The sequence below is a fragment of the Calliphora vicina genome, chromosome 4 (genome assembly GCF_958450345.1).
Source record: "Calliphora vicina chromosome 4, idCalVici1.1, whole genome shotgun sequence".
NCBI classification, from domain to species: domain Eukaryota; kingdom Metazoa; phylum Arthropoda; class Insecta; order Diptera; family Calliphoridae; genus Calliphora; species Calliphora vicina.
Window position 1 is genome coordinate 25,025,997 of NC_088783.1, and position 144,179 is coordinate 25,170,175.

At 29.3% G+C, this 144,179-nt stretch overlaps 2 protein-coding genes across 2 annotated transcripts; both read left to right on the plus strand.

The window, feature by feature from the left end:
- The first annotated feature begins 26,293 nt into the window (after positions 1-26,293).
- On the plus strand, positions 26,294-74,646 carry LOC135958287 (uncharacterized). The gene is made up of 3 exons (XM_065509186.1): positions 26,294-26,684; positions 29,175-29,860; positions 74,265-74,646. The coding sequence occupies exons 1-3, from the start codon at positions 26,370-26,372 to the stop codon at positions 74,644-74,646; spliced, it is 1,383 nt and encodes a 460-aa protein (XP_065365258.1). The 5' UTR covers positions 26,294-26,369.
- Positions 74,647-97,433: 22,787 nt separating this feature from the next.
- Positions 97,434-101,063, plus strand: LOC135957709 (uncharacterized). The gene is made up of 2 exons (XM_065508503.1): positions 97,434-97,726; positions 100,760-101,063. Exons 1-2 carry the CDS (start codon positions 97,498-97,500, stop codon positions 100,801-100,803), a joined length of 273 nt encoding a protein of 90 aa, XP_065364575.1. The 5' UTR covers positions 97,434-97,497; the 3' UTR covers positions 100,804-101,063.
- The last annotated feature ends 43,116 nt before the right edge of the window (positions 101,064-144,179 follow it).

Genomic DNA, 144,179 nt, shown 5'->3' on the forward strand with positions numbered 1-144,179 from the left:
ATATGTCGTTTTACTGTACAATACATACATATTTGAATACATTTACGTATTTTTGAGAATTTTTATATTGAACGGCTTAAGTTTTATTTAACTTAATACAAGTATAAGTTTTTTCTGGCTCACTCTTTACAACTTGTACGTTATGTTGAGAATTGAACAAGAATAATTAATTTCAGAAATTGATTTCTGTAATTAATTACCTGTTTCAACCTTTGTACATACGCTGCTCAATATTTCCTCAAATTTAGTTATATTTCTCTTAAATTAATTTTTGAGTGTAATAAAAATTAACATGTACATATGTAGTCGTTTTACTGTTATATGTCAGTGTTGGTTGTTGTTTTATGCCATTGTTAATGATAATTTTATGCTTATTTTCATTTATTTATTTTTTTTACGACTGCTCGTATCACGACAACTACGTAGTACGTACTAGGACTACTACTACAAACTGCAATACCACTCCACCATACACACGTACTCCTACTGCCACTTGTCATTAAAATATTATACTACAAAACAACTACAACAACGACAGCAGCAGCAGCAGTAAAAAAAGAAGCTAAAAACAATACAACTGTAAATATTATTTACATGATTGTATGTATATGAATGTATTTTAAGTTTTATATTACCATAATATATGTATGTATATTAGGAGGTCCCCAAAAAAAAGTTGCGGATGTTTCCCACTAAAAAATTTCAAAATGTTTGTCCTGGTGTCGATATTTGGTGAGCTGGATTCAAGGATAAAGAGTTCCTTTTTTAAGATTTTTATGATTCTTTTCACATTTCTCGCAAAGGGAACATATGAAATATTGGTATCATGTGAAAGGTCTTTGAAAAGCGCCTTTACAGAAATTATCGTGTAAGTTCAAAAATATTCGAACTTTTCTAATTTTTTGGAAACATTTTTCTTTAGTCGAAATTTACTAATTTCAAACTGTTAAATTTTACATTTTTAATCCTCATTTAGTATTTATTGGAAAAGAGAACCACTTTTTTAATTTTATGAAATTTCATTTTAAAAATCACGTTATAATGGGCTAAAAAAGTCATTATGGGGAAAAATCTTGGCCCAAAAATCCAAATTTCAAATAAAATCTGCAACCGCTAAACTTTATCCTATTCTGCTAAAATGTTCAGCATATGGATTTTAGATGACGGATAAAAATATAAGATCTTGGGAGCTAGGAAAATCAAAATAGTCCAATATAAGGGCTACCCTAATATGTAAGTATGGGAGAGGACGAGTACAGAAGAAAGTGTTTTATGTAGATGTATGTATGGATGTAAGTAAGAGAGTGTAGTTTTTTTTTTGTTTTGTTTTTAACGGTTTTATTTATTATGCAACTTTTTATTTTGGTTTATTTTTTGCTTTTCTAGTTGTTTATTGCTAATAATTTTTGCACGAAATGGTTTTCTATGTCATTTAACAAGTAAACAAATACATACATACTTTTACACACATAAATACATATGTGTGTGAGAGTATGTGTATACATGTAAACCCACTTACACCAACACTATTATACAAGTCCCTATATTTTTATTATTATCTGTGGCAGTAGTTCCTTGTCGTAGTTGGAGGTTCAAATACACTCAGGAAAATTAATTAAATTTTTTTTGTTAATATTGAAGTTTTGAAACCAGTAATTGCAACATGGCCATGATTTGTTTCATTTTGATTAACCTGGAAAAAAAATTACGTTGTTTACCCTTATGTGTCGTTTTCCACACAAACGGTTAGTGTATGTATTTATGTTAAATTCATGGTACTCGAATACCATCAATAATATATTTATTGTTAAAAATTTTCCATTTCAATTTTAGCAAAAAACTTACTTAAAACCGTTTTTTTCGTTTATACTTGATTTTTAAAAATTAAAAGCGACATTTTTAATTATTTTATGTTCCTAGTGCAAAACACATAGAAATTACATATGTGTGGAAAACGACACACAAGGAAAAGCTTGTAACTTTTTAAATATCTCGATATCAAAAAATATTTTTGAATCAATTAATGCATTTTCTGTGCTAAATTGATGCGGAAGAAATTTCATGAAGAAAAACTAAAATTTTTAAAAAAAAAATATTCATTTTGTGTGTTTTCCCACACAAGGCTGAAATGAAGGTTATCTTACTTGTGCAAGAAGTTCGAGTTTAGAAGCGTATGACTTAGATTTGTTATAACTAGAATCGGTCTTATTCGGCAGTTTTTCGACATTTCCTTTCCCTTTCAGAAATTCATAAACAATTTAGATTATGATTACTCTTATTTAATACACAGTAACAGCTTATTTGGGGTCAGAAAATTATGTTCCTAGTGCAAAATACAAAGAACTGACATATGTGTGGAAAACTACACATCAGGGTAAGCAACTTTACTTTTTGAATACCTCAATATCAAAATATATTTTTGAATCAATTAATGCGTTTTCTGTGATAAATTTATTATATGAAATTTCATAAAATAAACTAAAAATTTAGAAAAAATTATTAATTTTGTGTGGTTTCCCACACAAGGCTGAATGAAGGTTAACTTACTTCTGCAAAAAGGGCCTATTTAAAAGCATAAAAATTATAAATAGTTTCGGTTTTATTCTGCAGTTATTTGACATTTCCTTTCCCTCTAAGAAGTTCATAAACAATTTAGATTTCCTTCTTAAATTCGTAGCATATTTTAGCAATTTTCTTTTCTTAAGTCTCAATTTAAAACTAATTTCTTCGAGTGTATTTGTTGTAGGGGGAAAGCATTTTTGTTATTAAAACTTTATTTTTTTGTACAAAAACAGAAACAAAAATCTTAAAAAGCAGATGGTTCATAGTAGTTACTAGTTAGTTCGTTAGTTAGTTGGTTGTTATTGTTTTTGTTTTCAGTATTAAGTTTTTTTTTTTTGCCTTATTTTACTTTCATGTGCTCCATATTTTTCCATATTATTTCGTGCTCCATCCATACATTCATATAACCATATTTTTTTTTAAGGAATTGTGTGCTTTTGTGTGTGTAAATTATTCTATATAGTCATATAAAAGTACAATGACATCAAAATGCACTTAAGTATTGCATGTTGTTGTTTTACGAGCATATACCACTGCTACTACGATTTAAAACCCCCCTACCCCCAAGCCCTCTCTCTGAACACCACTCCACATTTAGCAAAGGGTAGTTTTTTGTGTTAAATGTATTTTTTATGGGTTTTCATTATTTTATTTCCTGTGGTTGTTGCTGTTTAGATTTTTTATGTATTTCAATATTATTTTCAAAAATAAAAATGCAATTTATTATTTTTTTTATTTTTATGTATGTGTCATTGTGTTTTTTTAATCTTATAGAAAATCCATTAACGTTTTGCTTGTTTCTTAAATTGTTGCTGTTTTAATAATATTTTCATGATTGTTATTGGGTTTACAGGTCAATTAATTGCCATTTGTGTTTTAGCAAAATATAAATTTTTATGTCGAAAACTCTTCAAATAAACAATGCATTTTAAGTACGTGCAAGATCAGTCATTCATATTTCATGAAATGAATGGGAAAAAATATGTATATTGTTAACAGTAATGAAGTCTTAACAATTGTTGCGATTAATATGGAAAAAATACTGTTGAAGTATGTATGCACTTACGTCTATTATTATTTGAATAAAATAAAATGCAATCAATATCTTGTGAGCCGTTTGGGTTTTTAAGGCTAACACAAAATATTTAATATTTTCACTATCACAGTTTTTTTTGTGGAAAAAAGTCCAAATAAAGTATGTATAACATATTTATTTTATATTATATTTTGTTATCTGTTACATTAAATTAGTTTATCTGTGATGAGAAAAAGTGAAAAATCACTTAAAATTACATATGTGTGAAAAACCACACACAAGGTTAAGCATCATATTTATAATTCGTTTTTTGTGCTAAACTGATGCGACAGGACATGTTAATAAATTTGACAAAATTTATAACAAATTTTATTTTGTGTGGTTTTCCACACAAGGTTGATATAAGGGCTATGTGTATATAAGTATGGAACTCCTCGCAAGCAGCCATTACCCAAAGTATAATGCAGTTTATTTTAACAACTATCTATTGGGTGTATGACTTAAAAATGTGAGATTTTTAAAATTTTTATATTTTATTTTGAAACATTTGTACAATATAAATTTGTTCAATGTATTGGCTATTGTTAGCTAGGGCCTTTTCCCATCTTTCTGTTAACATTTGGATTCCGAGCCAATTGAACTACACATTTTTGCGGCCAAGAAGGAATCAAGCCAATTTTAGATGCTCTGTTCCAAAGTGAAGCGAATCCCAGAGAGAGCGTTCTGAAACGATCGAAAGGGTCTGGACTAGAATGCGGGTGAGGCAAAACTTCCCAACCACTAAATAGTTTTTAAAAGGTATTGCAACATGTTTCCAAGAGTTTTCATGATGGAATATTGCAGTTTCATGTCTGGTCGAATATTCTGGGTGTGTTTCGGGCAAAGCTCGTTTCAAACGAATCAGTTGTTTTCGGTACAGGTTCCATGTGATGGTTTGGTCAGATTTCATCAGGTCGTAATAGACACGACCCTTTTGCTCCCACCAATTACAGAGCATTGTCTTAGCGCCTTAGATATTTGGCTTTGGTGTTGATTCGGCTGGCACAAAATCATTAAGCAAAGACCAAAAAATCTCAATATTTTTACATTTTATGGAAATTAGTAAAGTAAATATCAATATTTCGTAATTCGGATTTTGGGTGTCAAAAAACTTAAATTAATAAATGAAGTTTATTTAGCATAGGGTGACGATTTGAAATTAGATTAAATTATTTCGGATACTTTCAAAGATTTCATTAAATTTCCTAAAATTAATTTCTCTATTCCAAATAAAATTACCTTGTCGTACAGGATTTCATTATAAAATTCAGTTACCTGAAAAGAAAGACAAATAGTTTTTAATATTTAGAAATATAATTACGATCAGTATACAAAATCGAAATAGTCCCAATAAGCAAAAAATCCGTAAAAATTCAGGCACTTGAATATTTTGTTGGAATTCGACTTGAATGTAAATGTTTCAAACTTGAAAAATATTTGAAAATTTAAACAGTTTTCAAACAAAAAACATAGGGCTTGAATTTATGTTTCCTTTTTACTGGATAATGTTTTTGAAATAAAGTGTTATACAACTGTAAGTCAATTGCTTGATTATAATTCAAGGCTTGAATTACGCTTGCTTTCGACTTGAATTCCAGTAAAAATCCTTATTGGGGTAATTTAACTATTTTCGTTTAATTGTAAGAATATGATTATTACTGCTAATTAATTAATACAAAGCAATTGCATATACATACATTTAATATTATTTTATGAAATATTCTTTAAAAAACAGCGGCAATTAAACTGTTTATTCGATTTAAATTCCTCTTCTGCACAATTTCCATTGTCATGTTTAAAGGTCGCCTTAATAATTCGCATGGTTCCACAAAAGGTTAAATATTTACCATACCACAACGACAAAACCAAATGAAACCCAAAAAATTGTTAGTGAATGGAGCAGATAACTAAAGTGGAGAGAATAAAAAGCAAAGAAAAAAAAAAACTATATTACCATAAATCATTATAACTGACGCTTTAAGGTAACAACGTGATGGAAAAACACAATAAAACATCACACAGCAGAATTGCAGCAAAAAAAAAATCGAAATATTACAAATAAAATCCCAAAGCTTGGCACCTGTGTGCTACTACAACTAAATTGTGACTATGTGCCACTATTTTTACTATTTCCACAAATATTAAACTAAACTTTAGTACTTACTACCCAGCAACAACAAAAAAAAACTGAAAAATAGAAACAATGTTTTCCTAACTATACCATACAGTTAAATACGAGTAAATACAATCAGAAATTGAGCAAAAAAAATACGTACTGCACGTTTTAGCTTGTCAGTTATAAATGTCTGAGAGCAATTGTATTATATTTTGTATTTTTTTTGTTAGTTTTTCTATAATTATTTACTTCAAAAAAATATATTGTTTCTATCGCTTTTTGGTAATATAAGACTTAATCATAAGCTTCTATTTACCAAATAAATGAAAGAAAAAAACAAAGAAAAACACTTTTAACTATTTAAGCAAAATGTGAAAAAAAAATACAAAATTGTTTGTAATAGTGTTATTAATGTTAATAGTACTTACTTTATTACACTCTATTATGTTAATTGAAGGAAGGAAAACAGAGATGTGGTTTTTTTCCCAGTGTAATGGTTCAAGGGAGTTGGGTATAGGGGGTGGATTTATAGATATAGATTGTGAGTTTATGAGTTGCTTTGGGGATTCTGTTTGTTATATTTTACTTTTGACATTCGTTTTATTTTAATAGTTTTTACTATGCTTTGTTTTTTCTAATAGTTTTTTGTGAACTAGTGAAATTAACTGCTCGGGTTAATAGCAATATATAAAGGAGCTACATATTTGTATTATATTGTAATAAAATTTAAATAAAACAAAGTATGTGTGAGATATCACTGGCATTTTTTATTATTTTGAAAGGCCAATCGATGACATTATGTATGGAATATAACATCGTGAAAATGACGAAAGCTGGTATCCGATGGCTACTTAATATCATCCCAAATAAGCTCTAAAGATCTAAAAATTCAAGTAGTTGAACTTTTGGAATTTGCCTTGAATACAAGACTTTCCAAATATTTGAACAAATTAAATATAAGTATTTCAAACAAAAAACATCTGGCTTGAATTTATGTTTCCTTTTTACCGGATAATGCTTTGATGTAAAATGTAATACAACTATAATTCCATTTCTTGACACCGGACTGGAATTACACTTGTTTTGAACTTGAATTCCAGCAAAAATGCTTGTTGGATCTGCATTAGTTAAAAATATTGTAGTAATGATTGACATATTATCTGTTATATGTATAAGTTCTTGTTTACGTTCATAATTAACTAATGACTTAATTAATTACAAGGGGTCCTCAGAGGGTAGGAAACCTCAGGTATGTTACAATTTTAAAACGATAAATTTTCAACATTTTTACCCACCCTACTTCAGTTTGTTGGACTAATAATAAATGTATATGTCAAGTAAGAAGAGAATTGTATCATATATGTGTCCAAAGTTATATACATTTGAATTTAAAAAATTAAAAATGTTTTTCGGAAAAAAAGTATTTTTTAAGTTATCTAAAAAATTTCTAAGAAGTTTATACTTTTTGAAAAGATAACTTTAAATTAAATATTTGAAATGATAAACAAATTTGAAATTTATTGATACCGAGAAGACCAGGTCCATCTAAAGAACACTTATTTTTAATGTAAAATTAAATTTTAGGGCAAAAATTCTGAAATCGCATAGTCAATAGCAAAATATAGTAACCCATTTTAGATGGCTCAATATATTCTCAATTATTTTATAAAGGATTTTGATAACTCCTCCGGTATGTCTATAGTATATCTTCTATAGTCTCTGGTCTATAATCTCTCTTCTCTAGTCTCTCATCTATAGTCCCTTGTCTATAGTCTCTCGTCTAAAGTCTTTCATCTATAGTCTCTCGTCTATATTCTCCCTTTATAGTATCTCGTCTATTAGCCCTCGCCAAAAAACTAAAAAATCATTTTTCAAAACTTTCTGATAAAAAATTTTAAAATTTGTTTTTAGTATTGCAGTTTTTATATATATAACTGTAAAATTTCATTAAAAAATATTCATAAATAAAAATTTAATTTCAATATGAAACATTTTTATTTGTAAAAATTTAATAAAAAGCATTTTTTATCATATTTTTCAAAAAAGTATTCAATGAGTTTTATAATTGTTAAAAGCTATATATATTTTTGACAAATAGTTGAAATCCCCTATATTGATATATAACATGTCTAGCTTATGTGTTTTACGTGACAAATTAATTACGGGAAACTTAACATCTCGCAGAGAATTTACAAAGCTACATGACAACAAGCCCACTACCACCCGGGCATTCTACGCTATATAAACGAATCGGGAATTAAAAACTGACGAAAATACATAGAAAACAAGTTAGAACTCTGTTATATATATATCGTGGCAATAATAGATCGCTTATTATTCTTCAAATCCATAACAAAATAGCTTCAAAAATTTATTAAATTTTTCTTCAATTAAAATCTATTACAAAAAGGTTTAAGACAATTTTTTCAATTAATTTTGGAAATGATTTGATTTAACAAAAATTTAATCATTCAAAGTTTGAATAAATTCTGTTATTAATTAACTTTAAAATTAATTCAGTTTAAACAAAGGCTTTGGAATGAATGTAACAAATTTAATATTAGGAAGGGATTTATGTAATGAAAGGCTGGCATTTTTTAATTACGAATAATGATTTTAGTGAATTAAGCTCAAATTTTATTAATTAATTCGAAGATTTGATATTTAATAATTATAACACTAAGTTTTTATATGAAATTTGGCTATAATATTCCTAATTTACAGTATCATTATATATTTTAGGAATAGCCGGGTACCCGGGAATGTTGAAAAAAAATTCCCGATTCCCGGGAATCAAAAAAGTCGGGAAATTAAAAACTCTACTTATCACATAACCGATTGAAATAACAACTCATATATTGGTTATCTTCACCCGATCCCGAAGTGATCTAACACTGATCACGACGAACAATAAATCCCATATACTTAATTCACCATCAACTAATTGATCATGGCACAAGGTCTTGTGACCACAAAAGTTCTTGGAAATAAACCAAGAAATGAAATGTAACATGTCATTGAAAGTCCGCTTCTTTCTTTCTCATTTAAACGAACAAAAACGTTGTCCGGGCAATGTGGAATGTTTTAAATTTCGCGGGTTGTAGTTTAAGAGTTTGTAGAGGTGTTTGAGAACAAGAATACAATAGAACATCCAAAAACCACTTGACATTTCCCTAACTTTTGGGTCAGTTTCAGTGGGTTTGAAGGACCATTGTTTTGTTTGTAAAGATGATGAATTTCAATTTGATTTAATTTTGAACTTTCAATTTGTCATTACAACACTAACCATTCAGCTTGCCCTCCTAAACCTTTATAGGGTACTTTAGGAAATTTGTATTATTATTGTTATAAAATATCATAAATAAACTTTACCTTTGGGAGATGTCAATGTAAATAATACAAAAACTTGCACAGAAATAGATAAATAGATAAACAGAAAACTGACAAAAAAAAAATAACAACTTAAATTATGAGATACTACCAGGGACTGACTGCTACTCCTCTGCTGTTACTACCGCTTGGCTGGTGGCTAACCTTTTTTTTGCCATTACAATTTTTATTCATATTTTTTTTTCTCGCAATTTTATTGTTTTTTGCTTCAATTTGTTGTGTTATTCCATCCCGTGATCATTTAATGTTGTATCATTATACATTCAATTGATTGCAATTAATTTTAATGATAGACGATTTTGTCTATTCGTTTATTTTGTATGGTTGTGCTGCTGTCTTTTTTGTTGCAACAATTTACGATTTTTATTTTAAATTGATTGATTATTAGCTGGGTCCAGTTTTTTTTTTGTTTCGCTATTTTTTTTTATTCTTTTGCATATAATATTGTAGTTTTAATTGCAGCAGTGGTTGATGGTATTATTATTGTAATAATGGCTGGCGTTGGTTTATGCCAGCCTGCCACAGATATGCATACATTAGAGTGGTTCAGAAAAATGAATTGCAAAAAAATTTACTTCCAATTCAAAGACCATAGGGCACAAGATAATGATACATACAAAGAAATAATATGGCTGTGGTGACGGCAATCGATGAGTATCATATTATAATTTTATGATTGTTGACAAATTATATTATGATTCGTATATTACCAAAATATATCTAATGTGTAGCATTATAAAATAGCATAATATGATCTTACGTATCCATAATTGAATCCCTTGTTTATCAAAATCAGCAGAATCATAATAAGATTATGTCCAACCATATTATGATACCACATCAAACATAATATGGTAATGTAATAACGCGATAGCGGTATGGTCATATTATGGTTGTAGCTCAATCATATTAAGTTTCTATCTCAATCATTATATTATTAATTTTAAATCTATTAGATCATATGTTATCTCTACATTGATTGCTGGATTGTAGAGATGATCATATCATCTAGTAGATTTGCACATAATGATATTATGATTGAGATCTAAACATAATATGATTGTGTTACATGTGATTGTGATCATATCAGCTATCGCGTTATTACATGACCATATTACGGTTGATGTGGAATCATAATATGGTTGGATATAATCATATTATGGTTCTGCTGATTATGATTAACAAGGGATTCAATTATCTTTAAGGTATTTTGCTCCAATCCTGCAATCTTGGATCACTCTAATAAACATGTACGTACTTATGTAAGTAGAATCTAGGATAATTGTAAAATAATTTGTAACTAATAGTTGTACATACTCATACATTGTAGGAGTAGTTGGTTTATACCAAGGTGGTAGTTTAGAGTAGTATGAATGTATGTATGTAATTTGAATTAGTGGCAATTATAAATAATAATAATTTATCAAACCACTAGTATCAATTGTTATATGCAACCTTTAGAGAATTGATTTATGTAAAACGTATAAGCAACAATAAAAGGCATTTTAAGTTAAATAAAATATAGTGGCGCCATATAAAAACCACACAGCGTATGAGTGATTTGAAATTAAAATTTCCATATAAATTATATTAAAAATTAATTGGTGGGAAACAATTTGGGTGTGATTAAAAATAAATCAATATTTGATATAATTTTTAATATAAAGAAGATCTTTGCAAGCAATTTAAAAGTGAGTTTTAAAGATAAGTTATAGAGAGCCTGAGACAAAAAACAATAATTGTACAATTTAGAGATTTAATCAAATGCTATTGGAGTTTACATAAGCTGATTTATATGTCAACTATAATAACTTACTGTTTTTTAAAAACTTAAACGTAATACAAAATTTAAATATAATAACGGACGCTATAGTTCGAAGGACCTTTTCCAATATTATGTGTAACATTAACTAAGTTAATCAGCTGCTTTATAACTATCCCTAAAAACTACTCAGATTACTCACTTTTTATTTCAAATACTTAAACCTATAAAAAGCAGGAATACAATAAGTACTGCTATAGTTCGAAGGACCATTACCAAATATTATTTGTAACCTTAGATATATTAATTTAATTTTTTTTTAGATATTCCTTAAAACTATTTACAATTCATTCAACTAATTTACCAACTAATAATCCCATCAAAATAAAACACTCAAATCAAAATAAAGTTATTATGAAAAGCTACACAAAATACCTCTAAAATAATTACTAATATTTAGTTATTTTGGAAAACACTTTTAAAATTATTTAATTTCCTTTAATACTATAATTAAAGGTGAAAAAGTTGATTGCTGCAAGTATTTAATTAAATGGTAGTTTTTCAATAAACATTTTACTCTAACAAAGTTATTTTCTTCAACATTTTCCACCCAAAAGAAATAACAAAATTACTAACAAACACGAGACAAGAAGTTAACACCTACAATTGCTGCACACTACTTACTTGCTAAACTGGCTGAGTATTTCATTTCAGTACAAAAGCAAGAGCTAAAGAAGAAATTAAACGTTTAGTGTTTTAGCTTTGAGAGGAACAGAAAAGAAAATATAGAAAACCGAAAACAAAGCCAAAAATTGACGGTAATTACATGTAATTTGACTTAAAGAAAAACCACCAAAAACAACGATAAACAACAGCATAAATGTACATAGAAATCATGACACAAGTTATGAAAAGAGAAAACAGGTGGCAAAGTGGACACAATTGTTGAGGTAATTAGCCAGAAACATAAATAACACTTACTTAACTTAAAAGGCGTTTACGAACAACACATTGCTGTTCATAAACAAGAACACCGAAACACACAACATCATGAACACTCATGCCAATAAACGGAAAATATAGAAATTAATGTTAGTTTGGTAGATATGAATACATAGTTGTTAGTTAAACCATTTCCTAAGGTTTAATATACTACTTTTGTTTATGATTGGAAGGACCATAAATTTAAAACCAACTTTATTGAAAGTTTTTAAAAATAAGTGCAAGATAGATTCGAAGTACCAAAAATGGCTTATATTTTAATTTAGAATTAGAATATTTACTAGCCAGTTGGTAATAATATAATCTAAATATAAGCCAAAGAGTTTCGAAGGACAATAATTATTTCAATTATAAATTTTAATAATTGCTATTCATCTGCAAATAATTCTGTAGTCGATGGAAAATAATTTCAGTTCAGCCATTTCCTGCATATTAATATACTATTATGCATGCTTTTGATTCAATGGGCCAACAATATAAAACGACTTTTATTGAAAGAGCAACATAGATTCAAAATTAACTTTTATAGATTAGAATTAAGTAGAATGGCTATATGATATGTGAGAATAATAAAACTAAAAAAAAAAATGTTCGAAGGACCTATTACAAAAATTATTTTAATTACAAATTAGTCAAGTAGAAACAGTTTTGCTATATTTTAATAAATTATTGACGCTTGTGATTCGAAGAACCAACAATTAGAAATAAATTTAAAGTTTTTCAAATAGTTGGAATCATCAAAAATATATATTGTATTACATTTTTATCTTTTATAAACGGTGGTTTATTTCCTTTAAGTAAACCGGATACTCTTGATTGCAAATAAAAACAGTTTAGTAGTTTTATAATTTGTAACAAATCTATATTTATTTAAATTTATTCATCAATTAAAATAGTCACTATTTTAGTACACACACTTATATTAAGGAGTGAGATCGAAAAATTCTTAACATACATATATGTTTATAAAAAAGAAACCACTAAACTTACAGCTTTAATTTTTTTTTTATTTGATTGAAATTATTATTACAATTTACAAAAAAAATTATTTTTATAGTTTTAATCACTAGTGATGAAATTTTGAACCTTTTTCGGAAACCCTTCCATTAACGTTTTTATAGTGCTTTCTGTCACTTTGCTCGAACATGTAGTCCATCTCCGTTTAAAATCTACCACACTTTTGGACACCTTTTTTGTACTCTTCAATTCTCTTTTAACAAGAGCCCAATATCTCTCCACTGGCCTTAGCTCCGGGCAGTTTGGAGGATTTGCCTCTCTTGGTACAAATACCACATTATTGTTCTTGTACCACTCAAGGGCTTGTTTGCCATAGTGACAGGATGCCAAGTCAGGCCAAAAATAAGTGGACACATTATGAAGTCTTATGAATGGAAGCAGCCTTTTTTGTAAACATTCCTTGATGTAAATTTCGGTATTTATAGAGCCCGTTGTAACAAATGAGTGGCTTCTTTTGCCGCAACTGCATATTGCTTGCCATACCAAGAACTTTCTGGGAAATTTTGTCTGCTTTTGGGTCCTAAACTTTTCTTCAACATTCCCTCGAGCATCAGCAACATAAAATTTTTGACCTGGAAGTTGCGAAAAATCTGCCAGAACATACGTTTCGTCATCCATTATGCAGCAAGAATATTTTTTTATAAAACTTGACTTCAATTTCCGTGCTCTGTTTTTGGCCTCTAAATTTTTAGTAGCGTTCCTGTCAGGAACTTTTTGAGCCTTGTATGTTTTTAAACCTGCATTAGCTTTAACTTTTCGTACCAAATAGTCCGAGCACTGAGCTAACCGGGCTGCTTTCCTACCGGATGTGTTGGGAGCTCTTTTGAAAATGCGTTCTATTTTTTTGGCTTTAGAAACATCATGTGGACCATTCCTTCTACCTGAACCAGGTTTTCTATCAACTGACAAGTTCTCCCGGTACTGTTTAATAACATTGGAAACAGTTTGACGGCAGACCTTTGTATGCTTGGCCAACTTTTTGTAAGACCAAGTTGGGTTTTGTTGAAAATATTTAATAATTTCAGTACGCACTTTTTTCTGGTCACTCATTTTAATCAGATTAACAAAAAAATTAATATAATTGACATTACACATAATAACTGACATGTTTTTCAAAGGTAACTTGATCAAAAAAAAATTCAAATAATACTTGGGTTAAAAAATGTAATGAAAAACGTGTGTTAAGAATTTTTCGATCTCACTCCTTAGTTACACACTTTATAATGTACAAAAATACACTGGTAATGCAGTTGATGTTTACCTATGATAAACTGAACTGACTGCAACTGATGTGCCTATTTATATACACAGTGTCATATTCTAGAAGATTCATGAATTATATAACGGACAAAACTAGAACGTTTGTAGTTTGGGAGACAGTAATTTCATACTTTATGGGTTATACGACAGTACAAGCTGGCCTTCCTTCCGAATTAGCTGTTCCATCGTATCTGGCTTTCATTTTGTTGCTGGTCATTTTTATTCGTCTGCGTACGAATTACTGGAGTTCGTTAAGGTCATGAAGTTTTCATTGACTTTATTGCTGAGGATTTCATTCTAAGTACAGGCAATTTCAGTAATTGCAAGAGTTTGAGACGTGGAGTCATGAACAGCTGATCTATACGGCACCAGAAATGGAAAAAATGGTATTAAAATACATCAGGAGGCTAGAGGAACAATTCTGATCACCGAATCGAGGGAGTACGCTATCACGAAATATCTCAGTGTAGAAACACAAGCTTGAGGACCGGTATGTGGTGTTTTTTTATATGAAGTTTTGACAATATAAAACGCAGACGGAAACGCACCAAAATAAAATTTATTTTATTTTCATTGCGATTTATCTAAAGCTCTCATATTTTCATTCTCTCTCTCAGTTAGAGAGGCCCAGCCATTCTTTTATTTTCGACCAAAGAAAAAGAAAATAACTCAATGAAATATAAAAAAACAATTTGAAAATAAAAATAACAGACTCATTTTAGCAGAAGTACGATTCATTGATAACTCCAGCCCAAAATCCGCAGCACTCATCAATTTCATATGTCGGTTCTGTGATTCTCAACTGCGATGATTATCAAATCCATCAAGGTGGAAATTTGCTTTATCGCTTAGGATGATTTTGTTCAAAATGTTGGAGGCCACAATTTTATTTCTTTTATATACTCTAATAAATTTTCATGTAAATTTCCTACATTAATAGTAGGAAACTTTTCTCCTTCTATAATTAGGGTAAAAATACATGTTGTGTGTAAATTCAAATATTTTTTTTTATAATAAATGATTTTTGTTTTTTTTAGAAATAAAATTTTGACAATTTGTATATTAAACGTTTGAATTACTTTACGCACTTTATGTGTAAAACTTCAATTTATGCACAATATATGTAATTTTAAATATAAAATGCTTATTATATTATAAAAATTTAAAATAAAACATTTTGTTTGTATTTTTGCTGAAAAAAGTATGTAATTGATTTTGATAAACATATTGTGCTTAAATTTACGCATATTGTGTAAGTTTACATGAAAACTTACTTACTTTATAGTAGTAGATTTACATGCATTTTTTAGAGTGTATATATTGTTCAATAATGGATAAGTTTCAGCTGTCAAACTTAACTACACAAAAAGCGGCAAACTCAAAAAATTGACATCCATTTTGGGACATTTTTTATAAGGAAAGTTTTCTTGCGAAAAGTCGGAGTAGAAGAGAGAACAATTGGAACAAGACAATTTGCCTGTAGTTGGAGTCTTTTTTCCTTCTTTTGTCACATGTCATGCGAATCATAAGGAAACAATTATTTTTTCTGCCTTAGTCGATGTTGTGACTTTCGAGATATTTACACTCGTAAATATGTCGAAAGTCACAAGGGTCGAGAATCAAATTTTTTTTTTTTTGGACCCTTTAAGGATGAGACGGAGAAAAATTTGTATTTTCATACATGATTCCAATATATACATATAAGCAGGGGAATTAGTTTTCACCGATTACTTTTCCGAATCAGACGATTTGCAACAAAATTGCATATTTTAATATTTGTATTGCATATTTGTGCATATTTTACAATTTGTTTTTTAAATGAGATCGAAATTGAGCCAGCTTCCATAGAGTTAAGACTTTTAAGAACAATATTAACTCCTATAGTGGTTGGTATGACTACAAACACCTCTAAAATAAATGAAGAGACATTATCGCGCATACTTTTTATCCGAATTTAGCTGATTTTTAATTGCCAATGAATTTCCCACACTCTCCTGTAAACGGTGTACAAATGATGATATGAAAATTTTAATGTTTTGTGAAAATGTACAGAAAATTTTCAACATTATATTACAACCCACACAATAATGACCATTTTCTTTTTAGTTATTATTAGTTTTTTTTTTGCACAACATTCTCTAAAGGGAAAGTTCTATGTTTTGCTATGGTGAGAGATTGTACAATTTCGATTTGTAAAATTGTTTGGTTGTGTTGAATAATTCTTTTTTTTTTCTCTGTTATATGCGCTTAAAGTGTTTCGAAGTTGTGTAGAAAGTATTTATTTAAGTTACATTTCTTCTTTTTTTAGATCTACATATACAATACGTATATTTTCTGCTGTTTCTCAAAACTAAAAGTTCAACACAGCTGCAAATATGTTGCAAGTTATACAATTGAAAAGTTCTCAGTAGGATGTTGGGCTTCCCGTAGTGTTTTAAACCAGACCCAAAACATTTGCTAACGATATTTTTTCTTGCTTTCAACGACGTCGAAAATAAATAAAACTAAACCAAACTGAATGAAACTAGTTTTCTTGTTGTTGTTTTTGCTGCTGCTGTCATTGTCATGGAAAAACTGTGTGAGAGAGTAAATAGACAATTTATATAACGAGATGATAGAATTCAATTTAAAATTTTTCTCAGTATTAAGGAAAAAAATTGGAAGAACTGATTAGATAATATAAAAATTTGGCTGTTATATGACTAAAACGAAAAGAAATTAAATTGAATATGGGACAAAATTTTTGATTTATAATGTTATGTTATAAATTGATATAGATATTGTATCGGTGAATCTGAAAAATTTAAACCAAATTTATACAGAAAATAAATTAGATTTTCGGTTCTAGAAACAGAAAATCAGTTAATAAAAATAAAAAAAATACAAAAATATTTTTGTGGCTTCATCTAAAATTTTGTAGCCTCAACTGGAATATTCGGTCATTAATTCTGAATCATTCGATAGCAGGAACAAATTAATTTTTTATGTTTATTTATAAAATTCTTCATATAAATTATTTAAATATTCCTGAGCGAACAATTTAAGAAGAAAATAAAAGATTATTGGATGTGTGACTTAAAAATGCGGGATTTTTTCAAATTGTTAGCTTTTATTTTAAAACATATTGTACAAATATACAATTTATTCAGAGTATTGGTCAATAAATTTTACCATCATTCTGGTTACATATGGATTCGGAGCCAAAAGAACTACTCATCATCATCATCACCAAATCAGTTGCATTTGATGCAGGTTACCTGTTCCTACTTTTCGGTTTATCGTAATGGGTACAGTTTTCATCGCAAGTAATCATGCAAAATCGTCTTTCAAGGTCTCTCGGCTTCAATTCGTATAATACCCAATTTCAGTGCTTTTGGATGAATCCTACCTTCCACATTTTCGAAGCAGAAAAACTTTGTTGTTTACACTATAATGTTCAATAACTAAGTGAGAATAAATAAATAACCCCTCAAAATGCGGTATAAGTTATTAAAAACAAAAATCGTATTCAAAAGAAACGCCATCTGTTGTAAATCCTTCAATTTTAGTAAATGAAGGTGTGTCGCGTTCGCTATCGTAAGGATATCCTTTGCATTATTTAAAGTATAACAGATATTGCGCTGCTGAGAAGATGCCCTAAAAGCTATCGCAATGGGCAAACAAAATAGCAGCTCTTGAAAGAAAAAATAAATTGAAAATATCGTAAAATGCAGAAAATCGGTAAAAAGATTATGCTAAAGAAAAATTAGTAAAGAAAACAAAAAATGCATTGCCAGTGGGCAATGTCGAACATATCGATACAATAAATAATAAATAGAGAGATTTTGGTAGTTATGTAATTTTAGGTTGAAACTAATTGAACTACTCTTTAGTAATGTTACATGAAAATTTGTCGCATTTTTAATGTCCAGTATTAAAACATACTAAAGGATGTAAAAAAGAAATTAAAATATTTTAACGTGCTAAATTATAACAAAAAATTACACATTTAATTATATTTTCTAAAACTAGTTTTATTTTTTGTCGCGTTCTAGATCCTATGTTTATTGTCAATAAAACAGGAAACAGAAACCTGCACGTATGATTTTAATATTGTTTCTATATTTGTATTAAGCTTGTCAAGGAGCCTATTTTGGCTGTCGACTAGTGTTATCAATATTTATAAGTTATTTCTCTAGTTCTTGGCAGAAATTCATTAATTGCATGCCCATTATATTGAATCAGATCCTGACAATATTTCAGCTGAGTCTTCTAAATGCAATTTTTTACATAATTAATGTCAATTAAAGAACTTTTAAAATGGTTAAGAAATGTATAGCATTTACTTTCTTTAATTTTTCCAATTTTTAAATAGTTATTTTTAAAACGCACCAAATTTTTCTCTTCACACAAATCCTTTGGCCTTGTTAAAAATACAACATTTTAATACTCATGCATAAATAATTGCAAAAACATATCAAAAAAAATGTATTAAACAAATGAAACAAATTTTTGTTTTACAAGAAGTCTACTAAAATAATGGCCTACAATTATTCATGTAGTTAGTTACTAAAGCTCTTAAAATGTGAAAAAAAAATAATAATACAAACAAAATACAACCAATTTAAACAGGAAAGAAACTATTTAACATTAAAATTAAAACAAATTGTAATAAAACAAAAAAAAAAAAAACAAGTCATGCTTTAGTGATCCTAAAAACAAGAGGCAAAAAGACAGCAAGACGGACAAAATATAGGCTGTATTGTGTAGTGGTTGCATTAACCAAGGAAGGGTGTAATAAAATTTACATCCTCTTGGTTTAAGGTTTTCCAGCAAAAACAAACGATATGGAAATTATACATAGCAACAGCAACTACAACAGCAACGACGTACAAGTACAAGAAAACACAAGAAAACCACAAATCTTATAAATTATTGCAATAAACAAACAAACATAATCGTAATAAAGACGATTTACGAGCACAACCATAAGGCATAAGGAAAACAACATACACAGCGCCATATACACATCTACACATGCATAAATCTATGGAAAATTACACATAGATACACACATTAACATACATACATGTAGGAGTGTTTGCGAAAGTCTTACTCCTTCACAATTTACATACGTAAATACATACATCCATCCATTAGAGTACAGTCTTTAAAATGATGTATTTATTTCAAGTTTATTAGAGATTAAAAATAAATTTTTAAATCATGACAATAATCGGAAAATTCTGAATCAAATAAGTCCAAAACAGATTCGAAGGACCAAATATTGCATAACCAAAAATTATTGCACATTAACTTTTTCAGCCACGATTTTATGTGTATAAGTTTATAATCAAACCAATTGCATTTTAACTATAGTTAAGGTTTATTTATTATAAAAAATAAAAAAAAATATATATACAGCAAAAGGTTTTTATGGAATGGTGTGGTTAGTTTATTAACCACCATTTCGGTTGGCATCAAAATTTATTATGATAAACGTTGCTCTCCAACGGCTCTTCCAATCTAAAATTTATTTCTCATTTTGGTTCTCTACACGCGACATCCTTACAAAATAACATAAAATTATGTAGAGAAACACAAAAAACATATTTCACTCACAGTGGTTAGAAAAGCCCCATAGAAAAACTGTGGTTTACGATATTTTAAATTAGTATATTAAACTAACCAGAGCACTCTTACGGCAAAGTTATGCAAAACACATAAACGATGGCTTCAAAGAAATTATTGTTTAGAAAAATGCCTAAGATGTCACTAAAAAATGTTTTAAGACTATAGAAAAGGTGGTTTGAAAAGTGACCACTGAACCGCCACGAGTTAAAAGATATATATCAATTTCAAATCAGAATTCAAATAATTAAGTATTCAAGTTTAAATAATGTTGGTTATTATTAACTTTATAAACTTTAATTAGAACATGGGTTCGACGTACTAAACATAATCATGTTCCTATAAATAAAAATAAATTATAATTAGGAGAAAATCCAATCTAAAGATATCTGATGAGTGCATACAATTTTGTTTGGTAGGGCTTATAAATACATAGTTTTGGTATACAAATTAATGCTTTCACTATCAGAAATCCATTGAACGTATAAGGTTCAGAAAATAGAGACACATAGAGGGGAAACTAGGAAAAAACTCAAACAAAAAAATTAATCAAAACAATTAGACATACGAGTGTTGCTTTTGTTTTCACATAGTTTTTTTTACTAATATTTGTTAATATTATTAATTATTTAGGCTCAAGTTCATTAAATATTTGTTGCTAATCTTAGTTATTCTCATGAGAAATTTTCCCTGAAAACTGAATTTTAAAAACATTTTCTATTTAGTATGTATTGTTCACTAAAACAGGCAAGGTCAAAACGTGGACGACCCCACAAATATCACAAATGACGAAGATCACCACACTCAATGATTTCGTAAAATCTATCCTGCATTATGGAAGCAAAACTATGCTGATGACAAACACTAAATCACAGAGTCTCCAAGTATTTATAAACAATTGTCTATGAACAATATGTCGAATGTTTTGGCCAAATAAAATTACAAACACAGAGCTCTGGAGGCTAACAAAGGAAGTACCAATAGTTTGTCAAATAACAAGACGAAAATAGAGATGGATAGGACATACTCTCCGCAGCCTTACAAGAGCCGCCTTAGAATGGAATGCACAAGGAAGTCGGCGCTCTGGTCTTAAATGAACTTAAGAAAGTAAACAAATCTTTTGATGAAATTTAATTAATTTGTAATGATAGAATTTGATTCCAAGTGGAATAAATTTGTTCCAAAGTTGAATAAATAATGGAAAAATGTATTGTTTATACTTATTATTCACATTCTTAAACACATCTTATGAAACCTTTCTATTAGCAACAAATTAATACAAAAGAACATATTAAACGGTAAATTTTTCATTTGATTTTCATCAAGTTCCAATGGTGTCGTTTGTTATGAATTCTTAGCGATCATTCTTATCAAGTAGCTAAATATTGTATTGCTATCCTTTTCATTACTTAAAGTACATTTACATTTTCATTACTTAAAGTATAAAATATATTGCGATTAAGAAGCTATCAAAATTATCCAACAAAAAGCTGTGTTTAAAGAAAAAATAAATTTAAAATATGTATAGCAAAAGGCAGAAAAGCGATAAAAAAATATTAAGTCAGTGGACTTAATCAAAAAGTTAATGTTAATAGAAAAACCATGTCGATACACTAAATAAGAAATAAAGAGTGAAACTACTTGAACTAATCTTAATAACAAACGCTACAGGAAAATATGTCGCGTTTTAAATGTCTTAAATCACAATAAAAGTTATGACAACTAATATCAAACAATAAAGCCACATTATAATATTTTCAAAAACGGATGTAATTTTTTGTAGCATTCTTGATCCCATGTTTATTGTGAATATACAGAAAGTGAACTTTTAGACTGCGATTAACAAATTTAAAAACTCTATAGGAAACTATTAATAAGTTTCACTTTACTTTCTTATATCAACTAAAGAATCCACTCCTTTAGCCATCTGCCGTTGACGACATTCCAACACTTAAATATGAATATAAACCAAACAGCATGAATGAGTGAGAAGTGTATATGTGTGAAGATGACAGCGAAATCAAATAAAAAACAGAAACAACAAATAAATAAATTGATTGTTATACTTTTTACTCAAAACAAAGTTAACAAACTCTAAAAATCAATAATATATAGTATGTTTTAGCGTACAAAATAAAAATCCCAGTTAATATAACCATAGTATTTCATTTGTTTTCATGCAGAAAAAAAAAACGGGGAAAAAGAAAAGATAAATAATTTTGCATCATTTAAATTTATGAAGTAAAGCAAAACAACATAAAGTTTTAAATTTAATCTTACAAGCTAAAACAAGAACAAAAACTCATGAGGCAAGTGTGCTTTGGTGGTGCCTTGGCGAGTGAGCAAGTCCCAGCAGTTTTACAAGTAGGCAAGGTATCGTTTCCGTTAATTGCAGACTCCAATTTATATATTTCTATATATTGGATACTTATGTGTCCTTTGTAATTTAAACATAATTCATTTGGTTACTTTATACATCCCATGTTATCTAGCGTGAAGTCAATCGTCACTTTTATGTCTCTAAGTATTCCAGGGTGTAGTCACTTTAATTTTTTTGCACTTTAGAAATACGTTACTTTACCCAGCAGAAGTAATCAATTTTAACCAATATTTTAATATGGCAACTTCAACAAAAAACGAGTTATATTTTTTGTCGCGTTCTTGATTCAATGTTTATTGTAAACATACAGGACATAATGTGCCTCTATTCAATTCTTTTTAACGAATGATTGATAATATTTTCAATATGTTTTTTAAATAATAATTTACTTATGTGTCCTTTGTAATTTAAAGAGAAGTCAATTGCGATATTTATGTCCATTAGTAATTCAGGGTGTAGTCCCTTTAAACTTTTTTGTTTTGTAGTTTAGAAATTAGTTATTTTAACCAGCAGAAGTAATCAATCTACGTAGCATCAATTAAGTTTCGCCTAGGATATGAACATGTTAAAATATCTAATTCGGCTCGGACCAGTCTCCCAGAAATGCTGGGATATTTGAGTGTAGGTGCCTCCTGACATACACAAATAAAATTGTTGACTCTGATTGCTTTATTTGCTTCAAGCAATAAGTCATTAACAAAAAACAAATTTAAGATTAGCTTTTTCTGCCTCTCAAACGTACATATCTCAACTCGTTCGTTTGTAACTTGTGCAAATAGTCATTCGTTGTTGTACTTTAATCCTTTACAATGTACAGAGATACAAATATATCCATAGCTATATACATTTATACTTAGTTATTACTTATACTTATGTACTGCTAAGAGCCTAAAGCTGCTTAAGCATTTGTATGTCGAAGATAATAGAAAAAATTCCAAATTTATGACAAAGTATTTGAAATATATCTATTTGTATGTATTACAACAATTACAGAGTTAAACAGAAATGATGGCAGAGTACTCATCCGCAGTATACGTGCTGTACAGTAAGATCTTTCAAAATTGGTATAAATATTTAATATTTCTCAAAATTTCCACTCAAAGCACATACAATTTTGTGAAAATGAGCGAATTCATTTAATTGTGAATAAATTCGAAAAGAAACCATCGATTTTTATTGCCGATACCTCATTTTGTTCATATTACATATGGCTCTGCGATAAAGTAATAAATCTCTATAATTTTTGCCAATTTCGATTTTTCATGATTTTTTTAAAATAAAAAATTGCTATTTTTACATAAAAAATAAATTTTTTGCTTCAATTTGTTATTATAACTCCGAAACTACTGACCCGATTGAAACGTAATATATATGTGAAAATTTATACATAGCATGGGGAACACATTTTCCAAGTTCACTCAATCGAAAGAAGAACATTAACTACTTAATTTTATGTATATCAAACAAAAAACTAAAATTTTGTGTAAATGAACGAATTCATTTAATTGTGAATATATTCAAAAAGAATCAATCAATATTTATGAACGATATATTATTTTGTTCCTATTACATGTGGCTTTGAGTTATAGCAACAAATCTGTTTAATTTTTGTCGTTTTCGATTTTTCATGATTTTTTTAAAATAAAAAAATTGCTATAACTCCAAAACTACTGATCCGATTGTAACACAATATATATTATTGGAATAAAGGTTATGTAAATCTCAATCTCTTTTCCAAGTTTATTTTAATAACATCGGACTAACCCCTTTTGAGTTATCATTAATTATATGGAGAAACGTCTAACAAAATTTATTATTTTTCCTAAAAATTAAAAAAACAAGTTAGAACGGTATCTTTGGCTTTGGCGAATCTTCAATACCCTCCACCTGCATACATATTTTTTAGGTTGATATATATGGGAGCTATAACTAATTATAGGCCGATCATCATAGAATTAGGTATAGCGATTTTGGTATATATGGGGATTATTTATGACGAATTTCAACTCAATAGCGATATTTATAAGATATTTATGCTAATTTAAGTGATTTTCGGAAGTGAACTTTATATGGGGGCTATGGTCAAATATGGGCCGATCCACAAAAAATTTAGTGCTGTGATTTATTTTAGCACGAAACTTATGTTTGCTAAATTTTGTATGGATACTGCAATTATGAAGGCATTTATAGACCATAGAACCATATTTCGGGAAGAAATTTGTATGGGGGCTAGGAGAAATAATGAACCGATTCTTACAATTTTCACCAGACTTAGTCCTTTTATTATAGAAATGACGTGTGTAAAGTTTTATGGTATTATCTGCAATAAATTTACACAAATAGCCAAAAATATGTGATAATTGTAAATTTTTTTTAGGTTGTCTCACATTTTGGTTCATAGCTCTGGTTCTGCTGAACCGATTTTGCTGATTTTCAATACCAAACTGCTTAGGACAACAGTAAACATATTTTTTGCAAGTCTACCAATTTTGTTTGCGTATTTTGGATGTGAGCGTGTTTGACACAGAGACACAGACGGACAGACAGACGGACATGGCTCAATCGACTTAGAATTTCATAACGATCAAGAAAATATATACTTTGTTGGGTCTCAGATAAATATTTCTCAATGTTACACACGGAATGACAAACTTATATATACCCTCATTCACCACTTGTTGTGGTGGAGGGTATAAAAATGTATCCATAGAATTGAAAAATTTTACCATTTTTGTGGTAGCCATGATGCATGAAATCTATATAGTAATTAGTCAAGCCTTTTTTTTGCTTTTGACCTGTGTAATCATGACATGATAACAAATACTCCATTATATGGTCATGTTGTTACTACCTTAATCATAGATTTAAAAATAATGATATTATGATTGTGCTGGATTAATGATATGGTTGTGATCAACCATAATATGATCATATCAGCTACCCTGTTTTGACATAACCATATTATGGTTTATGTGAAATTATAATTGGGGGATTCAAACGGTCTGCTATTAAGTCGTATTGTCATAATGTCGTAAAATATTTTTTTAGTTTAAACAAATTCTGGTTGTGCTGCAAACAAAAAAAGTGTTATTTTATGACAAACCAATAAACATAGTTCTAAAAGTATAACTTTTTTGTTTGAAACCCAACAAAAATTTATTTAAACTAAAAAAATATTATGACAATACGAATATAAGACCGTTTGAATCCCCCAAATTATTAGTTTATGTATGATTGTGCTACTATTATAATATGATCGTTGAGCAATAATATGATTACTCATTTTGATAATATGATCACCAATAAATAAATATTTTTCACTTAATGCAACCATAAAATGCAATCATAATATGAAGCTTTTCGATTATGGTCACCACAATCATGTTTTTTCTTTGCGTGTTATATGATAACGATTTTTACAGACAAACGACAGGACTACAACCACACCAAGAGCTCTACTCTCTAATAAAGATCCGTACTTACCTCGAGTGTATGTAAATATATATAAATTAACATTAAATTACACTCTTCCTAATATAACGTTGCTAATTACGATCCAAATATTTAATTTTCTACCCAATACTACCACTATTTGCCAGACAGCACTAAAGCAAATGAAATAATTTAACTTAACGAACAAAATATCAACATTTGTCTTTCATTCATTTGCCATTGATTAAAATAAAATTAAAAAAACACAAGCAGCCACCACAAAACATAGAGAATAAAAACACAACTCATTTCGACTCATTATTGTCAGAACGTGATTAATTATCGTAAACTAATTTTGAAGTGCAATTTCGTATACGAAAAAAGACTCGCTTATATAGAAAACTAAAACCCCCAAAACGAAAACAACAACCTTAACAAAATTCCTCTTGTTAATAAGAAGGAATCAATATAAATAAATGTTTCTTTCCCCCATGCTGAGACTGAAAAAGCAAAACTTATAGTTTTTTGGATGATGTTCTACCAAAAACAAAAGTTGCTCTTCTTTGTTATAGAGATTTCCCCCCTTCTTACTAATCATTATTGATATGAACGCGAGTATGACTGTTTGTCTGTCTCTGTTTCTGTGCAGCCAAGTATGTATTTGAAAAATGATTTATGTTTTCTAAAAATCAATATGAGTATTAATACAGGAGAAGCAGAAAAATAAAATATGAACAAAAAAACTACAATTTAGTTAATATTTATGTTTTTTTTTAACATTTCTTTCTTTTTATTCTCATTTCAGTGTTGGGAGGAATGCAGTAAGGCGCCACCGGGTAAAATCAGTAAAACCATACGTGAAACATGGTCTTTGCACACTGTCTCCATGGTTCAGCAAGACTCTTTAGTGCTGGTGGATGTTGCTTGGGAACAATTAAGCGTACCCTATCAGTGTCTGGTCACCTGGGAGGTATCGGGTGGCGGTTTAATGGGCAACTTATTGACAGAATCGTTTAATGTGCAATTGTCTTTGTGGCCAGATACGAAATATCGTGTACAGGTGACTTGTAAAAATAAGGTAAGTAAAGATATTTGTTAATTGTTGCTATTAATAGGATACTATGTAATATGTAGCGAACAGTTTAGTATTTATACTCTAAAGACAATATTATAAAAAATCTAAATAAATATAAGGAAACTCAAAAATTTTCGAAAACACTTGAAACTGAATTCAGATGGCCTGCCCTTCTTTTGGGTTTCGAAATTAAAAAAATCAGTGACACATATCGGTAGACCTAAGAAACAAATTCTGTGAATCCGAGATATATGATTTTTTAAAGTTAAGGTCATTTAAAAGATTAATATTTAAAAGTATGCTTTGAAACTTACAAGAGTTTATGGATTCATTTGATACATGTATGTTCTAAAAGTTTCTAAATAAGAAATAAAATTCAACTTGAATTAACTAGATGGCCATGTAAACTTTTGCGCAAAGTACAGGTCCCGGTTTTGAAAATATTTCGATAAAACTTGGCACATGTGTTACAAAGGTCAACAGTAAAAAAGGCTTGAATAACCACTATATAGATTTGGGGCACCATGGCTAAAAATTGGTAAAATTTTTAAATTCTATGGAGAGATTTTTTTTAACATTTTTAAGTAAAATTTTAAATTTTGATAGACGTTTCTCCACATAATTAATGATAACTCAAAAAGGGTTAGTCCGATATTATTACGTTAAACTTAGAAAAGTTAACATTTAAATAACCTTTAATGTTTATACATTGCGTTTCAATCGGCTCAGAAGTTTCGGGGATATAATAACAAATTGAAGCAAAAAAAAAAACAAGAATAATCGAAATCGGCAAAAAAAATTCAATGCCACTTTAATAGAAATAAAATGAGATATAGATCATAAAAATCGATTCATTGTTTTCGAATTTATTCACAAATTAAGTGAATTCGCTCACTTTCACAAAAATTTAGTTTTTTTTTGATCTACATACAATTGAGTAGGTAAGAACATTTTCTTCTTTCGATTGATTAAATTTTGGAAACATTTTCCATAAGCTATTTACAAATTTTCACATATATATTGCGTTTCAATCGGCTCAGTAGTTTCGGAGTTATAATAACAAATTGAAGCAAGAAATATATTTTTTACAAGAAAAAAGCAAATTTTTTTGTTCAAAAAAAATCATAAAAAATTTAAAACGGCAGAAATTGTTCTGATTTATTACTTTATCGCAAAGACACATGTAATAGGAACAAAATTGGATAAAGGTCGTAAAAATCGATTGATTCCTTTCGAATTTATTCACAAATTAAGTGAATTTGATCATTTTCCAAAATCTTAGTTTTTTGTTTGATCTACATAAAATTGAGTAGTTAATGTTCTTCCTTCGATTGATTGAATTTAGAAAACACTTTCCCCATGCTATTTAAAAATGTTCACACATATATTGCGTTTCAATCGACTCAGTAGTTTCGGAGTTATAATAACAAATTAAAGCAAAATATTTATTCTTTTACATGAAAAAAGCTAATTTTTTTGTTTTAAAAAAATCATAAAAAATTGAAAATGGATGAAATTCTCAAGGTTTATTACTTTATTGCAATGACACATATAATAGGAACAAAATGAGATATCGGTCGTAAATATCGATGAATTCTTTTCGAATTTATTCACAATTAAATTCACTTAATTGTGAATAAATTCGAAAAGAATCCATTGATTTTCATTTTCACAAAATTTAAGTTATTTGTTTGATTATTCTTCCGATTGATTGAATTTGGAAAATATTTTCCGCATGCTATTCACAAATTTTCAGCTATATATTCAGTTTCGGAGTTATAATAACAAATTGAATCAAAAAAATATATTTTTTAGGTGAAAATATAATTTTTTTTATTTTCAAAAAATCATGAAAAATCGAAAACGGTAAAAAATTTCCAGAATTATTTCTTTATTGCAATGCCACATATAATAGGAACAAAACGAGATGCCGCTCATATTTATTAAGGGATTATTTTCGAATTTATTCACAATTAAGTGAATTCTCTCATTTTCACAAAATTTAAGTTATTTGTTTGATTTACATAAAGTTGAGCAGTTAAAAATCTTCTTTCGTTTGATTGAATTTTGAAAATATTTTCCCCATGCTATGTACAAATTTTCAAATATATGTATATTGCGTTTCAATCGACTCAGTTTTTTCGGAGTTATAATAACAAATTGAAGCAAAATATATTTTTTTTACGAGAAAATATAATTTTTTTTTTTTTTGAGATTTATCTGTTGTGGGCAAATCGTCTTGTCCATATCGTATCTTGTTTAATAAAGTGATATTCCGTTCATATAAATAACGACTTCTGAAAATCTTTACATTTAAGAAGTTATTATTGAATAATTTCCAAACATATTAGAAATCAATTTCCTTATGATATGGAAAAACTGAATTGAAAAAAAATCTTAGGACCTTTAAAATGTCTATTTAATTTATAACCAACACTTGCCAATAAAATCTAATTATCCTTATTTCTCTCTATCCCAATAAACTACTTTCAGCTCACTGGTTTCATGTCACGTTCATTGCCCCTAATCATCGACACATCGGAGGCTGTTAAGGCTATTGAGACAACTGTACCACAACTAAGACCAACCATACGTAAACAAGCCATAGCTTCCTACATCACCAATATACCCCTACCCACTACAACAATCCCACCAACAGCTCCACCACAACCAACACCAACATTCCCCACACGGTCGTCAGCGGCTAAACAAGCGCCAGCACAATTCCCAGTAGATAATAGAGCTGATGACGATGACATTGATACAAATGTAGTTCCTTATGATGATCAACAATCGGCTGAGACTATAAATCAACATACAAACTTTATCTTTAACTGGCATATGAAGAAGAATAGCGATATAAGTGCCATTGAACCGTTGCACAAAACCGAACAAGACATATTGGCAGTGCTGGCCAACATACACAAACCGCTATTGTTTGGCATGACAGCTGGCATTACATTGTTAATGCTGTTGCTCATGTTCTTTGCATGTCCTTTGAGAAAGCCCAGATTATCGAGTGATAAGGCCATGTTAATGGCTGAAGATTTAAATGCTCACGGTCTGACATTGCCACCGGCCTTGACGGCGTCACGATCGATAGGAGTGACAACAAGAAACGACAGAATCGAACATGAATGTAAATCACCTGCTATGTGCTCAAGAGATACTTTGAGAGTGTAAGTTAATTAAGCGTAAATAAGTATTTATACCGTTAAGGGGAGAAAAAGGAGGGGCTTTTAAGTACTGCCCCTAAGGAGTAAGGGAATTAAAGTGGAGGATAAAAAGTGCAAAAGTCATTTGAAATAGAGCAAACACCAGCAACAAACTAACTAAAACTAAACAAACAAAAAACCAACTACAATATTACTAAATAGTTACCACAATATAAGACAACAACAAAAAAACAGAAATTATTTTTTAAATTTAAATTTAATAAAAAATGAAAAATACAACAAATCATACATACATACATCATACAACAAAACAAACAAACTAAATACATTAATTAAATAAATCAAGCAAATCCATAAATAATACAAACAATAATCGAAATCTAAATGAGTTTTAAGAGAAAAACTAAAAAAAAACATTAAAAAAAGTAAATACATACATATAAATACCATTACATAAACAAATAAATAAATACTTTTACATATAAATATAATAAAATATAAATAAATATTTGCCTAAGGAATTTCATTAATTATTCATCAAACATCCCTTTACTCATTGTTTTCAATTTTTTTTTTTGTTTATTTTTGTAATTTTTCCGTTATTGTAACATTAATTATAGTAATTCCATTTATTAATGCTAGAAAGTAATTAAATTTTAATTAAATTATATGGTGTGCAAGAGATTTCTTAGAATGAGTGCCAGGATAAAAGTAGAAGTATAAGAGTAGTAGACTTTTTCAAAAGTCACCGCAGAAGAATGTATGAGTGAGATGACAACTTTAGTTGCTTGATTATAATTATAAGATTTATTTATCCTATTTTCCCCCTTTTTTCGTTTTTCTCTTTCCTTCTGTTTGAATTGTTTTATATTTAGTAATTAATTCATTAATTGTGTGAAGTGAGTAAGTAAGCGCGTTTATTTTTATAGTCTTATATTAATATATGAATACTAATAAAACTTTGTAAATTTATTTAATTTTATGAAAAAAAAAGAAAAAAAAACAAAAATTATATAATTAGTAACTAAAATATTCTATATTTTTTAAATTTTGCTTAAATAATTAAAACGTATGTCTTCTAAAAGATTAAAAATAAATTTTATATATATAATGATAACGATATAATTATAATATTTTTGAAAAATACAGCAAAACATTATTTTAACTACAAAGAACAGATTACAAATTTTAAATTTTCTTTAAAAGGTGTTGTTAAAACAAATGTCTCCTAAAATATAATATGTAATTGAAATAATCTTAATACCAATAGTTTGCCTACAGTACAAAAGCTGGTCGTCCTCAGTTCCGTGACTGTTAAAGACAACCACTTCTGTAAGGCCTTACGATCAATAAGTTACTATAGTCCTTATTTCTGAGACATGTATTCCGAAAAAAACATTCTTGCAGTGCCTTATTACTTGATACTGATCTTTACATGTCTTTTGAGAGTAATAAATCCATGTTAACCTGGCTTGCCAACGGCCTTGACTGCATCAGGATCGATAGAATTTACATTCACATCGAACGTGAATGTAAATAACGAGTTAACCCTTGTGTAGGAAATCACACAATCATTTGATTACATTTTTAAAAAAATTCTTAAAATTTTTGACATTTCCAACATTTTAGAACATCGATTTAAAAATATTTTTTGGTAACGTAATTTAAAAAATGACATGATTATCCTGGTGTGTGGTTTTCCACACATAAGAAATTTGTATCTATTTTACATTAGAAAAAGCTTTTTTGTCGACAAATGTGCTGTTTCTGCAAAAACAATGTAAAATGTGCTAAATATAAACTAATTTTATGTAGCAGATAACAAAATATAAAAATAAATTTGTTATTGATGGTAAATCGTCATCATTGACTATGGACAAAAATTATATTTGTTGTGCAAAATGCGTAAATCATCGAACGCTTGTGTAGGAAACCACACAAAATGAATCATTTGTTTAAATTTTTAAAAAATTCTTGAAATTTTTATACATTTCCATCATTTTAGAACAGAAATCTCATTAATCGATTCAAAAATATTTCTGGGTAACGTAATTTTAAAAATGTCGTTAATTATCCTGATGTGTGGTTTTCCACACATATGAAATTTCTACTAGAAACAGCTTTTTTGTCGTTAAATGAGCTGTTTCTGAAAAAGCTAACTAAAATGTTAATCTAAAAAGTTTTGAAGATAAACTAAATGATCACCAGCTAACCCTTGTGTAGAAAACCACTCAAAATTAAGCATTTGATTACATTTTTTTTGGCATTTCCATCATTTTAGAACAGAAATCTGATTAATCGATTCAAAATTACTTGTTGGTAACGTAACTTAAAAAACTGACGTTGATTATCCTGATGTGTGGTTTTCCACACATATGAAATTTGTATCTATTTTACATTAGAAAAAGCTTTTTTGTCCACAAATGTGCTGTTTCTGCAAAAACAATGTAAAATGTGCTAAGATAAACTAATTTTATGTAGCAGATAACAAAATATAAAAATAAATTTGTTATTGATGGTAAATCATCATCATTTTGACTATGAACAAAAATTATGTTTGTTGTGCAAAATGCGTAAGTCATCGAACATGAATGTTAATCACCAGCTAACGCTTGTATAGGAAACCACACAAAATGAATCATTTGTTTACATTTTTAAAAAATTATTTTTTGACATTTCCATCATTTTAGAACAGAAATCTCATTAATCGATTCAAAAATATTTCTGGGTAACGTAATTTTAATTGTCGTTGATTATCCTGGTGTGTGGTTTTCCACACATATGAAATTTCTACTAGAAACAGCTTTTTTGTCGTTAAATGAGCTGTTTCTGAAAAAGCTAAATAAAATGCTTATCTAAAAAGTGTTGAAGATAAACTAAATGTTCACCAGCTAACCCTTGTGTAGAAAACCACTCAAAATTAATCATTTGATTACATTTTAAAATTTTTTTTGACATTTCCATCATTTTATAACAGAAATCTGATTAATCGATTCAAAATTATTTGTTGGTAACGTAACTTAAAAAACTGACGTTGATTATCCTGATGTGTGGTTTTCCACACATATGAAATTTCTAAATGTAAAAATAATTTTTTGAAAATTGCATTCCGACCAACTCATCACAGTGGCAGATCTGTGAAACCATAACAAATTTAATTTGATCCAACTTTGCAAAACCCATAAGGGGTTTGGAAAGTTGCGTTGGAATGACGCAACTAATATTATCAAAGAACTAATTTCGAATGAGGTAAATGTAAAACAGGTAAAGACAAACAATCTTAATTAGTGATGGGGTGAATCTGAGAAAACCACTGGACTTTGATAGTTTTTTCCATAATTTTGTGTTAAACAATATTTTCATCATGCTCAAAATGAACTCTATGACGGAAGATGAAACTAAAACTATCTTTGGCATCATGATTATTTGCAATTACATACATATATTTCTATGAATTCATAATTTCAGAGACCAGCAACCAACAACACCAATTCAAAAGACTATTATATAATTTGCTTAATCTGTTTAAACTGACAAAAATAAAAGTACCATGAAAGTACAATAAACCCAATTTTTAGTTCCCAAAAACAAAAAACACCCAATACCCCAACCCATTTAATCCACATTTTAACGCACAACAAGCCAGCATAAAAGAAAAATTCTCATAGATTTCCAGGAACAAAATTTTAAGTGTTTATTTTTGCAAAAACAATGCTCTTTTACAGGAAGAAAACCAACAACCACAACAACAGATCCATTCACACAAAATTTAGAAGAACTTAACGATTGAAACGTTATTAAGGCAAACATAATCAAAATTAAAAATTATACAAAAATTATAGAAAATTTTTTACAAAATTTATTTAAAGAAAATAAAAAAAAAATTAAAAACAATTGGCCTAAATTAAATAAAAAGTAAATAAAATAAAGAAAAAATTGTTTTATACAAAAATGTTTGGCATTACATGTTTAGATCTTAAAAAAAACTAAAAAATTAATTATATATATAAATTATTAAATTTTAATATAAATTAATCAAAATTCAAAATTTTTATATAGTAAATTAAAAAATAACAAAAAAAAATATATGTTTGTAAACAAGAAAAAAAAGTAAGTGTATGTATCTGTTATTTGAGGCTACAAATAAATTAAATTACAAAGCAACAAAGAAAATGAATTTATTAAATTGTGCTTCAAAAACATATATCTAAAACAACAACAAGAACAACAACAACAAAAATATTATATGAGCACGTCGATATTCCTTAAATAAACAATTTTAATAAAAATCAATTGCTTGGAAATACATAAAATGGCAATTGTTTATTGTTTTTTCAAAAATACAAAACAAAATATTAAGAAAATTTTTTCCTTTTTTTTTCTTTTTTTTTTGTTTAACATAAGTTTTATTTTCCTCTCTTGCCTGAACAAATGTTTCAGTTTAATGAAAACCAAAAAAAAAACACAAAATAAAGATATAAATTTTATCTATAAATATTGTATTTATTTTATTTTATTCTCTTAATATATAAATATATTTGGCTTAAAGTAATAAAAATAAATACTAAAATTAAATTTCTTAATGTAAAAATAAATTTAAAGCTTAAATTGTATAGAAAATAAATTTAATTTAATTAATACCAAACAAAAGATTAAGTCATTTAGGTAAAAATAAAAAAAAAATAAATAAATTCTTAGAATCATATCTGGCAGGCAATGAAACAAAATTGAAATAATTAAAATCTCAAAGTCAAAGTTATATGTATTAAAAATATTAGAGTGTCTTGGGAAGATGCGATTTTTGATAAGAATTGTGCGAAAACATTTGGTTTATAATCAGCAATTTATATTATTGTTTAATTCCTGATAGAAAAATAGGAAATTCCAATGGTATAACTGAATGCCATTGAACGCAACAATTTTGTCGGCTAAAGAAGACAGATTATTTTCAAAATAAACCTTGCCACAGAAGATGAATTTGTTAGAAAACTCAGCAGCATGCTGTTGTTGTTCCACAATATATTTATAGAAATTTGTTCTCTGTTCGTGATCTGTAGATTTCAGTTTCTGAATCTATTGAACTTTAATACCTTCTCAAAAAAGATTGTTCTCCTTCTCAGCTTTCCCTAGCTATAGAGAGAACCATATGCTATCACCTGATAGATATATTAGTTTCTCAGCGATCACTTGTAATTCTGTTTAATCTCGAACGCGACACATTTTTATGACTGATGAAGAAATCAAGATTTAAGTTATTGAATTTCAATCGAAAGCATGAGGATAAAATATTTCGTTTGTAAATGTTTGTCTAAAAGCTGCATTTTTTAACACAATATTGAATTGATATTTCTAGATTCTCAGCAACGCTCTCCCAAACTACTGGAATTTCTAATGATTTTTTATTAGCCTTTTTCTATATTTAGCCTTCTTTTGTATTTAAGTAAATGTAACACTGTGAACGGGGAACATTTATTATTGCAAAACACTGATCATAAAATTTGCACAAAACTTTACACTTTTACAAGGCTGTTAAGTCTCATTTATTTAAGCATACCTGTATTATTTAATAACCTGCTTACAGCTAATGAAAATAGATCTCCATAGTTTGTATGGAAGTTAAGAGAACTGTAACTAAAACGTTATGGTCTTTCGTGTATAACTCAAATTCTAATAACCCAGAATTTCCTTGCTTTATTTTTTCAACAACAAGGGAAACTTGCGAGAATTCCTCAAAATATAAATTGTACCGATGAAATTATTTATGTTCAATAATAATATTATATTAATGTTAGAATTGAGACATGTCTAAAGTTATCTGAACTGAGTTAATTGACTCTTCAAATGACAACGGCATTTTTAAGGAACAAGTTCCCTTCATATATAGTGTATAAATTAGAAACGGCCCGTACCACCTAGGAACCATGCATGTGACTAGTTTTGTGTCAGTTTACATCCATTTATGGTAATGATCATACAGTGTTCACTTGGAATTAATTATTTTCCTTCAAATTAATTTCCCAAATTTTCAAAATTCAATTTATTATTGGCAGAAATAAGTTAATTCAAAAATACTTCAATGACCGGAGTTTGATCCAATCTAACAATTTTCTTTCCTTCAAATTCACCGCCGATTAATTTTTGATAGAAAAAGGATCAGGAAATAACGAATCTTTAAATAATGAATACGATACTATTGTTGAAATTATTTGAACTAATCCTTATTACAAACGTGACGGGAAATTATGTCGCGTGTTAAATCATATTAATTCTTATTAAAATCGAATATGACAGTTATCAACAGGATATTAGTTTAGAAATACTGGCTCAAAAAAATGATGTAGCAATTCGCACATTTTTCAAGATTTCTAGGTGGAGGCGAAAAACAATTCTAGTTTTTGTCACGTTCTTGAATGCATGCTTATTGCCAATGTACTGTAAACAGCAAAACAATAAGAAAAAAATTGAAAATAAAAATCCTTATTTTTATTATTACTGCAAAGGGTCAATGAATGTCGCGTTCTTGATCCTGATAATGCCCATATAAGAAAGTATAAAAAAAGTAAAATTTTATAAGGGTATTATGATTTAATAAGAACGTTTTCATTAAAACATTATTCATCAAAACATTTTCCTAAGACACAAACCAATAACCCTTTCCCTAAAAATAAACCTTAAATAAGAAAACCTTCAATCAACTTGTAATGTAAAAGCAATGCATCTCATCAAATAATAAATATAAAAGGAAATAAATGAATAAAAATACATACATACAGAAATACATTAAATGAATAATTGAACAAATAAAGTTGTGTAAAACTACGATATGATACCTAAGCTTAGTAATAGTTAAACTATGTAAATTTTAAGCAGACTGTAAGTGTAAAACTAACTACAAAAACTAAAAGAAATCTTACAAATTAAAAAACAAACAGACACACTCTAACTAAAAAAACCATAAAAGTAAAAGCTTAATTTTTAAGTATTATAATAAAACAAAACAAATTTTGTAAATATAATTTTAATAAAAAACTAAATAGAAAAACCCCAAGCATTTTTTATATAAGACTTTCTTCCTTAAACCATAAAAAGCAACAGCATTTATTCATTAAATAAATAATTTTTTTACAAAAAAAAACCAGCTTAAATAAACTCCTAATTGCTTATTTTTTTAATCAGCTTGCTAAACTTCCTTAAACATCATCTACTCATCTGTTTTTTTTTCTTTTAATTAATTATCATAAATAATAAACATACATATATTTTTTTTAAACAAACTAAAACAGAAAAATCATAAAATAATCCATCTATATTGAAATAGGCTAGTTGTAATTATTAATAATTATTATTAATTTTATTAACTAAGATAGTTGATAAACAAACAAAAAAACAACTTATAAAAGAAAATAAAACAAACAAAAAAACACATAAAACAAAATAGATTATTATAATAAATATTTTGTAAATTATCTGATTAATAATAACAATAATTCGTAAAACAAAATTGTCATAAATCATGCATTAAATCATCTCTAATGATGTTTGTTTAATTAAAATTTAAAAAAAATATATAAAAATTTAAATATTAAAAAAAGGGAGTAAAAACATATTGCAACTTCATATTGGCCATTAAATTAACAAAAAACCTTTAAATTAAAATACATCATTTTTTTTGAAAAAAAAAACATAAAACAAATAGGCAAAGAAATCAAATTATGCAAATTGTAATTGCTATGAAAATGCTAACAACAACAAAAAAAAAAAACGATAAATATTATTAAATTAAATTAAAGATGATATTAAATTATAATGAAATACAAGAAAAAATATGTTGCAGTCACTACATACAATACAAAAAACACAAAACAAACAGACAACAAAACAAAAAAAAACATTTAATTGTAAAATAAACAACACTACATTTAAGATAAACTATTCTAATTTATTAAAATTACAACAAAAACAAATAAAAGAAAACAACAACAAAAATTATTAAATTAATTACCTAATTATAACTAAAAAGAAAAAACAAAAGAATGAAAGAAAAAATAAAAATTTAAATACAATTTAAAATCAAAAAAAATTCTCATGTGTTTTTATTTTAAAGCAAATATTGCAGGAAACCAAAAACAATACAAGGGATTAAGTAAGATAAATACAAGAAATAAGAACAACAACATTACTCTCTTCTCACATATAAGTACTATGTGAATTCAGCACACTTGATGCTTCTTCAAATTTCCACTAAAATAGTGCATAAATTCAATTCTTTGAAATAAATATGAAATAAATCTTTACAGATCAAATATACATTAACAAATTTTAGAATTGTTTGAATTTAGACAATAGTTATAATAAAATTTTGTTATAATTTTTGTATAAATAATGAATACGAAACTTTTGTTGAAATCACTTGAATTAATCCTTATTTCAAACGTGACGGGAAAATATGTCGCATGTTAAATCATACTAATTGTTGTAAAAAATCGAACATGACAAGTATCAATAGAAAGCAACATCATTGGACATTAGTTTAGAAAAACTTGCTCTAAAATATAATGTAGAAATTTTCCATGTTTATTGCTTATGAAAAAGAGTTCTAGTTTTGTCGAATTCCTTAACCCATGTATATTGCTCATATAACGTAACAGCAGAACGACAAGGAATAAATTATACCCTTCACCATGAGTGGCAAGAGTATATTAAGGTGGACCTTCAATGTATGGACAAATTGATAACTCATCTGTTTCAAAAACGAAGGGCAGTTGTGTTAAGTTAGTATAAAAAATATATGTAAAAACTTTGATCACGATCGGTTAAAAATTGGCGTGCCGACGAGGGCACGCAGAGATTTATTAAGAATATAATAGGGAATAAAAATATGCAAAAAATATGTCCATACCTCCTACAGTTTCTCCGTACATGCGACTTAAATTTTCCGATTTTCGGAAAATACTAATTTGTTGGAATTTTACGTAAAACTTATACAGAATATTAAAGGCCAGATAATTTTAAATATTAAATTACTAAAACTTGGCAACTTTAACACTTAAATCGTAAAGGTAAAAGGTAACATTTTGCAATATTTGGAATTTCTAAATGAATGATAGAGAAACATTATATATTTTTGCGCCGATTTTAATGAAAGTTGCTAAAAATATACCTCATCAACATCTTTCATCTGGATGTTGAAATCAACTTTCCGTAGCCCCAAAATAACTTATATACATGATTCATACATCAAAATATCGGGAATTCTTCCAGCTCCACAAAATCGGTCCACAAATGGCTGAGATATAAGCAAATAACCGGGACAACCTCGATTTTTGGCCTATTTTTGATCTATATATGGATTACTAAGTCATATAGTTAATATAAACAATATGGATATCTAATGATATATATTTCAAAGTCCATTGCTATATATAGTAATTTGGACCTACAATGGGTCAAATTCGTGAAAAATATTTTTTAACTCGAATATTTTTTTTCATCAAAAAATTGTTTTTGTCATAAATTATATATCCACAAAAACTAAAAAAAAAAAAAATTGGAAAAAATTTGGATAAAACTTTTTTTTAAAAAAAAATGAAATTTTGTTTACCTAAAAATATTTTAAAAAATTGATTTTAAAGTATAATTTGGTGCACAGCCGAATATAGTTCTCTTACTTATTTTTATTTTCACTTCAAAGGCGTATGAATATCACGTTCTAGTTTTAAAAATGTTGTTTTTTATAAGGGTATTATGATTTAATAAGAACCAGCGTTGTGAACATAGTGCTTTTAGCTGTTTTTAGTGCTTCTAAAAATGTTTGACGCTAACAAATTTCGAGTTAGTGCATAGTGCTTTTAGTGCCTTTTGAAAAACTTTTTTTCTACTATGAAATTTTCGAGAAATTATAAAAACATTTATATCAAAAAATATCTTATCAATACGTTTAATATATTGTCAGTCCTATATCTTGAATTTATTGTATTTTTTTAGTGATGGATGGAAACGTTTTTGGTTCCAATTTCAATTAGTTAAGTCTATGTGTACAAATAATTACCTTTGGAACTGTTTCCGTGCAATCGTTATATAGTTGTTCGTTCTTGATCAATTTCCTTTATATGTAAAACTGAACTGCTGTATATGTATGTAAAAATTTGTTATACTTGAAAGATTTTGTTGATTGGTTCAATTTATTAGAGATCTGTAGTAAAATAAAAAACCAAGAATTTTGGTGTATAATATATATAGATTCAGATTCGCAAAAAGCTGGTCATTAGAGTTTAAAAAGCTGGACAAATCAAAAAAAAAAACTGAACATTAAAAAATTACTGAGAAATTGTTAATTTTGGTTTTGTGTAAATAATTTTTATTAAAATATATTGTTATCCATTCCCTGCAGGAAATGTCAATAGTGAAAATGTACTGACTTACAATTGACATCATTATCCTTTTTTCCTTTCTTCAAAAAATACATACACTTTTTTCATAAGTTATTATTAATAATTAGTAGTAAGTTAATTTTAAGTAATAAATTATTAAATTATATTAAACTAAATTATATGGATATTTTTGTCGAAATTAAATTTTATCTTGAAACTGGACAAGCATCAAAAAAAGCTAGACAATCCAGCCTAGTCCATCCTATATATAACACATAAATATTGATGAACGGGAAGGACTCTCAAATCGTTTTTACGTTTTTTTAGACAAATGAAAAAATCTTGGTTTAGTAATTTGCCTCTACATGCATTAGAAAGCTTATTAAATTTTCTAAAAGTTTCTTAAAGCATCATTTCCATTTTGTTCGATGGTATTTTATTCATATCATTCCAAATTTAGATTTAGGCATCATATCACATATTTTTTAATTTCTTGTAAAAACCATTTACCCAGAAAAATAAAAAAAAAGTAAATAACTGTTTTAATCCCAAACTTTTAATTCTACCACTCTACTACTAAGAGCAATTAATTTGCCCTTATAATAATAAAGAAAGCACTAGAAACAACTACTAAACAACTTCACTTTTATTTTCATTGATTTACAACAACAACAACAATAGTGAGAGTTATTACGTTTTTCGTTATTGCTTCTTTTCTTTTAGTTTTAGAACTTTTTAAACTAAACACACTCCTACACAATTTTACTATTATTTATTTGCTTATTTCTATACAATATAGTAATAATAAACAATAGCAACAACAATAATACAATTTTTGAGCTTTTAACAAACCACTTGTTAGTATGAAATTAAAAAGCTGCAATCAAGGGCAATATAGAAAAACAAAATAAACACTAGTAAAAAACTTTAAGAATAACTAAAACAACGCTTTTTGTATTAGGGATTAATTTTAAAATTTTTCAATTTGACTTTTAGTCAGAGATCGAAAATAACTCGTTCATATACCAAAAAACCCAAATTGTGATTTATATTTTTGTGATAAAAATAAATCACTGAAAATAACAGTGATAACAAACATAAATGATTTTTATTTAAATGGTTTGGTATGACCATTATTCGTTTTTGTTGTTTTTTAATTTTGGTGTGAGATAAACAATACATTTGTTCTTATTCTTAATAACTGCTACTTTCTCTTTTATTTACATACAATAACATATTATTAGTATTTTTTGACAAATTATGTAAATAATATGATAAGTATGAAGTAATGAATTCTGAGTAACAGAAATGAGAATTTTTTTTTAAATTGTAATTAATCTTTTGATAAATCTGCATTTTTGTGATTTATTTTTCATATTCGCAAATAAAAGTCACAAACTGACCTTTACGAAAAAAATAAATTATAAATCACTCATCCAGATTATTTGTGGTTGTTTCTTTTCTGTTTCTCTCAACCGCAAACCTAAAATGTTCTCGAATAAATCACTCTCTCAGTGATGTATCAAAAAAAATTATTTTTAAATGGCTGCAAATGAGAATTTACCAAGTGAACCCATTATTTTCGGTCTCTGCTTTTAGTATTAACCAATGAAACCCGACTTGTGCAAATAAAGGCGTTCAATTCTGATCACTGAAATGAGGGAGAGCTACAGCTGTAAAGAACAAAGCTTTTACAACAACCACGCAGACTCTTTCATTGAAAATCTTGATATCAATATAATTTGTCCAAATAAAGCTTCACTAATTTTTGCGAAATTTATGTCAAAAATGTTGTAACTGTGTGGAAAAAAAATTTTAAATATCTGAAAAAGTTTTCTCAATTTGATCTGCTAGCGGAGCTTCAGTATTCCTCTTCATTGCTTTCTCTTGGGATCAGATGTCCTGAAACAATATGTCCTTGTGAAGACAATCCCTGTACTTTAATGAGTTTTATTATATTAATGTCGGTGTATAGCTCATAAATTTGTTTTTTTTTTTAAAAAAACATTGCTTATTAAAAGTAATAATAATAGTATATTTTAGGAAGATAGTATTTTAAATTACAATAATATCTTGCATTTTCAAGAATTAAGATGCTCATTTTCCTGAATATATTTTATATAAATTCATACTTTATTCCTGCAATTATTCCATTTCACTAATTTTAAATTCTTTTATATAATTTCCTTTAACAATTCTTGACTTTATGATTATTTTAAAAATGTTAATAAGCATTTAAATGACCCTTTTATTTATTTTTGGCTTTATTCTATATTTCCCATTAATTTTGCTCTTTTTCTGTCTCGTAAATTTAATAAATCTTTATGACCCATGTTACCTTAACCACAATTAAAATATGATTTTTTCCTTTTAACAAAATTTAAAAACAAATTTATTTAATCCTCTAACAAGATTTTGCCAAAACTGAAAACCACAACAACAATTTAGCAACCAAATACAAGCATCTAAAGAAAACTTATAAAAAAAATAAAGAAAATAATGTGAAAAAGGAGAAAAGTATCTGAGAATATTAGCCTTCGTCAAATACTTTGTAATTAATCACAGGCCAAGAGGCAATCAGGGATGTAGGACAATAAAGCACACAAAAAAAATAAATAATAAAATAGTAAAGCAAAATACAAGAAAAGAAAAAAGTAGAGAAAACCCAAAAAACCCCAATTAACTTAATAAGCACTCTAACAAAACATAACCTAACAATGGCCTTCAACATAAAGAGTGCTAGCTGCTGTTGCCTCAAAACTGAGGGCAAAAGACATTTTTCTTGTTGCACGAGGAGTAGTCGTCTTATTTTGGTTTCTTTCTTTCTTTGCCGCCCGTAAAAGGTGATGGAGCTGATTGATTTACCACAATCAGCCACATTTACACTTTCTCTCTCAGTAACCACTGAACCAACAATTACAAAATGTGACACCGGAGATGAAGACAATGATGACATACAGCCAAGACAGTCTGTTAGATAGACCTACATACAACAATAACAATACTCTGACTGACACCCATTTAAAAACATTTGTCAACGACACACCGACAGCCATACAGACACAGTCAACAACTACATACACACACATATGTATGTACATTAGGGTAGTCTTAATTTTACACTTATTAATGAAATTTTCATTCAGTAAGTAATATTTCAGCTAACTAAGATCTACTTATAATTTGGCTGAAACATTGATTATATATTTAATATAAGTATTAGATATTGGTGAAAACCTTAGGAGTAGAAGATGGATATTTTAGTAAAATTAAATAATTTTATGAATTTTACCTTAAAAACTGAAAAAATTATATGTTGATTTTCAATTAAGAAAAATATAAAATTTGAATTAATGTAAAATTTTAACGGATATCAAGATATCATAACAAGATTTGGAACTAATCTAGATCCAAATGTCCTTAAATCATTGGCATTATAGTTTTTGACATTTTTTATTTTCAAATAACAAAATTCCTAAAACGGGGAAATGTGTTCCAAAAACTAACTTTTTCAAGCAGATAGTAAAAAACTTTTGTACATATAGAGTTATAGAGTTTTTTACTGAAACCTAAAATTTGTTTTTAAAATTGGCCAAGTTTGGATAGGTCTGGGGGTACTATGTACGCCTAAGTGAGCCAAATTTTACTTTGCATGCTTTTGCATTAAGTTCTCCTTCCGGATCACATAAAAATTTTATATAAGGACTAAGATCGTGAAATTCTTAACACACGTTTTTCATTAAAACTTTTAACCGAAGTATTATTTGATTTTTTTTTTGATCAAGTTACCTTTGTAAAGCATTTCACTTATTATAAAAGGAATGGTCCACATGATGTTTCTAAAGCCAAAAAAATAGAAAGCATTTTCAAAAGAGCTCCCGACATCTCCGGTAGGAAAGCAGTCCGGTTAGATTAGTACTCGGACTATTTGGCTGAAAAAGTTCCTAACAGGAACTCTGCTAAAAATTTAGAGGACAAAGACAGAGCACGGAAATTGAAATCAAATTTTATATAAAAACAAGTAAGAAAGTATGGTCGGTCAAGCCCGACCATATAATACCCTACACTAAGTAAAAGAGCAAAAAAAAATTTTCTTTTAAAATTTCAATAATTTATATTTTTGAGTGATTTTCGGAAGTGGGGTTATATCGGGGCTATGACCAATTATGGACCGATCACCATGAAATTAGGTCGTTTGATTTATGTCTATATTAAAGTTAACTATGTTGAATTTTGTGTGTTTACCAATATTTTTAAGCGATTTATGCACGTTAAAGTGATTTTCGGATGCGGGTCTATATGGGAGCTATGACTAATTATGGACCGATCGTAACAAAATTTGGTGACATGAATTTTGTGTATATAAAACTTATTTGGAGCGGAATCTGTGGAGATACATATATAAATTAAACATTTATGACCGATAAAGTCCAATTTCGGGAGGACATTTGTATGGGGGCTAGGTGAAATAGTGGACCGATTTCAGCCAGTTTCAATAGGCTTGGTCCTTGAGCCGAAAAAATAATATGTACCAAATTTTATTGAAATATCTTCAAAATTGCGACCTGTACTCTGCGCACAAGGTCGACTCAGAAAGTGATTCTAAGTCGATCGGTATACTTTAAGGTGGGTGTTAGACTAATATTTTTGGGCGTTACAAACATCTGCACAAACCCATAATACCCTCCCCAGTATGGTGGTGTAGGGTATAAATATACCTGCTGCATACTGGATGAAGAAGTGTACGTATGAAATTTTTTCGCAGCTTCTGGGTCAATTTTTATACCCTACACCACCATAGTGGGGAGGGTATTATGCGTTTGTGCAGATGTTTGTAACGCCCAAAAATATTAGTCTAACACCCACCTTAAAGTATACCGATCGACTTAGAATCACTTTCTGAGTCGATTAAACGATGTCCGTCCGTCCGTCCGTCTGGTTGGCTGGCTGGCTGGCTGGCTGGCTGTCCATGTAAACCTTGTGCGCAGAGTACAGGTCGCAATTTTGAAGATATTTCGATCAAATTTGGTACATATTACTTTTTCGGCCCAAGGACCAAGCCTATTGAAACTGGCTGAAATCGGTCCATTATTTCACCTAGCCCCCATACAAATGTCCCCTCGAAATTGGACTTTATCGGTCATAAATGTTTAATTTATCTATGTATCTACACAAATTTCGCTCCAAATAAGTTTTATATATACAAAATTCATGTCACCAAATTTTGTTACGATCGGTCCATAATTAGTCATAGCTCCCATATAGACCCGCTTCCGAAAATCACTTTAAAGTGCATAAATCGCTTAAAAATGTTGGTATACACACAAAATTCAACATAGTTAACTTTAATATAGACATAAATCACACGACCTAATTTTGTGGTGATCGGTCCATAATTGGTCATAGCTCCCATATAAGGCCCACTTCCAAAAATCACTCAAAAATATAAATTATTGATATTTTGAAAGAAAAATATTTTTACTCATTTACTTGGTGTAGGGTATTATATGGTCGGGCTTGACCGACCATACTTTCTTACTTGTTTTATGTTGCAGATGCTCAAGGGAATGTTGAAGAAAAGTTTCCCAAAAAGTTCTTGGTATGGCAAGCAATATGCAGTTGCGGCAAAAAAGCCAAACATTTGCTACAAATGGCTCTATAAATACCGATATTTACATCAAGGAATGTTTGCAAAAAAGGATGCTTCCGTTCATAAGACTTGTTAATGTGTCCACTTATTTTTGGCCTGAATTGCCATTTTTCACTAGGTATGAAAGGTCTTGAGTGGCACAAGAAAAACAATGTGGTATTTGTACCAAGAGAGGCAATTCCTCCAAAATGTTACAAAGTTACATAAATCACTATAAAAACCATAATGGCAGGGTTATCGAAAAAGGTTCAAAATTTCATCATTAATGATTAGAAAAATATTTTTTTTTTTTAAATTATTATTACAATTTCATTCAAATAAAAAAAGATTCAAAAGATTTCATTTTTATTACCATATACAGTGAGCCTCCAAAGTGAGTAAACAGCAGCGAATTTTTTGATTTTTTAAGATCATGAAAATCATTATAGTCCGACTTAAATCTATATTTTTCACAACCAAAGATATTATTCAAGCCAATCTCTATCAAACCGAAACTTTAAAATTTTAATCATGGATAAATTTTAGAATTTTCATTATCTTAAAAAATATCCAATAATTTTTGGTGTATACTCACTTTTGCGGCTCACTGTATGTATGTTACAAATTTTTCGATCTCAGTCCTTAGTCCCGTTAGCAAGTTTCTTTATTTTATTTAGAATTTTATCGCCAATATAGCTGATTTTTAAAAAAATAAATTTCGACCCACCTATATTTATATAAAAAAAAACAAAAAAATATCTGGCAAAATTAAAAAAAAAAACAATATTCGGATGTGCCGAATCTTATATACCCTTCACCAAATTATACTTTAAAATAAATTTTTTTAGGTAAACAAAATTTAATTTTTTTTTTAATTGTTTTTCCATTTTTTTTCGAAATTGTTTTTTAATTTTTTTTTTAAAAAAAAGTTTTTTCCAAATTTTTAAAAAAAAAATTTTAACATTTTTTTTTAGTTTTTAAATTTTAAAAAAAAAATTTATGACAAAAAAATTTTTATGAAAAAAAATTCGGGTTAAAAAATATTTTTCCCGATTTTGACCCATTGTAGGTCCAACTTACTATAGCCTTATCTACATCGTTGCAATGGACTTTGAAATATCTATCATTACATATCCATAATGTCTATCTTAATGACTTAGTAATCCATATATAGATCAAAAATAGGTCAAAAATCGAGGTTGTCCCGGTTTTTTGCTCATATCTCCGTTATTTATGGACCGATTTTGCATGTCTGACAGAATTATTGACGATTTGGATCCCGAAGATATCTGGGGTCTTCAGAAAATTGATTTCAACAGACAGACAGACGGACATGGCTTAATCGACTCCGCTATCTATAAGGATCCAGAATATATCGAACCCTTAGCGCCAAATTATCGTAAGCGACAAAACACAAATTTTACAGGAGAAGGTTTTTTTGATTATTTTGAAAATGTACATAGAATTGAAAATGTTATGATGCGATATAATATAATTTCGTTCAAGCTATTTGTCTATTTGTCAAAAATATTTATAACTTTTGACAATTAAAAATTCATTGAATACTTTATTGAAAAATATGACAAAAAATGTTTTTTATTGAATTTTTGCATAGATAAAAATGTTTCGAATTGAAATTAAATTTTCATTTATAAATGTTTTTAATGAAATTTCACAGTTATGTAGATTTTGCTATTTAAAATGGAAAAATAAAAAGGAATTTTGAAATTTATTATCAGCAATCCCGTAATTCCCAAAAAAGTGTTGAAAAATTCCAAAAATGGGAATTTTTAGTTTTTTGGCTATAATATCCATGCCAGGGTCGGGGTTATAGGGACCCTTTACAAAATAATTAGAAACATATTGAGCCACCTAAAGTCGGTTACAATATTTCGGTATCGAATATGCGTTTTGAGAACTTTTGCGCTAAAGTTTTATTTTACATGAAAGGACCTGGTTCCCTCGGTAACAACTATTTTGATATTTGTTTTCCTTTAAAATATTTTATGAAAACTTAGCTTTCAGAAAGTATAAATTCCTTATACATCCTCTTAGAAATTTTTTGCGATAACTTTAAAAGAAAAAAAGTTATTTTTTCCCAAAAAATTAGCTAAAAATCGTCGTTTTAAAATTGTTTAAATTCAAATGCATATAACTTTGGCTTTAGTCATTATTTGTAAACAATTATTTGTCTATTTGACACATACATGTGTTGTTAGTCCAATAAAGGAAAACTGGAGAAAATCGGGATATATTTGGATACGCTGTTATCAAAAAACTAGAGTAGGGTGGGTAAAAATGTTGAAAATTTAATTTCAACATATATATCTCCTAAGCTATAAGAGATAATTGATAATCTATAAGAGATAAGATAAGGAACTCAAACCAATAAATAATATCGTTTTAAAAATGTAACATACCCGAAGTGTGCTACTTTGGGACCCCTGTCTGCGCCCCTGGTGGGCCCATGATATTCAAAACTTAATCTCGACAACACTTCTTCTTTGAGCATGTGAAATTTTATTCAAACCAATCTAACCATTTAGAAGTTACAGATTTATTTATACGATAAAATTTGTTTACTGTAAAATATAAACATTCACTTACGATAAAATCTTACCCCCTATATTTTTGAAGTTATTAACAATTTTGATATTCTGAGAACGCTAAAACATCAGTCGGTTCATAAAATTTTAATTTCTGCTATAAAAAAAGCTCTAACCATGTGAAATTTCGAAATAATGTAGCTAATATTTCCCGAGATAAAGAATTATTTAAAAAAAAAACTTTCCATCGGCTGTAAATTATGTAGTTAAACAAATATTGAATACAAATTAATGGTTTCGAATTTTCAGACCATAGAAAGAAAATGTAAAAGTTCATTACCATCCAGTATAAAAATAAGTAACTATTCTACTAACGCTCATTACCACAATGTATAGTTATGTTTTAAACTAAAGTTATACTGACAGTTTTCATACAAATGTTATTTTAATCGACAGTATAAGTATAAGTTAACATGTAACCAGACTTCGTGTTAATGGGGGTAAATAATATAATGTTTAGGTTAACGACCACTGATTGCAAAGTAATGTATGTAGTAACCAGTTATAAAATGAGAAATAGGAGAATTTAAAAATAAGGGCCACCATAATGTACATACAACAATATCTAAAAACTAGAGATTGAGGAAAAGTTTGGCAAAAGAAGACAAATAATTTTTCCCAACTAAAGAATGCGAGGTGGTTCATTAAAATTAAGCGACTGTTGAAGGGGAGGCAGGCAGATGGGAGATGACAATGAAATTGACACAAAGCAGCAGACAAGTTAGAAATATTTTTGACAATTAGATTGTGCCAAAAACTGTCACTGGCAATTTTTGACAATTGCTACGAACACGCCTTAAAATAAAACATACACACACAATCTCACTCACTCTATATTTCAATCCATGAGAAACATTGCAAAACAATCGGTGTCATACACTCTATACAAGTGGCTGTTTGTGAGTAAGTGAGTGAGTGCCTGTGTCTTAAGAACTAAGCAGGTGACACCTTAAGGGTGTCATTTTAACTAATGTGTAAAATTTTCTTATTTTTCCCAATAGATGATGCTCATGCCGCTTGCAAACAATAACATCACCATCACAAATGACAATATTATTAAACTGTATTAGTTAGAAGTGGTAACAAAAGAGGAAATCGAAAGGAAGACGCAAAAAGTATAGAAAATGCAAAAGCTAAAGGTAGAGCGAAGAAGGGTGGGTGGTGATTTAACAGGCATGGCCCAACATAAATAAGGTTGTCTTTCATACCACCTGTGTTGATAATGATGGTTATGCTTTGGTTTGGCTTTTTTCTCTAGCTTTTTTCACATTGTTAGTGATGTTGTTAGAGTTTTTGCTGCTTGTATAAATTGCGGTTCAAGGTAAATGTTTCAATATGATTTAACATCCTTCTTGTTGTGTCATCTTCAACACAAAAGGTAAATTGCTTGTTTCGCTAAAGAAAATTATCAATGGAGCGTGTCATTGGATCTGAACTTTAAACATCCATCATTCATTTTGTGCATGTCTGTCTATAGATGTGTGTTTGTTTGTTTATTAACATACAATTTGAAATATACACATATATTGATTCTCATGTGGAAATGTACAGTGGGCAATAAACTTATTTATGTGACCCAAATTACAACCATTTCAGTCATTGTCTAAGCTTGGAATAGATTTCCAATAATTTGGATCACGTGCGAGGATAAAATTGGCTTGCAAATTATTTTAAGTGAAAATTTACAAAAATGCCATAAAAAAACAACAGGCATTGATATAAACACAACCAAATTACGGAAGATCAGGGAAAGAAGAGCAGCTGAAACAGCTGCGGAACACGAATCAAGTTTTCAGGAAAATATTTGGAGTAAAGATAAATTATTTCGTGTGGCAACTCAGGAGTACATGGTTTCCAAATGCAAGCCATCAATAGTCAATGATTGGCCTTGTGCTTTGATAATGGTTATAGGAAAGCCAAGACGAAACGGGAACTGGAGTCACATTAATTCAAATTGTATGTCGCTGGAAATCATCGGTATGCGTGGAATCAGCCCTTGAATCTGTCACCGATGATTGTTGCCTCAATGAAATTTGAAGAACATTTCTTGATGGTCAATCTTCCGTTCCGTTGAGTCATTTTGGCGCGTTTAAGAAGGACGCGCTGGTTGATGCAATGAATAAACTTTGCTTACATTGCAGAGTTTTGAAGTTGTCTAAGGAATCTCCGAATGTGCTGTTCGAACGGTAAAGTTGTTGCGCCAATTACTGAGCCGCTGCTAACTAACATTTCCGGCACCACTCCGATTTCCAAGCACTTCCTTCAAAATATCCGAAAGTACAACTCATGTTTTCAAACGGCGTCCTTCGGTACTTCGGGGCAACAAATATCGTAAACAACGTCGCCTTCATGTCCACTTTAAAAGCTCAATGTCAAATGTACCACATAATTGGATCATTTCTCCCACTTCCCAATGATGATGCGAAGTTCCTTCAAAATCATTTCTCTGGAAATGAAGCTACAGAAGCCGAACGCTATCGAAGAACATGCATGTGCATTTGCTGCCAGAGCCTTCTGTCGAAACATTCTCAACACATTGTTGGAAATCAAGTCATTGTCGACAAGCTATTCCCAAGTCTTACAACCGACTACATAAATTCGGATTGATTCTGGGAACGTGTAATGTTGGCACCAAAAAAGGATGTCAACAAGCTCAATGAGCAAAGTCGATTGAAACTGCCTGGCAAAACAATGAAATACAAATCGATTGAACGAAGAACAAACGAAGAATTTTTGAATGCCACCACATGTATTAACACTGAAGATTGGATCACTTTTAATGCTTCTCCGCAACTTAAACGCGCCAAAATTACACAACGGAACGGAAGATTGACCATCAAGAAATCTCCAAATTTCATTGAGGCAACAATCATCGGTGGCAGATTCAAGAGCGTACTGATTCCACGCATACCGATGATTTCCAACGACTTACAATTTGAATTCAAGTGACTCCAGTTCCCGTTTCGTCTTGGCTTTCCTATAACCATTAGCAAAGCACAAGGCCAATAGTTGACTATTGATGGCTTGCACTTGGAAACCATGTACTTCCGAGTTGCCACACCAAATAATTTATCTTTACTCCAAATAAGAAAACATGAAACATTGTACATCCCCTAACCTTAAGACGAATTCATAAATATAATATCCCATTTGCCTTAAACACATTCGTTACTTTTTTCAAGGTCATAGCATGGCACTGTACTTATAGATATATACTACAACTTTGTCATGTGACCACCTCATCCGCCGTCATCTGGCTACAGATAATAAGTGTTTCGGGTGCGAAGTCAGGTCGAGGGAGGCCAAGCTTTAGTTTTGTCCGAGATATAAAACAAATGTTTTCTAAAGGCCAGCAACGCGGACTGGATTCAGCTGGTACTCAATAAGTATTCGAATTTCCCATAACAAAATTTACCTTGTTTAGCCAATGACTTGTTACTGGATCTAGTTATTTGGGAGAAATTTCATGTCTCTAACTTCAGGCCATAAATCTGTGATTATAAATCAGTTTGTGATCAGCGTTAAATATGGTAGACCACCTCTGAGGTTACTGTACAACAACAGTTTATATAGCCAGTTTTTATGTTTTTACAAATATTGGTTGGATCCTGATTCATACAACTTAATTCGTCTATAGAATAGAGAATTATGTGGTCCTTAACAAAAACTTTCCATTAAAAAAACTATTAACCACTGTGCAATAAACATACAGCATCGTGATGCTGATTGCCACAATACTTTAACAGAAATGGTGCGAAGGCAAACTGGCTGGAAGTAACGGAAGTTTATTAGGGTGCCAAATGGAAAAGATGTTAAGAGGTAGTAGATATTTTAGATTTAGCATTCTATTCTTTAGCAATCATCTTAAAGGTATCATTGAATAATAAAATAGAATAATAATATAACATAGTCTGTAGTAGTAGGAATAAGCACAAGAAAACGAACAGAAATTTGCTGCTATGACATCCTTAACAGTCAGTCCTAACACTTGACACTATATTCATTTTCCTTTATTACTTTTCTCCGTATTCTTTAAGAAGATGTAGAAGAGTAAAATAAAAAGAAAAAAAGAAAGGTATTATTAGATGGAATCCCCCAATATAGTATATTGTTTGGAAAATTTGTAGCATGAAGACTTCTTATACAACATGGAAGACATTTCCAACAATAACAACAGCAGCAGCAAGAAAAATCTTATTAAGGTGTTTGTGTAGTGGTGCAAATCTGGGATTTTTAACTACTCCGGGTGTTTGAGAGAGAGTTTAGTGTCGATGTATAAACGAACTAATATGCCATAACAAAGTTAACGTTGGAAGAAAGCATAAGAACAGATGACGAAGGTAGCTTTCAACACCAGCAAAATTTTGAAGTGTATATAGTGAATGTATGCAGCACGTTCATAAACTCATTGTTGCAGCAAAAGGCAGCACACACACAGAGTGCTTGTATGTTGAAACATTAAAAATTTAGAGTAGCAAGTAAAAGCCAGGCAAATGCATCCTTAAATAGACTTTCTTCATCTTTCATCTACTTACTTGGCATTTTTCGGCAGAAGGCGTTATTTACTTATTGTTGTGCTCCAGCTCGTGCTCCTGCTAGTGGTATTTACTGCCTCACCGTACAGATGCCGTAGATGTTGTTGTCAGTCTTTGAAATTGTTCTTTAGCTTCTGTATGTTACTTTAAGTTGAAGAAAGGCAGCAGCAACAAAAAAATCTTTGTGCATCTGTTGTTGTTGAGCTGGTTGGTTGCTGCTGCTGTTTGTTGTTGCTTCATAAACTTTTCAAATATTAATTTTATTTTTTCTTGTTGTTGTTGCTGCTGTTTTTATGTTCTTCTTTTTTTCATTTGTGAGTTACTCTTTGCCAATTTGTTAAACTTAGCGTTAGTCTGCCACACATGAAGTTTCACTTAACTTTGCCATTTGTCTGTGTTAGTTGCCACCCACCCACTAGTCTTTAGAGTGGTAAATTTACACTTGGTAGACATAAAAATAAATGTTTAAAGTTTTTGGGTGGAAAATTTACAAGTTCAAACTACTTATACTACTAGTGCTCTGCTGCATGCAACATCAGGATAAAAGATGGCAATTGAAAGGTTTAAATTGAAAAATTTAGCAGAATGTTTAAATTTTCTTCTACTGAGATTAAATTATGATTGAAATATGAAATGTTTTAGAGTAATTTGAAGATTCGGAATTAAGTTTGTGAATTATAAAATTTTGATTTTAAAACATAAATTAAAATATAATCAAAATTCGTTAACTTCAAATATAAAAAAAATTGAGCTATGGAGATAGTATGATATGGTTGCTGTTCATTGTGGTAAATAAAATCGTTATTTGCTGAGTATAATCCATCACAGTCTTTCTGTGAAAAAAAAAAAACACAATTGCTCTTCCAGAATAACATTTTAGCGATCAAGTTTCAATCCTGGAAATTACTTCATCGCCGAGACAAAATGGTTTCATATAAGGATCCATAATTTGGAGTGGGCTTCTCTTTAACTTCTTAATATAGTTATTATAAAAAAATCCCTTTGTATATATATAGGAGAACGCTGAAAATATATTTAATGGTCTTTGTTCTTTTATAACAATTGGTGATTATGATAGGCTAGTCGTCGGGAGCAAACTACCTCAATTACAGATTTCAATCTTGTTCGATCTTATCCAATCTGAAATTGTTTAAGGACTTCGAATTTGACGTGTACATTGTAATTGATTAATCCGAACAGTTTTTCCAATAGTGTTTTCATATTTTAGTATGTGCTTATATGGCATACCAGTAAAGCAGCGTCACTGATATTATGTGGCCAAAAACTTCTGATACTAAGATGACAGATTGAATACCTTCTTTTGATCTGTAGATAATTGTTTCCATCATAAAATCATAGCGGAGACAGTACCCAAACTGATAGAACTTCGAGATCGGTTTGGCATACATTCGTAATTTATTCTTTTAATATTGGTTTGGATTGTTCCCAGGCAGATTTATTATGAAACTTGGTTATTTTGATATATGATGTGTTCTTATGTTATCGAAAGATATTTAAAAGGCGTAGCAGTGCATCTTCATCGAGAGCTTCATAGACACTCGAACTGCTTAACGAATGACTAGAAACCTTTTAAAGATCTTGATAACAGAGCGCTGGTGTGTTATATGATTTCGTTGCTTTATTAAATTATTATTCTGAGTGTAGATCAGTTATCGCTAAACAAAATTATTCGAATTTGTTTACAGTCACAACACATGTAGCTGCAACATAGTTTTTATTCGTATCAACAAGTTGCTGAAATATTTTTCCTATCAACATGTTACTGTAACATTTCTCCTACCAATTTATTGGTGTAATATTGTTCCTATCAACATGTTGCTGCAATATTTCTTCTATCAACATGTTACTATAATTTTTTATCTGTCAATTGCAATATGTAGATACAATATTTTATATGTAATCAATTCTGGTACATATTTTTTATTAACATGTTGCTGCAACATATTTTATATTAACATGTTGCTGCAATATATTTTTGATAAACATGTTGCATTACAATTATTAAAAAGTATTCCTATCAATAAGTTGCTAAAACATTTTATGTATCAACATGTTGCTGCACAACAAACGAATGAAATTTTTTTTTTTAAAAAACAACTGTTTAAACCGTGCTGCCTTTCCAACCCTTTGATAAAATTGAGGGAGAAACATGCACCAAAATATGATTTTTAGGACAACAGATAAAGCCACTAAATTTTATTTTGAATTACAAATTTCTATTAAAACTATTACGAAGTACTGATAACAAAGGATGATCTAGGTACCATAACGCGACATTGGAATATGAATAAACTCAAATAAAAAATTTACTGTTTGGCCTCTTTTAATTTTTTTGTTAATTGAATATGTGAATAATAAATACTCAAAAGAAAATGTCATTAGAAGTAGCTAAGAGCTAGAAAAATATATTATCAGTTTCAGTCGAATTTTCGCATAATAACAACACAGATTAGCTCAGAATAGATTAAAATCCAGATATATCAAAAATAGGGGAAAAATCAGGGTTATCCCCTATCCTTATATCTCAGCCATAAGACCAAAGTAAGCCGGACCTAAAATCGGGAAAAATATTTTTTATCTCGATTTTGTTTTCATCAAAAAAAATTTTTTGTTATAAAATATTTTTCACTAATAAATTTAAAAATAAAAAAAAAATTTCCCATAAAATTTCCCATAAAGTTTCGCTAAAATTTAAAAAAAAAATTTTTAATTGTTTACCTAAAAATATTAAAAACTTTTATGTTAAAGTATAATTTGGTGAAAGTCATATAGATTCGGCACAGCCGAATATAGCCTTCTTACTTGTTTATATTACAACTTTTCGGTTTTGAAGGCAAATTTCCTATTTTCACTCCTTGGAACTGCGCCTGATATGGGATAATTTATCAAATATTAAGTCCATCTGTAGCTAATGTCAATTCTTATTTTCGTTGAAAGCTATAAACCATAATACATATTTATATCGATAAGATTCTATCAGCACTATTTAGCATATTTCTAAAATACTTAAATTTAATTATACATACATAAGTATAAAACATAAAAAATATGTTTATTCTAAATTTGTATATTATCAAAACAAACTTCCTCAACATCCTGTTAAAATTTTCAACAAAAATAACCAAAAAATAGGAAAACTCCGAAAAGTACATGAAAAAAAACTCATATGAAATTTGAGGCTGTAACTAAAATAACAATGTTATTTAAGTCATGCAGAACGCAACAAAAAAAACCAGCTGAAATGAAATACAATAAAAACTGCAACAAAACTCTTATAAAATTCCAAAAACCTCAAATACACATGAGCTGATACACACATCCTCAAACAAGCACAGTCACTCTCATTCACATGCATTTAAGCGTTATTTGGAAAATTTTAAAGTTCACTAACTACTACTACTACTCGTACTAACTACAAACAAACACACAAAAGCAACAACTTCTCTTACATATTACATCCGGCAGGGTTCTTCCACTTATTTACACACACACACATGCATACACTCCTACAAACAGAAACAAACAATGTTGCAAGTTTAACAATGTAGTTGCATTTTCAAAAATCATCATTTTGTTGTTTTCTTTTAGTGGTTTTCTAAGAGGAAAAATATTTTCCCCAAAAAAAAGTCATAATAAAAAATAGGAAGAAACTCTCAAATACACACTCACTTAAACTAATACCTAAACAAACTCATATTTATCCATAAATGTCAGATACTTGCCACATTTTTAGCTTTAGTTCATACTTTCTATTGACCACAGGATTCCTTGTTTTTGCATTACAATGTGAAGATGTGCCTGTAATGTATGTAAGTGTGTGTATGTGGTTGGTTATTCTTTTTTTCCTGCTTCCTGTTACTTTATTCAGGCATTGAATTTTTGTAAACTAAAGAGCAAAAAAAAACAAATATTCGAATTGTTTAAAAATGAAAATTGCCGATATAAAGTTGCACAACAAAAACAAAAAACTTGAAAAAGATATTTTTGAAATGTGTACGTGAAGTGTTTGATATTAGAAACGGAAATGTGTTGAATCTTGTAATAACTACTACAACAACCACACTTAAATTCAAACATGCAACACTTAATAGTCCTCCTTAAATGCATACACTTGTACTCATTCATATACACTGTCTGTTATTGTTGCTGATTTTGTGTAAAATTCTTTAGCAAAGTGCAACAAATGATGGTTATTAGAATGTTCTTATATTGTATTGTCTGTGAAAACTATGATTCTGTTTCTGGTCTTTGTTTTTTTGGTTTGTTATTATTTTGTTCATTTTTCATTTTCACTTCTGTTATAGAGTAACAACAATAAAAAAGATAAGTTTGACCACATCACTTTCAAGTGTACATAGTATAAACAGAGTGACTAAGAATTGTTGTCACAAAGTCCAATACCTTAAAGTAGGGTCACTAATGGCAAATATGTAGTCAAAAAAGCGCAACCACTTTTTTATATCATTTCTACAGTTTACATTTGGGTTGGTCGATTTTTTTCATAAAAAATCGTATAGCATAAACGCATTCTACGGAAAATTCTAAGAAATTTCCCCTATGGTGCCAAATCAAATCCCATCTTGCGCATTTCGACTTTTATCCAAAAAAAAAACTATTAAAAAAAGTATATATACTGAAATATCATTCAATAAAATTCGAAATGCGCAAGATAGGATTTCATTTTAGACCTATGGTTTCTTGAGGAAAATTTCTTAGAATTTTCCGTAGATTATAGCCATGTCCGTCTTTATGTTGAAATCAACTTCGATTTTTGTCCTATATCTGGATTAGTAAGTCATGACAACATGGATTTCTAATGATAGATATTTCAAAGTCAATTGCAACGATGTATATAAGGATATAGTAGGTTGGACCAATAATGGTTCAAAATCGGTAAAATTATTTTTTAATTCGAATTTGTTTCACCATAAAATTTTTTTGTCATAAATTTTTCACTAATAAATTAAAAAAATTAAAAAGCTTAAACGTTTTTTTTAAATAATATTTAAAAATTTGTATTTTAAAGTATAATTTGGTGAAGCTTCGGCATAAATTTCTTTTTAGTCATCCTAAGTTTCATAAGGTTTTGAAATAAGTAGCATAATTCAAATAGTAGTTATGTTGTTTCCAAAAGTTTATATTGAATTTCACGCCTCTTAACTAAAAGATCAACACTGCTCCTGTCAGCATGTATTTGTCAGGTGACTCCTGTCAAAATTTGAAGAAACTGCGACATTTAGTTTCTGTTTGACAGACATTGATAGCAGACCGCCGCACAGTATTGCTAATTTTAGTTTTTAATAATCATATTAAAGATAACATCTGGAAATTTTGAAAATTCAATCTTTTATAACTTTTTATTTTCAAAAGGGATTTTTATGAAGTATACTGTTTTCGTTAAAATGCTTTTATAGCTTTAATCTCAATAAAGATATGGTTTGCACCACTTATGAAATCGCTTTCATATTATTTTTAAAAATGTATTACATTTTACATAAATTCCTAATATTTCGTAAAAAGTGTAGCACCATTTTAAAGTTCGTATTTTCTCTTTTATTTACATACCCATTTCGTTTTGCGCTTTTTTGCTCTTTTTGAGCCTGATAAATTTTTCTGACTTGAGTCTGATGTTTATACTCTAAACCACCATACATGTTGTATAGAATAAATGCATTCTTGTTAACAAAGTACATGTCGCAATTTTGAAGATATATCGATAAAATTTGTTACATAAAATTTTTTCGACCCAAGGATGAATCCTTTTGAAACTGGCTGAAATCGATCAATTATTTCACCTAGCTCCCATACAAATGTCCTCCCGAAATTGAACTTTATCCGTCATAAATGTTTTATTAATATAGGTATCTGCACAAAATTCCTTTCCAAATAAGTACTATGTATACGGAAGTCATGCCACCTAATTTCATGGCGATCGGTCCATAATCAGTGATAGCTCCCATATAAGACCCTCTTCCGAAAATCATTCACGAAAATAAATTATTGAAATTTTAAAGAAAAATTATTTTGTTCACTTTCTTAGTGTAGGGCATTATATAGTCGACTTGACTTGACCGACCATACTCTCTTACTTGTTATTATTAGAACTCTCTACTACTATTATCATTATTTATTAAATTTAATTGGAAAATAATATATTTCTAATAATAAACTTTTCTAAAAAAATCAACATTTTATTTAAATTTTTTTTAATTATTCGACAAAAGGTTGGGCTCAGAAAGGCTTTTATGTTATTCAATACAATAAATACTCAATTTTTTATATAATTTTCATATGAAAAAATATATCTTACTTAACTTATGGCTAATTATTCTTAAGAAAATATCTATCAATTTTCTAGACATCATAATTACATTCCGTCACAACGTAATATACAAACTAATATACCAATAAGGGTAAAAACGTCACCTATCAAACAAAAAAACAGCATTAAAAAAGTGCGAGAGATTGTGAAAGCAATAGGAATCTCACATGTCTTAGTGTAATATGGACGAGCTTTTGTACCGTTTCTTAACCGTGGACGAAACGAGGATGCACCACAACACACCAGAGACCAAACTGCAGTCAAAACGGTGACTTTCTCGAGGTAAATCGATGATTGAATGCCTATTGTGATGACTTCGACTAATCTTATTTTTTGCAAGAGATAACAAAATTAGAGAAACTTTGGGCAAAGTGTGTAGAGCTCAAAGAAGACTATCATGAAAACTAAAATGATTTTTCATCCAAAAACCTGTGTTTCATTCAAAAAGTCACGGACTTATTGACTTGTACTCGTAAAGAAGTATTTTCTGTATCGATCGCTTTTTCAACATTAAATGCATCGGTCAACCACAAACTGCAATTTGTGTCGTGCATTAATATTTTCTTGTCTCTCTGTTTTTAAGTTTGCTGGAAAAGCATCCTTTTTGCTGTGTAATATTAGATAGGAATTGAATTACGTACATGAGACTATAAGAATGTATTGTTATGGTAAAACGAAAAATCTCTTAAGAAAATATGGACAATATTATTATCGGCATTATAATGGTCAAAATAATAATAATTTATGAAATATTTACACTGAGATTGAGCAAAAAATTTATTTAATCAAAATTAAAAAAAATCTTAACAATATCGTTAAAAGGTTATTCGGGAATACAAAATTAGTATTTTAGTAAAATTGTTTTATGTTAAATTCCCAATTTTTAATTTGATAAATTCTCTGAAATTTATTGTTGGGGGATAAGCTAGTTCATATGCGTATTTCACTGGTTGCTTAGGCCAGATCTTCCTGATGACCTTTTCCCAAAAGGCTTTAGAAAAACTAAAGATATTATACAAATAATATCTTAAACAAAACACCAACAATAAACCGTGATTTATCTTTTCTTACATTTCCTTACTACAATTATGCAGTTTCATAAATTACCCTTTGAGTTCGAACTCATAAATTCCCTTCAAATAGGGAATACATATATTGACTTTTTCCCGGATTTAAATGGAGGAAATAATCATGAATTAAATATTTTCCCAACATGATATTAAAGACATCGATTGGCAAATATTAAATGCAAAAAATTTTAGATTTTCAAAATTTTTTTTAAGCTAAATTCAAAAAAATTAATAAAATTGTTTACGATTCTAATAAACACTAAATGTGGATTCAGTCGAATCTTATATACCCTTCATCAAATTATACGTTAAAATAAATAATTTTATTTTTTTAATTTATTAGCAAAAAAATTTTATGAAAAATTTTTTTTAAAACTTTTTATTTTAATTTAAAAAAAAATTTAATTTTATTGGTGAAAAAAATTTTATAAAAAATTTTTTTTTTTTGGTGAAAAAAATATTCGGGTTAAAAATATTTTTTCCGATTTTGACCAATTATAGGTCCGACTTACTTTTGACTTATATACGTCGATGTAAAGGTCTTTGAAATATCAATTATTGGCTATCCATATTGTCTATATTAATGGCTTAGTAATCCAGATATAGATCAATAATGGGTCAAACACCGAGGTTGTCCTTATATCTCAGCCATTTGCGAGCTCATTGTCTCGATTTTAAATAGCAACCGAGCCGGAAGAATTTCCGATGATGTATGAATCATGTATGTAAGTTGTTTGGGGGCTACGGAAAGTTGATTGCAACATACAGACTGACAGACGTACGGATATGCCTATATCGACTTCGCTATCTTTAACGAACCAGTTTATATGTAATTTGTGGGGTTGCAAATGAAAAATATAGAAATTACAAACGGAATGACAGACTTATAATAAAAATAAAAATGCAAATTTAAACAGTTGCACCTATTATGGGTTAGTTTAAGGACCGATTTGAAATTGGCGAATTTCGAGGTCATTTTTAAAATTATTTCTTAAAATTATATTTCGTAGCATTCTTGGGGTTGTTAATTTATATATGTATGTCTTCAAAAATATTCCAGAAATTGTAAAACAACTTGAACAACTGTTTTGAAACATTTTTTTTCTTAATTTCCTCATCAAAAAATATATTTTACAATAAAATGTAAATTTCTCACAGTGTTAATGCAGTGCAAGTGCTAAGAAATAAATATCCTTTTATGAATCCCTTAACAAAATACTTAAACTAAATAACAATCTGTTATAAAAATAAATACGAAAAACAAATTCAATACTATTGGACTTAATGCTCATCAATGGAGGAAAAAAAAGTGGAGGAGGTAAAGATCTTATAACCATTAAAACCATAAAGAAGACTTAAAAACTGTAAAATGAAAATAAAAATACATATTTTAGAAAAATAACAATCATCAACTTACAGGCAACAGACAGTTAAGTAAATGTACTCCTGGATACAGAGGGAGTAGGCGAAGACAGACAGACACACAAAAACATAGACAGTTAGCAATAGCAAGTAAATTGTTTCCTGGTTTATTGTGTACTTTTTGGAATAAATATTGAAAGGATAATGAAAAGGAAATGCGAAATATTTCAATCGCCTCCCAAAAAAAAAAATAGAATACAAAAGCAACAGCAGCATCATTATGAGGTTTTTGAATATGCCACAATTTGTTGAAAAATATTCAAACAAAATGAAAAAGAAACCAAGTGCTACAGTAAGAAGATAAACAAGGAAAAAGTATACTTGATTCCATTTAAATCCGGCAACAAAATCTGGGTGTGAAAGTGGAGTAGGAAGAATTTGTTGTAGCAAGTGTAAGTGAATGAATGAGTCGGTTCAGTTAGTAATTTTTTTTTGTGGAATTTGAGTACATATTTATTTGTTTTCCTTTGCTAACTCTGTCGTATTATTAAGGAGTGAGATCGAAAAATTCTTAACATACATATATGTTTATAAAAAAGAAACCACTAAACTTACAGCTTTAATTTTTTTTTTATTTGATTGAAATTATTATTACAATTTACAAAAAAAATTATTTTTATAGTTTTAATCACTAGTGATGAAATTTTGAACCTTTTTCGGAAACCCTTCCATTAACGTTTTTATAGTGCTTTCTGTCACTTTGCTCGAACATGTAGTCCATCTCCGTTTAAAATCTACCACACTTTTGGACACCTTTTTTGTACTCTTCAATTCTCTTTTAACAAGAGCCCAATATCTCTCCACTGGCCTTAGCTCCGGGCAGTTTGGAGGATTTGCCTCTCTTGGTACAAATACCACATTATTGTTCTTGTACCACTCAAGGGCTTGTTTGCCATAGTGACAGGATGCCAAGTCAGGCCAAAAATAAGTGGACACATTATGAAGTCTTATGAATGGAAGCAGCCTTTTTTGTAAACATTCCTTGATGTAAATTTCGGTATTTATAGAGCCCGTTGTAACAAATGAGTGGCTTCTTTTGCCGCAACTGCATATTGCTTGCCATACCAAGAACTTTCTGGGAAATTTTGTCTGCTTTTGGGTCCTAAACTTTTCTTCAACATTCCCTCGAGCATCAGCAACATAAAATTTTTGACCTGGAAGTTGCGAAAAATCTGCCAGAACATACGTTTCGTCATCCATTATGCAGCAAGAATATTTTTTTATAAAACTTGACTTCAATTTCCGTGCTCTGTTTTTGGCCTCTAAATTTTTAGTAGCGTTCCTGTCAGGAACTTTTTGAGCCTTGTATGTTTTTAAACCTGCATTAGCTTTAGCTTTTCGTACCAAATAGTCCGAGCACTGAGCTAACCGGGCTGCTTTCCTACCGGATGTGTTGGGAGCTCTTTTGAAAATGCGTTCTATTTTTTTGGCTTTAGAAACATCATGTGGACCATTCCTTCTACCTGAACCAGGTTTTCTATCAACTGACAAGTTCTCCCGGTACTGTTTAATAACATTGGAAACAGTTTGACGGCAGACCTTTGTATGCTTGGCCAACTTTTTGTAAGACCAAGTTGGGTTTTGTTGAAAATATTTAATAATTTCAGTACGCACTTTTTTCTGGTCACTCATTTTAATCAGATTAACAAAAAAATTAATATAATTGACATTACACATAATAACTGACATGTTTTTCAAAGGTAACTTGATCAAAAAAAAATTCAAATAATACTTGGGTTAAAAAATGTAATGAAAAACGTGTGTTAAGAATTTTTCGATCTCACTCCTTATTATTTTGAAGTTGTTATTTCGTATGTCTGATGATGTTGCCTTATTCAGTTAGAGTACAGTCGCTATAAGAAACGTGAAACATTTCTGTTTTGCAAACTGTGAAACAATGACAATTTAGTCAAATGCTGTCAATTTGTGGTAGATTGTCACTAAATATCATATAACAATACAATAATGATAATATTAAATTACATTTCAATATAAAATAAAACAAACAACAAATGGCAACTGCCACAGTTACAGCCACAACAGCAACATATTTTGTCGCATTGTTCGTTGTATTGTTTCACTTCACTTTGTGTGTGTGTGAATCATGTGAATTATTTTATTTAGTTTTTGCCAATTTTCGGGAATTAACTAAATTGAACAGAAAAACCAAAAAAATAAACTGGTATTTTTTTCCGCATTTTCGGTTAACGTCTCAAATGCAAATGTTGTGTTTTCAGTTTTGAGATCATTATTTTTGTAGCTGTGCTCATTATAACCTACACCACCATAGTGGGGAGGGTATATTGCGTTAGTGTTAATGTTTGTAACGCCCTAAAATTTCACATCCTATCCGGGTTGTCTTAATAGATCCAGTTTTCATCGCAAGTTAAAGCGTTAAAGCATCATTTCCGACATGCAAATTCGTCTTTCAAGGTCTCTCGGCTTTAATTTGGATGAAACCCAATTTCCCTGCTTTTGGATGAATCCTGCAATTCGCAACTGCTTGAGTAGCTCCTGATGATTTTGCAAGCTGTTGTTGAGTTTCATAGCAATCTTCATGGAGAAATACCTCCAACTCTTGGCCTTCAAACTTTTTTTGCTGTCCTGGGCGATCTTTGTCTTCCGTGTCAAAATCACTACTTCTGAACCGCACAAGCCATCTCTCACACGTAGAAACCGATGGAACATATTCACCATAAGTTTTGGCGACCTATCGATGAGCTTCAGCGGTACTTTTTTTCAAATTAAAGAAGTAAAGCAAAGCGGACTACTAATGTAGCGTTCTTTACCGTCTTTTAAAGGCCCATATTAAATCAAAAATACAAATTTTATTTAATTCTACGACTCTTCTCCACACAGAGAAAACAGATTCGTGATAGTAACCGAATTTGTTGCCAATCGAATGATTCGGTTGCACACATAGCATTTTTCAGTTCTAACAACAGAAAGTCAGTTGATAAAGAAGAATTTCAGTTGAGGCAACCAAACTTTAGTTACCCATTCCAAAATATTTGTAGCCACAACTGTAAAATTCGGTCACTAAGATAGAATCATTCGTTTAGCAACAAATTCGGTTGCTATCAGGAATCTGTTTGCTCTGTGCAAAAATTGGATTTTTTCATTACAATTCGTTTATATCCAAAAACTATTTTTCGTTTAGAAAAAGGGTATGTAAGATTCCACACTGCTGTATCTTGTTTTTCTTCGATTTTGTTTAGTATTTGTTTAACAACCACAAACATAATCGTAAAAATAATGAAATGATTGTGGTTTTCGATACAAAGGTTACGCAGGTGATATATTATTTATACCAAAATCAATTAAGCGGAAGAGTTGACTCCAGAAAGGTGCATTCAAATAGCAAAACTAAACAGACTTAAGTATAAGTCATTGATGTTCATTAATGAAATGAACTACTTATTTAGTACGATCATTCAGTTATCGTACCAGTTAACACTGGTTATTTGTTTATCAAGCTCTTAGTACTTTCGACTATTGTTGATCTTATTGTCATACAGTAATGAAAAAAGCCGTTACAATTAGGGAACTCTGACAAAGGAATTGCTCCATTTTCTTGTGCACTCTTTCCATAATTAGTTTAGAAAAACATAAATATATAACTAGTTCGCAATTATCAATCTAAATTTCAAAATACAATGTAACAATAAATGGATTTACTCATTTCAAAATTATAAAGTCACAAAAGTCAATGCAACTCTATAAAACACCGCAACTTCAACTTAAATGGGCTCAAGCAAGCAGGAAAAAAAAGAGGTGCAGACCAATCACATTTACTTTTGTACACTACAAAAAGTACCGACTTCAAAACAATACTCGTCGTACTTCTCTAACTATCATTCGTACGAATATTGTACATTGTTTTATGCAGTCGTTCGTAGTCCAATCCAATCTTTTTAGATTAGCTGTCCCTAGAGGGATTTAAACGGCTTGTTGTTGTCTGCAACTCAAAAAGAGGCTGCATTTATTGAATATCAATTGATTTTCTAAAAGGATGTGGATGTCTGTCTTCTTTCGCTCTCACTCTAGACACAACCACAAACACACTAGTAAAATATGTAATAAAGTTAAAAACGATCAAGCTCGTGTATATTATACCCTACATCAAGTATGTTTAAGGATTAGTTTATTTTAAATATTTTGCCAGACATAAATTTTGGTACAAAAACAAATTTGCAACTTGTGGTATTTCGATACCAAACAATTTAAGATCCTTAAAAAGGGAAGATTTTTGTTTTGAAAGAAGTAATACAAGTTAGATATTCAATTTTGAATATATACATCACCTCTTACACCTTCCCCACATCTGCTCATGTAGGGTGTCAAAGACAGAATCTTTTGTTCCAGCAACAACTAAAAAAGCAGCGGACAGTGGTTTTGGAACTTTTTATGTTGGAAATAATTCGGTAGCTTGTGAACGATTGAGATATCTGATGAAACAAATTTAAAACGTTCAGAGCTGATGTATCTTTGAGTTCATTTGTTTTTACATGGGTATATACAAATGGCGGCTAGTGGGCGGCACCCTATAGTTACAACAAAAATTCAGTTCTTGTCCGAATGTTAAGGAATTTTATATTTAGATAGTACAGGCTGCATTCAAATTACCTCCAAACTAAAGGTCTACAGGTCAAGGAACACAACGTCATGTTGACGCAACATTTCCTTCTGGGATGTCACCGATAGAGTCATCCAAACTTCAACATCACACAGTTGGAGTCTCCTCCGAGCCATGAGCCAGACAAGACATATGTATATACGAGGAGAGCATACAGAGTTATATGCAGGATCAATTTTATCGCAGCTCGTATATGACAGCTTTGAACGACCTTCATAGAGTCGCCATCAATTCCGGCGTAGCAGTCGCCGAGAAGATTCTGCCGCGTAAAACAAGAGTAGTTTTTGGACAACTAAGATCACGCTTAATGCATTTTGGTCCCGCGTAGACCTTGCCGTCCTCAACATATTCAACTGTCCAGCCAGACCTACTACACTACGTCCCGTATATTTATGGACTCATCCAGTCGAAGTAGCACAATTCCTTGGACTTGAACTACATAAAAACCCCCCCAACCCGATTAAATATTGTAAACCACTGTGCAGCGGTGAAAAGCAACAGTAGAAATCAGCGTCTATTGAAAATGTAGAGATCTGTCACGGCAAAATGATTTTGGTCACAGGGTTTTGTAAAAATAGTGAATTACGCACATAAAACAATAAGGCCAGACAGCCACACAGTCAACTGAACAAACACACAGAGTTTCAAATAAACTGCATTTTTTTCGTAAAAACTTTTCTTTTATTTTTTTTTTGTATGTTTCCCAATTCAAAGCCGGCAAAAGCTTATTACAGCATTTTTATACACTGAAGACTCTGTTCTTACAAGTTGACAGGTTTGACAGTTAGAACAACATATCACTATATATATAATAAAAATAAACCAGATTTTGCTTAAAATCCAACAGCATAAAGAAAACCACTATAACGAAAAACATTCAACTAAACAGACAATAAACAGAAGAAGACTATAATTTTTAAGCAGTTGTGTGTTTTCAGTTTTATTTGATTTCTTGTTCTTTTTTTTGCATTTTTTATTTATTTTTTTTTGTTCTTAACCATAAATATCTTTTAGAAATTGTATTTGTTGGTGTTGAGTTTTATAAACAAAAGTGTTTGTTGCGGAGTGGGACAACAAAATAATAACAATAATAAGAATATGAAAAAAAATACCAAAACTGGTAACTCCTTTTGGTGTTCGATATTATAGGCGGCAAATTCTTAAGGCTGTCAATAAGTATGCGTTTGATACAAACAATTAAAATGACATTTGTTGACACATGACAAGCGTCCTTTAAGACCTCGCTCGACTGTACAATGTGAAATGTGCCCTGAACATAGCATCGCACCGCTGAAGAAAGGAGAGGAAAATAAGCTGATTTTAACATTCAATATGCCATTCAATGTTTGCTGATCATTAATGGAAAATTAATTGTATTTATTTGGATTTTGAGGGGACAGCTAAAAGTTTTAACTCATAATCTGTTGAAGTAATGGAAGCAATATATGAAAGTTGTTGAGAAATATTTGATCAAATAAGCTTTTAGAATATTTTTCACAATACATGAACAAAATTGGAGGAGCTTTAACTAATCTCAAGCAGAGATTAAATACGAGGAAATCTCATGTGTTTTATATTGTCGTTGTCGAAAATTTTACTACGACTTAAGACACTCATAAGGCTGAAAAGCTTTTAGATCCATCATCTCAGAAACTCATAAGAACATAATTACCGTATTCGTGATGGAGTAAAATTTGAGATTATGGCATTATATGTTGAGCAAGAAATTTAGTACAATATATTATAATTTCGCAATCGAAATTATTTTTAGATAAGAAAGCTCGACTATGGCATTTTTAGATTTGATTCTATCAGCATCCAGAAAGCACCTCAGTGAGAAGTCTATATACCTGAAAGGGTGGTCTGATTCATCTATAGTTTTAAACAAGTTAATGGTGCCACTGGGTTCTGTGTTTATGGATTTCAAAGTGGTATTCCTATGGACGTTTACCAGTCTATCCTTCTGGAAGAGATCTACGTCATCCTTATCTGCGCTGTTGTGTGTTTGGGAAGAAGATAAAGGAGCTCGATTATTTTCGTGATGTCGAAATGTCAGGCTGTACTTACAAGGTTGACCTTGTGCTGACTAACTGGTCCTGAGGGCAAAGCTGGGAACCAAAGGGCCGATTGTTTATAAAAGAACCGGGCGCGCTCGCATAAGAATGGAATAATTTTTTACATTCCATATGGATAAGATATAATAAGAACTCATTCTTGGGTAGATTTTGGAATACTCCCCACAATTGGGTATATTACTCAAACGATTCCTTAATCTTCCCAGCGAAAATCTCATAATGTTATAATTTTGGGCATTGTTGGATCAAAGTAGAGCATATTTTCCGAGATGCGCTTTGTATTTGTCCAACATTGTGTTCCTGTAGAGTCAAGTGTCTTAGAAAGGTATCAACAATGATTTGGTGGATGTTTTTTGTCTCTCATTAAGAAAGCTTCATACGAAGTACGGAAGTATCACAAAATAGCGACAGACTATTTGACCTTAACGACCTTAATTTTGTCTTCCCTTATGGGCCCTTTTAAATCCTTTTGAATCGAACCACGACTTGGTGCTTTGAATAATCTCTTATCGATAAAGAATATAGATCTCTAACTTATAGGTAAAATGTCAAACATATATCTGATAAGTGGAGGAGAGAAGCGGAGATGTTTGAATGTAGCCTTGCATTTTCACAGGATATGCAATTAAATAAGCATGTAGTCAAATTTCTTAGGAACTGAGCGATTAAAAAGTAAAAATCAAAATGGTAAAGCACAACTGGTATTAGAATTTGAAAAAGCTCTTCTGGCAGTCTTGAAAGAGGAAATTACAGCTGCAATGATGTGAGCACATTTGCTATATGGGTTTCTTATCTGAAGATCACTATAGAAATATGTGAAAGAATCGCAATAAATTAATTTAATATACTTAACACAAGCATTTTTGAAAAGGAAATATCGGGGGCATTTGCGAACTAAACATACGACCTATTATAATTTGAATGTTGGAAAATAAACTAGGCTATAGCAAGGTTTTTTCTTTTCAATTCTCAGAATGGTTATTTATATAAAGATTGTGGAAATTATCAAGGATGTTTCAAAAGCAATACTATCAACAGACCAGTTAGAATCTCTGCAGACAACCGGTTATGATAACTCTAAGAGATATTCTGGAAACGGTAATAATATTTCCAAAATGGCTATCAATTCATTATACAAAATGTATATATCTGCCCATTACTGGAGAAAGACAACTGAGTTAGGCTGATAGTTATTATATGCTGCTACTGGTTTGAGTTGAATTAACCTATTTCATATCCTTTCAATATTCTATTCCTTTAAGAAAGCATTTATGAAATAAATAAGTACAACTCCGATTTGGAATTTACAGTCGTGAAAACTAAAAAAGAAATAGAATGTATAAAAAGCAATCGTATCAAAGAATAACTTAAAATTATTGTGGGTAAAAAACATCTGAAATTCCAAAATAAAAGACACTGTAGAATTATCAACGTTCCTGTATTCAATTTCGTCTCATTTAGAATAATTACTCATTAAGCTCATACGAACTGAATGTTCTTATTATTGTTATGGTACTTATAAGTACCATAACAATAATAAGCTTACAAAATTAACACAAAATATATTTTGACACTTTTTGATCAAAAGTACACTGTCATTTGGAATAATATAAAATAGACTTGTAATAGAAAATGTTATGAAAGTTAAAAACTAATCAATATATTAAAAAATTTAAACAAAAATCTATGAGTTTTTTTATTTTTTGGCTGGTGCTGACCCAACGGTACCAGGTCCCTTTCGGATATTTGCAGAATTCAATATTTTATAAAAAAAATAAAACTTTTTCAACGATTTAAAGCCTTGGTCAACAAGGGGTTAAATGACAAAAATTGTGTTCGATTCTTCGGAACTCATATATCGAATAAAAGATTGATTTAGATATGTTGGGTTTAGAAAGTAGTATTTACACCTCATATGTATGTATTTTTGTAACGAAAATATTACAAGAACTTTAAACTCCAACGACTTGAAATAAACTGCTACGAATTTAGAAACTATATACGAACAGCTAAAAGCAAATATAAAACTTGTTTTTGCATCCTCATAAAGTCACCACAATGTTTAATACTTTCGCACTAACTTTATCAAAGCGACTCTTGACCATAATTTACGGCGAATCTATGCTTCATTTGTAACAATTTTATAACTTCTAATTATAATTGTAATCTCCTAAAGTTCCTGTCGTGATTGCCCCATCGACTTGCCTGGTTTCAGCACTAAATTACGAAATGGCCAAATCCAGTGCCAAATGATATAAAATAAAACAAATAAACAAACAAACAAACATAGGAAAAAAAAGAAGAACTAAAGGACTTTGAGAGAGGAGATATTATTTATGATTATGTTGCAACCATAAACTATATACTTTATAACATTTGGCCATAATTACACAATTTGAAAACAAACACAAAACTGAGGGAGAACAACACATAAACTTTGTACAACACAACACAGCACATAATAACACACACTCCCAGTGTGGCAGCCAAAAAGACCCTACACGATTGCCACAAAGTGGTGATGGACACAAAGAGCAGAGTGTGCGGATACAGCCAATTTTATTGAACACAAAATTCAATTTCAATATCAAAATGAAATTTTATTGTTGTTGTTGTTGTTGTTGTTTGGTTTGTTATTTGTTGCCAAAGCATAAAAATTGTAGAATTGAAGGAAAAAATCGAACACGAGCGAAAAAACACATCAATATGTACAATAAAACCTAAAAATTAAATTCCAAAAAAAAAAGACACTGTTGCCAATACCTTGAACCAGCAATATTAAACTCCGAAACAGCCACAGGATGAAACCGACGAATATGAGAATCATTTACTATATATTTTTTTTACACACTCAAATGGTGTTTCATCCATACAATTCTGTACTGGTACATACATACATACATTCGTTATTTTTATATGTATGTTTGTAGTATATATTTTTTTGTTTTGTCATATTATTTTTCAATTCGATTGGATTCGCCTCAAGTTGTTTTAATTTTATTTCACAATTTAAGTTCGTTTGTTTGAATTTCGAAATAAAAAAAGAAGAAAAATAAAGACAATAAAGTTTTCAAAAAATAAAACTAAAATACAACTGAAATCCAGCAGAACCTTACGGAAAAACACCAACTGCAACAATGGCAACAGGAAAACACCGACAACAACAACTACAACATCGTCAGCAACAGCCAGAAGAGCTTCATAAAGCAACAGCAACCTGATGATGATGGTGATGTTGCTACTATTAAATATTCGACGAGAAAAAGTACCACTGTCATTGACTATTGTAGTGATAATGCACAATGGGTTAAGTTTAATAAGCATTGGCAAAAAGAAAAGCTAAAAAATATACTATAATAACACAGATTACTACAGATATGCAACCAACGACAATTGTCAAAAAAAATAATTGTGTCAACCATATATATGGTTACAGTAAACATGCATATGTTTGTGACAACCATTTATATGATGAAGGAATTACCATAATATATTGCTCCCGGCTTAAGGTTTATCATAATCTGAGAACAATATATTACGATTAAATTATTCATCATAAATATGGTTGCCACAAACATATATTTGTTTACTGTAACCATATATATGGTTGATACAATCATGCGAATCGTATATTAATCATATTATGGTTACCACAGCTATAATATTGTTAAAAAACTAACAATGTTTAAATGGTTACAGTAAACATGCACAACTATATTTTTTCTCTGCGTGTAGTTTGACGTTGCAGGGTAAATATTGAAAACTCTCCCTAGTGTTTCTACCTTTCGTATTATTGTATCATGCTACAAGGAGATTTGCACTTTGTGTTTCTCAAAAGTAGAAAGAAGAAGAGCGAGAGATAGAAAGAAAACGATATGAGGACATAATTGCCATCTGCTCTTCCTAATGTAGGCACTCATGCATCCCAATTCCCTGTCAGATAATTTAGAGAGGCTACTAAAGGAGAGTTTCCTAAGAACGTAGCACGCAGATATCTTAGTGCCGGACAGCTGCATAAAAAGTCTTCCAGAATGGGTGCCAAAAGTGCAATTTCCGGTGATCACCGCAACCATGTTAGTTGTAGACGTTGTATTCCAAGTAGATATGACGTGCTCTTATAGTCCAATGCAGGCCATATCATTCTTGTGATATCACAAGTAGATTCTAAGCAAGTTCATAGTAGACATCATTTACCCATTGTTTGCACCATGACACATCAAGGCGCCTCTTTTCGCGAAGTAATCAGCAATAAAAATTGCCCTTAATATACCTGTATCCATATAGCCATGTGAGTACAACTGTTGAATGTCTCGCGAATATCCCTACCAGATATTTTGTTACATCTGAGGCAGTTTGCTGCTCGTTTAATAACCGATACCTCAGCCTTTGAAATACTACATCCATTTGGATGTCTAAAGGACATTCTAATCCTAAATTCCTGTATGTAGACTCCGTCGCCATCTCTATCCCTTATATATACATATTACATTTTTATTTAGTATCACTCTGACTCTTGAATTTATTTATAGCTATTTAAGCCATAGTGCAACAAAGTGACATGATGAGGTTGATGATAAAACCACTCTCTCTCCCTATTCTCTTATATACTGTTTTGTTTTATACAGAACTTCGTTCGTATCCCGTTGTCATAAGACTCCTTTTGTTTTCTTTATTCATTTATACATAGTTTGCTGATGCTCATCTTTTAAACTCATAAAAATGAATTTTCAATCTAAAAATGTTCACAGCATCGACAAATATATGAAAAAAAAAAATTTATTAAAAAATTTACATTAATCGACCATTTTAAAGACTTTAATGATATTTGCTATAATGTTCAGATGTAGCCCCTTTTAAAGATTCCACTGTTGCTACTGCAGTTGCTAGACATTGCAGGGTGCATACATGAAATGCAGACACTTTAATGTGGTCTCTAGAGTCAACTATAATTTGACCAACATCAGACAGAGACTCTACAATTATTTTAGCAGTTACTGTCAAGAATAAATATTCTTTTTTTTTTTGTATTATAAATTGTTTTATAAAATATTGCAAGAAAATGGGGACAATAAATATTGTTTTAGTTATTCTAAATAAATTTGTTTTTTTTAATGGCTTAAGAGTGTTGTTGAGAATAAACTTTTATCAGCTTTACAGGGTGCTTTCATTGTAATCAAAAGTTGGGCAGTATATTTAGTTTTACGTTGTTTTGAGTGTAAAATATCAGGTTATTGTTATGGATATGGAGCTAAGGAATTTGAAATAATGTCAAGGATATCAAAAACCATGACTGCCATTGATCGTTGGATTTAAATATGACTTCAATACTAGGAACGTTACCTGACCAGTATATATTTGCTGGCATAATTTTTAAAAAATATCCTACCATTTATACCTTGATCTGATTTTGACAATCGTGGTACATCTATACAATTAATCTATACAATTTTTTAGGACCCTGTTCACAATTGTACGGCAGGGTCTCTGCAGGACCAGTACGCATTGCCTGTAGCTGCATCCCGATTAACTAGCCGCTTAACAAATTGTTTCAGTAAAACTTTAATGTATCTCGGATATATAGTGAATGTTTCAGAAGATAGTTTTAGATAAACTGTTGAATGCAAGTTTGTGAAAATATTTTTGGACAAACTGTAGACCTCAACTTAAGGTACAGTTTTTCAAATGATTTTAAACCGATTGCACATATTTCCAAACCTGCAGTTGTAGCGGTCCCCTCTCAGCGGATAGTCGTCAAGCAGAAATAAAACAAACAGCAGCTGCAATGACCGTTTCGCAGAACTTTATCTTTGTTTCTTGTACATTGAAGGGTATCGGTATCATTAAAGATGCGATCGGTAAATTCTTCAAAGACGTGCCAGTTAGCATTATTTTTGTCAATGTAATTATGGCGTTCGAAGACGATGAAACCTGGACGCGATCCAGACAAGCTATTATGGACAAATGCTTTGACCGTGGAGAAAATACTGCTCGTCAAGTTATGCAATTGAGCATATTAGAACTTGCTATTGTGACGTATCCAATTAAGGCTTTATTGATTGGAATGAACTGGACATCTCACGGCTACATGTTAGATTTTAAGTGACACTACATCTGACGAGTGCTGTGGTCTTATCAAAACGGGGCATTTTCGACTCCAGTTGACTGTTTGTGCGTGTTTTTTTATAATTTGTTTACATTTAAACCACTTTAGTACACCAATACTGTAATAATGACTTGCTGAAAAAACAACTGGACCTGAATCAATGAATGAATGCAACTAAAAGACCAGAATATGTCATGATATTGGAAGTTTTCCAAAAACGTTTGAATAAGATTGCGAATCTTCTTCTGCGAATACAAGATGTAATATTTTCAAAGTTTCCAATAGAGGAGGGAGTTTTGGCGCTGAAGTCTACTTCTAGGAGTTTGGGATAAGAATTTCCGTCAGGCTTTCAATTGGTTAAGAAATTCTTAAGGCTAAAACATCGAGGATATAGAAACAGATATTCTAATTTATACCGATAGACAAGCTGATATTGGTGGGTTTACCACAACTAAACTTCTCTAGAAATGACGTACGGACGTGGTGGATATGAGGTAATTTTGGAAACTTCGCTGCGAATGATTTGATGAAGAATGGGCGGGTTACATCATTCGAATGGTAAACGTTGCAGTTTTATACCAATATTACACTAATCCGACCCATCATTCTCGAGATTTTAAAACTGGAAGGATAGAGCGCCCTTATCCTTACTTGTATATTCTTGTGTCTTTTTCATACTTCTTTTGCAGGTAACAAAAGTCTACTTAAATAGACTCAAGCTGGTTGATCCAAAAAGGTCATCGCCACTTAAACATAGCCTAAGTTACTGATCGGGAACGACAATTGTTGAAATCCGGTCAGACCGCATTGAAGACGATTTGATCTATTATCATGACGACGATTTAAGGTCCCCGAACACTTCCTCAGCGAGGTTCGAAACACTTCCTAGGAAATGTTCTTATCCTAATGCACTAGAAATGTCCTAATCTATTTACCATGTAGATTACCTTCATGTTGAATTAATTCATTCACATTCCAATACATTAGATACAGCTTAAGCAATCATTACTTTCCTAAAACTTCAAAAACCATTTTCGAATATTTACGCAAAACTGAACACACATTGCAGAAATCGCAACTAAACGCAACAACATTTCGTTGTAAAAATAATGACAACAATAATAAACGAATAAAATAAAGAGTGAGAGAGAGGAAAAAAAGGAACATAAAACAACAACAACATAAAAATGTACGAAATCAAAAATTCATTAAATGGTAATAATTTGCAAATTGCAATAATTTAAATTTTCTCTGCTGGCAACCGAAAAAATCAGAAATATCTGCAAACGGAAAACATTAAGATTTAAATACAACAAACACATCCACAACAACCCATATTACTTACTTACAAACGTATGCGGTCATATGATCGCACAAAACTGATACTCAAAGGTATCTGGAAAAGGAAAAAAAAATAAAAACGAGAATAACATAAAGAGGACCGTTTTGCAAAATTGAAATTCTGAACACAAATGTTACAGGCAGTATCAACGCCTTCTTTTTGTTTTTGTGGCAACATGCGTGGTATGGAAAAAAAACTGTATGAATATTTCAACTTCTTTGGCTGAGTCTGTCCAAGGGGTCTGTCCAGCTGTTGGAATCTGCACAGGGAGAGTTAAATAAAGCAACACACTAAAAAAAAAACAAATGAATAAACGTATGAATCCAAAGATGATGATGACGACGAAGATGATGATCAACCCATTGCTAGATGGCTGGCTGGCTGGCTGTTTGTTCGTTGGTTGGCATTTCGATGTGCAAGAAACGATTAACATTTGTAAAGATTTAATGAAATGAAATTTTCGCGATCACCTGTCAATATTACCTGCTGTGATCTTAAATATGGGCTCCATTCGACTCTTAAATGAAAACGACGACGATGTTGTTTGACTAACAGAGTTGCGTTGTTGCGTTGGTTGCATTTGTTGTAGCTGTTGTTGCATTTAGTTCAGTTGACTTGAGTTTTTGGCTGGTTGGATGGCTGGCAAAAAGACAAGGCACATGTTGTTTTGTTGGGACTTTAAGATTCGTTTTTGTTATTTTTGTGATTTGAGTTCTTTTTATTATTTTTAATTTTTTTGCAACTCAATGGGAGGCATACAACAAATATACGAGTATTTCTTTAAAACATTTCCCCACCATGTGTTTGTTTGTTTCTTGGCTGTTACTCGTTTAAATGTTTATTATACAGTGAGATTTGTGTTTGTGCCACAAGATTGTTAGGTTATTAAACAACCATTCTGAGAATTTATGGAACAACACTAAACCAACAACATTTCCACCAAATAAATGATCACGTTGTAGTTACATTGTGTTTAACTTTTTTCAAACCAATATTGGGTTGGTATATCGTTAATAAGATTTCAATTTGGGCAACAATATTGGTGTGTTAAAAAAAAAAAACAAAAAACTTTTTGAAATGGTATCAAATTTCAATACTTATTTATATTATCAAAGATTTCAATTTAAACCTTACAAAAATCCATTTCTCTCCTCCAGCTTTTTAAAAATAATTAATTTGTCTTTATTTTATTTTTTTATTGTTTTGAATTTTAGCACATCTTGAAAAATTTTGTTTTTCATTTTATAATCTCCGGACACAATAGTTACATGGACAGTAATCGTTATTTGAATGTCGCTTAAGATAAGATTGTTCGCTCGTATCAGCAGCATTAATTTTGCAGCTGCAGACAACGTGTTGTTAAAGATCATGACATCATTTTCTCGCCAAATAAATACATATACATATAAATAAATAAATGCCTTGATGTTTTTATTTGCGAAAACAAAATCTTGGCTTTTTCTCAGCTATTTGTTGTTTGTTTGTTCTTCTCTGGTCAAGCAATGCAAATTACAAACGTCCAGTCTTTAGAATCAATTTAAGCCAAAGTGGAATGTTAAAGTGAAACAAGTTTTCTTATCAGTTTCACGGTTGCAGTTGCGATATCATTTACCGCCTGTTGCTGCCACAATGCAGCAGCCACATATGCAGACACATTTCGTGATTTAATAAGTGCCGCTAAGCTTAAAGCAAACATCAGGAACGCTTAAACTCATATATACCACCTCACACACACTTTTCAGCCAAAGCAAAAAAAACATATAATATACGAAGTTAGTTTCACAATTGATAATAAATAATCAATTTTGATTAAATTAAAAACTTTTTGAAATTAGGTATAATAGAATCATATTTTGAGTAAAATATCTTTTTAATAACTCGTTAAAAAACGAGATAAGTATTCTAGATCTATTTTTTTTTTAACTCTGCACAAAATAATTAGAATTTTTTCTAATAATCCATCTGCAAAGGGTGTTTCAGAAGCCTATAACATTTTAATACCGAAAAATTAGCTTTTTTTTTGAAACATTTGTTCAATATAAATTTATTCAAAGTACATATTGGCTATTGTTATTTGTGGCTTTTTCCCATCTTTCTGGCAAGTTATGTATTCCGAACCAAAATAACTGCGCATGTTTTGAGGCATAGAACAAATCAAGCCAATATCAAAGTAAAGCGTATCCCAGAGAGAGAGAGTTCTATATATGTATATCGAAACAAATAGTAATCGTACGGGTCACGGTCTAGACTACAAAGCGGGTTAGGCAAAACAACTTTATTCTAAATACTTTGTAACAGGTATTGCAACAGGAGGTGGAATATTACGGATTCATGTCTGGTCGCATATTCTGGGCATTTTTCGGTCGATGCTCGCTGCAAACGAACAGTTGCATTCGCAACTGGTGTCCTGTGATGACCTGGTCAGATTTCAGCAGATCATAATAGATAGGACCCTTTTGCCACCACCATATACAGATGATTACCTTAGCGCTATGGATATTTGGCTCAGGTGTCGGTTCGCCTGTTGGTCGTTCTTCACATTCGATCTCTTAGGCTTCGGATTATCGTAATGTATCCATTTTCCATTACCAGTAATAATTTGGTGAACATTTTTTTCTTTTATAGCGTTGAAGCATCATTTCGGACATGAGAAATAGTCATTCAAGGTCTCTCGGCTTCAATGCGTATGGTACCCAATTGCCCTGCTTTTGTTTAAATCATGTTGCGCGAAAACGTTTTTGATTTTGCAAGCAAAAATTATTTTTTTAACGGCAGTTTAAAACTAAAATTTTTTGATCATCACATTGGAATTTATTGAGAATATAATAGGGAATACAAATGTGAAAAAAGATGTCAATACCTCGGACAGTTTTTCCTTACCAACGATTAAAATTTTGCGATTTTCGGGAAAAACTAATTTGTTGGCCATATTTTGGCGAATGATGCCAATTTCCTTACTGTTATGAATTTTAAGTAAAGTCTATACAGGTAGGCCTCCATTTACGCGGTTTGTTGGGCCCAACAAAATAGCGTGTAAATCAAATTCGCGTAAAAAGAGGTTCTAATTTAGAACGAAATGCTTTTGTGGGGCCAATAATTTTTTATATCGCGTAAAACAATACATCAGTCACATAACAAAAAAGAAATTGGGACCTAAAAATCGCGTTAAATAGAAAACACATATGTACATACATACATATCGTCACCTTAAATGAAAGCGGACGTAACTACACAAAAATTCAAAATCGAGTATTTGATTGATTGATTGATTAAACAATTATTATTGATTTTATAACTTATCCTGTAAAAACATAAAAAATGTAGTTACGTCCGTTTACATTTAAGGCAACGATATATACTTTAAGTAAACTTATTTTATTTGTAATTTTAAAAACTTACTTAAAACAAAAGTAAAAAACTCAACTAAAAAATATTTCTTATCGAAAAAATGTCAATTAAAAAAACAAAATATTCTAATACGTAAAAGAGATCAAAACATAACAAAAAATTCATAAAAATTAACGAAGTTTTCAAAAAAGAAATCTGTTATTCGCTTGTGTTTTTTCGTTTCTGGTTGTTTGTTGACGCGTTATATAAAAATCGTGTAAAAAAAGTCACGTATTTGAAAAAATGGTTGCTAATTTGAGTTCGCGTTATATCGAATTCGCGTAAATAAAGTACCGCGTAAATGGAGGCTTACCTATACAGAGCATTATATGCCAGATAATTATTAAGGTCAAAGGTAAAAGTTTGCAATATTTGGAATTTTTAAATGAATGATAGCGAAATATTATATATTTTCGTGCCACTTTTAATGAAAGTTGCGAAAAATATCCCTTAAGGTCATAAATTTAGAATAACAGTGAAAAAGGGAAATTAATCCTTAAAAGCACTAGTGGTCCAAATGCCCCTCAATTTTTATAATCACGAAAAACACAGTCAAATTGAGGGTCATTTTGACCACTAGTTCCTTTTTGAATCAGTTTTAAATTTTTCCATACATTGAGGGTCCATCTTAGGCAGCACCCAGTTAAACAATTCATATAAAAATAGTGTGACATTCAGTCTACTATAACACATAAAATATTCAGTGTCCAATTACATTTTAAGAAGAGAAAATAAAATGAAAATTCATCAGTACGTCAAACAAATTTAGTGAAAGATGTTTGTCTGTTACTTTTTTGCGTTTACACAACATTAATATTAACGAAAATCCTTAAAATCAGACCATTCGTTTTATGCAACATTGCAATACATTTGTTAATGTTATTGTTTTTATACCCTACACCACCATAGTGCGGAGGGTATAATGCGTTTGTGCAGACGCCCAAAAATATTAGTCTAACACCCACCTTAACGTATACCCATCGACTTAGAATCACTTTCTGAGTCGATTAAACGATGTCCATCCGTCTGGTTGGCTGGCGCAGCGTACAGATAGCAATTTTGATGATATTTCGATCAAATTTGGTAAATATTATTTTTTCGGCCCAAGGACCAAGCCTATTGAAACTGGCTGAAATCGGTCCATTATTTCACCTAGCCCCCATACAAATGTCCTTCCGAAATTGGACTTTATCCGTCATAAATGTTTAATTTATAAATGTATCTCCACAAGTTGCGCTCCAAATGAGTTTTATATATACAAAATTCATGTCACCAATTTTTTTTACGATCGGTCCATAATCAGTCATAGCTCCCATATAGACCCGCTTCCGAAAATCACTTTAACGTGCATAAATCGCTTAAAAATGTTGGTATACACACAAAATTCACCATAAATAACTTTCATATAGACATAAATCACACGACCTAATTTTATGGTGATCGGTCCATAATTGGTCATAGTCCCCTTATGAGGCCCACTTCCGAAAATCACTCACGGATATAAATTATTGATATTTTAAAAGAAAAATGTTTTTGCTCATTTACTTGGTGTAGGGTATTATATGGTCGGGCTTGACCGACCATACTTTCTTACTTGTTATATCCTTCACCATGAGTGGCAAGGGTATATATAAGTTTGTCATTCCGTTTGCAATTTCTACATTTTTCATTTGCGACCCCACAAAGTATATATATTCTGAATTGTTATAGATAGCGGAGTCGATATAGCCATGTCCGTCTGTCCGTCTGTGTGTTGAAATCAACTTTCCGAAGTCCCCAAATAACTTACATACACGAATGATACATCATTCGTGTATTTAAAATCGAGAAAATCGGTCCACAAATGGCTGAGATATAAGGAAAAAACCAGGACAACCTAGATTTTTGACCTATTTTTGACCCATATCTGGATTACTAAATCATTAATATAGACAATATGGATATCTAATGATAGATATTTCAAAGACCTGTGCAACGACGTATATAAGACCATAGTAAGTTGGACCTACAATGGGTCAAAATCGGAAAAAATATTTTTAACCCGAATTCTTTTTTTTTCATCCAAATTTTTTTTCACTAAATAATAAAAAAAAAAAAAATTTTTTAAATTAAAAAAAAAAAATTAAAAAATTAAAAAAATTTTAGAAAACAATTTCGAAAAAACAACTGAAAAAAAAATAAATTTTGTTTACCTAAAAATATTTAAAATTTTTATTTTAAAGTATATTTTGGTGAAGGGTATATAAAATTCGGCACTTGTTTTTGCTACAATTTGTTATTATAACTCCGAAACTACTGAGCCGATTAAAATGCAATATATAAACAGATTAAAGGTTATGTAAATTTGAACTTTTCTAAGTTTACTTCAATAATATCGAACTAACCCTTTTTGAGTTATCATAAATTATGTGGAGAAACGTCTAAAAAAAATCACAACTTTTATACTTAGGTAACCGTGATGCATCAAATCTACACTCATAAAAAAAATTGAGTAATCCGTACTTAAATCAATCCGGAGCGGTGTCAATAGTAGGGTAAGTACGGATTTTCTTAAACCGAGTACATAATACTTGATTCAAGTACGGATTCATCAATCCCAAAAATCTTAATTTTAGCTCTCCCTAAGTACGACCGAGATTGAATTAATCTTAAAATGAGCTTGATTCAAGAATTCTAAACTTGTTTTAAGCACGAATTCATACTTGATATAATCCAAAAATCGGATTGATTTAAGAATGTCCGAGATTGAATTAATCCCAAAATGAGCTTGTTTCAAGAATTCTAAACTAGATTTAAGCACGAATTCGTACTTGATATAATCCAAAAATCGGATTGATTTAAGAATGTCCGAGATTGAATTAATCGCAAAATAAGCTTGTTTCAAGAATTCTGAACTAGATTTAAGAATTCGTACTTTAAGAATTCGTACACGCAGAGAAAAAATATAATTGGGCATGGTTACTGTAACCATTTAAATAGTGTTACAAAATTGTTAACTATATTATAGTCACAGTAACCATTTAAATGATTGTGGTAACCATAATATGGTTAATTTACGATTCACATGATTGTATCAACCATATATATGGTTACAGTAAACAAATATATGTTTGTGGCAACCATATTTATGATGAATAATTTTATCATAATATGTTGTTCTCAGATTATGATAAGCCTTAAGCCGAGAGCAACATAATATGATAAGTCCTTCATCATATAAATGGTTGTCACAAACATATATTTGTTCACTGTAACCATATATATGGTTGCTACAATCATGTGAATCGTAAATTAACCATATTATGGTTACCACAATCATGTAAATGGTTACTGTGACCATAATATAGTTAAAAAACTTGTAACAATATTGAAATGGTTACAATAACCATGCCGAACTATATTTTTTCTCTGCGTGTAAAGTTAATTTCCATAAATTTTTATGAGTCTTGAAAGCAAAAAGTATTCAAAGGTGCCCCCCTCTCCCCTACAAATTACGTTTGAATATTCGCACTCTTCTATACATAATTTTGACAGATCACAATACTTGAGCAACATTGCTAATGGACTTTAATTGAATTTTGAATTCTAATTTTTTAACATACTGTTGGAACTCCCCTCTTATAAATGCGTATTTTATGAACTGTAAAATACTTTTGAAAATTAAATTGCAATATAAAACTCAAAACAAGAGTAGTATGTTTGTAGTATTGGAGCTGTATAGTATGTTGGGTCTGCACCATTGGCTGACTGGCTGGCTGGCAGATATTTTAACTGTTTGGGCCACTGATTATTTTCCAGCCAAATTGTTGTAGCTGTAGTACTGGTGATGTTGTTGTTGGAGGACGTTACATCTACAATATGCGATAATATTATTGCATTAATGATTGCCATACACTGATATATACGTTTAGATGGCTGCATGGCTGTATGTATTTGTAAAAAATGCTCATACAACTATATAATTGTTGGGTTTTTGACCGAAATACTTTAACACATACGCTAGTATGTATAGATGTAGTATATTTGCTGCTATAGCAACAATCAGGCCTTAGCAGAGAGAAAAAAAACTAAGAAAAAGCTTATAGAAGATTAAATACCATTGATAGGGAGTAAAAAGGCGGCAATCTTGTTAAAGTGTTAAATCATACACAATGAAAATTCAAAAAAAGGACCTGCTTCAAGACGGCTTTAACACTCACTTCAACAAAACTACTACGATGCAGGCACGTATGTATATTAAGCAATTACTTGTTTCTCTAAATATGTGACAGCTTTAAATATTTTGTTGCTGTTATTATTGCAGTTGCATTCACTTTTCATTTGCAACTAAACTTCAGTTTATTGGCCGAGTTAAGCTGTTCTTTGATTTCAGTTGTGTTTTGTATTTTATTCGCATTGTGCTGATGTGATGTGCTGTGCAGTGTTGGTGTTGGTGTTGCTGTGCTGAGCTGTTTGAACTCATTCACACAAAATTCCTTTTTAATGGCTTTTAAGTCTTTTGCCTGACATTTTGCCACTTATAAATGTCAAAATAAATATGTATTGATGTCTTGATTATGAACAAAATAAAAATAATAAACTTAAGATATCCACAATCAGTTAAAGTGCAATGAATGGTAAGGAAATCTGTTTAAAAGATTTATATTTTCGATATGCAAACTTTATTATTTTTCTTGTTTTTTATTATTTTTTCATTTAAGGTTTATTATGTGTGCAAGGTTATCACACGCACACTTGAATCAGTCAGTTAAGGGAGGTATGTTGGGGAGATAAGATAATACATCAGACAACCCTTGAGGTATTTTGATATGGACATGATCATGATTGCAATTATTAACAGTTTCTTCAGAGGTGTATTGTTTTTAGTTGTGATGATTGTGTGTTGAATTTCTCTAGAAATAATTGTATCCTTAGGAGGCAGTTTACATTTTGTGAATAAATATTTGTGAATTTCTTAATTTATATATGTATGAGGGATAATCGTTTAAACTGAATTCAGATGGCTGGTATTTGTTTTGGATTTCGAAATGAAAAATAACAGAGTGCCATTTTTGTTTTAAAAATCACTTCCTTACATATGTAGCATCATTGTTAGTGTTAAGAAAGAGGCAACGAGAAGCTCAACTATTCCACATAAAACCTAAAATCAAAATATCAAATATTTTTTACAAAATGTAAATTTATTTTCGACCATACATAATAACACTTGACCTTGATGTCTGATTATACCTAGATATCGTTTGTTACATTCTTAAATTACTAAGTAAGTACATCTATACACATACTTAGCCTTAAGGTAATTAACTAATACTGCATAAATAGCTATGACTAACAAACATTTAAATTTGCTAATTGACTTAATTGCCTGTTTGTTATCTGAAATGCTAAAACTACAATGCTACTACTTAGATACTTACTACAGCTACTTGTAGATATTTACTATTTATTACAGCAATATTTATTAGAGCTCTAGCTAAAATAAACATGTTACTTATTGTATGTATATTTGATATCTTAATTAAACAAAATGATAAATTGAAATTTACAAAAGAAGCTTGATGAGGGCCTAAATAAATAAATAAAAAAATAAACTGAAAGAGAGGCATTCATAAGCAACAAAAGCCAAAGAGAATTGCGATGATACAAAACGTACGGATGGATGGGTTGAATGAAATGAATGAACGGACAAACGAACGAATGAACAAATGGTTAGATAGACAAGAATCAATAGTAACAACAATAATATTGTACTATTTACAACAAATCATCATATAACATGTTGTTTGTTAGTTGTGTTTTATTTACATTGTAGTTTTTTTTTTTATTTTTTGTAATATTTTATTAATGGTGTTCACAGTTAAGTGGTTCAGTGATAGGGGTACTCGTGATTTTATTCTTAATACAACAATCTATAATAAACCCCTATAATAAGCTATCAATGCACAAGTAGATATAAGCACAGTTTTTGGTGAATCGTTATTCTTAAAGGTAATGAATAGTTTAGATTGGAATTTTTGGGAAAAAATAATGTTGGGTGTTTTTTGTTACAATTGGATACTTTGGATTCTTAAATTAATATATGTTAAATATATAGGTAATCGAATAATGGAACCCCTGCCGAAATCGACTGAAACTCGTAAAATTTAATAAAAATATCAGATATTATTTATTTAAAAAATAATTCCTAAACTATGTCTTTTTGCACATTTGACATTTACGATTTAGTAGGCTAAATTATTTTGTGACAAAATTATTTTTTAAACTTGGCTATTCCACAATGCATGTACAACTATGGACATACAAATGTATTCACTGTGTGCCATCTTAAGAATATAACTTAAAGCTTATCAATCTGCTCAGTATAATCGATCGTTCGCCAATGTAAACATAGTAATCATATTTCGAAGACATGACCCTAGAACGAATCTTGTTGAATTTGGTAATGAAAGTTGCGAAAAATATCCCTTAAGGTCATAAATTTAGAATAACAGTGAAAAAGGGAAATTAATCCTTAAAAGCACTAGTGGTCCAAATGCCCCTCAATTTTTATAATCACGAAAAACACAGTCAAATTGAGGGTCATTTTGACCACTAGTTCCTTTTTGAATCAGTTTTAAATTTTTCCATACATTGAGGGTCCATCTTAGGCAGCACCCAGTTAAACAATTCATATAAAAATAGTGTGACATTCAGTCTACTATAACACATAAAATATTCAGTGTCCAATTACATTTTAAGAAGAGAAAATAAAATGAAAATTCATCAGTACGTCAAACAAATTTAGTGAAAGATGTTTGTCTGTTACTTTTTTGCGTTTACACAACATTAATATTAACGAAAATCCTTAAAATCAGACCATTCGTTTTATGCAACATTGCAATACATTTGTTAATGTTATTGTTTTTATACCCTACACCACCATAGTGCGGAGGGTATAATGCGTTTGTGCAGACGCCCAAAAATATTAGTCTAACACCCACCTTAACGTATACCCATCGACTTAGAATCACTTTCTGAGTCGATTAAACGATGTCCATCCGTCTGGTTGGCTGGCGCAGCGTACAGATAGCAATTTTGATGATATTTCGATCAAATTTGGTAAATATTATTTTTTCGGCCCAAGGACCAAGCCTATTGAAACTGGCTGAAATCGGTCCATTATTTCACCTAGCCCCCATACAAATGTCCTTCCGAAATTGGACTTTATCCGTCATAAATGTTTAATTTATAAATGTATCTCCACAAGTTGCGCTCCAAATGAGTTTTATATATACAAAATTCATGTCACCAATTTTTTTTACGATCGGTCCATAATCAGTCATAGCTCCCATATAGACCCGCTTCCGAAAATCACTTTAACGTGCATAAATCGCTTAAAAATGTTGGTATACACACAAAATTCACCATAAATAACTTTCATATAGACATAAATCACACGACCTAATTTTATGGTGATCGGTCCATAATTGGTCATAGTCCCCTTATGAGGCCCACTTCCGAAAATCACTCACGGATATAAATTATTGATATTTTAAAAGAAAAATGTTTTTGCTCATTTACTTGGTGTAGGGTATTATATGGTCGGGCTTGACCGACCATACTTTCTTACTTGTTATATCCTTCACCATGAGTGGCAAGGGTATATATAAGTTTGTCATTCCGTTTGCAATTTCTACATTTTTCATTTGCGACCCCACAAAGTATATATATTCTGAATTGTTATAGATAGCGGAGTCGATATAGCCATGTCCGTCTGTCCGTCTGTGTGTTGAAATCAACTTTCCGAAGTCCCCAAATAACTTACATACACGAATGATACATCATTCGTGTATTTAAAATCGAGAAAATCGGTCCACAAATGGCTGAGATATAAGGAAAAAACCAGGACAACCTAGATTTTTGACCTATTTTTGACCCATATCTGGATTACTAAATCATTAATATAGACAATATGGATATCTAATGATAGATATTTCAAAGACCTGTGCAACGACGTATATAAGACCATAGTAAGTTGGACCTACAATGGGTCAAAATCGGAAAAAATATTTTTAACCCGAATTCTTTTTTTTTCATCCAAATTTTTTTTCACTAAATAATAAAAAAAAAAAAAATTTTTTAAATTAAAAAAAAAAAATTAAAAAATTAAAAAAATTTTAGAAAACAATTTCGAAAAAACAACTGAAAAAAAAATAAATTTTGTTTACCTAAAAATATTTAAAATTTTTATTTTAAAGTATATTTTGGTGAAGGGTATATAAAATTCGGCACTTGTTTTTGCTACAATTTGTTATTATAACTCCGAAACTACTGAGCCGATTAAAATGCAATATATAAACAGATTAAAGGTTATGTAAATTTGAACTTTTCTAAGTTTACTTCAATAATATCGAACTAACCCTTTTTGAGTTATCATAAATTATGTGGAGAAACGTCTAAAAAAAATCACAACTTTTATACTTAGGTAACCGTGATGCATCAAATCTACACTCATAAAAAAAATTGAGTAATCCGTACTTAAATCAATCCGGAGCGGTGTCAATAGTAGGGTAAGTACGGATTTTCTTAAACCGAGTACATAATACTTGATTCAAGTACGGATTCATCAATCCCAAAAATCTTAATTTTAGCTCTCCCTAAGTACGACCGAGATTGAATTAATCTTAAAATGAGCTTGATTCAAGAATTCTAAACTTGTTTTAAGCACGAATTCATACTTGATATAATCCAAAAATCGGATTGATTTAAGAATGTCCGAGATTGAATTAATCCCAAAATGAGCTTGTTTCAAGAATTCTAAACTAGATTTAAGCACGAATTCGTACTTGATATAATCCAAAAATCGGATTGATTTAAGAATGTCCGAGATTGAATTAATCGCAAAATAAGCTTGTTTCAAGAATTCTGAACTAGATTTAAGAATTCGTACTTTAAGAATTCGTACACGCAGAGAAAAAATATAATTGGGCATGGTTACTGTAACCATTTAAATAGTGTTACAAAATTGTTAACTATATTATAGTCACAGTAACCATTTAAATGATTGTGGTAACCATAATATGGTTAATTTACGATTCACATGATTGTATCAACCATATATATGGTTACAGTAAACAAATATATGTTTGTGGCAACCATATTTATGATGAATAATTTTATCATAATATGTTGTTCTCAGATTATGATAAGCCTTAAGCCGAGAGCAACATAATATGATAAGTCCTTCATCATATAAATGGTTGTCACAAACATATATTTGTTCACTGTAACCATATATATGGTTGCTACAATCATGTGAATCGTAAATTAACCATATTATGGTTACCACAATCATGTAAATGGTTACTGTGACCATAATATAGTTAAAAAACTTGTAACAATATTGAAATGGTTACAATAACCATGCCGAACTATATTTTTTCTCTGCGTGTAAAGTTAATTTCCATAAATTTTTATGAGTCTTGAAAGCAAAAAGTATTCAAAGGTGCCCCCCTCTCCCCTACAAATTACGTTTGAATATTCGCACTCTTCTATACATAATTTTGACAGATCACAATACTTGAGCAACATTGCTAATGGACTTTAATTGAATTTTGAATTCTAATTTTTTAACATACTGTTGGAACTCCCCTCTTATAAATGCGTATTTTATGAACTGTAAAATACTTTTGAAAATTAAATTGCAATATAAAACTCAAAACAAGAGTAGTATGTTTGTAGTATTGGAGCTGTATAGTATGTTGGGTCTGCACCATTGGCTGACTGGCTGGCTGGCAGATATTTTAACTGTTTGGGCCACTGATTATTTTCCAGCCAAATTGTTGTAGCTGTAGTACTGGTGATGTTGTTGTTGGAGGACGTTACATCTACAATATGCGATAATATTATTGCATTAATGATTGCCATACACTGATATATACGTTTAGATGGCTGCATGGCTGTATGTATTTGTAAAAAATGCTCATACAACTATATAATTGTTGGGTTTTTGACCGAAATACTTTAACACATACGCTAGTATGTATAGATGTAGTATATTTGCTGCTATAGCAACAATCAGGCCTTAGCAGAGAGAAAAAAAACTAAGAAAAAGCTTATAGAAGATTAAATACCATTGATAGGGAGTAAAAAGGCGGCAATCTTGTTAAAGTGTTAAATCATACACAATGAAAATTCAAAAAAAGGACCTGCTTCAAGACGGCTTTAACACTCACTTCAACAAAACTACTACGATGCAGGCACGTATGTATATTAAGCAATTACTTGTTTCTCTAAATATGTGACAGCTTTAAATATTTTGTTGCTGTTATTATTGCAGTTGCATTCACTTTTCATTTGCAACTAAACTTCAGTTTATTGGCCGAGTTAAGCTGTTCTTTGATTTCAGTTGTGTTTTGTATTTTATTCGCATTGTGCTGATGTGATGTGCTGTGCAGTGTTGGTGTTGGTGTTGCTGTGCTGAGCTGTTTGAACTCATTCACACAAAATTCCTTTTTAATGGCTTTTAAGTCTTTTGCCTGACATTTTGCCACTTATAAATGTCAAAATAAATATGTATTGATGTCTTGATTATGAACAAAATAAAAATAATAAACTTAAGATATCCACAATCAGTTAAAGTGCAATGAATGGTAAGGAAATCTGTTTAAAAGATTTATATTTTCGATATGCAAACTTTATTATTTTTCTTGTTTTTTATTATTTTTTCATTTAAGGTTTATTATGTGTGCAAGGTTATCACACGCACACTTGAATCAGTCAGTTAAGGGAGGTATGTTGGGGAGATAAGATAATACATCAGACAACCCTTGAGGTATTTTGATATGGACATGATCATGATTGCAATTATTAACAGTTTCTTCAGAGGTGTATTGTTTTTAGTTGTGATGATTGTGTGTTGAATTTCTCTAGAAATAATTGTATCCTTAGGAGGCAGTTTACATTTTGTGAATAAATATTTGTGAATTTCTTAATTTATATATGTATGAGGGATAATCGTTTAAACTGAATTCAGATGGCTGGTATTTGTTTTGGATTTCGAAATGAAAAATAACAGAGTGCCATTTTTGTTTTAAAAATCACTTCCTTACATATGTAGCATCATTGTTAGTGTTAAGAAAGAGGCAACGAGAAGCTCAACTATTCCACATAAAACCTAAAATCAAAATATCAAATATTTTTTACAAAATGTAAATTTATTTTCGACCATACATAATAACACTTGACCTTGATGTCTGATTATACCTAGATATCGTTTGTTACATTCTTAAATTACTAAGTAAGTACATCTATACACATACTTAGCCTTAAGGTAATTAACTAATACTGCATAAATAGCTATGACTAACAAACATTTAAATTTGCTAATTGACTTAATTGCCTGTTTGTTATCTGAAATGCTAAAACTACAATGCTACTACTTAGATACTTACTACAGCTACTTGTAGATATTTACTATTTATTACAGCAATATTTATTAGAGCTCTAGCTAAAATAAACATGTTACTTATTGTATGTATATTTGATATCTTAATTAAACAAAATGATAAATTGAAATTTACAAAAGAAGCTTGATGAGGGCCTAAATAAATAAATAAAAAAATAAACTGAAAGAGAGGCATTCATAAGCAACAAAAGCCAAAGAGAATTGCGATGATACAAAACGTACGGATGGATGGGTTGAATGAAATGAATGAACGGACAAACGAACGAATGAACAAATGGTTAGATAGACAAGAATCAATAGTAACAACAATAATATTGTACTATTTACAACAAATCATCATATAACATGTTGTTTGTTAGTTGTGTTTTATTTACATTGTAGTTTTTTTTTTTATTTTTTGTAATATTTTATTAATGGTGTTCACAGTTAAGTGGTTCAGTGATAGGGGTACTCGTGATTTTATTCTTAATACAACAATCTATAATAAACCCCTATAATAAGCTATCAATGCACAAGTAGATATAAGCACAGTTTTTGGTGAATCGTTATTCTTAAAGGTAATGAATAGTTTAGATTGGAATTTTTGGGAAAAAATAATGTTGGGTGTTTTTTGTTACAATTGGATACTTTGGATTCTTAAATTAATATATGTTAAATATATAGGTAATCGAATAATGGAACCCCTGCCGAAATCGACTGAAACTCGTAAAATTTAATAAAAATATCAGATATTATTTATTTAAAAAATAATTCCTAAACTATGTCTTTTTGCACATTTGACATTTACGATTTAGTAGGCTAAATTATTTTGTGACAAAATTATTTTTTAAACTTGGCTATTCCACAATGCATGTACAACTATGGACATACAAATGTATTCACTGTGTGCCATCTTAAGAATATAACTTAAAGCTTATCAATCTGCTCAGTATAATCGATCGTTCGCCAATGTAAACATAGTAATCATATTTCGAAGACATGACCCTAGAACGAATCTTGTTGAATTTGGTTGGTATAAATCAAGGGGTTAATTCTCGCATTCGTATACGAGCGAATATTTATTCGCAGTGCGAGTTGTTTTATTTTTGGATTTCTCTTATTCGATAGCGAATAAAATGTATAGAAAATTATAATGATTGTGCTCGATAATCAACGAGTTTTTACTCGAACACTAATAAGCGTTCGAAATTTATTACGAGTGCTAGAATTAGCTCACATACACATAACTGCCCTTTTTGAATGTGTTAATCTCTTATCACTTTTATCTTTTATGTAATCTAAAATCAGCCTGCAAATACGGTAGGGAATACTTACGAATATTTTATATGTATATAATTCTTCAAAATATGTATTATGAATATGAAATTCGTAGCAAAAATGTTTGATATAAACAAAATTCAATTCAACGGTGATAAGTCCATGATATATATTGGTATTAAGTAAAAGGAAATTCGAATCAATTAATTTCGTTATCAAAAGAAATCACAATACCATTTCCATTGCAGAAATCAAAAGCTCCCATATAAGGTCGATTCCAGAAAATCGCTCTAAAGCGCACTAACCTTTTAACCTTCGCTTTACCAAAGGTTTTTTTATGTACATGTTTACCAATACCCATCCGGGCGGTACCTTCTATACATATATCCGAAAAAAAATTTAAAAAATCTAAAAAGCCTTATAAAAAGTTTCAAATATTTTTATTAAATTATATAGAACTCTAAAATTTGTTCAGTGAGTCTAAATATTTTTTAAATCGAAACAATATTTAAAAAAAGTTATTAAACTAATAAAAACCGAAAGGTCACCCGGGTGGGTATTGGTAAAGCGAATGTTAAGCATGTTAGTATAAACATGAAATTGTCACCAAATTATGTTTTAATAAACTTTTCACTCATGTACTATTTGATTTGTTTTTTTATTAAGTTACCTTTGAAAAGTATGTCAGTTATTATATTTAATGTCAATTATGTTCATTTGTTGTTAATCTGGATAAAATGAGTGACGAGAAAAAAGTTATCACTAAAATTACTAAATATTTTCAACAAAACCCAACATTGTCCTACAAAAAGTATATGCCGTCAAACTGTTTTCAATGTTATTAAATAGTATGGAAATAACTTATCCGTTGATAGAGAACCTGGTTAAGGTACAAAGAATGGTTAATAGGTTGTTTCTAAAGCCAATAAATAGAAAGCATTTTCAAAAGAGATCCCAATACATCCGCTAGGAAAGCTGGAAGGTTAGCTCAGTGTTCGGACTATTTGGTATGATAAGTTAAAGCTAATGAAGGTTTAAAACCAAGGCTCAAAAGTTCCTGACAGGAACTCTGCTAAAAATTTAGAGGCCATAGAAAAGTTTAGGACCCAAATGCAGAAAATATTCTCAAAAAGTTCTTGGTATGGCAAGTAATATGCAGTTGCGGCAAGAAAAGTTTACAAAAAAATGATGCTTCCATTCATAAGACTTTTTAATATGTCCACTTATTTTTGGCATCTTGTCACTATGGTAAGCAAGGTCTTGAGTGGTACAAGAACAATAATGTGGTATTTGTACCAAGAGAGGCAAATCCTCCAAACTGCCAGGAGCTAATGCCAGTAATGAGATATTGGGCTCTTGTTAAAAGAGAATTGAAGAGCACAAAAAAGGTGTTCAAAAGCGTGGTAGATTTTAAACGGAGATTGACTACCTGTTCGAACAAAGAAAACTCTACAAAAACCATATTTTTTAAAAAAAAAAAAAACAAACACAAACTGCGAAACGTTTTGCTTGTCTGCTTGTCTGCAGTTACACCCAGAGTCTCTGGCAAGAATCGAACCCGCAACCCTCAGATTAATAGTTCAGCACACTATTGACTGGTCTACCGGAAAGGTGTCTGGAAAAGGTTTATAAAGAACTATAAAAATAATATTTTTTGTAAGTGGTAATAATAATTTCATTCAAAAAAAAAAAAATCGAAACTGTAAGTTCACTGGTTTATTTTTTATTAACATTTATGTATGTTAAGATTTTTTGCGATTTCACTCCCTAAACAAAATTCATTTCTCCAAAATATGCTCGACTATACTTTATTACACTCTCTTCCGGCAACTTTTATCCACTTCCCTATAATAAGTTGCAAACAGCCTGCTAAGTAACCAATTTAGTTTGATTTATTTCTTATCTCATAAAGGAAAAAATGAAGATTATTATCTCACCAATTATTAGAGAAAGGGTTGGGAAAAGTTCACTTATACTTAAATCAAATTGCAGACCCACACTTATTTGATGAGTTAATCAGCATTTTCGTTTCCGTCAAAGTATTTTTGTCCCGGTAGCCAGTACTGAAATACATATATGCTGGTATCTAGGAAGCATTTTTTTGTGACGACTACTGACTACACCTGACCTTATATTATTTACCTGACTATCGGTGCATTATCATAGTATTTGGTATGTATGTACTACGGTATTCATTCGACTAATGATCGTTCGAGTAATCGAATAATTATTCGAACAATTTAAAAATGGCCATTTTCGAATCACGAATAATCCGAACAATTTTATGTAGAATAATCGAATAAAACCAATAAATGTTCATATGTATTTTAATTTATTAAATAGCTTAAAATTTTTCATAATTTCAAATTTAAAAAAGTAATAATGACTCACAAAAATTGTATTGTTTCTGAAATTCGACAAATAACTAAAGACAAAGGGACTTTTGATCACTGTAGGCGAATGTTCCGATAGCTCCTTCTATAAATATATAAATATTACTGCAATAAGTTACAATTCTAAAAACAAATCTTTCAAAATTTTTAACTTAGGACTTGAACCAATGAAAATAAATGGTACGGAATAAAATATTTGTTATTTAGCTGGCGAAATATTAGAAGAATCGCAATTAATAATCAAAATATTAACTTAGATTAAAGTGGAGTTGAATGTGATGGAGAATGTGATTTTGAAACGGTCGTCGAAAGTGATATTAAGGATGACATTTATAATGATTACATTGAAATAGATGAAGGCCATGATCTTAAAATATATGTATATAAGTGATGTTATTAACCGCGTACGTAAGTGTTGCAAAATATTTAATAAATCGAATGATAAACATAAATATTGCAAACTAAAGTTTTGTTGCAAGAGTTCGTCATATACATGATTTTGAACATCTTTGATTGACTTCAAGTTAGCCACGTTCACTGACAATGATATCAAACTTTGGACAGATTCCCTTTATTATGTAATTCCCCAAGACCACTTTATTAAGCAAAGATTCGGCAACGTTGATAGAGCTTGATGTATAATACAATTTTTTATAAATAATTTAGAAATAGTGAATAATTAATTTACTAAAGAATTAGTTACTCAATTTAAACCCCGAATTAATGAACGACATAAAAAAGTTCTTAATACGTTTATATTGTATTTGAATTCAGGATCATGTCCAACTAGCTCAAATTTTTTAAAGCATAGCTCCAAAACGGAAACTAAAGGGTTTACAAGTCAATTGTTTTGTAGATTGTTCGGGAGTTAATCTGATCAGAATATTTTTGTTGAAAATTTAATGATGGACTTTGTTTTCGAATGTTTTTTAACATTATCAATACTTGAATTTTTAACTTTAACGTTATTTTTTGTTTTTCTTTAACAATAAAATATTAAAAAACCAACAACAAAACTTCATTCTTTACTTTTTTAAAAAAATTTAAATTATTCGAATAATTCGATTAATTTTAAACGTGTGATCGAATTATTCGAACAAGTTAAAATTATTCGTTTTATTCGAACACGAGAAAAATCGAATAATTCGAATACCCTAGTATGCACCCAAACTCTATCTTCCCGACTCAGCATTAGGCTTTTATTTATCTTCAAACCACTTATCTGTTTAGGTGTTCCATATGTACAAGACCTATTTGCAGTTGTTTTTAGTATTGTAAATTTTGAAGTGAAGTATTTATTAGTTTTATATACTTTAATGTTTGGTTCTTTCCAAATGTGGTTCTACAATTCGGATTAAAAATATTTAGAACGCATACAAAACATATAACATGGTATTCGAGAAGAGTTTAGTATGTATTCCACAACGATTAAATATTAACTAATTTTCGCTGCTCAACATATCGATGGCTTAATATAGAAAGGTCGTATCTCGTTTTTTTCAAAATCAGGTTTTTTACATATTAAAAAATTAAGTTTCCTATGTTGACGAATAATAGATTTACAGTGATTATAAAAAAGCTCTAACTCATTTAAAAAATCGTTTGAAAGAAAAACCCCTAACTCATTTAAAGTGATGCATTCCACTTTAAATGAGTTAGGGGTTTTTCTTTTGGATTATATTAAAACAAACAACTCTTCTAAAAATATTTTTTGATATATTACAAATTTTTAGTTGTTTTTTTTCAATTTCACTTTCTGATATTATTGAGTTCTTTCCTTGTCCTGTAAAGTAACTAAAAGTTGAGATACGACCTTCTATATTAAGCCATCGATATGTATATTGGTGATCATCAACCATAATTCGTAATTATTTCCCCCTAAAATATGATACAAACTAAATAAAATCATTGTAAATTAATTTTAGGGTAAACAAATGTTAGTGCATCCTATATGTCCCAATCTGTGAAATGTTCTTAGGCGGAAGTAAAGCTGCTCATTGATATTTAAGCACTACTGTTAGTTAGGCAAGCGAATGAAACCATGGCTGAAATACACCGACTGCTCTACGCTTTACCAACTAACAGAGAATCTCGAATGCAATGTTCCGTGTAAGTGAGCATCGCTTTACAACAACTGCAATAAGAACAACAACAGCGGTAATAGAATTATAACAATTTAAAATGATTTCAATGAATGAATAGATTTTTTTTATATTAAAACAGCGTATAACAAAATTAGACTGAATGCATGTTTGGCATTCATTACGCAGTTTGTGATTTAAAAAAAAAGTTGAAAAAAACGATTCTAACGTCATACTAAAATATTGCGCCACTTAACATTACATCTGCCGCGGCAACTGCAGTGTAGGTTGTTGGTTGCTCTGCTAAATCCGAATCATGCCACAGCTAGAGAGTGAGAGAATGGAATAAATGAAATGAAAATGGGTGGGTTACCATGGCATCTATGACAGACTGCTCAACAGATTGAAAACGTTATTTCAAATATTGTACATTTGCTGTACTTCAATTTAAACAAACAAGTGTTTAACGGTCAGATTCGTTGGTGGTTGAGTGCACGCTACACATTCACGAACATAAATATTTTGCTATTTATTACAAATTTATACAATTTTTTCTGATGACGAATTACACAAAACATATTCGTCAAACGTACATAAACAAACCCAAAAAGCCGGTAAAACATTTCAAAAGAAAACTTGAACGAGTTCAGTTCATTCATCAGGTTTTGTGAACAAAAAAAAAGTTAAAATGTTTTTCTGTTGTTACAATAATAAAAATAAAAATTGTATTCTCATTTTGTTTAGTACAAGTATTTGCTAAAAATGTGTCAATATATTTAACAAAGAACAAGTGTTAATTTATAAAAATTAAAAAGAAAAAAGTTTTAAAAATAAATATAAAGTTTTGTTGTTTTAAGACAAGCTTTTCAAAAATACAACTACTAAAAGCGCTTGTTTCTCCAGTACCGAATGTTTCAACTCATGACGTTACTCTAGTTTAAGCTCATGTTTGCTACTCAAAGCATGTCGAAGAAATTCTCCATACTGCTGGCAGTTTCTATTACCATTCTCTTGCTGTTGGTAGTTGTGGTAATCGTAGTCACCGGGGGGAGTTCATGTGCCGCTATAAGAAATTGCGATTCATTTAAGCCCATCTGTGCCACAAATAAATATGAACATCAATTCTTTTATAGCCAGTGTGATATGGTACGAGAAAATTGCATGACCGGAACAAGTAAGTGCTTGTAAAATCTAATGAATAGTGATTTTATTTTCTACCAGTATAGTGTTCTTGCTGTTTATTTTTTATTTTATTTCTCTTTCTTCTGAGATTTAATCACATAATAATGTGAATTATTAGGTGCTTAAATGAAATTTGCTTTAAGTACTTGGAAAAAAAAAAATAATAATAAAAGAAAAAATGTGTTAAATTTGAAATGTTCTAAAAAATACTAATGGTTTAAAAAGTATTAGCTTAATTAAAAACAAGTAAAAAATAAATAAAACACGTCATATTAAGAAAAAATATTTAATATAATTGCGTATTAAGCAAATAATTGTAAAGATGTTTAAATATCTATATACTATAATGAATCATTCGAGTTTATATTAAATGCCAATAATTAAACATTCATTTTATTTAAGCACGTACTAATTTTTATTAATAAAATATTGTCGTACCAGGTCGATCATAAATTACCCTACACCGTGTATAGATATTAGGGTATTCAATTAATCGGGTTTCTGGTTTAATCGGTTAAGCGAGCAAATAATTAATCGGGGTTTAGATTTTTTCGGTTAATAATCGGTTAATTTAAAATTATTTTATTTTTTATTTATATTTATAATCAAAGCCCTTATGGGCCAAATGATTAAAGAAATCTCTTATACGGAAGAATTATTATTAATTATTCGATTAACCGAATAATATCTATTTTAATATTAAATTGAAAATGCAACTACGAATTTTGTGTACAAAAACATAACAATTCAAAAACATAACAATAGTGATATCTTCTGAAATAATCTTTTATAAAATGAATATAATTTAATTTTTTTTCCTTTTTAACGATTATTATAACCCTCACCTTCGTGAAAAGGGTATATATAAGTTTGTCATACTGTTTGTAATTTCCACAATATAATTTTCCGACCCTATAAAGTATATTCTTTTTCACAAAAAATTAAAAAACAAAGATTTTTTTTAAAATTTAAAAAAAAATAAAAAATTTAAAAGAACAATTCGAACATTTTTTTTTCCAAAAAATTAAAAAAAAAAACTTTGAAAAAAATATCTAAAATTTGTATTTTGAAGTATTATTTGGTGAAAGGTATATACGATTCGGCACAGCCGAATATAGCTCTCTTTCTTGCTTTCTTTAGATTTAATAAAACTTGACTTGGGAAAAACTCTTTCGCTGATTGTAGATGTTGGAGAAATCGAAAGCATGATGAAGAATATTCAATATCTCAGTTTTTTTAGTTTTTTCTAAACATATCATTGGTGTCCTTTTTGTATTGTTTTAGATATTGAATACTTTTGATAGTTTCGTTATGTTCTGTACATGTAAATGCAAACAAAGTTTTGGATGTTCGAAAAAATATATAATTTTAATTTGAAATTTGTAATTGAATTGGAAAAATAAATACAAAAAAAATATGTTAAAGTGCAAAAAAAAGGAATTTCGGTTAATCGGTTAATCGTAACAAATTAATCGGTTTATTTGTTATTTGAAAATCGGCAATTTTAAATTATTCGACCAATTAACCGTCCAAAATTAATCGGTTAACCGATTAACGGTTAATCGATTGAATATCCTAATAGATATACATTGTGAACTTCAATGCTTAAAAATTACATGTGGCTTTGCGATAAAACAATAAACCTGAACAAGTTCTGCCGTTTTCGATTTTTCATTATTTTTTAAAACAACAAAATTTGCTATTTTCACGTAAAAAATATATTTTTTTCTTCAATTTGTTATTATAACTCCGAAACTACTGAGCCGATTGAAACGCAATAAATACTTGATATTTTGTACGTAGCATGGGAAAAATGTTTTCAAAATTCAATCAAAAGAAGAACAGTAACTGCTCAATTGTATGTATAACAAACAAAAAAGTAAAATTTTTAATTGTGAATAAATTCGAAAAGAATCAATCGATTTTATGATCGATATCTTGCTATTTTCAATTAAAAATATGTTTTTTGCTTAAATTTGTTATTATAACTCCGAAACTACTGAGTCGATTATAACTCAATATATAAACAGATTAAAGGTTATGCAAATTTAAATTTTTCTAAGTTTACTTCAATAATATTGGACTAAACTTTTTTGAGTTATCATTAATTATGTGGAGAAACATCTAAAAAAATTCCGAATTTTAGAAAAAAAAATTAAAAAAACTTCTTCATAAAATATAAAATTTGGACAAGATTTGTACTACTGAAACCATAATACATCAAAATTGTGATGTGGAAACAAGTGTATACGATTTAGGAATAAGAGATTATGCAATGTCCAAAAAACAAAAGAGACTTCCTCATTTTCACTTTTTTAAGAATTTGCGCATAAAGTTTATATTTTTACCGGGGCTGCTACAAGAATAATATGAAAGATTTGGAATATATCATAACTTTTTAGTTTTATAAAAAAAAAACTTAACAACATTTGGAAATCAAGTCGTCAGTATATTTGAGATTAATTATAAGAGAAAAATTACATACGCTATTTTTGGGTTTTAACTATATATTAAAATAGTTGTCTGTGGTGACGCAATCCGTCCCTAAGTGAAGTTTCATGTCATACAGAAAAGCCATTTAGAAATGGATGATTTTGTTCATAGCTCCCAGGAGCGGAAGTTAATCGGCTAATAAACAATACGCATGTTAAAAAAATTCATATAAAATATAAAAATAGGAAAAAATACAATTAATATGTGTTCAGATTACAACAGAAAACGAAGGTGCATTACATGTTATAACAATTCCATGTGGTTTTTGCATTGGCTGTTCCATAGTACGAATAAATCAACGATTTTTCTGTTTGACTAATTGAAATTATGTTCAAAGGAATTATTATTATCTTTATGTGAAATATGTATTTTAGTTTTTAAACCCTCCACCACCAACAGTCATTCATTATATCTCCAACTATGTAACCTAAATTACGAAGCACATTTTTTGAAATTTCTCCCAATTATTTATATTATTATTTTTTAATATTTTTCATGATAATTTATTTTAAAATCTAATTTTTCTTTTCAGATTGGAAACGTGATCATTTTTCACATTGCAATGTTAATAGCTAAATTATACTAAATGCTACAACAAATTATTTTTCTATTACTATTATTTTTAAACTACCTATTTACATATAAATATATGTAGATTGGAACTACATATAAACATATGTATGGATGTTAAATATAAAGTTTTAATTTAAATTAGTTTTAAATATACTACCAAACAAATGCCTTTATTATTAATATGCCAAAAACCAAAGTCAATTGTGTTCTAAATAAACTAAAATATAATTTTAATAATAATTATTTTTATAAACTTAACTAAATATTTGTTTGTATTTGAGCAAAAAAGAACATTAAAAAACAACTGCATTGTAAGCAGCCGGAGTAAGTAGTGGGTGGATGGATTTAGTGAACATAATTATAAATTTATTAAAATATATATTTTTTTTTAATTTTTTTAAAACAGAAATTGTTTATTTATGAATGGAGTACTTTTTACAACGGAAGTTCTTTAATTTGAAAATATTGTATACAATTTTATGTTCATTTCCGCTTTTAACATAAAATACACACAAACTATAAACTAAATATATACTTTAAAGATTAACATGCGCTATGCTGTACGTACTTTATTAATGTGTGCTATTTAAGCAGTTGCAACATTTATATCTGTGTTTTATATTAAAAAAAAATACTATCAAATTCTCCCCATTTTTATATATTTTTCTGTGTTTTTTTATTTTTCTGTATTCCATAACTTTTTCCTCAATAATTACAGCATTTTGTGGAATGGTTTTATGCATTCATTCGTTATTCATCATCATTGTCATCATCATAATTCTGTGATGGCATTTTTTCGAGTTTTTATTAATAATATGCGTTAAATAATGGAATATGTATAAGCGCACAGCAACAAAAAAAGTGTATCTGTTGTTTAAATATTTATTTACTTTTTTCCATGTTTACCAATACTTAACAGCTTATTAAAAAAAATATATAATAATAATGATAGTACATAGTAAAAAAAAAATATGTTTTAAATAAAAAACAAACTACATACTTATTTGAAATGCAACAATATTATTGTCAAATAAACGCTGGGCACAATGAAAGTAAATATTGGGTCATTCATTGATTTGCATTCAATAAAAAATGAACATAAGTATTTGAAATAATTGTACCCATGTGGATGGTAACATGGATTTAAGATGTGCTTTGTTGTGTTTATGATAAAATCGAATTCGGTTATGTTAAGAACGATTTCTCCAGAGGAGGTCTTCAAACAGTGCTATCCGATGCAAGCTCGTTCATTAGCTAATATTTTCCGGATTCCATCGCCATTGCAAATTGTTCTGTACTTTTTAAAGTGCAGTAACATCTTGTTAAATATTGTGAGATCCTCAATTTGCTTAACGATCGCCAGTATGACTTTCGTAGGTGGCGCTCTTCGGGAACCTTGACATCGTTAATATCCCAGCAGTTCAGGGAGATTGTCCCGAACCTAAAAAAAACTCGGCTTATTTTTTATATGTATATAACAATAAAAGGAAATGATAATACAACCAGCAAAATATTTTTTTAGTGAGTAAAATTAGTTATTCCTAAAGTGAAATAAAAATAAAACATTTAAATATATATTATTGTCATTGTAATTATTTATATGACAGCGACAACCAAAATATGTTTAAGTTACCATTCACATGATTTTAGCAAGCATATATGTGATTTAAGCATTAAAGTATATGTTTTTTGGCAACCATTTTTATGATAAAGTATTATGCAACTTTGTATTGTTCTCGGATTAAGCAGCATTCATACATATAAATGCTACAGTCATGTGAATTATTACTATTGTTATAGCAATCATTTTAATAATTACAGTGACCATAATATTGCTAAAAAAAAGTTGGAGTCAGCCAAGTGATCAGTCATGAAAATATGAAAATTATTGTCTATAAGGGATACGAGAAATTGTTGAACTGCTGGGTTTCATAACTTAACTTGATTGCTAAATGAATGCTCAAGCGCTGCCCAAATCTTACTAATGACTGCTTTTGACATTGTGAAGTTATTCAACAGAGTCTGGGAGGATGAGCTTTCATTAAAATTTTTTGGTTTTAGTGTCGATGTACGGATTGTTGCAGTTGGGATCTCAACAAAAGAGTTTAAACTTGAACTCTGATACAGCAGGCACAGCTCTTTCATTTGCTCACAGTGCAAATTTCCAATTTTGCATTGTAATTCCCAGCAGACCATTTCATAAGCAAAATGTAACTAAATTGTAGAATGAGCTTATCTTAACAGACAAATTTAACAATTTAACAAATATGATTGCAAATGACTTTTGCGCGCAACAGTTTTGTAAGTGTTGTTGAGAATGATGCCCCGTTATATGACGCGTGCGTGCATTTAGTATTATTTGATGAAGTTTTTAGTCTTAGTGTTTTGCTCAAAGGGTGAAGTGTTTCAAAAAGTTTAAAACTTTTAAAAAAGTAATTATTAAAATAATAAAACTTCATAAATAATTTATAAATAAATTTCTGAAAAATTATGTACAAATGAAAAACGAGTACAAATATTATTTGGTTATATTCCCAAGCTTACAAAAATATTACGAATGTACTCACAGAAAAATCTATTTCATAAACCATTTCAATTCAAATATTTGTCACATATTGAACTGGTTTCAATTATTTCATAATCAAACCCAGTATTCATTTGCTCAAAAACAAAATTTCTTGATATTTTCTATTGAATTTTGAGTTTTGAATTTGATTATTTTGACAATTGAATTTACAATTTTCGTTATTGGTTGAATTTCAAATACAAAAATTATTGAATTGATAATTTTCGTAATTGAAACACAAAAAATAACGAAAATTGTAAATTCAATTGTCAAAATAATCAAATTCAAAACTCAAAATTCAATAGAAAATATCAAGAAATTTTGTTTTTGAGCAAATGAATATTTACTTGATTTAATTATGAGTAATTGAAACCTGTTCAATATGTGACAAATATTTGAATTGAAACGGTTTAAGAAATAGTTTTTTCTGTGCTACAGACAAGTAATATTATCGCAAGGGTTCAGTTTTCATTATTAAATAATTTTTAATAAGGCTTTTACAATAGTAACTACACTTTTCTAAGCTTAAAGCTTATGTTGGTAAGCTTGTTACAAGTTATTTCTAAATAGTTTTGGTTTATTAGGTTGTAAATCTAAGTCCTTAAGGTAAATTTTTAGCAAATTTCATTAAAATGGGCACAAAAATATATAATATTTCGCTACCATTCATTTTAAAATGTCAAATATTGCTAAATTTTATTTTTGACCTTCACGATTTAAGTAGTACTGTAAAACTTTCAGATCACATAATTATCTAACTTATAAGATTCTGTATAGGTTTTACTTAAAATTCATAAATGTAAGGAAATTGGTACCATTCGCCAAAATGTAACAAAAAAATTAGTTTTTCCCGAAAATCGCAAAATTTAAATAGCAGGTACGGAAAAAATTTAGGAGTATAACTTTTTCATATTTTTATTCCATATTATAATCTAAATATATCCCAATGTGATTATCAAAAATTAGTTTAAGAAAATTTAAAAAAAATGCCGTTAAAAAAATTAAATTTTGTTGGCCATACCTGCGAATAGGTTAACGATATCGTGCAAGGACAGAAACTCATACACAAGTAAATACGGATATATTTTAAGTAAAAATAAGCTTTTATTTTAAAATTTCTCAAAATATGTTAATTTTGTTTCTACACAGAAAAAAACTATATTTCAATTCAAACATTTTTCACATATTTAACTGGTTTCAATTATTTCATAACTGAATCAAGTATTCATGTACTCAAAATCAAAATTTTCTGATATTTTCTATTGAATTTTGAGTTTTGAATTTGATAATTTTTACAATTGAATATACAATTTTCGATATTGGTTGAAATTTAAACACAAAAATTATTGAATAGATAATTTTTGTATTTAAAGTTCAACCAATAAAAAAATGTTGATTTTGAACACATGAATACTTGATTCAATTATGAAATAATTGAAACCAGTTCAATAAGTGACAAATATTTGAATTGAAACGGTTTAAGAAATAGTTTTTTCTGTGTACATTTCTTGTTCTAGTGGCCTGAGGAATTTTTAATAACTTTAACATTTTTTAACCAATTTTAGGGCCATTATTACAACTTGCCGTTATAGTTAAAGTTACCTTTAAGAGTACCTTTTTCTATTGCTTAAAGTTACCTTTAACTATAACGGCAAGTTGTAATAATGGCCCGAAGTCATTTATTTCGACAATTACATACATATTTTGATTCTTCTACATTCAACTGCAAAAGTAATTATTTAGTAGCAAAATTTTTACATAAACTGAAAAATTTGCATTTTTTCCGAATTTTAGCGATAATACAGTTTGTGGGTCATTTTGACCCATAGTAATTTTCATTAATATAAATTAATTTAGAGTTTAGGGAGTTTCAAAAATTTATTTGATATAAATAGTAAAATTTTTCACATATCTCACCGGACGATGCGCGTCCCGAAATCGTTGTCCTATTTGGCTAAAATTTTCAGCACTTTACTTTTAGACCTAGTGCCACAATATTCAGGCCGGCACCCTTCAAAATTCGAATAACAATTTTTTCCAAACAACTGATTTGTCACTCTAATATACATACAACATAATTCTATTTGAACTTGAACTCACTTTAGATCCACTATTTATTAAAAAAATCATTTTAGTATTTATGCATCTAACTAAGCTCTACTGAAAACAATAAAGCGAAAACCATTTCTATTAAAGTGGCTTAACTTTTGAACGCTGTGTTTACTTTTTTGTCTATGTAAATATTAAGCCATAAAAATAATCAAAACAAATACAAATTAATTCATATTATTAAATTAATTTCTAGATAAATATGTACACAGCTACACATATAGAGTTTTTATTTTTTTTTGTGCAACTTCAACAACGTGCACTGCTAAGTTAATGCCATCAATCCATGGCTGCAACTCAACACAACTGAAAATTGCATTAAACAAGAGGTTGCATGAAATAGAGTAGTGACCCCCATAGTTTTTCCTAACTGATGATTTTTAAAGTGTCGCAAATAAACAATATAAATAAAATATTAAAAAAGTGTGTGTGTATATGATTATTGTTATTATTCTCTTTTTTTTCGCAGCACACATTTGTAGTGGTTCCATAAAATAATCAACAAAAAATCAAAAAAAATAAATAAAAAAATACAACATAAATAAAATAAATAAATCATAAATTGCATATAAAAGTGTCTGTGTGAATGCATTTATTCACTAGATAGATTCAATTTACATACGAGCACATAAATAAATATGATGGTTTTATTTTATTTTTATTTATTTGTTTGTTTGTTTGTGTATATTCGTACTCGTACTAAAGTAAATAAAAGAATGCTAAATTTTTAAGTGTTTGGAGTTGAGATCACAATGACAACTGATTGAGTTTGCCAAAGTTCGCTCAGTAGCTCAGTGATAAAAATGCAATTGTCGCGAGGCGAGTGCTGCATGAATGAACTTTTGATTGTTATGAAGTCAATTTAAATAAGGGTTTGAATACATTTTAAAAACTTTATTTAAGAGAGTTTTTTTTTGTATGATAAACAATTAATAGCAATAAATCATTGTTGTGCATGTAACTTAAAAAGCTTTATAAAACTAGACTCACACTATAAAATAATGGGAGGATCGGTTCATAATTGGCCAAATGTCCCTGCTTCTATATGGTTGGGATTTCGTACCGATTTTAGTTTAGATTTATATTGACTTTTTGGAAGATGCTAAGATAACTTCAAAATAACTCCAAACATGATTTTGCTCTCACTTATAAATTGATTCAAGTAACTTCATATTTTAAATATTACACCCAGGGATGGACAATTAATTTGTGTTATTTATTGTTCGGTATCGAAATAATAGGGAAGAAACCAAAATGTTCGACAAGTCATTGGACCTTACCCATTCCAAATTCGTTAAAACTTGGTTTTTTATGGTTATAAAATATTTGTTTTTTCAAAGGCTCAAAGTTCAAAATTCATATGAAAATGGTGTAAAGTCTCACAATTGCAATTACATACAACATTTTATGGACTAATCCAATTTTTACAATATTTATCTCATATTCACCCTTATGTACCCTGGTTTCAACATATTTTCCTAAAAATCATTTTTTTTTGAACCCGAATATTCAACTAAAAAATTGTCCTTGATATCTTAAAAAAGATATCTTGCATTTCATAAAGATTTTCCTCAATTATAAGCCATTATATGGTTAAAAACAAATAAAATTCAGACTTGGGCACATGAAATTCAGAGAAAAATATTTTCCTGTTTTTTTTTTGGTGATATTTAGTGAATAAAAATATCCTTCATAAGTAAAAATCTACTAGAAAATATGTTATGTGTATTACAATGGTAACCTTTATCTTATGACATTAAAATTCCATTTCCAATTTTGGCATGTTTCTCCCAATAGTATAAACTAAAGTTTATGAAAACAAAATACTAAAAATTTGAACATGAATTTCGAGATATCCTTCTTCAAAGGACCCTTATCATACTAATTATTCTGTTCTGATAAAATACAGTTGATGTTAATTGCTGTTACTATTTATAAATACAGTGCCATATTCTAGAACTTTTAGGAATTATCTAACGGACAAAATTAAAAAAAAAACAACTTTAAAATCTATGCTTCATAGACTTTAATACCAGATCAAAAATGATAAAAATCTGACTAATAGTTCGAAAGTGATTAACAGTTTTATTTTCTGTATTATACAAGCATCAACTAAAGACTATGAACATTATTATATCTAAAAAAAATATTAAATTCTGTAGAACCTTAATATACACAAAATGTTATTGAATTCAGATGATCGAAATTTTTCGTTTTGTCCCAATATTAAAATAGTACTTTATTCATCCTCAGAGTATAAAAATATAGGATAATGTTAAACACATGATTTTATATAGAACAAGTAAGAAAGTATGGTCGGTCAAAACCGACCATATAATACCCTACACCAAGTAAATGAGTAAAAATATTTTTCTTTTAAAATATCAATAATTTATATTCGTGAGCGATTTTCGGAAGTGGGTCTTATATGGGAGCTATGTCCAATTATGGACCGATCACCATGAAATTAAGTCATGTGATTTATATTTATATGAAAGTTATTTATGTTGAATTTTGTGTATATACCAACATTTTTAAGTGATTTAAGCACGTTAAAGTGATTTTCCGAAGCGGGTCTATATGGGAGCTATGACTAATTATGGAGCGATCGTAACAAAATTTGGTGACATGAATTTTGTATATATACAACTTATTTGGAGCAAAATTTGTGTATATACAGGCAAATCCCGGTATAACGAATCTCACATTAACGAAAATCCGATTTAACGCACGGTCAAATTCGTATCATTGACTACCTTATATAACGAACGTTTCAAAAATTGTATGCTCGATATAACGAATGGTGAGAAAAAACAAACAAAATCAAACAAACAACCAAATTTTTAACATTGATAACCTTATATAGCGAACTTTTCGAATATTGTACGCTCAATATAACGAACAGAAAGTATAAAAAACAAAAGTATAAAGAATGTAAAAATAAGAAAATAAGTTATTACAGTAACTGTAACTTGGACCGATTTATTCGGTCCTTGGGCCGAAGAAATTATATGTACCAAATTTTATCGAAATATCTTCAAAATTGGTTTACATGGACAACCACGACTCGGTGGCTCGGCTTAACCGACTCTTAGGCGTCCGGCGCAGGTCTCTGCTGATTGGTTACGATAACACAATAAACATAGCATACAAAGTGGTATTATTTTAGGACATTTGTTGCTTGAAAGGTAATAACAACATTTTTAAACCATTGTGAAATATTAGGTCATTATGACAATATGACATGATAGGAGACCTTGCGAATTGACTAATTATTTTATTAATAAGTCCGGGGAGTAGTACTACAATATTAAATAAGAAATAATATTTGCTTGTACACGCCTGATTGCTCTGTTTCTTTAAGTACTTTAATATTTACTCCCATATTTTTATCACTTTAACACATTTTTTGAAAATTGTATAATTTTTCTCAAAAACATTTCTTAATTACTGCCTTAATTTACTACAATACATTTGTACTGTTAAATGTAACAGGTTGTTGTTTTTATCTATATTTTTCTACTAATTGTTATAAGTTAGTTTTTTTCTGTATTCGTATGAATAAATTTTCTTTTAATACTTTAGTTTATTATAACAATCATTTTGTTTTGTGAATATTCAAAGGCCATTGTTGTGCCATTCACTTTTCACAAAGAAAAATTGTACATTTTGTTTGAATAAATTGTACATTTTACTTGCATTTAACAATTTATTATTACAATTCTTTTTTATCCGAAGTAAAATTACTAAGTATTTGAGAAAAAATTATACAAAAAACAGAATATAAAGAAAAACAAATAGTAGTATATGGGGCATTTCATGTCAAGTGAACCAACTTTTGAAATCGATGTCTTCCGATCGGGATGAAATTTGCACCAAGGTTAGCTCTATTGGATAGTAACTCAGACACAATTTTTCAACAACATCGGTCGAGAACTCTCTGAGTTAGACAATTTGGTCAAACAGGGGTTTTTTCTTATCCATGTAACTTATTACCTATTGTTCTTAGCAAAATGTGTCCCAAATAGTATAGATAGCTATTTCTTCGATCTTTCGAAAAAAAATATTTAAAAAAAAAATAAAAAATTTTTAATATTTTTTTTCCGAAATCAAAAACTTTTTTGACTTTTTTTTAAAATACGTCCTTTTTTTTTTTTTTTTTTTTTTTCTTAAAATAAAGTTTAGATATTTTCCTTGAACACCTACTTGGTCGCTTAGTGGGATGCGAGTGGGATATCTATCAAAATAAATATTTTGTAACTCAAAACATAAAATTTTTGACTTTTTTTGCAAAATCAAAAACTTTGTTGACTTTTTTTTTCAAAATGGACCCTTTTTTAATCTTTTTTTTTAGGTCAAACAAAAGCTTAGATATTATCCTTGAAGACCCTTTTGGTCGCTTAGTGGGATGCGAGTGGGATATCTATCAAAATAAATATTTTTTAACTCAAGACTTACAATTTTTGACTTTTTTTTTTGCAAATACGATTTTTTTTCCAAATGGGCCCTTTTTTTAAAATTTTTTTTGTAGTCAAAAGAAAGCTTAGGTCCATTCCTTTAAGATATTTTTAGTCCCTTAGTGGGATGCGAGTGGGATATCTATCAAAATAAATATTTTGTAACGCAAGACATACAATTTTTTAATTTTTTTTTGCAAAATCAAAATTTTTTTCCAATATGGGCCCTTTTTTAATTTTTTTTTTGCTCAAAAGAAAGCCTAGGTCCATTCCTTTAAGATATTTTTAGTCCCTTAGTGGGATGCGAGTGGGATATCTATCAAAATAAATATTTTGTAACAATTTTTTAATTTTTTTTTGCAAAATCGAAATTTTTTTCCAATATGGGACTTTTTTTAAAATTTTTTTTTTGCTCAAAAGAAAGCTTAGGTCTTTTCCTTTAAGACCTATTTTGTCACTTAGGAAGATGTGAGTAGGATATCTATTAAAATAAAAATGTTGTAACTCAAGACATTCAATTATTGACTTTTTTTTTGCAAATTCGAATTTTTTTTCAAAATGGGCCCTTTTTTAAATTTTTTTTTTTAGTCAAAAGAAAGCTTAGGTACATTCCTTTAAGATATTTTAGGTCCCTTAGTGGGATACGAGTGGGATATCTATCAAAATAAATATTTTGTAACTCAAGATATACAATTTTTGATTTTTTGGCAAAATCAAAAACTTTTTTGACTTTTTTTTAAAATGGGCCCTTTTTGTAATTTTTTTTTTGTTATAAAGAAAGCTTAGGCCTATTCCTTTAAGATGGTTTTGATCGCTTAGTGGGATGCAAGTGGGATATATATCAAAATAAATGTTTTGTAACTCAATACATACAATTTTTGTGTTAAAACATTTATTTTGATAGATATCCCACTCGCATCCCACTAAGGGACTAAAAATATCTTAAAGGAATGGACCTAGGCTTTCTTTTGAGCAAAAAAAAAATTAAAAAAGGGCCCATATTGGAAAAAAATTTTGATTTTGCAAAAAAAAATTAAAAAATTGTATGTCTTGCGTTACAAAATATTTATTTTGATAGATATCCCACTCGCATCCCACTAAGGGACTAAAAATATCTTAAAGGAATGGACCTAAGCTTTCTTTTGACTACAAAAAAAATTTTAAAAAAAGGGCCCATTTGGAAAAAAAATCGTATTTGCAAAAAAAAAAGTCAAAAATTGTAAGTCTTGAGTTAAAAAATATTTATTTTGATAGATATCCCACTCGCATCCCACTAAGCGACCAAAAGGGTCTTCAAGGATAATATCTAAGCTTTTGTTTGACCTAAAAAAAAAGATTAAAAAAGGGTCCATTTTGAAAAAAAAAGTCAACAAAGTTTTTGATTTTGCAAAAAAGTCAAAAATTTTATGTTTTGAGTTACAAAATATTTATTTTGATAGATATCCCACTCGCATCCCACTAAGCGACCAAGTAGGTGTTCAAGGAAAATATCTAAACTTTATTTTAAGAAAAAAAAAAAAAAAAAAAAAGGAAAAAGTAAAAAAAGTTTTTGATTTCGGAAAAAAATTATTAAAAATTTTTTATTTTTTTTTTTAAATATTTTTTTTTGAAAGATCGAAGAAATAGCTATCTATACTATTTGGGACACATTTTGCTAAGAACAATAGGTAATAAGTTACATGGATAAGAAAAAACCCCTGTTTGACCAAATTGTCAAAATTTTACCCCCTATAACTCAGAGAGTTCTCGACCGATGTTGTTGAAAAATTGTGTCTGAGTTACTATCCAATAGAGCTAACCTTGGTGCAAATTTCATCCCGATCGGAAGACATCGATTTCAAAAGTTGGTTCACTTGACATGAAATGCCCCATATATTTACAGGTACTTTTATTTAGATTATATACTAACTCGTACATCTTCTATAGTCTTTATAATCATAGTTCTTTCATTCGTACCAAAAAGCAGTCAACAGTCAGTAGTATACTTATAAATATGGTAGAGTTAGAGTGAGTGCCAACAGCCAACAGTTTACATTTAGCTAACCAAAAAAAAACAACAGCAGCTACAAATTTTTAAATGCTAACAAGTTGAGGAATTCATAATAACAAGAAGAACCTTTAATATTGCAACCAACTGATATATTTTTGTAGCAAAAGTCGCTGCTGCCACTTCTTCCTGTAGAAAAACAAAGCTCCAAGCACTCTTTTTGCAATCCATTTGAAATTATGAATTATAAAAAAATACAACAAAAAAAAAAAAACAACGAATTCACATAAAGCATAAAACAAATGAGAAAGATGATAAAAAAAAAGAAAATATTAGCAACAAAAATAGCTGGAAAAAAATATTCATAGTCTTCCTTAAGAATTTCAATAAAACAATAGTAAAAATTTTAAATGAAACTTTTTCATCATCTGCAACGTTCATCACCATGATCAACAGCATCTCACAGTCATCATCAACATCATGTTGCAACTGGCAGCACAACAAAACATTCTCATTTTCATCATCTTGTAGTTGTAGTTATTAGTATGCAAATTAATCTTTTTTTTCTTTTTCTGTTTTTGTGTTATTGTTGTAGTAATAAAAATCATTTATTGTAATGATTTTTTTGTTCATGTTTTACCCTCTTTATGGAAAAGATTTATTAACATTTTGCATTGCTAATTGCAGTTTATTGATTGTTGGAAAAAAACACAATGTTTTTAAAATCAAATATATCTGCTCAATTAAGATATTCAATCAAGGGAAATTTTTATTATAATGCCAACAATTTGTAATTATGTTTGTAATAAATCGGTAAAATAACTACACAACTAAAGAACTTTAGAACTTTAGATAAGGCCATAAAGTAAAATTTGAGATAATTATCAGAACAGTTGCAATTAAAAATATATTTTGAAAATATTCTTTTCTCGTGAGTAATAATCGGAAGTGGGTCTTTTATTAGAGCATTGGCCAATTATGGACCAATCGCCATGAAATTAGGTCGCGTGATTTTATTGGAGCTGTAACCAATTATGGATTGATCCACAATTTTAAATGTGATTTTCTTTTATATAAAACTTATTGTAGATAAATTTTGTGTAGATACTAGGGTATTCATTCGACTAATGATCGTTCGATTAATCGAAAAATTTCTTACGAATAATTATTCGAACAATTTAAAAATTGCCATTTTCGAATAACGAATAATTCGAACAATTTTATGTAGAACTAGCAGACCCGGTGCGCTTCGCCACCCCAATTAGAAGAAAGAAATAGTACTATTAAGTCTCCGTTTGTGAATCTAATTGTAAATGTCTAATTTCATATTTCTGGGTCCGTTATTATAGAAAATGCAAAATGTGTTCTTAATTTTAAATTTTTATGTTTATTATTATAAAATATTCAAAAAGTACCATTGCAATAAGGAAATAGTACCACTGATTATCACATTTAAATTCGCATTCACTAAACCATAACCCGTCAAGTTTGAATTTTAGATTTGTATATCATTTCCTATATTATCAACTAATTTTGTTTCTATAATACTTAAGATTTAATAAATTATCACAAAACCGAAACCGGTCGGTTTTTAATTTTTTAAAACCGAAACCGCGGTTTTGAAATTCTTCGATTTTTTGGAAACTCTAGGTCCATTATTATAGGAAATTCAAAAAAGTACCATTAGAATATATAAAAAGTACCAAAAATCCCCCACTTGTGGTTTCTCACTCACTCGGGTCCATATAAGCTTAATGTCATGGCTTTAGGTTCATTGGTGTAGAAATTACAAAAAGTACCATTCGAATAAAGAAAAAGTACCAAAAAGTCTCCCCTAGAATTCTAACTCACTTAGGACCATGTAGTATGCTTAATTTCATGTTTTAAGTCCATTGCTATAGAAAATTAAAAAAGTATCATTAGAATAAACAAAAAGTACCATGAAGTATCCGCTTGAATTTTCAATCACTTAGGACCATATACGCTCAATTTCATATTTCTAGGTCCATTATGTTATAGAAAATTCAAAAAGTAACATTAGAATATAGAAAAAGTACCAAAAAACACCCACTTGTAGTTGCTCACCCACTCGGGTCCGTATAACCTTTATTTAATGTTTCTAGGTTCATTGGTGAAGAAATTACAAAAAGTACCATTTGAATAAAGAATAAGTACCAAAAAGTTTCCCCCTAGACTTCTCACTCACTTAGGACCATATATGCTTAACTTCATATTTCTATGTCCATTATTACAGAAAATTCAAAAAAGTACCATTAGAATATAGAAAAAGTACCAAAAAGCAGCCACTTGCGGATTCCCACTCACTCTGGTCCATATAACCTTTATTTCATATTTCAAGGTTCATTGGTGAAGAAATTACAAAAAGCACCATTCGAATAAAGAAAAAGTACCAAAAAGTCTCCCCCTAGAATTCTAACTCACTTAGGACCATGTATGCTTAATTTCATGTTTTTAAGTCCATTGCTATAGAAAATTAAAAAAGTATCATTAGAATAAACAAAAAGTACCATGAAGTATCCGCTTGAATTTTCAATCACTTAGGACCATATACGCTTAATTTCATATTTCTAGGTCCATTATATTATAGAAAATTCAAAAAGTACCATTAGAATATAGAAAAAGTACCAAAAAGCACCCACTTGTAGTTTCCCACTCACTCGGTTCCATATAAGCTTTATTTCATGTTTCTAGGTTCATTGGTGAAGAAATTACAAAAAGTACCAATCGAATAATGAAAAAGTACCACAAAGTGTCCCCATAGAATTCTCACTTACTTAGGACCATATATGCTTAATTTCATGTTTTTAAGTTCATTGTTATAGAAAATTCAAAAAAGTACTATTAGAATAAACAAAAAGTACCAAAAAGTCTCCCCCTAGAATTCTCACTCACTTAGGACCATATATGCTTAACTTCATATTTCTATGTCCATTATTACAGAAAATTCAAAAAGTACCATTCGAATATAGAAAAAGTACCAAAAAGCAGTCACTTGTAGATTCCCACTCACTCCGGTCTTAATTTCATGTTTTTAGGTTCATTGGTGAAGAAATTACAAAAAGTACCATTCGAATAAAGAAAAAGTACCAAAAAGTCTCCCCCTAGAATTCTCACTCACTTAGGACCATATATGCTTAATTTCATGTCTCTAAGTCCATTGTTAAAGAAAATTCAAAAAAGTACCATTAGAATATAGAAAAAGGACCAAAAAGCCCACACTTGTGGTTTCCCACTCACTCGGTTCCATATAAGCTTTATTTCATGTTTCTAGGTTCATTGGTGAAGAAATTACAAAAAGTACCAATCGAATAAAGAAAAAGTACCAAAAAGTCTCCCCCTAGAATTATCACTTACTTAGGACCATATATGCTTAATTTCATGTTTCTAAGTCCATAGTAATAGAAAATTCAAAAAAGTACCATTCGAATATAGAAAAAGTACCAAAAAACCCACAATTGTGGTTTCCCACTCACTCGGTTTATATATAAGCTTTATTTCATGTTTCTAGGTTCATTGGTGAAGAAATTACAAAAAGTACCATTCCAATAAAGAAAAAGTACCAAAAAGTCTCCCCCTAGAATTCTCACTCACTTAGGACCATATATGTTTAATTTCATGTTTCTAAGTCCATTATTATAGAAATTTCAAAAAGTACCATTAGATGAACAAAAAAGTACCTATAGTACAGTTCACACATTTTGGTACCTAAATATTATCCCCTATTCCTAACACTAACTTCACTCAAATACATATCAGCTAACTTTAATGTCGATAACTGAAATAATTTAAATTTTAAAAAAGTACCATTAGGAGAAAAGTACCAATTTCCCTTTTCTTTCCCGTCAAGTTTGAAATTTAAAAATATTCCATTTTGCCAAAATTGTTTATGCTACAGACATGTATCAAAATATTAAAATCTGTGTTAATGTGCCCAAGAATAAATATGTTTTAAAAAAAGTACCAAACTGTTTACCCGGATTTGGCCCAATATACACCTTGGTACTCGAGTTCCAAATAACACCCTCTTAGTTAATTTTTATATGAATCCAGGAACCAACATTAAAAAAAATTATCAAAATTGGCTTAATAATTTCAAATATAATGTATTTTCCCGATTTTATCCCCTTTTTGGTACCTTTTTTATCCCCATTGAGGTGGTACAATTTCATTGAAATAAATTTCTGTAACGTGGTGGGAGCTCATAATAAAATATTCGTATGTCTATGTCAAATTATAGAAAAACATATTTTATGAAAAAGTACCAAAAAATTAACACAATTTTTATCCCTTAAAGGTTCGAATTTCCAAAAAGTACCAAACTTATATTTTTTATTTTTTGTTAATTAAAGAATACGATTTAAAATTTGTTTCTATGTTTATTGGTTTAAAAGATACATAGGGTGCAAAAAAAGTACCAAAATACAGTTTTTACCCGTTTTCTCCCCTAAAAGTTTCGAATTTCCAAAAAGTACGAAACACCTGTCAGCTTATTTTTTAAATGGAGTAACATGCTATTTTAAGTTTTTTTATATCTTTATTAGTTTTGAAGATATAAGGTTACCGAATTTACCCGTTTTTACCCTTTTTTACCCCCTAAACGTTCGAATTTCCAAAAATCCCTTCTTATCGGATCGTTTTGGGGAGGGAGGAACCCACAGTTAAAATTTCGTGATTCTAGCTTCAGCCGTTTGGGCTGTGCGATGATGAATCAGTCAGTCAGTCAGTCAGTCAGTAACGTTACTCTTTTATATATATAGATAATCGAATAAAACGAATAAATGTTCATATATATTTAAATTTATTAAATTGCTTAAAATTTTTCATAATTTCAAATTTAAATAAGTAATAATGACTCACAAAAATTGTATTGTTTCTGAAATTCGACAAATAACTAAAGAAAAAGTGACATTCGATCGCTGTAGATGAGTATTCCGATGGCTCCTATAAATATAAAAATATTACTGCAAGAAGTTACAATTCTAAAAACAAATCTTTCAAAATGTTTAACTTAGGTCTTGAACCAATGAAAATAAAAGGTACGGATTAAAATATTTGTTATTTAGCTGGCGAAATATTAGAAGAATCGCAATTAATAATCAAAATTTTAACTTAGATTAAAGTGTAGTTGAATGTGATGGAGAATGTGATTTTGAAACGGTCGTCGAAAGTGATATTTAGGATGACATTTATAATGATAACGTTGAAATAGACAAAGGCCATGATCTTAAAATATATGTATATAAAATATTTAATAAATCGAATGATAAACACAAATATTGCAAACTAACGTTTTGTTGCAAGACAAGCATGGAGTTCGTCTTATACATGATTTTGACCATCGTTTAAGATCTTTGTCTAACATGGTAAGAAACTTTTTGCGTATTTGTAAATGCGTCAATCATGCATTGCCTGACTTCAAATTAGCCACGTTCACTGACAATGATATCAAACTTTGGACAGATTCCCTTTATTGTGTAATTCCCCGAGACCACTTTATTAAGCAAAGATTCGGCAACGTTGATAGAGCTTGATGTATAATACAATTTTTTATAAATAGTGAATAATTAATTTAATAAAGAAATAATGAACGACATAAAAAAGTTCTGAATAGGTTTATATTGTATTTGAATTCAGGATCATGTCCAACTATCAAATTTTTTAAAGCATAGCTCCAAAACGGAAACTAAAGGAATTGCTAGTGAATTGTTTTCTAGATTGTTCGGGAGTTCATCTGATCAGAATATTTCTGTTGAAAATTTAATGATGGACTTTGTTTTCGAATATTTTTTAACATTATCAATACTTGAATTGTTAACTTTAACGTTATTTTTTGTTTTTCTTTACCAATAAAATATTAAACAAGTAAGAGAGCTATATTCGGCTGTGCCGAATCTTATATACCCTTCACCAAATTATACTTTAAAATAAACTTTTTTAAATGTTTTTAGGTAAACAAAATTTAATTTTTTTTAATTGTTTTTAAAATTTTTTTTTTTTGAAATTGTTATTTAATTTTTTTTAAAAAAAGTTTTTTCAAAATTTTTAAAAAAAAATTTTTTTAAATTCTTTTTTTTTGGAAAAAAAATGTATGACAAAAAAAAATTTTTGATGAATAAAAAATTCGGGTTAAAAAATATTTTTCCCGATTTTGACCCATTGTAGGTCCAACTTACTATAGCCTTATCTACATCGTTGCAATGGACTTTAAAATATCTATCATTAGATATCCATATTGTCTATATTAATGACTTAGTAATCCAGATATAGATAAAAAATAGGTCAAAAATCGAGGTTGTCCCGGTTTTTTGCTCTAATCTCCGTTATTTATGGACCGATTTTGCTGATTTTAAATAGCTAACTTCTCGAAAGCATGTCTGACAGACTTATTGAAGATTTGGATCCCGAAGATATCTGGGGTCTTCAGAAAATTGATTTCAACAGACAGATAGACAGACAGACGGACATGGCTTAAACGACTCCGCTATCTATAACGATCCAGAATATATATACTTTATAGGGTCGGAAATGAAAAATGTAGAAATTACAAACGGAATGACAAACGTATATATACCCTTCTCACGAAGGTGAAGGGTATAAAAACCGACATCAAAACTTCATTCTTTACTTTTTTAAAAAAAATTAAAATATTCGAATAATTCGATTAATTTTAAACATGTGATCGAATTATTCGAACAAGTTAAAATCACTTATTCGTTTTATTCGAACATGAGAAAAATCGAATTATTCGAATATCCTACTAGATACATTTATAAACTATATTTCTGGAGGACATTTGTATGGGGACTAGATGAAATAATGAACCGATTTCAAGCAGTTTCAATAGGATTTGTCCTATATGCCAAATGTTATCGAAATATCAATCATAAAGTTATTCTGAGTCGATCGGTATTTTTAGGTTGGTCGATCGGTAATTTAAGGTTGGTATTGGACTACTGCGAGTATATGAGAAAAACAGTTTTTGTTAAAAATTTAATTTTTTTCTAGGTTGCCGTACATCACTTTGATGAAATGGCCCCTTCTGTGGGTATTTCTTCAGCAATGGTTAACTTCAAACTGTAAATTTCAAAATACAATCGAGTATTTTAAAATTTCGCAAATATTTTCGTAACACTGATATTTCTCAGACGATTTAGATCGGTGGTAATATGCTCAAAATGATTACAATATTCCCAAAACTGCTTACACAAATTTAACCCTTTTACACTCGAGTTTATAATAAAGACTTGTGTCGATTGTATCTATATTGAATTAATCATTTTGAATAAAATACATTTTCCCATTTGTTTCCTTTGGTACTATTTTTCACCATTTCATTAATTTCACTATGATGAGGTTTCATAATAAAATATTCACATATCTTTCTCAATGTATAGAAATACATATTTAGAACAAAAACTACCAAAAATAATTAAAATTATTTCCTATTATAGTTTGAATTCCAAAAACTACCAAATTTATACATATTTATTGTTTTTTCATAAGTTGAAAATATGATTGAAAACTTGTTTCATGTTTATTTGAATGAAAATTTCGAATTTCAAAAAAGTAACAAACATATCTTATATACAAAACATATTTTAAATGTCTTTGCCTATCTGTCTTAGTTCAGAAAATATAAGCTTACAAAATTCACCCGTTTTTACCCCCTAAAATTTGATATTCTAAAAATCTCAGTGTTTACTCACTTCCTAACAGTAGATATGATTTTTGTGTGGTAGGTTTCCAATTGGAACCAGGATGGAAAGAGACCTTTACGCTCTTTGTCACAGATAATTTAAAAACACAAAATCATCTGTTCCGTTTTAATTTTTAATTAAAATTAATAGCTTATATTTTGTATACTAAATTTGTTTATGATTCCAAGATTGTATCTTTTTATTATTGGCTGTATGACTTAAAAATACGGGATTTACAATAGATATATCTGTCATTTATGTTCACATAGTTGTTCAACATTATAGCGTAAAAAACAAAGTTTTTTTTTCTTCAAAAATGTCGAATTTTGGCGAAAATTCAACTCTAGCAGCAATTCCAAAATGTTGGCAATCAGCAATATTAATCAAAAAGCAGGGAACTTGCATACCATACGAATTGAAGCCGAGTGACTATGTCCGAAATGATGATTGAACGCTATAAAAGATAATCATTTTTGATCCAAATCAGTACTTGTACTTCATTACGATAACCCGAAGAGTAAGAGATCGTATGTGAAGCCTGACCAAACAGCCAGCCTACAATCGACACCAAAGCCAAATATCCATGGCGCTAAGGTTGTGGTTTGTATTTGGTGGGACCAAAAGTGTAAGCTGCTAAAATCTAACCAGACCATTACAGGAAACATATACCGAATGCAGCTGATTCGTTTGAAGCGAGCATTGCCCGAAATACACATAGAATATGCGGCCAGACATGAAACCGTAATATTCCATCATGACACCGCTCGGCCACATGTTGCGATACCTGTTAAAAAGTATTTAAAATGAAGTGGTTGGGAAGTTTTGCCTTAGCCGTTTTATAGTCTAGACCGTGGTCCGTCCGACTACTATTTGTTTTGATTAATGTAGAACGATCTCTCTGAAATATGCTTCACTATGGATCAGAGTATCCGATATTGGCTTGATACGTTCTTGGCCTCAAAAGATGAGCAGTTCTTTTGTCTCGGAATCTACACACAGCCTCAAAAGTGAGTAAACACCCGCGAATTTTTTGATTTTTTTAGGATCATCAAAATCATTACAGTCCGACTTAAAGCTTTTTTTCTTCACTACCGAATCTATTATTCAATGCAACCTCAAATCAAATAATTTTTGGTGTATACTCACTTTTGAGGCTCACTGTATATGTTGCCAAAAATATGGGAAAAGGTCATAGCTAACAATAGCCAATATTTTGAATAAATTTGTATTGTACAAATGTATCAAAATGAACGCTAAATATTAGAAAAAGTCCAGCATTTTTAAGTCATACACCCAATATTATTTCGGAAATAAATCCGCTATTTCAAAATAAATAATCTAAAAAAGTAAATTGTTTCATTCTATTTTTCCTACAAGATGAAATACAGATCCCTCTATGGTACTTTTAAAATCATTCTTAAAATTCTTTAAAATAAATCCTTTACACCTGTTCTCTCCATATATATCCCACAAAAGCCTTAGAAACTCAATACCAAAAGGCCAGCAATATAGTGGTGGTAGCCAACATAATACAAACGAGAAAAAAAATGTTAAAATGTTAAATGTTGTGGGCCATACATAACACTCCATTATCAGTAGTTATGTAATAAAATGCTAATATTCCGCATATTGCATCATATGAATATAGTACGTGCAATACCTCAACATATGGTTGGTTGGTCTTCATGGAGAGACAGACACAAAACAGAAAGAAAAACAACAACGGCGAAAAAGGAATAAACCAAAAACGACGGCGCATTGGAGCGCAATATGAGAAAACGTGAGATTGTTTAAGGAAGATATCAAAAATTTATATATATTTTTTTGTTATTCCGGAACCTCTAACATTTATGCGCTAATAAAATTCAAAATATTGGCTTTATGTTTAACCTTAGTGGCTCAAAAGGGGTCAAAACGAGACAGCAATCTAAAGAAAACATATTTTTTTTTTAAGCTAAGATCTATTGTTAAGTAAAGGGAACTGTTATGAGAGTTATTTGTGTAAGAATTAACAAAATTTTTAATTTAGTTGAGTAACAGATTTATTATTATTTTTTATATAGCTGACCAGTTGCTAGGGTTAATACTGAAATATATTTATGTTTTTTTTTCAATATGATTATCAATGAATTGCATCGTATATGTATGTTTCTATACAATGAATTGAAAAAAAAAATTGATCACTGTACCAAACATGAAGGCAGTTAAATAAAAAAAGTGTTGGATTCTTTTCACCACAAGCACCCGCAGCTTTTGAGAAAACTTAACAAAAGCTGTTAAATATGGTTGGCAATTTAGGCGCCACATTTTCTTAACACTGGCATCTAACAAACCAAACAACAAAACACAGTTTGTATTTTTCATAATTGTTTGGCATTTCGAATAAGTGCACTATGGGACGGAGAATAAATTGAGATAATATAGTAGTAGTTCCAGTTTTCGATAAATTCATTTTCACAGGCAATAATTATCATTGTTGTAATCATGATTACAGTAATAGTCGTTATGTTAATAATAACGACTGTCGTAGTCATATGCATTGCTATAGTAAGAACCAGAGAATACAATTGAAATAGCACTTACTTGCAGTAGTGCTCATATACAGTCGCATTTCATGTCAGACTCATGGTCAAATCAAAGTTAAGATTATGGGCGTAGTCATGGCAGAGCTAATAGTCGTAAAAGTAATTAGTAGTTATTTGAGCACATAATTGTGGTTACGTAGTTTTAGTCATAGTCGTAAGCAGGTCAGAATTAAAAATCGTAATAACTATATAGTTAATAGTCAAAATTTAGTCATAGTCTTAGACTTAGTAAGTTGCAATTGTTATAGTCAACGAAAAAACAAAACTCTGACAAGAGAATGAAGAGAAAATATTTGTAATTTTAATATCAAAAAAGTATTAAGAAGCTGCTGTATTTATTGAAGATATGTGAGCACTTTAAACTGAAATTTTCTTCACATTTCTCATCCAGCCTGCCCATAGTGCAATCTAACACAAACTATACCTATACTTTACAAATTCAAATTAAAATTATTATTTGAATGGTTATTGGGAAACTACTACTGTTGTTTACATTTTTTGTTTCCAAATAATTGAAAGAGACCACGCATGCATATAAATTAAATGGGTTTTCAAATGGAAAATTTTATTTTCTTGTAAACCATGCTGCTTTTGAGACCACAAAAGCAGTGTTTTTTTTATTTTTGTTGATCAATATTCTTTTTAATTTGTTAGTTACATTTCAGCAAAGCACACACTTGAATAATATGCAGCAGAACAATTGCCAGCATAATTGGTTTAGTTATTCAATTATGGTTTCAATTAAATTTTCTTTCTTACACAAAAATTATGCAAAATATCAGTAAATGGGTTTCATGTTGAATTTTATGCAATTGTAAAAATACAAATCACTTGACCAGTTTATCTAACTATTGACTCGATAATTGAGTCATGATGATGAAAAGCATTAAATTTAAATAAATGGACCATTATTGTTTGTATTGTGGCCATATGCTGCATGCAACAACTATATGTATGAGTAGTTGAATGAATACTAAACTAACAATTGATTGACAGTGCAAGTACCGTAGAATACTTGTAAATACAATTTGTATTATACACTTATTGTGGATACTAAATATTAAAATAAAAAAAAAATAGCAAAAAGTAACATCTCATCATTATCAACAATAATACAACAATGGTTGCAGCAGCATCCTGAGTAACAGCAATCTCGTCATATTCTTCAGCTGTTTGAGTAGTGTGTAGCAAGTAGTAGTAGGAGCTGAAGTTGTAGTTGCTGTAGTGGCAGCTATTGTAAGATTCTTAACATCATTTTCATTGTCAATTGTTTAAGTGTTGCTGCTTATGTTGCAATACTGTATTTCGTTGTTGTTTTTGCTTTTTATAATAAACGATGATGCACAAAGTCCACTTATGTATTGACTATGACTATGAAGTATAAAATGCTAAAATAACAGTAATATGCAATTTACAGTAGAGTGCAAGAGCAGAGATTCTAATTAAGTTGACTAATTTTGAATAATATTTTGAAGAACTAAATGAACAACTTTTCATATTAATTGTAAAAGTGGATTATTTTTCAATAAAACATTTATTTTGTGAATATGTATTTTTGGTGAATTTTTTGAAGAAAAACTGTTTTGGAATTTATCAGCGAAAAATGTTTTTTTTACAGAAAAAGCTTCTTTTTTTTGCAATAAAAAAATTTTTTAGTGAAAAATAATTTTAAAGAAATCAGATTTTTCAGTGCAGACTCATTTTAAGCGAAAAAACTTTTTGACCGAAAAAAATTGGTTCTTGATGTAAAAACAATATTGGAGGTTTTCAGTGCCGATCTTTTTTAATCAGTAAATTTTTTTATAAAAAAGTCAAAATATAATACATTTTTCAAGGTAAGATTTTGAGTTAAAAAAGCTTTTTAGGAACTACTTTGGAAAAGCAGGGTTTGACAAAAAGTTGATGAGCTTTTATAGTGAACTTTTTTATATTAAAAGCTTTCTTAGTTTTTATGGATAATAATAAACATTAATAGTGGAAAATAATTTTAAGGAAATATGTTTTTTCAGTGAAAACTAATTTAGATGAAAATATTTTTTTTGGAAAAAAAAATTTTCTTCACAAAAATCTATTTTTTTTATTGTGAAAAAGCAATTTTAGTTGAAAAATATTTTAAAAATAGTTTTGTAAGAAAATTAGGGTTTTGGTCAAAAAGCTTGATGAAAAACAGTTTTTGGCGTTTTCAGTAAAAAAGCTTTTTTTAAAAAAGTTTTATTAGTTTTTGTATATAACCATTTATAGTGAAGAATACAAAATACAAAAATTAGTTTATTCTGTTGTGATAATTTTTATTTCCTCCCAATAACAAGTTTTTTCAGTTAAAAAGCAGTTTAGGTGAAAAAGCTTGAAAAGTTTTTGAAAAAGCTTTTTTGGTAAAAAAAAATCATTGTTAATGGTAAATTATTTTAAGTAGAAAGGCTTTTTGAGCGAAAATATATTTGAGGTAAAAAAGCTTTTTAGAAAATGCTTTTGAAAAGCAGGGTTTTAGACAAAAAGGTTGATGAAAAATTGTTTTTGCCGTTTTCAGCGAAGAGCTTTGATAGTGATCAAACTTTTTTTATATAAAACATTAATAGTTGAAAATAATTTTAAGGAAATATGTTTTTTCAGTGAAAACTGATTTAGATGAACATATTTTTTTTAACAATTTCTTGACAAAAAGCTATTTTTTTGTGAAAATTTTATTTTTAGTGAATTTTTAGATAAAACGCTTTTATAGAGCAAAAACAATTTTTGACGCAAAACTTTTTTCAATAAAATAATTTACAAAAAAAAAATATTTTATGAAAAATGTTTTTTTTTCTTGCTAAAAAATCGTTATTTTATATGTTTTTTCTGAACAATAATTATTTTAGTGAAAAAACACAGAACTATTTATGTGACTTCGGAGGTATGGACCGATAATAGTTCAAACACTTTATATAGCGGTAATACATAGCACTTTTACAACAATTGATACAAATTTCCCGCAGTCTTATTACAAAATCATTTGGTTTTGTTGAAAATCTTTTTTTGTAATTACAAACAACTTATTTTTACACTCAATTACAGCATTAACTTTCATTATGAAAAATCTTGATTTCAATTACAATATCATATAGCAAATCTACAATATATACCACTGTGCCATACATATTTCAATGCTAAATACAATTTAAATCTTTCCCCAAGCCAAATAAAAAGAAAGAAAGAAAGAATTAAAATTCAATTGCTTGGCATCAGTGTACTCGTAAACTCCGCCACAAGATGCTGTTAATGTTCACTACACCGATGGCCAATAGAATTGAAAACAGCACTGCATTGCTAGAAAAAACGTAGCAACAAAAAAAAAAAATACAACACATCATTACAATCTACTCATAAAACAAGTGATAAGAAAATGATCCAGAAAGAAAGCAAATGGAGGAAAAAACAGCACCACAAAATTTACAGTTTATCAGTAACTAAAATCTTCATAAATGAAGCAAACAACTCAAATTCAAAACTTATCTGTGTAGAAAAACTACAAGGAAATCTATCAAAAACACATCAATGATGTTTAAGTTAAACACACTAACTCGGTGCAGCATAAACTTACTCTACATAGATACATGCACTTAGAAGACTGTGCACAGACATCAGTAAACTGCTATGGATTGTTAAATGGATCCAAGAGATTTTTCATGGCTGGTTATTATGGTGTCCTTGTGTTTAACTATTTTAATCGAAAATCTTATCATCAGCTCTATTTTCATGTTCATTTCAATGATTACTTTATTGCAGCTTTGAAGTACATTTACACATATGTACTGCTTGCTAAATAAAACAACCACTTCAAATACTTTTTTTATATTAAGAGTAAATTAAATTTTTTTACTGCTAGAGTATGTGAGAAATCTTGTTGCAAAATTGTGTTAGTTTATTACTTGTATTGAAAATGAAATTACTAAATCGATACAACTACGATATCTATTTATCTAGAGTTAGATTTTATTTTTTTTCTAAGTTCTATAGAGTGCATTGCGCTATTTTTAGTTGTTGTTTCTTTGCCAATTTTTTTTTAGAACCTTTTCATTTTCAATACGTTTGATAAAAACTCAGTTGTGTTTCGGTTTTGACGTTGTTATACATAGTTTATCTGATGGATATGGTTTAAAGGATACTTGACAAGATTTTTTTCTGGGATAAAAAATAATTATGTGATTGAAATACAGTGATTGTAAAATTAATTGTTAGCTATTGCAGAAATTGTTAAATAATATCTGTGAAGATTGTGATTTTTTTATTAAAAGGTTTAAGGCAAGTTTGGTTAAATCGAACTTTTATTAATAAACTAAGGGTTAAAAAAAAAACAATTTTAAGACAGAGGAATTGTTATTAAATATAATTTAAAAAAGCGTGATGAAATCCTTATCCATAATATGTTAATGTTATTGTAGCTTCAATTGGGCTGTGTAACATACCACTCAACCAATGCAAGAATTATTTGGGTATGACTTAAAAATCCATGAAGGAGGCTGTTGTCAAACTCAACAAGAGCTTGCAAAATCATTGGGAACTACACGAGCTGAAATTGGGAACCATACGAATTGAAGGCGACAGATCTTGAAAGGCGATTTTGCATGTCCGAAATGATACTTGAAAATTTTAAAAGAACATTATTTTTGCAGAGTATCATTATTATTGTGATGAAAAATGGGTCCATTACGAAACCCGAAGCACAATTCCACACCGAATGCAACTAATTCGTTTGCGTACAATATTCATACTAAAAAATTTTCTTCATATTTTATTCAACAAAAAGTCATTGGTCATATTAAGAAAATTTTCCGTAAAGTTTATTTTTAATAAAAAATGAGTTAAATCACATTTTTGCCCAAAAAACAGCATATTTTTTAAATATTTAAATTGAAAATTGTTTATTTTTGGATCCATACTTGATATTCCTCTGAAATATTTTGTATGTTATTCGTAATTTAGTTGTCTAACTAACAAATATTTTTAAAAAAGCGGATCAAGGTATGGCCAAATTTTGAAATGCATATAACTCGGAAATTATAAGAGATAAATAAAAAACATTTTCTTCATATTTTATTCAACAAAAAGTCATTGGTCATATTAAGAAAATTTATAAAAATTTTTAGTATGAAAAAGTGCAATATTTTTGAAGGACGGATTTTTAAAGTGGCATATTTTTAATCTAATTGAGATATTGACTTGAATTTTTTTTTTTATAAAACCAAAAATTAACTTATCTCAACAAAAACAAGTACACAGAAAGAAAAAAGCACTTCTAAATTTAAGTTTATTTTACTCAAATTTAGCCAGAATTGTACTTAAAAATTTAAGTACGATTCATACTCATTTGTACTTAGAATAAGTATAAACGGGATTGATTACAAAAATCAAGCGGAAATTTTCTTAAAACAAGAACGAAATTCTTGAATTAAGCAAGAAAATCTTGTTTTAAGTACAAGTGAGAAGTTAAATCAAGTAGTTAATTCTTAAACTTCTAATTAAGAGTAAGATAACTTGAAATAAGAAAAAAATTCTTATATTGATCCATAATAGAAAAAGAGCGGTATAAAATTTACTCTCTGAGCTGTTCTCAAAGTAATTTTCTACACGCGCTGTCGGTTAGTTACATGAATAAAGAAGCAATTTCATCAGTCTGTGTTGTGCGTTCCGTGTTCCGTAGCACTCTTATAAGAGTTCTATATTCGGCTGTGCCGAATCTTATATACCCTTCACCAAATTATACTTCAAAATTTTAAATATTTTTATGTAAACAAAATTTAATTTTTTTCCAGTTGTTTTTTTAATTTTTTGGAAAAATTTTTTTTTGGTTATTTTAAATTGTTTTTTTTTTTTTTAAAAAAAAATTCGGGTTCAAATTTTTTTTTCCGATTTTGACCCATTGTAGTTCCAACTTACTATGGTCTTATATACGTCGTTGCAAATGTCTTTGAAATATCTATCATTAGATATCCATAATGTCTATATTAATGTCTTAGTAATCCAGATATACAGTGGTGGCCACCAATTTAAGACAAATACTTGAACTTTTTTCATCAACTTGAAATGCATATAACTCGGAAATTATAAGAGATTAATAGTATTCGGAAGCATATTTTTTCAAGACATATCCGAGTGCTTTACAAAACTATAAAAATCTTTGAAATCGGATATGAAACAAAAAAAATTGCACGTGTTTAAAACTTTTTACATGCCAAAGGTACCCTAAATAGCGCCGCCCCTGGAGCATTTGTAGGGCCCATTTTAATAACTTGAACTCGAATACACCTTGGCTAAGTCCACGTCAAATTTTATCCCGATCGGACCAGTGTTTAGAAATGCCAGATTTATTTCCAAAAAAATTTGAATCTGCCCCACTTTGGGATCGTGAAGCAAAAGCTTGTAAAGTTCTTTTCTTTAGATTTTTACTTTTTAATAGAGATAAAAATTGAATAATGTCGTTGCGGATTTGCTGGCACATTAACCCTCCTTTTGACGAAATCAATGCACAGGTGTTTGTAGACTTGTTGGCATAGACTTTTGACTCCAAATATCCCCATAATAAGGAATCCATTGGTGTTAAAGGCCAATTTTGATCACCGAAACGAGAGTTTACAGGAAATGTCCCATGAAGTAATTAAATTATTTCACAGGCTGCATGGCATTTGGTTGTGAATGCATTTGACTTTCAACCATTACATGAAGCGCAAATGCGGGAATTTTGAAGATTAACAAAACCATCAGTGTGAAAATGGGTTCATGAAATAATCCAAATTAGCGCTAATGTTATTTTATACCATTTCGAATCGGTAGCCATTCTAGCAAAACTGTCCAATTGGTAACTTTCTTTTTTCCCAACACTAACACTTTTTCAAACAAAATTGTGAGTAATGAATTTTGTTTTAAATTTAAAATTTTCCTTTCACTTAAAACAACAATGTTTTCATGTGCTAAAATTTGTGTTCTAAATTTATTCAAACCCAGAAAAATGCTAAAACTATTTCTGAAGTTAATATCTTCACATATTTCATCAATGTATTTTTAGTTTTTTTTTCACTTTGCTTTACATTGTTTTTAGTTTTTGAGTTTGGGGAACAATAAATTATGAATCGAACAATCTATTGCATATTTCAAAAATAATTTTACTACCCAACTTAACCTAGTTCTAGTTTAGAACGGAAAATCCTTAACAGAAATTTTGTTACAAAACTATTTTCTTCTTTCAATTCTTGTGTTACAAGAAAAATGAAAATTTGTGTGCATTTTAATGCAGTTGGAAAATTTTATGCAACTATAAATTGCAGGCAAAATGTCTCTGGGTATGTGGTAACAACTTGTGAATAGAAGTCTGTATATGTAGCAATTGATGTTGATGTTGTCCTTGCTACCAAATTGCCTGACTTGACTAGAAGTGAGTGCATGTGTGTTTTTATGTTGCACACACATGTGAGTGAGTGTAAGTGTGTCTGTTGCAAGCCTGTCTTATGGGTTTCTCATTCAACTTTTGTCGGTAATAAATTCATCTTTTGCTTGACACTTTGTCGTTCCTTGTTTTTGCTGGATTTTTTTGTTTTTGTTGCTTCAGCTTGCAGTGAAAACTGTAGGGCAGTACTGAGAAATGCATGTGTGCGTAAAAAATTCATTATTGTTATTTTTGTTGCTTCTGCTGGTTATTGTTGTGGCAGAGTAAAAAGTCAGTTTAAGTGATGGTTTTGTTGCTGTTGCTGCTGCTGTTCTCGTTCTTGTTATTATTGTTCACATATGGACTTACGTTTGCAATTTTTTGTAGCTGCTCTTCTTTTTGATTTCTTCGAAAAGCACAAAAACAAGAACAACAAAAAGAATAAACAACTTTAGCATCAAAGTTTGTTGGCGTTAATTTATAAGCGTCACAAAATGGTAAATTACATTTGTTACGTTTTTCTGTTGCATTTTGTATTGCAAAATGTGTCTGTCCGTCTGTCTGTCTGTCTTGTGCAAAGACTACAATCCTTGTTTTGTATGCATTTCATTTTGGGTAGTTCCGAGAACTTTGTGTTGTTCAGTTTAAACTCACTCAAAAAAAAGTAAAAAAGAGGGCATCCTTTATTAAATGTTCGTTCACTTATTCGCTTATGTTCTTTTGCTGTTGTTGTGGTGGTTTTTTAAAGTTAAAACTTGCCGCTGCTTTAATGAAAACATGGTTGCATTTTTTGTAACAATTTAACACAGAGTTGAATGACAACATGTTTCATGCATTTTGCTAAAAAAAACAATCAAAAACAAAGCATCACAAAAATCCAGTGAAAAAACTAAAACTGAAGGATATATAGTTCATGGTCTGTAGTTGTTGAAACAGCACCACACGCTCGTTTAATGGAGAATATATCAAGTGATAGTCGAGTGACATTTTAAAATCAAACTAGGAAATGAAATACAAATGTAAGAGTTTTTCCACTGTAAATCATACGATAAAATAATTGTTTAAAGGCCATGAAAAATTTATGCATTTCTGTTCGGTTTCAGAGTAAGACACCAAACTAAAATGTATATATTAGGTTGGTTATTAAATTTTACTTTTCTAAAAGTAGCAATATGTTTTAAAAAATTAAATGATGAAAAAATCCAATTAAAAATAGTTTTTGTATTCCATTTATTTATAAAGTACAAAATCAATTTAACCCATTATAACATGATACCAAACAAAAATTATAAAATTTCATGCATTTCTCAAATTCTAAATTTTACATTTTCGAAATATTTTTATAATGAAATTTAGAAAAAAATCAAAAGTTTTTCTTTGATTCTAATAAATACTAAATTAGGATTAAAAATAGCGAATTTCGAGGAACTTTAGGTTTTTGTAATAAATGTCTTAAACGCAGAGTAACTATTTACATTATTGTGGTAACCATAATATAGTTAATTTACGATTCACATAATTGTATCAAACATATATGTGGTTACAGTAAACAAATATATGTTTGTGACAAGTATATTTATGACGAATAATTTTATCACAATATGTTTTTCTCAGATTAAGATTAATTTTAGGAAAAAAAAATATACAAAACACCAAAATTGGCTGATACAGTTAATAGGTGAAAGAAAGAAGGTACTTTTTTTTAGCAATGTTTAAAAATAAGCAAAAGTAGTACAATATAACGAAAAATAAATAAAAACAGTAAAATTTACTTTTTAGAAGTCTTCGTATTTTTGGAATTTTTAAAAAATTGCATTGTAAAAGTACTTTTTAGGTACACTTTTTTTAAATAGTACAAAATTGGCAAAAAAAAAATATACTCTTTAGCAGCCTTCGTATTATTTGGAGTTTTAAAATAACGTATTATAAACTTTTTCCGAAAAAGTACCCAAAAAGGTCTTTTTTTAAAAAAGTTACAAATTCAACAAAAACAAGTAAGAGGCTATATTCGGCTGTGCCGAATCTTATATACCCTTCACCAAATTATACTTTAAAATAATTTTATTTAAATATTTTTAGGTAAACAAAATTTATTTTTTTTATTTAATTGTTTTTCAAAAATTTTTTTTTAAAAAAAGTTTTTTCCAAATTTTGTTAAAATTTTTTTTTTGGAAAAAAAATGTATGACAAAAAAAATTTTTTGATGAAAAAAAATTCTGGTTAAAAAATATTTTTCCCGGTTTTGACTCATTGTAGGTCCAACTTACTATAGCCTTATCTACATCGTTGCAATGGACTTTGAAATATCTATCATTAGATATCCATATTGTCTATATTAATGACTTAGTAATCCAGATATAGATCAAAAATAGGTCAAAAATGGAGGTTGTCCCGGTTTTTTGCTCATATCTACGTTATTTATGGACCGATTTTGCTGATTTTATATAGCAAACTTTTCGAAAGCATGTCTGACAGAATTATTGAAGATTTGGATCCCGAAGATATCTGGGGTCTTCAGAAAATTGATATCAACAGACAGACAGACGGACATGGCTTAATCGACTTCGCTATCTATAAGGATCCAGAATATATATACTTTATAGGGTCGGAAATGATAAATGTAGAAATTACAAACAAATGACAAACTTATATATACCCTTCTCACGAAGGTGAAGGGTATAAAAATATAACAAAACTCGAAAAAACACACCGTATTAGATATAGCTGAAAATGCACTAATATAAACAAGTAGCAAATTTAGCAAATATAGTTAGAAAAAAAGTACATAAAAGCACATTTTTAAAAAAGCCAAAATTGGCATAGATGTCTCTATATGTTGAAAAACTATGATATTCGTCTGTTGAAAAAGTATGATATTCGTCTGAAACTATAAATTTAATGGAGAAAAACTGTGTTTTCAGTTTTTCATTTCGTGATCATGTGTCCTTTTTTAAGGACTTCAAAGTTTCAAAGAAGTACATTTTTCAAAAAATATTTAAAAATACTACTGCTATTCCAACAATGACAAATTGTATGCCAAGAGAACAAGAAGAGTTGTATAATATTTTGTATTATCTTTATTTTATCGTGTAAGGATCAAAAGATGACAAAAATGTTCTTTAAAATGTTTATTCTTTAATATCCTTTAAGATTGCCAATAAATTCCTTTTAAAAAAATAGTGCGTTAAAGACCCAAATATTCTATACTAAATGTCAAAATGTTTCCTTAATATATATAAAGGTCAAATTGAAATATAAAAAATAAATTTATTAGTAGAATTATTGAATTTGGTTAGAATCAGCCCATTATCTATCCTAACCCCCATACAATTGGCCTATTTGAAAATAGTTAAGTTCTCATAAATATCTTAATTATAAACATATTTAAACCAAATTATGTTTTATATAAGCCAAACTCTCATGTCCAATTTCGTCAACAATATTCCATAGCTCCCATATAAGCAACATTCTCGAAAATGTCATTAATATACATAAATCTCTGAAATATGTCAGTATCCAAACAAAATTCAACACAAATATGTTTCATATATTCGCAATTCATCCCACCAAATTTTGTCATAGCTCCCATATAAGGCCCACTACCGAAAATGTGTATATTCAAAAAGATTCAACACAAATAAGTTTCATATCAAAAGAAAACTCTTTATAATCATATACCCGGTGTAGGGTATCATAAGGTCGGACTTGCCCGACTATACCATTTTACTTGTTTATTAAAAAGTCTTCTTCGTTGCTTTTCACAACGGATTTTGTTATATTTTTTTCGAATGAAATATTAAAATAAAATATAAAAAATCAAATAATTCAAATTTAAAATATTTTTTAACACTTAAGTAGTTAACATAGAAGGATGTAATTTGGGCATGTGGCATTCAATATTTGTATCTTTAACTCACTATTTTTTAAAAAAAAAATTATTGGAAATCTAAAAGGATATTCACGGATAAAAATTTGAAAGGACATTTTTGACATCTTTTGATCCTTACAGGATAAAATGAAAATAATACGAAATATTTTACAACTCTTCTTGATCATTTGATATCAAATTTGACATAGTAGGATGATCAGAAGTATTTTAAAACATTTTTTTTAAAAATGTACTCCTCTGAAAATTTGAAATCTTTTTAAAAGGAAACAGGATCCCGAAATGAAAAACTGAAAACCCAGTTTTTCTTCATTTAATTTATTGTTTCAGACGTATATCATCCAGTTCGTGTCTAATATTGAGTGTCGTACTGTGTACTAAAACAAAAATTACTAATTGCAAGCATAGTCTTCTTTTGTCTGATTATTTTTATTTCATATTCCCTGTCAAAAATTTTGTTTTCCGTATGGATGTCTATATAGTAAATAGTGATAGAAAAATCCGTACAATTTAACAATTTAAAAAAGTACCAATAAATGACTTTTTTAAGTCTTCTTCTGTCCATACCCACATGTGAAACAGCTTGCTTTCCCCAAAATTTCCAGAACTCAAATTATAGGTACTACTAAATTCTGAAAGGTAGGATGCAAGCTAAAACGTCTAAACAAATCATGCAACTTAAAAAAAACACATGTAGTAACCCTCGTTTGTAGAATATATTCGAACTTTGCTCTAAATACTACAGTTTAAATTAATAAACTTAACAAGTATAAAATTTTGTTTCCATTATTGTGCATTAATTTCTAATAATGTTTATTGTTGTTAATTTTGTTTTAAATACAGTATTATTATTTATAATTAAAGTACACTTAGATGATTTTTGGAAATCACCGTAAACTCTTGACAAATTAACAATTAGGCAGAACTTAACCTAGATAAAGAAAACTGTACAAAGATTAATAAAATTAATAAAAGCGATACAATTTTAGAGATGTATATTATTTATACAGTGGCAACGATACATTTTCCAACATTTGAAGCTCTAAATAAATTATGTTTAAAAAATTAGTAATTCTTAACCAGCTACAAAGTAGAGGATGAAGAAATGTAAAATTTGTTTCTATGTTGTTTTATTTGCTTAGAAGTAAGTACTGTATGAATTTTAATTTATCTCACTGTATTGGGAAAAATCTTAAAATTTTTGACATGAACTATTATTATAAATACAACAACTACACATACAACGCATACTTAAAACTCTACATACATTCTAATTCCATACATATTTGAATGCTGAACTGAAAATGTAATGCAGTATAATTAATTTTCGATTGCCTCATTGATGATGACGACAACAACAACGATGATGATGCTGCTGCTGCTGTTGATGATTTCCTTGCTGTTGTTGCTGCTTTATTTTTTTATTTTTGTTAAAGCTGTTCTGTAAACATTTTGTTACTTTAATTATGATGGATTATCACATGACGTTGTATGTCGTCTCTCTGTGTGTGAATGAGTGACTGTGGATTTTTTGGGTAGTGTGATGGTTAAATCCTTGTGTGTACGAGATTTCTATCATGTGGAGCAAGGAACTACTTCAGTGTTTAAAATATGGAAATAATGAAAATCACATCTAGTATACATATACATACACAATTACAATTACATGGCTGCATAAATGAGTATACATATATTTTTATATATTTATGTATGGTGAAATATAAATATATTTTCTTATAAGTACTCATACTTTAGTAACTAAGAGTTTAAAAATAGTGTTGTGCTCTATTCTGTAAAATATCGTAGAATTACACAAAATGTTGGAGCTTTTCTACAAGATCCAAAATACGAATATTCACAAATGCGTATCAATCCGTTTGTAATTCCTACAATTTTTATTTGCTACCCCATAAAGTATTTTGGATACTTATAGATAGTGGTGTCGATTTGGCGATGTCCATATCTTTGTTGCTAGCTAAATTTGTATAGTAAATATGTTGCGAGCAAAAATCCGCTATAGAAAAACAGCACATAAGCTATTATTTTGATCTCACTAAGAAACTTGTTACGTACAATGACTGTAAAAACTCATTAATCGTAAGTTCTTACCGATGTACTTAACCCTTCACAATGAGTGGTAAGTTTTTCATTCCGTGTTTAATTTCAACATTTTTCATTAGCGAACCCATAAAGTATTTTACTGTTAGCAGTTCGATATAGCGATGTCCATCTGTCTGTTGAAATCAACATTCCCAAGGCTCCAAATATCTTAAAAAAAATTAACAAATCTGAAATGCATAGTATTTTTGCAAAAACAACAAAAACATTTTTATAATACCATATTTTTAATGAAAATTTACAGTTTTTGTTCAAAATGCAAAAGTGGTAAAAACTAAGAATTGCTATTGATAATGCCACAATTCTCAAGCAGTTCTTCAATAATTCCAAAATTTATATTTTAAGAATTTTTAAAAAAAGTTTTTTTTTTAAATTTTTTAGTAAAAAATTGTTTTTTAATTTTTTGGTAAAACAAATTTTATACCAAAATTGTTAAATTTTAATTTTTTTTGTGAAAAAAATTCGGGCTAAAAAATATATTTCCCGATTTCCTATTGTAGGTCCGATTTAGTATGGCGTTGTATACGTCCTTGCAAAGGTCTTTGAAATATCTATTATTATATATTCATATTGTCTATACTAATAACTTAAGATAGGGTCACATATGGCAAATATTTGACGAAAAAGACGTAACCGCTAAATGAAATATATTTAAATTCTTTTATTTATTGTCAAAAACTCTTTTTACTTAAGACAGTTCAAAACAAAACACTTGTAAGAGCAAACACGTCAAACAAATTTGTTCTAAAAAAAGTGGTTACGCTTTATTTGTCATGTAATCCAGATATAGAAAAATTGGCTAAATATTAAGGTTGTTTTAACCTTATATAAATAGTAAACCGAACCGGAAAAATTGATGTATGTTTGGGAGCTACGGAGATTTGATTTCAACATACAGGCGGACATGGCTATATCCACTCCGCATCTATAACGATCCAGAATATATATACTTTGTGGGGTGGCAAATAAACAATGTAGATACTATAAACCATTGTAGAGTTAGCAAGATACAATTATTAGAAAGTAAGTTCTCAATTATACATTCCCTATAACGGCAAACAAAAGAAATTTAAAAAATATAAAAAGGAAATGCCAAAAAAAATAATAAAATTAATATTTTTATTACAAAAATGTACTAACAATTGAAGAAAAACAAAACAAAATAGACAACGAAAATTGGTAAACTTGTAAGAAAAATCTTTATTGTTCTCCTAAGCAGTTTAGTATTAAAAATCAGCAAAATCGGTTTAGTGGAACCAGAGTTATGAACCAAAATGTGAGACAACCTAAAAAAAACATAATAGTTTTAACATAGTTCTTGTTATTTGTGCAAATATATTGCTGATAATACCATAAAATTGTATACACGTTATTTTTATGTTAAAGGGACTAACTCTGGCGAAAATTATAAGAATCGGTCCATGATTTCTCCTAGTCCCCATACAAATTTCTTCCCGAAATATGGTTATATGGTCCGTAAATGCCTACAAAATTCCAGTATCCACACAAAATTCAGGAAAAATAAGTTTCATGCTTAAAAAAATTACAACACCAAATTTTTTGTGGATCGGCCCATATTTGACCATAGCCCCGATATAAAGTTCATTTCCGAAAATCACTTAAATAAGCATAAATGTCTTATAAATACCGCTATTAAGTTGAGATTCGTCACAAATAGTCCACATATATACCAAAATTGCTGTACCTAATTCTATGAAGATCGGCCCATAATTGGTTATAGCTCCCATATAAGGAATACTTCCGAAAAACACATTAGCCTACATAAATATCTAAAAAATATCTATATCAAAACAAAATTTTACACAGATCCGTAATTTATATTTAGAAATCATACTACAGGAGTTTGTGCATATCGGTCCATATTTGACAATAGCTCCCATATAGGTCCACTTCCCAAAATCAGTTAAGTACTCAAAAATCTCTTATAAATACCTTTATCATGCTAAAACTCGACACAAATAGTACTCATGTACATAGAAATCACTGTACCAAATTTTACGCATATTGGCCGATAATTGGTCATAGCTCCTCTATAAGGCCCATCTCCGAAAAAGATATTAACCTAAATAAATATTTAAAAATAAAACAAATCGATATCAAAATGAAATTACGCACAGATCAATAATTTTTATCCAGCAATCATACTACTGGATTTTGTGAATATCAGTCCGTATATAATCATAGCTCCCATATAAGGTCCACTCCCGAAAATCACTAAAATCCTCATAAATTTCTTACAAATATAGTTATCAGGTTGAATTTCGAAACAAATTTGTTCAATACATATATACAAAATTCGATGTAACAAATGTTACGATGATAGGCACATATAAGTGGTTCTTATAGCCTCCATATAAGAACCACTTCCGGAAAACACATTATCCTGCACAAATATCCAAAATAATCTGTACTGAACCAAAATTGTACACCAATCAGTAATTTGTATCCAAGAATCGTACTACAAGATTATTTAAATATTGGTCCATAATTCGGCATAGCTCCCATATAAGGTCCAATCTTGTTAATAGCGTTGTTTATATGAAATTATACAAAAATAGTCCTCAAATACTGTGGCCCATAATAGGTCATAGCTTCCATATATTGAACCAAAATAGTATACAGATCAGTAATATGTATTCAAAAATCATACTACTGAATTTTGTGAATACATAAAAATCACGTTAAAATATTTTATGACAATCGAATCATAATAGGTCATAGTTCCCAAATAAGTCCCACAACCAAATATTTTGAAATTTCTCTAAATATATTTGTATACTCCGAATACAACACTCTTTCTTGTTAAATTTATTAATTTACCTAATTTTTGTGATATTAAATTTTTTTGTGAAACTACCGATTTTTTGCTTAAAATAGATTTTTCATGAAATTAGCTTTTATTTTATAAAATTATGTTTTCGAAAATGCTTATCATTTGCATAAAACATTTGGAATAGGGCCACTTGTTAACTTGAAAAATATTTAATTTTGTAGTTGCTTTTTTGTTTACTAGTTACTAAAGTAGGCTTAATGAATGAACTACATTACCAAATATACAGAAAGTCCCCAGCATGGCGATATTAATGATAATTACTTGTAAATATGTATATCTGTAGCACAGAATGAGTGAGTAGTTATACAGTAACAATATTTCGTTTTTAGTAATTTATTAAAAATCTCCCTGCATTAATTATGCCAAAAGCAAGTAAAAGAAAAGCAAAACAACAACTGTGTTGGTATTGTAATGAATGATAATGAATTTTATTTAATTTCAGTAGGAAAACAAAAGAAAATTGAAGGAAGAAAGAAGGAAATAAGTAAAGAAACTACTATAACAGAAATGTTGTTATCTCTGACAGTGGATTTGTATTATTTCACATTTTATTCCCTTTTCAAAGTGTTTACATACCACAAGTGTTTATATGGATGTATGTATGTGTTTATAAATGAAAACCTTGACAAAATACAACTACATTAACACATGTTTGTGTCTATGTGTGGCAAGTATGAGTGAGTCTCTTTGTTTGGCTGTGTGGCATATATGTGTACTACTATCTATCTAATGTTTAATTAATTGCGGATTATTGTATTTTACTAAAATCGATAATATTGTTGCGATAATACTATAGTCTGAATATATATAACTTCACAGCAACCACTGCCACTAGTACAAGTTTTCACATATGCCAGGCAGGCAGTCAGTGTTCTTAAGACTTACATTGTGGTTGATATTGAGTGAATCAAGTGAATTACTTACACACAAATACTTTAATAGTTCGAGACAAATAGACAAAGAACTAAAATTCGTAAGCAATGACAACAACAAAAACATCAACATTTGACAATAGAATTTCAACTGTAACGAAATAACATCAAGAGCAACCACAAGAAATAATAATAACAAAAGCTTTATATAATACAATTGTCTAGATCTTGGATAAATCCAGCCAAATAGGAAATACACAACTAATTGGGTCATTTATTAGCAACCATAACATAATATATATAATATATTAACATGATTTTCATTTAAAGCTTAAATTATGTAGGAGAATTTAATACTGCATCTGACACTAACCAATGAGCAAAAATTCTCATGTCGCGACATATTATTTTGTATTCTCAAGAAGTATGATAATTAATATTTGTATTAATATTAATCATACTTTGTTTTATAAATATCGAAGAAGCAAATAAGTACATGTCCAAGGGTGAAGTAAAGGATGACACAAAATTCACTCAAGATTTGATTTTGCCTCAATTTGTGCAGTAAAGAGTAGCTACCAAAAAACCTAAATATTTTGATAGCTGAAATTTTTGGGTTGTTAAAATGTTGTTCTTCAAGTATATTGTTTTTGAAATTTCATTTGACATTTGTATTGAAAAAATTAAAAATATGTGTCAAAAAAATATAAAATATTTATAATTTATTTTAATGTGAACAAAAAATATAAATAAGAATTTGTAAAAGGATTTGTAAAACAGATTAAAAGAATATACATATAAGGTATGTTAACTATTTTTAGTATTGCGTTCAGAGTATAAATATGGATATCGAATTTTATACTATAAAGTTCGTCAACAGGTCTGCTGATGCTTTGAAAACACCCAGAACATAAATGATCTAGAAAAGAAGATGCAACTACATTTTGAAGAAATATCATTGGAACAAATATAGCAGTATCTTATCACCTAATGATGAAGGTATAATTTTAAATCTTTGGCAAAAATACACATCTACAAAATGGATGGTAATTTACACGTGTTCTATTATGTATTGTATATGTATTATTCTTAATAAAAGAAGAATTATAAATCTTGTGTTACATTTCTCTGATATTTTTAAATCGCAATATTCAATAGTAATTAAAAAAATATTCAATATGACGAACATATTGTTAAAATATAAACGTTGGAGGTTAACAATTTTTTTTTTCAATATATCAAAATCATTGTTAAAAAAAATTGTTAGGTGTTAACAAGTTTATTTAACAAAAATTTTGTTTGTATTTACAAAAATGGTTGTTGGTGCCGCTTCAATTAAAAAAATAATTGTATTGATGAATATGGTAATTAATATGACAACTGATTTGTCGTAATTTGTTTCTGTGTATAAAAAGGAGGATTGAACTAAAATTTTTCATGGACATTAGATTTACATCTTTCAATGATGCAATTGACAAAGAAGACTTCTGATGGAAGTTTACTAATATGTGGTACTATTCACTTTTCAATAGACAACAAATGAAATGGTATCCTCTAGAGTACAAGTATTATATAATAATTTTTCTTTGGAATTTGTTGAATTGTTGTATTACTTTTGTCAACAATAAGCACACTCACCCTTTCTTGCATATGGTCGATATAATAGACAAATTATTACAAAATTTCATGTGATTAGAGCTGAGGTATTTTCGAATTTATTTACGTTTGCTCAGTTTCCTAGGTGTAATGGGGGCCAGTGCGTGGAACCTCAAAGTTGATCACATCGGATCTCACATTTTTAAAAAAAAAATCGCCAAAAATCCATTTATGATCCGAATGAGCTAAATAATCTATAATATTGTTACGAAATTGTACTTGAATTCAAATATAACGATTTTAAGGGCTGATTTAAAAGTAGCATAATGCTTTCAAATAACATTGCTGTAATAGAAAACTGTAACATATCTGTGGGCATTATTAAATAAAAGCTTTCAGTTGACCATTGATCGTAAGTTGGCAACGCTGTATTCGAATATTCAGTTAAAGAACATTGTAGAAAGTACACCACAGATGGCGTATGATCTAGAATATTCGAATTTTGACAGTTAAAGAGCAATCTAGAATGCAGATGGCAGTGTTATAAATAGTGGTAGAGGTTGCAGTCGTTAGCGAGTTTATCAGAGACGCTTTTCGAATAAAAATCATCTAAGTGCCTTAAAGTGTGTTGTGTTTTTCAAGTAAATTCGTGTACATTATAAATTGTGTCTGTAATTCTGAGAATTTATAAACGTGTATAAAAAAACATTGAGTGGCTATTTAATTCTGTTGTTGTTGTACATTTTAAAGAAATAAAGAGTTGTTACAATTTTCAAACTACTAAACGGCTTTTATTTGCAATCAAAAGTATCTGGTTTATTTAAAGGAAATAAACCAGCGTTTTGAAAAGGTTAAAACGTAACAATATGTAGGCTAAATCTTTTAGTTGAAGAGATATTAAGGTTTATTTTTTTCAATTTCGCTTGATCTTTTTGTTTTGTTTTTTAGATATGGCGGACATACGGGGAGTCGAAGTTTTTTTTAAAAAAAATTAGCTATATTGGCGCTAAATTCTAAATAAAATAAAAAATAATTGCTAATAATTACCTGGTCTCTATAATTCTCGTGGGAAATTCCATGATAATCGCTACCACTACTGAAAAAACAAAAACCATTGAAACTTTTTTTCAAGATGATTTGAATAGAAGAAAATAATAAAATTTTACTATATAAAAGTATTTAGTTCATATTACAACATTTTAAAGACAAAAATAGTAGTTTAAACTGATTATATTATATAATGTTTTAGGTATGTTTTAGACTAAAATTGCGGCGAAAACTAGGATCCCAATTAGCTTGTAGTATGAAATGGATTTGCCTCTGATTGTTTTTTTGTTATTGTCAAATAGTTTTTGTATACACATACCAGGTCTATTCATTTATTTTCCCAGTAATTACTTGCAACGAGAGAATAAAATCAAAATTTACAAAATTACTCTCTTAAATTCTCAAAAAGTTTTTGGAACACATTTTCCCCGTTTTAAGAAAAATATAAAGCCATTAATTTCATGACACTTGGATCTACATTATAACCAAATTTTGTTATGATACCTTTAACCGTTTTCTTCATGAAAAATCACCAAATTATATTTTTTTTCGTTTTTAGGGTAAATGACAATCGAAAAATTCATTAAATTATTTGGTTTTACTAAAATATCAACCTCCAAGTGTTAACGTTTCCCACTTTCAAAAATGTTAACGTTTTTTCAAGATTGGATAACGTATTTGCCCGGATCATACTGATAATGATTTACCCATTCTTCGCTATTGCAGCACAATAGAGAAGTGTAAACTGATCATATTTTTTAAAAAAATCTTTCTTTTAGCGTCAAAAAACAGTAAAAAAAGCAAACATTTTTAAGGTACAAAGTGATCCTTGTGAGCTATTTAGAGAGCTTTGATATGTTCAGATTGCATTGATATGTTCACAAGAATTCATCTTTACTGTAGTTACAACTTTGCTAAATATTGTTAGTGAAAATTAGGAGTCCCTGGGAGTTATTCTAAAGAAGTAAAAACAAAATTTGTTCTTCTTAAATTTTTTCAAAAAAAGTGCACGAAAAAGCAATTTTTTTGGGAAAAAATATTAACAATTTTTTGTTGGTGGACTCTTAGCTTATTGCCATAAAGCAGTATCTCCAAGTCTGAATTAGCTGCTGGCCAAAAACTGAGGTGTCATTTTGAGGGCACACTGATTTGCAGAATCTAGGGGGCCCATAAAAAAAATGTTTCACCAAAATGGACAAACTTAGTATAGGGTTTTACCACCCTTTGGTAGTAGTGTGGGATCTATACTGTCATGATCGCGAGTTTTTCCAAAAGTCTTCATTTATTGTACATCGCCATAAAATTAGGTGGCATATCTTCTTTATATATGAAACTTGAATTTAATAGATTTCCAAATGCACTTAGTTAAAGGAAAATTTAATTAAATTATAGAATTGAATTTGTCTGCTACGTACTGGTGTGGGGTTGTGATGTGTGATTATGCGAAATTAAATTTGAATCCTTCAAATCGATATGGAAAAAATGTAAAGTGGACTTTATACATATGAAATTTCACAATAAATTTACTATTATTATACCTCCTTCGATAAGTTCTTACTCTGAAAGATACCTATCACATGACCCTAATTTTATTATAAAATACAATGCCTACTGGGTGTGTTAGTAACTCTAAATATATGTGCATTGTTGGTTGAATTATTATTTAAGAGTATTTATTACAACATGTATAAAGTGTCAACTGATTCTGTATCACAAATTGTCTATACTTTATAAATCCAGTTGAGTAGAGTTAATTTTTTTTCTTGTCTAGAAGGTCTTATCAAATGCTTGACATTGGTCTTCTTAACAATACACATTTACAACAATCTATGAACGAATAAAATCTTGGATGATGATGCTCTTTGCTGGCACACATAATAACAATGGCGTTGTAGACGACGATGATGATAATGTGGAAGAGATGCCTTAATATTAAAGGAAACATACACAAAAATAGCCACAACTAAGGACATGACAAATTTTGCAACTCATTTGCTATTGTATTGTTTGTTTAGACATTTATCCAGCAATTGAGTAGAAACAACAAATAACGAAATACACAAAAACTGAAAAAACTACTAAATAAAATTAATAATGTTGTAATCGAACATCATATAAATATATTTAGTAGATAGATAGGAGAAATACATATTAAGGAGTCTTGCTCTACCATCATCCACATCCAACA

Bases quoted from the DNA above. Each gene is read 5' to 3' on its own strand.
- LOC135958287 (XM_065509186.1), top strand. From the start codon at position 26,370: ATGTTTTTTTTTAACATTTCTTTCTTTTTATTCTCATTTCAGTGTTGG. The intron at 26,685-29,174 runs GTAAGTAAAGAT...AACTACTTTCAG, and splicing joins AGGTGACTTGTAAAAATAAG to CTCACTGGTTTCATGTCACG. The intron at 29,861-74,264 runs GTAAGTTAATTA...CCAAACCTGCAG, and splicing joins TCAAGAGATACTTTGAGAGT to TTGTAGCGGTCCCCTCTCAG.
- LOC135957709 (XM_065508503.1), top strand. From the start codon at position 97,498: ATGTTTGCTACTCAAAGCATGTCGAAGAAATTCTCCATACTGCTGGCA. The intron at 97,727-100,759 runs GTAAGTGCTTGT...TTTTCTTTTCAG, and splicing joins AAATTGCATGACCGGAACAA to ATTGGAAACGTGATCATTTT.